A 131,588-nucleotide genomic window follows, 5' to 3' on the forward strand; every position below is an offset into this window, starting at 1 on the left:
GATCTGGTGGCTCCCATGTTTCACACAGTAAAGCACATCAATGGAAACATCTTCCAGTTTGGGGTTTATTTCGGCCATCCTTCATTTTCAAGAGAGGTTGCACAGGAAGGTGGCAGCAAAGATAGATGCAAGTTCCCCTGAATGCACACGTAGTCTGTGCAAAGTCATTGTCCTCTGCAGTCACAGGAAACTTAAAGAATTTTTTCAGCCACCAGTTTTTTCAGATGAAAAACTGCAGGTTCAGACACACTGAAATGCTTTGAAAACACATATTATCTTCTCCGAAACTTCTGCCTGGGAGGAAAGGGCAGAAGAAAAACTAGCAATAATATGGGAAGCGGAATGTGTTTCATCTTCCCATTTCTTGAACGGAACAATTTTGGGGTATAGCTTTCATTTGAAACAACTGTGAGCTTTGTGTTTCTTCAGATTTATTTTAAACAAATTGCCCTTGATTGCTGTTTATTATTTTAGCTCTTTAGGAAAACACCAGACAGAAGCAGCGCGCTCCTCAGTCTCAGCTAAATTAGATGTTCCATTTAACCCAGCTTTTCTCCAAAGCCACCAACAGACTGCAAAATCAGTTATTCACACAACTGAAGACACAGGATCCCCTGAATCTCTTTAAAATGATGCCAGGCTCTCCCAGCACCAGCCACGGAGCAGACCCAGGTGCAAACCCAGGTCCTGGGTCTGGCACTGTGCCTCTGCCCCTCAGCTCCCCCAGCTCACGAGGCTGGGAGCAGGCATCACTCCACAAGCTGACAGCAGGGAAATACATGGGGGCAGCCCACGCGCTTCTTAAAAGCAGCTTTGTTTTTTCATACAGCCCACAGAGCTCCAGGAAAATGTGGCTCAAGTTTACTGGGAATATGTACGGTCTCAGCTCAAAGCCGTGCATCACCCTCCCCTCAGCTCATTATGCTCCTTCCAATCCCTTCCAAACCAATCTTTGCCTCATGTCAACCAAAGACCTGCCAGTTGCTTCCTGTTGGTAGGCTGCAAATTCTCAATGCAGTCTTTGCAGTACGCTGATTTTTTTCCACTCGGATGGGTTAGCAATAAAGACATATATTTTTAAGAAGCGGGGTTTTCTCATTCTGGTTGATATTTTTCAGGTTTTCACTGAAACTAAAAACAATTACAGGTTTCTGCCTTTTTGACAAAGAGATAGAAAGTTTCAGGGAAAATACTTCCAGTAAGCTTTCCCCAACGAGCCTCAATCGCCAGCATGAACACAGCAGCAGGGCACCTACAGCTGAAATGCCAAGGGGAAGGCAGAGCGAGCCTCCTTTCTAGCTACCAAGTCACAACTGGGGTCAACCCTTTAAAAATGCTTGTTCTCTAAAATATCCTTGTAAGCAGTAAACTCACACGCGTGTACATACCCCTCTTTGGTCTGACCTGTGTCCTGCAGCACTCCACGTGCAGCATGGTCACCGCACTTCCAACTCCATCACCTCGTCCCTTGATGGTTCAGACATGCCAGTAAAGGTTTAATCCTCTTTGGACCAAAGCACCAAAATCCCATCCCATTCTAATTGCGTTTGGAAGTGCGTGCCCATGGAGGTGGAGGCTTCCCCAAGGCCTCACACGTCATGTTTTTGGAATACACCAGAGAATTTTCCCACTAAGGTGCCGCTGATGTGCTCAATGCCTGCTCCACCTCCATCCCTGGCAGCTCACGAGGACGCCCTGCCTGTGACGGACCAGACCCCACACTTTCAGGGTTCCCCCCTCACATTGCCTCCCTGCGTGGTGGCTGCGGTGTGCAGCAGCCTGCAGAGCATCCCAAAACTCTCACAGAAGATGTCTCTGCCTTCCCACCTGTGCTGATTTCCTCCCTCTATGGAAACATATTATCATCAAGCCATTCTTCTTTTTTTTTTTTTCAATTCAAGATTCCTCCTGTAATGGAAAATACATGATTTCCCATGAAGTCTATAAGCAACAGAGAAAAAGCAAAGCAGGGACCTGTTCCCTTTTCTTTTTTTCATCTTTCCAGTAGAAAAAGAACAAGGAAAAGACATAAAACAGGATGGAAAAGCAGAGGCATTGCTTTCCCCATTGCCCCACACTCTCTATGTTTAATAAAAGGGGATTTTTTAATCCCTTCCTTTAATTCTAAAGAAAGAAAAGAAAGAAAAAAAAACAGTATAAGGTAAGGAAGAGAGCGAAAAGCAAACTAAAGCAGGAATGTGCTGAAACAGAAACATCATCGTTCTCAAAAGCAGGAATACTGTTGTGCACGTAAATCAATGCCAGGCCACTCACATTGTATCTTTGATGTTTCTGCTCCAAACTTCAAAACTGAGATCAGAAGTCCCAGCTCTGGATGTTTTGATCAACACATCCCAAAGAAGAGGGCATTTTAATGAACTCCAAAGGATTTGGGTAGTTAAGGTTTGCTGTCATGACCATTTACAACTAAATACAAGTTTTATTCCTTCTAAAAGCCATTTCGGTCCCATGTAAAGCTAGCAAAGCACCACCCCAGCAGCTTTCACCCTGAACATCAGAGCAAGGCACCACAGCAGGGTGAAGGCAGGCTGCTGTGGTGCTGGGAAGCACAAGAAATTGGTTCCCATTACCAGCAAAACAGGGTCAACAAAGGTGAGCTGAAGGAATATTTCATTACCATTCTGTGTGAAGTGGGGCCAGGGACCAGCGACGGGTCCCCAAGGCCTGGAGTTGCTCCGTGCGTGAGCATTCAATAAACATGCAGCGTGCCCAAAAGGGAATCCTCTGTGAGCAGCTTTCTCTCCTCACACCTCAGCCCTCTCTATATACCTGCACCAACAACAACAACAAAAAAAATGCAGCACGGATTGAGAATATATATGATGCCTTGATATATAAGCTGTTTGCACAGAGCAGCTCTTTTAATTAAAAGCGGCTGCTTGCTTTAAGCACTTTATTTTAATAGATTTGCTCAAGGTGTGGGGCGCTGCTTCTCAAAGTGCTGAGAAATACTGCGTGTTCCCACTCCGCTGTCAGAAAACAAATTGATTTTATTTGTTCTTCTCTTAAACGAAACATAATTAAAGAGCGGGAATGTTCCCAGTCAAGGAAAAAGAGAAAAAAAAAAAAAAAAAAACTTTCAATTAAAAAACAATCTACTTTATTAAGTTAAAATTCAATTTCAGGTTTTCATTACATGCAGCTGCATTGAAGTACAATGCCAATAGTTTGCATCTGCTCTGAGATATCTGGATGCTGCTTTGCTTTTGTAGATGTAAATTCCTTAGGCTTCAGAGGAAAAAGGGCAGACTTTGAAATGTAATTTTATCACCTAATCCATTCTGAGCTGTAACCTCTATCAGCAATTAATGACCTGAAACATAAAAGCAAAGTGATGAGCCCATAATGAATTAAACCTTATGATGACACTTTCATTATGGAGAACACTACATGTATTTACTGCAGACCTTTTCCATTTGTTGGTAGTTGGTATTTTATCAAATTACGTTTAAACACTACACGGGGCTGTACAGTACATTAGCTTTTTTTTTCTTTTTTCTTTTTGTCTTAAATGCACTAATGCTTTCTGTGCGCATCTGTAGAGCATTTGGGAGAAGCACTGCAGAGTCCTTACCGTGGTTAGGAAGGTGGAGAGAACTCATGCTCCCCAGGTGAGGGTTTCTAGTGAGGAAGGACTGCTGTGCACCCTGCTCAAACACCATGGGGGTGACATGAACACAGCTCACTGAGCATCTCCTGAGTACCCAAGCCCAAGGAACATGTACATCCTGACTCCACTGCCTGCAGGAGCTCAGAGATGGATGGGCTTCAAGAAACCAAAAGTTGTTGTTTCAGTCTCCCAGCACAGGTACCTAGCTGTAAATTTCCTGAAATGAGTGGAGTTTGCATGAATTCCTAGATAAAATTTATCCTTTTTTATTTTCATCACAAAAAACTAAGCAGCACATCAAAGTTACCCCACAACTGCACTTGAACAAGCTACAGAGGATTAATCCCTTCCTAAGGGTCCATTCACACTGCTGTAACTGGCTGTATTTTCCCTGACTTCTGAAGCCAAAGGTAATGAATTCAGCTTGGTATGAAATGACCTGGAGGAGCTTCGGGAGGGCAGAGCAGGAGAAAAACCTTCAGGCTGTGACACAGGTACAGGTGGAAATCTCTACCAACCTTCCTGAAACATGCAGGTTGCTTCACATTCCAGCTGAAGAAGGAAAAGAGGGATTAAAGAATGAGATAAAGCTGAAACAAGATTATTTTGCACTGGTCTTGGCCAGGAAAGATGTCGGTAGGTTCTTCAGAGCAAAGCTGAACCATTTGCAGTGACTGGGTGAGGGCAGCAGAGGCTGGAGCCACCTCTGCAGCAACAAGGTCCCGCCACAGCTCTGGTCCCAGAGGAACATCCCGACACTCCAGCTCTACGCCAGGAGGCACTTTCTACCCAAGAAACAGCATATATTGGTTATATAGTGTGTATAAATAAATTTGAGTATTCTTTTCTCCAAACTTCTGCTTGAAGCTTGCAGTACCACTGGGCTCCTGCAAACTATCTGACTGCTTGACTACAGGCTTTGGGGAAGCCACCAAAAGGACATGAAATGAGAATAAAAACACAGAGACCTGCATGAAATGCAGCTTTCAATTGAAGGAATAATTCAACCATGAAAAAAACATGCAGGGTTTGGCCATGAGAGAGCTGAGAATCGCATCAGGATGGGATAACACACGATAACTCTCAACACCCCCCAGGGGAGAAGTTCTTAGTAATGATGCTAAGGGGCAAAACTACACAAAGCAGCTTGAGATGAAGCTATGAAAAGTTTAGGCTGATAGGAGAAAAACCATCTTCCTGGCAGAGATTTATTAGATTAAGGAGCTAGCTCCTAAGGGAAGTGACTGCAGCACCACTGCTTGGGGTAGTTCGAGTTCTGCTGCAGGAAAAGGAAGAAGCACTGGGAAAGGCAGAGCTAAAAATGCAGAGCTGAATAAATTAGGTACTAAGCTGCCTATTTGACTAATTCGGCCTTTTCTGGATGGGGAAAGCCCATGAGCAGCCTGCAGTTTCCTTGCATGGATTTATTATTCAAATGCATTCGACCAACAGGCCATTCAGATCCCTTGCCTTGTGGGTTGGTGCTGAGCATCCTGAGCAGAAGCCTTCCCTGTCCGGATCTCTGGTGCCATCCCCAGTAAGCAGTTAAGAAGTTTGGGGGCTGTCATCCTTGGTTTGGTTGCCTACAGCCTTGAAAGGCCATCTCAGCAGCTTTGTAGCCCCCTCCCTCCCAAATTCTTCAAGCTCTCTCACAAGGCAGCCCCAAAGCCCTTCCTTCTGCCTCCCATGGGGCACGACGAATGGATTTGTCCCCAGACTCACTGTAAAACCCCAAACCTATGCAATGGGTTGGCTGCTTCCTGCCCGTGGCGCCTTTCGGGGAAGAGCTCGTCGCATTAATGATTTAGGCAGCCTCACTAAACGCATTGCCTTCTTGACATCGGCAGCATTAGCAATTCATTGCATTTCATTTTATGCTCTGTAGGGTGAAAGAATACTGTTGTAAATTGAATTAATGCTTGGTTTTCCTTTGAAATAGTAATACCAAATAAATAATTTAGTCTATGCACAGAGAGAGAAAAAAAAGAGATAATAGGAAGAAATTGAAGTCAGCTCTAGTCTGTGTTACAAAAAGGGGTGTGCGCTTCAGCATTCCTAACTGTGAAAATGTTTTGTGGACTTAATTCCCAGGAATTAAAACTTTTGTCCAGAGTAGAAATGTTGTGTTAAAGATATAAAAAGTTGATGCTGTTAAAGCAATGTACCATTTAGCCTTCAGTTACAGCATTGGGAAGACAGGAATATTGCTGTGCAGTGGACTGAAGAGAACTTGAATTAGTTCAGTCAATTAAGTCATGATTAATTTATGTTAGATCTTGTTCTCTTGAGTCTATAAAAACAAAGACTTTAGTTAACTGGCAGCATTTAGTTTAATAAAAGTAAAGTCTTTAAAGATGACTTCAGGAGGGAAAAAAAAAACATTGCTGACAAAATCAATAGACAGCAAGATTCCTGTTTAATTTGTGTCAATGCAAGTTAAAACAACTTCAGAGACTAACACAAAAGGGATGCTCCCTTCAGCTGGAGAACGCGATGCTCCAGATCTCGATGAGCACAACTGAGCTAGCGGCTCCACGGGAACGTGTGACAAATGACAAATGCAGAGAGCTCCCATACTGCTTTTTCCTTTTGCTGATTCCCTGACTTTCCTGGTGGGTTTCCTGTGCCTGATTTAGGCAGAGAAGGACAAGTTTCAGGACTAGCCAAATGACATTAACACAACCCTAGCCCTGTACCCTGGTTAAGAGGACCCTTATGATCTCTCTGCTCTCTCTCTTTAGATACAGATAGCAATAGCAGTATAGATTTCAGCATCTCAGGTGAGGACATGGGGATGATCCTGGAGGAGGGCAGCTCAGACACCAAGCCCTTTCTCCTCACTTACCCATCCCAGAGCTGGTTTGGAGAGCCACCAGAACTGTCTCTCTCCCTCCCAGCAGCCTAAACGTAGGTGACATGAGATCTCTGTGAACAGTTTTACACAAACATAGAAGTTTTATTTCAGCTGAAATCACAGAAAATGAACTCTCATGCATGCAGACCTCTGAAATCCTCCTCTCTGTAGCCTGACCAAGGTAGCCAATGAGCAGGAGCCCTTCAGCAAGTCCTCTGCTGCAGTGCAGTTAATGCACGCCCTCCAGAAGCAGTCATTGCCACGAGATGCTCCATCACTCGGATGTGTATCATTAAAAGTATTTCTAATTAATTGCTCTCATTGCTACCTCTGGACAAGACAGCAGCACGGGATTAAATAAACTGAACAGTGATGAGTTTATGGCTGTGCTCCAGCAACCAAGGACTCAGGGCACAACTAGCAAGTTTTCATGTGCGTACTGTTCAGTTCCTGATTAGGGTTCTGCCTCCCTCCTGAGAGCAGACAAAATATCTGCTCCCAAGGAAGAAACAAGGACAGAAGCATTCTCCAAAACATCTGCACAAATGCTTGTGCCATCCCTTGTGGAGCCCAAGCCCGCAGCAGGAAGCCAGCCCTGTACCCCGCATGCTCCCAAGCACGGAGGAAGGCACTCTCCATCTCCGTGACACCTCTCCTCCCAGCTGCTGGTGTGAATTTTATTTTTTCCCAAAAGTCAGCCAGCCAAAATTATACAGTAGCTTAAAATATGTTATTCTGCAGCGATAACTGAAGCAATTTCCACTGGCCCAGAAACTCAACCACCTTTTTTTTGCACGGGACTGGCAGACTGGTCCATGAAGTTGGCTAGGTGCCTAAAGCAGCGCGAGGGCTGACGAGACGAAGCAGGTGGAAGTGGCAAATTCTCTGGCTGAAAGACCTTCAGGATCAGGAGAGCAGCACGACGAGCAACAAGCTTTGGCTGGTTCACAAGAACACAAACAAAAACACGGGCAGGAGCTAAACCGTGAGCTGCTGGAGAGAAGGAAACCTGCCAGCAACAGAGCGAGGCAGGGATGGAGTCGGCAAGAGCACGAGTGCCGAGACAGCCAGCAATGACCTCAAATTTTGGCTTTGGTGAGAACAGCCCCATTCCTGCACGAGGGCAGGAATTGCTTGCTTCATCCCATGTCTGTGTCCACCCACGGTCCTGTCCCATCACACAGCGTCAGTGAAGGCTTGTGGGGTGCGCACCAGGAGGATGGATTTGACAGTCTCTGGCAGCCAGTCTGCTCCCGTAGCTCTGCCTTCATTACCAGTGCCCTGAGGACACCTGAAGAACTTTGTGGCCCTGGCCAGCCTCACTGAGACCCCAGCCAAGCCCACAGCCCTGGTGCTCCTGGGCACCCAGGTGTGCCTGTGCCCAGCTCTGCCTCCTGCCTTCAGGACTGGGATTCCCTGGTGGTATCCCTGTGCTGTAGGCAGCTTTCTTCCAGCCCTGTCTCCTCCGTTAGCACCACATCTCTCCACAACAAACCCCGTGATTTATGCAGCGTTGCACACCCAGCTGATTCCTCACCGGTTCTTCTCCTTGCTGCAGGGGAAGCAGCAGGCGTGCCGGGATGCGCCTCCACCACCACCTCCAGTCTGCCCAGCACGGGTTGGATTCCTCGAGTAAAGACCTCAAACATCCTCCTGCTGCCCCTCCTCGTGTCAGCTCACACAGCACTTGGCTATCGGCTTCAGAGCAGCCTGGATATGGTGTTCTCCTCTGCAGTATCTCCAGTAAATCGTTAGCTGGTAAGAGGTTCATGGCAGGTGTCTTCTGGCTGAGCGAGGGAGCAGCGAGAGCTTTCCCCATGGTCAGGGAGGGCCGGGGAGCTGGGGCTGTCCCCACACACACCAAGAGCTGCTGCAGGCCTGTTTGCACGGCCCCGCAAACACAAACAGTGCCTCCAGGCAGGGGAAGTGATGACGGAGGATTTCTGAGAGTGCTGAGTTGGTTTACAAACATAAATTTGAGCAGAAATCACCAGCAATAGAATCCCATGTTGTGTCCTGCCACAAAGGGGAAAAGGCGGAGATTTTCCACCCCAGAGCCACTCCTGCCCCAGAGCTGGGCCAGCAGCAGGGATGCCTGAGGTAGTGGGAACACAACAGAGGTGAAAAACCCTGGTACGGCACAAGGTACCACTTAGACACCCAGAGGAAGAGCAGGCAACACGAGCAAGCTGGGTGACCCAAAGTTTGAGGTGAAAGAGGTCAGGCTTTTAGGAAAAAACTGGATGTTGGGAACCTCAGGAAAGCCACGAGCCCACAGCTCAGGCATGCAGGCCCCAACCAGTCGCAGTGCATTTGTTACCAGAACCTATTTACTTGCTCTGTGCTGAAATCAATACTTCCCACATATGCCCACACAGCAAAATCTGTTTTTGTGAATAACTGTAAAGAAACGCCAGCTAAAAAAAAAATAATAATATTAAAATATAGTGTTTTCTCTCCAGACATATTGCACAAATCATCCTTATGTGATTACACACCACCAAAGAGGGTTTACAAACAAACGTCAACATTTAGTGGCTACTTTCTCCTGCTGATTCTCCTGCAGCACTCATTCCTCATTAAGAAAAATTCCCCTTCCCAAGGGATGTGCCTGCAGTGTGGGCTGTGGCCGTGTCCTGGAATATTTTGAGCTCCCCTGCAGCACCCTGTGTTCACACACTCCTCAGAGCTCCAGAGAGAGCAGCGGGTGCCTCTGCTTCTGAGAAATTCAGACCTGCTCTTTCTGGGGTAGTTTAGTTAAAAATATCCCTTTGCTTCCTTAGGGCACCAGTGTTTTTCAATGTTATTGCAGAAATGCTTTGCACCCATGCAGGACCAGGGCAGGAGGAGAACATGTTCGGTGCTGCACAGAACCCACCAAGGAGTTTGTTTCTTCTCCAAACATCATTCTGCACCAAGACATAACAAGGCAGACAGGCAAGGAAGCAGGATTTCAGTCCCTTTTACACCTCTTTCTATTACAAGGCAATACCAGCCTCTCCTTTTGCACAGAGGCCAGCATTGCCCCGTCCGCACACACCTCTTCTGTACCCAAAACAGACAGATCCTGAGCAGTGGGACTCAAGAGCAACAAATGGGATTTAAAAGGCCCGGACCCATGGGAAGGAGTTGCTATTAAGCAGCAATGTGCCCAATTACATCCAAAACATAACAATGGCTCCAAGGGCTTGCAGAGAGGCTGATTCTCCACCACCAAGATGTATCATGATGGGCACCATGCCCCTATGGGGTGGCAGAGGTGGGCCCGTGGGCTCCTTTCCTCCCACTGCTGCTCCACAAGCCAACAGTATCACCTCCACCACCAAGGGAGAGCCAGTGGCAGGGTGTGCACAAAGCTTGGCTGGCAAGCAAAAAGCAAAACATCCTCAGGGACTCCCTGACGTGCTGATTTAACCCCCTCTTGGGCTCGTTAGAAGAAAGCCGTATCCACAGGAGAGAGCTGCAACCACACACAGGTGCTAAATGGCAGCAGCCCTCCCAGCTGCTCAGGGCTTGGTGCCTGAAGAGCAAACCCCAAGCACCAGCAACCTGCATGCAGCCCAGCCAGGAGCTCGAGCAGGGAAGCACTGGTGGAATTTCCAGCCAAGGCTGATGTCAATCAGCTTTATTTGTAGCGAGGGAGCTACGCTGGCGCCGAAGCCTGAAGGTTTTCTCCTCTCTTACCTCTCTTCTCTGCCTCTCAATCCCAAATTGATACAGAATAGAAAATAATGGTTCTTGAACCACAATGTTTTGTAGGAATACATGCCCACTGTAACCAGTGCAGCAATCAATAAGCACTTCCCCAAACATCTCCCTGTCCCTCTGGTCACACATCTGCTGCCACCTCCACCAGCGGGGTTACCTGGCCCTGGAGCAGTTCTGAGTCAGACCCAAGACCAAAACCATCTCAGCCAGAGTCTTGTCCTTGAAAACAGGCTCACATGAAACAGAGCTGTATGAAATGACTGGAGGAAATGTGGCAGGTATGGGGTATTCCTGCTCCTGGCCATCTACCCAAAAAGAAACTTGCAGAAGGATCTGCTCATCCCCCAACACCAGCCTGCACAAAGAGCATGGTCAATTATTCCACACCAGCCTCCTCTCCAAACCCCTGCTCTTCCTGCTCAGTTTGCTGCCACCAACCTCTTCCTCCTTCCAACCGTTTTCCTCCTTGCTTCTCACACCAGCCCTCGAATGAAGCTTTGATCGCTTGCCTGTAGGAACAGCACGTGTGAAACAGCCTGCGAAAAGGGCAGAGAGGAGGCACCAAGCAGGCCCCATGCTTACACCGACCTGCACATGCCCCAGGAAAGAACCAGGAGCTACGGCTACCAAGGATCCACCTCCACCTGACATACCTTCTAGGTCCACCTCCTCCCAGCCTGGGTAAATGGGAACCTCTGGGACCTGCTCCAGGTACCTCTGAGGAGTAAGACCCACATAAGGTGCCCAGGATGAACCCTTGCCCATTACAATACGAGAGGCTCACACATTACCCATCAACAAGCCATGGCCATACTGAGTGCGTGTGGCCAGAGGGACAGCCTCCTTCATCCCAAATTTCTGCTGCTGGGTCCCACCATGAAAGAAGCAGCACGCAGGAGGGAGGGTGTGAATTATGGGGTGAAACTTCAGCAATTACTTACCCTACTGCTTTTATTTTCCATGTAAAAGGCTGAGATCAATTAGTAAAATCCAGGGCCAGCAGCTCGGTGTCACCTTGTAAGACCCCTCAGGTCTTCTGCAAGTGTCCTGGAGCTGCTGGCCCCTGCCTTGGAGCAGGCTGTGGTGGTTGTACCCAGGTTTGCTGTTTCACAAGGGGATCAGTGCGTCCCCATCTGTCCAGTGGGAAATGCGCCTGTGTTTGCCCCTTTGCAGAAATACCCGTGCAGACCATTTATGCTTTGCTCACTACTTTGCAGCGACTGAACTCCCAAAGCCTCACAGGGTAATCTCATTGACAGCAGCAACTGACGGAGGGAATTACGCTTAATGAAACTGTATGGGCTATTAAACAAAAGGAGTCTTCCAAAATAGGATTATTTCAGTTTCAAAAGTGCTGCCTTGCTTTCTTCTTCTACCTTACTAAGGATCGAGGTCTTTATGAAACCCCGAGCTGTGCAGTACCTGGCTTCAGACGTCATTTCGAGCAGATTGCTCCTTCAGTTAAAGGTAAAAGAATTGGAAAGGGATTTTATTTATTTATACATTTTCTTTAGAATAACAGAAAATATGCTGCTCTAGACTTGACTGAAAGAATGGATTGTTAAAAGAGAGAATGTTACTGAAATTAAATAAATAAAGCAGCTTTAAGCCTGCTCCTAGGTTTTACTAACTTCAGAGGAACAATCTGACCTGCAAAAGTGAGTTAAAGCCTCTCTCTATTAATGGCCAAGCTCTTGTCTGGGGCAGTATCAAAAGCCAGATGCCTGGAAAAAATTATAAAAATGCTGCAGTTGGCAAATGAGGAAAAATCACTTTCCATATACATCCTCATCCAATATCCTAAAAGCAGAGAAATAGCCTTCACGAGCTATGCTAAATAGAGTATAGCGTTTGCCAAATATGCAAAGCAAATTGTACTCAGGACTGCAATTTAAATTTTAATGAAGGATTTTTTTGGAAAAATACATATTGCAAAGACAAAACATGAAATATTTACACAGAAGACTCAAACCTGAAACAGCAGGAGCTAATAGCCAGAAGGGGCTCTGGGCTTTAAATCTTTCCACCAGGAAAGGAAAGGAGGAAGCACAGGAAAATGTTCCTATCACTTAATCTTAGGTATTTTGTAAATTTACAGATACGTTTTATAATTATGAAACAAATCTGGGTATTTGTGGGAAACACGTATTAAATATTTTCCAAAAGAGGAGTTGGTAGAGTGATCTTTTTGCAGTTTAAGAGCATCAGGGTTGCTCTCTGTCACTCTGCAGGCGTGCTCCGCGATGATTAACGCACGGCAATGAACATGGTATCACTTTTTATATTGACACCATTACATCACATCAAGTCATTACAGCAAACCCCACTCGAAACAAGACCTGCCATTATACAGCTGTACCAGATGCTCACCAACAGAAACATTTTCTCTGAAGGGTGACGTAAATAACAAGTGGATCCAGCAGATGCAGGGACCCAAAGGGCAAAACAGGGTGGGAATGAATGAGTCTGGGTTCCCCCCGTTCTGTAACAAGGAGCCCATAACTGGCCTGATGGAGCAACACCCAGCAATCCCAAAAACTCCTCAGTATCACAATTAGGCATTGGTTGATGGGAAGGAAAAAAAAAAAAAGGAAAAAAAAAAAGGGAAAAAAAAGGAGTTCAAGGTTATATCACCTGTGATCAAGTGAGAACACTGGTGCTAAGCTCCTCATCTCTCCAAATGATTTCATCTCTGGGCATATTATAAAGTCTCCTACTCCATAAAAAAGATCTCTTTGCTCAGGCACAAATTAATGAGAATTAGACTCGGCGCCGTACATTACCGTTTCCCTTCTGAACAAAAAGGATTGTTTAAAGGGTTCCATTAGAAATGATTGGTTCCTCTGCGCAGTGGAGCTAACGTTTTTTGTGAAGCTAATAAATCAACGTAATGATAATTTGACAAAGATTCAAGATATCTGTAAGACTTCCTAGAAATTAAGATCTATTCAATTGGAGGAGAAAATTAAGTTAGTGACCTAGGTACAAAAGGAGAATATTTCAGATATCTCTTCTTTGGTTTCCCTTAGTTCATTACTTTCTTTCATTGGTTCTTAACTCTTTGTTACAAAGCAAAGCAGGGGCAGATGCACAAATATCTTGGTGGGCATATATCAGCATTTTTTTGTATGCTTGAGGATATGCTTATGGTCAACCAGAAAGAATTAAACCAATTACAGCTCATCCAAAATTGGGAGGAAGGAAGGAAAGGAGGAAGGGAGGGGAAACGCAAGCCAAAACTAACTTGCAGCCATTTCATTCTCAACAAGTCCTTTTCCATGAACGTGCCAATCTGATTTTGAGAAACCTATGCACGAAAAGATGTGTATTTTTATAATTTTTTTGCAATCTAATATTTGGACTGGTAGAGTTCATTTTCTCTAAGTCCAGCCTATAGTTAAACACAAGACCTACACAATTCAGGCAAAACTTTCTCCATAAACCCAACACCTAAACGCAGAAAAAAAAAGAAAAAAGGAAAAAAAAAAAAAAAACACTGGACAATACATTGTGATGCTTTCTTTCTTGCATTAGAAAAACTCAGAACATAAATTTTCCTCCACTTGGACACCCAATCAGGTGATTTATTTTTTTAGATTCATTGTTTGGACATGAAGTTGGAGTGCTTCTGGGTAAAAAAGCAGAATGCTAATTCCACTGAAAAGAGCCTGGGTTTAGAATAAATGAAGCAGGATGCTGGAAGAAACCTTACCCAGAAGAAAGATGGCATTGGGCAAGGGCTGGAGTGAAGGCAGGGAAGAAGAGGGATGTGTGGGATCCCTCTGTGTGGGGTGTGAGGACCGGAGAGCCAAGACAGGCTGCCAGTCTGACCATACTCAATCACCTCTCAGCCTGGATGATTTCACTGCACACCTCCACACTAGACCTTGTTACACGAAATCCCCAGCTGCAGAGACTATGGATGAACTTCCCTGAGTGCTGCATGGCTGGGAAGAGGGAAAGCATTCTTCACAATCATGTCGTTTTCTAGATCATCTCCCCCAGGGAGGATCTAGAGGAACATTTCACCCCGACAAACCTCTGCTTCAGCACTTGGTCCTGCTCACTAATTAGTGCACGTGATCAACTTCTAGCCAAAAAGAGCTGCACACACAAACACTACACAGGAAAGAAAATCAGACGTATATAAATTAGGACTAAATTCAGTGTTTTCCAGAGAAACAGCCAGAGTTTCCAGCCTCAACTCCCCCTCAAATAAGGCTCATAAGCACTACACTTTTCTTACTCCCATCCCTCACGCATCTGGGTGTTCACAAGGCTTTGATATCTGCGACAAGAAATGCTCCCAATTATCAATGAATCTTTATCCTCAAGTGTAATTAACCTCACTATCCTTTCATTTACAGCACCACCAAAATCAGAGATGGGCTGCTGGAGAGCAGGAGCAGAGGTCCATGCCTGCCTGTGATCAAAGCACCCAGGGATGTTATTGCTCTGATTATTCTAAATACCGATCTGCTCTCCTAAAAGTGATTTGAAGTGAGGGGGTGGACACCAATATGAAAAGATTGCCAAAAATTGGGCTGTAGGTCCAGTTCGCTAAGAGATGCAGAGCTACTGATATTCTATCTCCTGCTAGGAGGAAGTCTAAGATTTTAACATTACATTTCCACTTAAATTGGAATATAAAGTCAGGATCCGAGCTTTGCAATGAAATAAAACGCTCTGAAAACAGTTTGGTACCATTCTTATGCCTTCTCTCCTGATGAGGTCAGAACATTTCTTGTAGGTCAAAGCTTTAACAGCTTCATTTCAATCTCCTTTTCGCCCTGACTTTATCAGTTTGACTTTTACATCACATAACGCCCAGCCTCCCCGAAGAGTTAAAGTAAAGTTGAAGCAGAAGATCCTGGTGACACCCATGGGCCTTCTCCCAGAGTAAGAATTTTAAAAACAGCGTCAGAAAATCCTTCACGAGGAAATCACCTGCTCCTGGAGGTACCAGCCCCACACACTTGCCTCCCTGGACATCGTGCTCTTGAAAACTGACTGCCACTAATGAGTTTGTGGAAATCCCACTTTTTAATGCACTGCACCGAAACACAGTTTAGCAAAGAAAAATCACTTGTGTGAGGAGCAAATCTAAACAGAAGCAATCAACTACTTCCCTTGTACTTAATAGCAGGGATGTCATAGCAATGCTAATAAGGTTTTAGTATGGTAAAAAACCTGCCACGTTCTAGGGGCATTTACAGCAGCAAGACTGTAAACTGGCTGAAATAATTTAGGAGAGACTTGCATCATGGAGACAGGTGGATACGTGGTGCAGAACTCCATCTCCGCAGTAGGGAGGGCTCAGCTTCCAGGCTGCACTGCAGATCCTGTCCCCTGCCTGTTCAGAAGGCAACTGAGCCCCCTTCAACCTCCCCCTAAAGGTTTCCTTCCCTGCTGTGAACCTGCCAAAACACCAGCCATAGATGTTATATCTAAAAACAACATAACTGTGAGTCTTATCCCTATCAGCTACTGCTGGTTCACCTTCCCAGCTATTTCATCATTAATCCTGGTACCCTGTTGATGAAGTTGAGAACTCTTCCAGAAGATCTGAATTAAGTACACGGTCTCCTTTCGGGATGGAGCAGGAGCTGAATAAACTGGGAGAGCAGCTCTGATGCGCAGCGCAGAATCCCACATTTGGTTTTTGTTTTACAGGAGGCACAGCTGTTTAATTCTTTCCTGTGGGCAAACTCCAGAGGTAACGGACAAAATGCCAGGGTGAACACAGACAAATGGTGACATCCCCCAGTAAAATAAATACATCATTGATAAAAAATAAAGAAAGAAACAGAATTAGGGATGGCACTGCAAGCTGCAGAGTGACTCAGCCACCGGAGGGGAAGCAGGATGGGACCACTACCTCTCCAGGAGCCAAAACCAAGAGGAACAAATGGGTTTGCAGAAGGAAAATTGCTGTGGTGCAGCACAATTTTCCTGGGCTGACAAAAGCCAACAAGCCCCAGAGATGGACACTAAAGCTGCTGGGCAGGGAAGGGGTGGAAAACGGTGTCTGGTTTGTGGACAACACACCAGAGGCAGTAACTCCTCAAACAAGGAAGGTTAGAGCTCAGAAATACCAACCCTTCTAAAAATCACCCAGCAGCTCTCTGTGAAAACACAGCCTCAATGCAAAAGATGTGAGTGCAAGTTCAAGGGCTCTTTCTTACATAGGAACAAAAATCAATGGATGAAAAAAGCACTTTTTTCCTAAACATGGTGGAAATGGACAAAGCAGCTGCAAAGTAACACCCAGAAACCTCGGTGTCATTATAGGGAAGGGCTGTGCTCGTGCTGCCACATCTGCCCTCAGCAGTCCCTGTAACATTTCCCACCAGGATGCTGGGGATGCATCCCACTGGGATGCTCACGATGAAGAGCCCTGGTCTGCCCGTGCTCCTGACTCCTGGCTCTTGTCCCAGATTCCACATACCAAGAAGGGACAACCCAAAAGTGGCACTGCGTGATCAGCAGTGCAGAACAGCAAGCGTTGGACTGAAAAACAAACAAAAATTACCAAAGGCGTAAGTGATAGCCAAACATTTCTGCACATGGAGTGGGAAGGTTGCTCATATGAGCCCGACAGAACTCAGCCTGAGATGCTGGTGAGACTTCAGCTCAGGAGGCTGCTGCCTGTAACACTGTGCTTTTATTCTTCACAACACCAGGAACCAGCCCATGACTGATCAGGAGGAGCAATCTGAAACCAGAACTGAGCATTGCTCAAAATAAATCGGGGAGGTGGCTACGATCCCAAGGCTTTCCTCGGGCAATGTTAACGAGGATGCAGCTACAGAAGGCGAGCGCAGGAACTTCGCTTCCCAAGAGCCACGCAAGGGTGGCAGAGCACAGAGCTGCCTTGCAGGTAATGCAAGCATCCAAGGGACAGGTTTCTAAGGGACCGGGGATCTGACTAAGAAAAAACACAAGGGAAAAAGTAAAAGAAGCCCTGAGCTACAAGGCCGGCTGATGAATCATTCAAAAACAAACTAGCTGTTAAAAGCCCAGAGGATTTGTTCACCTGCTGCTCCTGAGAGTTGTGTTCTGATGTCGCCTTGAACCCAGACAAAGCAAGCTGCATTACGTAAAGAAAAAAAAAAAAAAAGAAAAAAAGAAACCACCCTGAGCCTCATAGCTTAGTTCATACCTTCACTTTTACACTGTCAGATCTAACACCACAAACTGCCAGAGCCAGGTCCTGCCTCCCCTGCAGCACCCCAGGCGATGCTCCCCATCCACTGGCAGCAGCCAGCCCGTGGTGGAAGTCAGTGCTGAGCACTGAGCACCTGCATTTAAATGCACAAACTGAGAAGTGGCTGTCAGGCTAGGAGAAAGCAATTTAAGATATATGGTAGCAAAGAAGCCTCACTGTACTGTCTTGTCACGCTGCTTATTAAAGTTATTTTTATTTCATAGACCACGCGTTATTTATTGAAGCTGTGTGTAAATGAGACGACCGATCCACAGGGGAACGGTCTTTTCTTCATTCCTTAAGTTAGAAAAAAATAATAATTTAATCTTCTGACAAACAATGGGCAGCTAACAAAGGAGTTCACTTGTGGAGGGAAAAAGAGGAGTGCAAAGCTCCCCCTTCCCGTTTGTGCTGTTAGTCGGTATCTTGACTCCGCGAGCACAGCCACAGATGAAGGGTGGGTGTGGGATCAGGGCACAGAAGGTTAATTAAAACGCTCTGAGAAGAACAAGGAAGATAATTGTAAAGCAATCCCAAAGAGCAGAACCACCTTTAGCTTTGCAGGGTTTTCTACAGCTGCCGTTTGCTAAACGAAACGCTGGTTTCTGCATCGCCATAAACGCCATTTCGTTGTTCTGCTCACTGCAGGATTTGCTGCACTGCTACCTTTTATCCATTCCAAATTTTGCTGGGCTTCCTCTGAATTCCTTGCAATGCCTTTTGTTTTTTTTTTCCCCTCTCGTTTGGCTGAGTTTTGCGGATCTGAATCCCTGCAGGGACTACGCCAGCCGCTCACTTTGTGTTTATGGCCACGTGCCTCCTACGAAGGACACCGGGCAGACTCTGAGATCCTCTTTCAAAAGCCCTAACCAGCTGTCATCTCCACGTTTCTCTTCTCCAACTGATTCCCTTCCCTACCTCCAGACACACAAACTCTCAGGCAATCTGTTAGAAAATTGTCGCTTGCTCCTCTGCTGCGCAGTGCCCACACCAGGAAGATGCCACAGAGCTAAAAGTTTGTTTTTTCTCCACTTTTTCTTTGTTGTCGTTGCTTTGGTTTTGTTTTAAGTCTGTGCAGAAGCCCAGTGGCACCCTGGGTTCCCTGCTAACACAAGGTGACATGGGGCTCCCACCACACCAGCACAGTGCAGGGCTGGATCGCTCCATCCCCGCAGAAATCACGTTTGGAAGTTCATTTTGGACGGTCCTGAGCCTTCATTTTGGCAACAGAGAGCACATGCCCTGTCCAAATGAGCAGTCCCAAAAGAGACACCTGATACGTTTCAGGCGCACAAAAATAAACTGCTCAACAAGCCACCACTGAGTATCTTGACTTAATAATTCCCATTTCTTTCCTCATCACGCCAAGGGGACAGGCTGTCACTGCTCCTTCACACCTGCTCTTATTAGCAGGACGGAGGCTTACAAACTCCTCCAGGATGGTACCATCTCTTATTCCCACTCAGTGAAATTAGTACAGAAATACAGATCCTAAATCTAAGCTACAACCTGTGAGTTCCTGTTGGCATTTCCATGATTTTATCCCTTCTTTTCTCCTTTTCTCAGCACAGTTCAGAGTTGGGGAAAATAACCCTTGCATACAGTGCTATTTGAGCTCAGACTTGGGGCAACAACTGCAGAAGGTCATTTCCTACAGGTCTAGACTGAGCTAGCTTCATTTTATTGCCTTTAAGTTAGGAACAGGCTTTATTTACAAAACCACATGTTGCACGTGTCATGCATGCAATCTGTCATTAAGCAGGACCTCCCCACTGGGCCATGCACAATCAATGCTAAAAAAAAAAAAAAAAAACAATATCTAAAATCTCAATGCAAGCCATATTCCGTGGGCTGGGACAAACTCCTGCTACTAAATGAAAGCACCAAAGGTTCCCTCCTGGTCCACATGAAGCGACAGGGATGCACTGAACCTGGCTGCAGCAGAATGCTCACGTGCCTTTGCTGCATCAGCCCAAGATATGATTCCTTTTGCTGTGCCAATAAATTGGTCTGGGAACTGTAACAAAACCAGAAATTAATAATGATAATTAAAAAAAAAAACAAAGGAAAAAAAAAAAAGACACTCTCAGCCTGGCTACACTGAAATAATTTCACCCAGCTGTATTCATTTTGGGTAGGAAAAAAATGCATGCTGTGACACATCCTTTCTTTTCTGATCTTCCCTGGTTGATTGAAAACCTCTCAATCCTTACATCTTCATTGCGTTCATCACCTGTAGCATCAACCTGGGTATCAGAGGAGATCTGAAACATCCTCCCACACCTCCTCATTGACAGCCTGCTGATGACTTCTGCACGAGAGCCCTGCAATTCTTGCTGTTTGCTTGCCATTGTGCCTTTAGCACAGAGTAATCTAGAGACAGGATAAACCAACCCAGACAGATCAAGGAATCCACATGAGATCATGCAGCAAATTGGTACAAGCACTGGGATGAGGGATTTTGCTCTCCCATGCACGCTTCCAAGAACACCTAGACACAGAGGATCCAGAGCACGCAGTGCTTTTCAGGGGGAGTGGAACAGTGATGGGTGTATAAATCCTTAAGCTTTCCTATCTATTTCACATGAGCTTTCCTCTCCTGGAAAAAAAAAAAAAAAAGGTTCTGACTTTTTTTAATTTTTAAACTAACTGAACTTGTGCTCCATAATAACAGTCACATCCATGGAGTATCAGAATACACTACTTGCTCCATTATTGTCAGTTTTGTTTCATTTATATGAAAATGTCCATAATTGATGTATTTCCATAAATTAGTTGATATTGTGCTAACAAAACATTACAGATTGGCACAAATTAAAAGATTTACACCTACAAAGTCTCAATTCATCTTGAAGTTTAATTATAAAAATTTATTGTTAACTTTCTGGTCTTTCCTTAGTAAATGCCCCAAGACAAGAAATAATTATCCTAAAATGCAAACATTGCTCCCAGAGGTAACCAGCACAAGGGTTATTTATTGGCTAATAGGTATCCCAGCATTTGGCATCATGCAAATCCTTCATCATTATCGAGTTTTAATTTACACCTTTCATTTCCTTTTGCTCTACTAAATCCATTTCTGACGTTGAGTGTTATCTGTAATCACAATAATTGTACCTTTTTTTTTTTCCCTTTTTGGATACGTAAAGTTGGCAAGAAAATAGCTTATCACTTAAAGACATGAAGGATTCAGGGCTTTGCAATGCTTTTTGCAACTCAAAGCCATGTTTCCAGAAGCTAAATCTCTCTGTGGGCATCTTGATCTTCTTTGTGTCAGGGTCTCTGCAGCTTACCAGTTCTCACCCCTCCTTCCAGCAGCCCCTAAATCAGACCGTCAGTTCTCCTTCCCCTGGGGAAGGTACAAAATGCAAAGTACAAAATTCTCCCCTTGCCACCAGAATTAACCCCTTCAAGGTGTGTGCCCCTTGGTATTAGCTATGGGACTCCCAAAACCCCAACCTTGCAACTGCCCGACCCAGCTGCATCCACACCTAAGGGCTGAAATGGGGGAATATGTGCACGAGCCATCACCTCAGCACGGAGCACCAAAGCCAAACAGATTATCAGGGCTTTGCACCAGCTGATGGCACAGGCAGTTCTTCCTTCCCTTATTTCTTCCCAGGGAATATTTGGAAGACAGGAAGCAGGATGATACTTCAGCTTTAAATAGAAAAGTCAGCTTCTTCTTCCAGCACGTAGGGAACCTTGCAAAACTCTCAGGGATTTGCACCAAGACAGGGATCCCATATGAGCAAATGCTGCTTAGCACAATCACGGTTATATCCCTGCCGCTGCCAATATATCACTTGTGAGGGACTGAGCTAGCTTCACACTTGGCACAAAATCCCTAAGAGAAACTGAGCTCCACCCAAGGAAACCCAGCTTGGAGATGAGACTGCCACCAGTTCACCCCAGCTCAGACATCCAGCATCTCCTGCTGCTCCCTGCAGGTTCAGGTGGCATTGGCCCTTAAAGAAATCAAATGCCCAGGGGCAATACATGCCACAAAGAGCTATTTCTTTCCCAATATAAAACTATTTCAGCTATATAATTATTTCCAGTATTTGACCAGAATTAACTGCAGACATAGTGGCACACACTCACCATCAGCCATTTTCTAGCTTCAGTGCAGGCACTCAGACCACATTGTTGTCGGTGCAGTTCCCTGCCTTGACCTTGTATCCCTAAATTGGCATGTAATGTGCCAATTTACATGTGGATGGGCTGGTAGCTTCATAAGGAGCCGTGCCACACACTGTGGTGTCTGGAACACCAGTGTGTGCAGTGACACACTGCTCAAGGTGAGGTTTCCTTTCCATTTTGCCACCAAAGGAGAAGGAGCAGCCCCCAGGAAGCCCTCTAGACTGTGCTCACCATGACCCCAGGGTGTTGGCCACACGTCTTCCAGCCCACAGCAGATCAGGGCTGCAGCACTTGCTACTCAAAACTCTTGTAACATCCATCTTCAGCAAAGCACCCACCACAAACCAGCTTTGTCGATCCTGCGGTCTCCCTGAGCTAAAGGTCACTTTACTACATGCAGCAAGAAGAAATTTGGCTGTGATTTAATGTCAAGAATAGGGGTCAGGGCTCCTGGATTTCTGTTTCCAGCTCTCACAGAAATTCGGGATGTGCCATAAACAAGACATTTGTGCCTAGTTGTCTGAGCGCCCACACAGAGACCGAGAGACTTGCAGAGGCTCAGCGCTTCTGCAAACCATACCCTTGCTTTGTACCTCCAATAATCCAGCCGAGCGCAGCATTGTGCTGCCTCAGCAGGAACACAGAGCCTTTTCAAGGCTTGTAAAGCTCCAAGATCATCTTTAAGAAAAAGTGGCACAGAGCAGTCATGCTTACACACCACGCAACATCCTCAGGAGCCTCCTCACAGACCTTCACCCCCAGCTTTGCCCTCCAGCACCAGCCACGAAGCCTTGCCACAGCGCAGGAGCTGCAGTTGTTGATGGTAACCCCAAATTTTTCTTTTTTCTGCTTACAAAGCTGGGCAAATGCTGTTAATTATGAATTAATATTCACATTGAGTGCCTGGAATTCCTGGGTATGTCTTTTCTGGGCTGGCAGCGACAGCTCCGTGACGGTGATTCACTCAGACACGGCTGAGCGTGCTGCCAGCAGTGCCCAAGTTCAGCTGCTGCTGATGCAGAAGTGATTCACATCTCTGATGTTGCTGTCAGACAGAGGGATACAAACTTGTGCAGCAAGAGAACAAATACCATGAGTCACCCTTTCTTCTTTCTCTTGGAGACATTTGTTCAGTGCTCTTAGCCTAATTGCGCTTGGACTTCTACACGTAGCATTTGGAAATACAGATGGATGAGTTTTGTTCTCTGACGACTTCAGCCCTGCCCACTGCTCCTCCCGTGGTGGGCTGGAAATGGCACGAGCACGAAACCTGTGGGCATGGCAGCATCTTCACCTCAAACTGTGTGCTCTCATCAGCTCTATGTGCATTTAATGACCTTATATTGCTTAACACTCACATTCAAAATATATGTCAGGTTCTCAACATCTGTGGCATCTGTTCTAGACACCATCACACAGATAACTATATGGGGAAAAAACAACACAGTTCTCTTGTGACTGCCATAAAGTCTCCTAAAAACTCAGATATTTCCATGGGGGCAAGTCAGGTAATTACACAGCTAGGAGGAGGTGGATGGGGAGGTGTAGATGTACAGCACATCTGTACTGCACAAACCCATCCTGCCCCAATTTATAGCCGTGCAGTCATGCTGCTCACATCACAACCAGTGCTCAGCTCAGTGGAGGCTGAAACCTACAGGCACCCTTGAAAACCCCCGTCTGTGTATGGCCTGATGCTCAGAACTGATAGTTTCTGCTTTCAAAAATATTTAAACCACGGGACTGATCCCTTGCACAGATGCACAAAGATGCTGGAAGGATAAAACACAGCTAATAAATCAAGGCAAATGCAAACGAGCTAAATGGCTCCTTCAGAAACTTTCTCCAGTCCTAAATTTCCATAACCTAGTGAAGAGGAGTTCATGCCAGCACTTCCATTAAAAGGGATATCATAAACAAATTCTTGTTTGAGGCAGGTTTTCTCCTTTTACTGTTTCACCATGATCACTATTCGTAGCCCACTTCTCACCTTCCAGGCACATTCATTCTCAGCTCTTCTTGTGATGTAAGCGATTATTAGTCTCATTTTATGGATGAGGAAAATGAGGTAGAGAGGTTAATTGATTCAACCATAGGCCCAGCACTATAGAAACTTAAAAAGATACAGAGAGATGTTTTACATTTATTAGTTTTAATACCCTCTCAGTCCTGAAGAGTTGGACTTGGGATAATTAAGGCAACTGGCTTTAACAGGCAGCGATGTGCGAGGTAGAGAACCGAGGCAGCTCTTCAAAACCACTATAAAAACACTTCAAAAACAACTTTTCTCTGCTGTACATGCACATACAGGACGGGGAGCTCTTTATCCCTGCTCATTTGGGATCACAGATCCAACCTGCAGCTCCTGACAGGCTTTCCCTGGAGGACATGGGAAAGCCCTGCCTGGGCACGGAGCCCTGCAGGGAGGCATCTCCTGCACTTCTCAATGGCCAGAGTGCTCCCCAAAGCACACTTGTGTGGTACTTGGAGATATCTCATCTAATAATCCCATTAATTCACGTTGTTCTTTTGTGAACTGTGTTGTGTCAGCTAAGCCTTGCCATCTGAAAATCATAATTTCCTGCATAATCCAGTGTGTGTGCACCATTACTGAAAAGCACCTGGAGAACTTCTTAACTTCAGATTCTTAAAAACAATTTGTGTTTTAATGCAGAGATTCCCAGAAGAGCAATTGAACAGAGATAACTTTAAAAAAAAATAAATCAAACTAATCATAAGCTAAAAGCAAGCTGGCTTAACGGCTGATTTTCTCCAGCTGCACCCACTGCATGAGAAAAAACTCATAGAAACCTAGGGACAAGACAATAGGGCTGCCTGGCTAACATCATGCTGTGAAACTGGTTGGGCTTAGGCATCCTTTGGGTCCCAAATAACTACACAAGTTGGCAGCAATGACCCAAAGCAAGAGAAACCTGTTTGTCTTATTCCCTTGTTCCCTGGACTCTGCTTTTGATCACTGCCAAAAACAGGACTCTGTTAAAGACGCCACCCACCACCACTAACCCCAATCAAATGTGGTCAATCTCCTGCTTTTGTGTTATATTATGAAATCGGTCTGCTGGTAAAACACAGAAACGGGCAGCCAACACATTTGCCACCCACACTGCGTGGTTCAAGCAAGCTACCACTACCAAAATCCCTAGTTAGAAGGGAACCATAGATGGCCAGCGGCGGTCAGACCAAAACAATAAGTTTTCTGAACAAAGATACCAAAAGCCCTAGGACTTACTGTTCTGGATAAACACACAACCCATTTCACCTCCTCTCTTGAACTGCCTGCATGAGTAACTTCAACTTCTTACATGTAAGAATAACTTAGAAGAGTAACAAACATTCCTGCTCAAATAACACACAGCGTGCCTAGAGAAGCTTGCAGGCTGCCTCCTATCCTTAAATTCGGAAGAAGAAGCCAAGTACATGCGTTTTTGCCTCTTCTTAAGCACAGAAATGAAATACAGCCCCCGTGTACAGATAATAATAAGCTACTTGAACTCAGCAACAGCCTCCTGCTGTTCTCCAGACCTCTGAAGGGACCGGCACAGCACACGGCTGAATGGCCACTGGTGCTATTAAATTATTTCTGTTAAATACCTCTATTCGAGGCCATCAAAGGCAAAGTGCCTCTAATTGGACTGCACTGGGGTGCTTTAAACACATGGTCCTGGTGAGATCTGAAGCAATCCAAGCAGAAGGAGAACATCCTCCCCAGGGAGCTCACGTAGGGAACCATCTTGCACCAGGCAGAGACTCAACATGGCAAGAGACAGAGCATCCCTTAAAAGTGTACGGGATGATTTGCAGAGAATGGCCACTATACTTTCATAATTATGGGGTTTCTGAGACATTACCACCTACCTTCTCATCACAAGCTCTGCAATAAATAAATTTCATGGTGCCTGCCCCACTGCCCCAAGTCAGTGCTCCCCTGTATTTTGAAGACACGGTTGCCACCTGATAAGGATTCTGGTTCCCACTAATTATCCCTTGTAATGAGCCTTCATGAAATTTAATTTCTTTAATGCTTTTCTCTAATCTGACAGATTTGGACAGTCCAACATTTGGCTCTGTGTCAGCATTTATTAGAATGCCTACTCTTATTTTAAAAGAGAAACGCCCAAGAAAAACAACAGTGATGTTCCAAAACAAATACAACCTTGACAGAAATGGCTTGGAGCAAGGCTGTTAGGATGCCAAATCGGAGCAGGTCCAGTTTTGAACGAGAGCACCACTTCTCCACCACAGCAGATCCGCCTTTTCCTAAGCCATTCCGACAGCTCACCCCATCTATCCTAACAGATTCAGTCTGCAGTAGGTACAACGATGGCATTGATGACCACACGTTGCATTAATTGAGCACGTTTCTCTCTCTGCCTGGCTGTGATGAGCACCTCTGCATCTCCATCAATGCCTCGACCAACCCCTGCATCAGTGAGCCCCTTTGCACCCCTCATCACATCAGAACAAGTATTTCATTCATCAGGCAAATGAAGGAGCTTAATCCAGCATCTGAGCACTGGATTATTTTTTCTTTTAATATGTATTTTAACTGGAGTGCCAGGCACAGGGCTGATGAGGTCTGCCAGGTTTCATTTGGGGCAGGGGGGCAGCACAGCCACCAACAGGGAGTGTTACCCTGCCTGCTGCAATACACGACTGTCAAAGACCATACTTGCTTGATGCTTAAATTATTAATCCATTCTCTCCAGGTTTGTTATCAAATCATCTCAATTGTTTTGCAGTTTATTAAAAATGTCCTGCACATCTGGTCTAATCAGCCAGAGGAGAATTGCCCAATTTGCCTGTCAATAGCAATCCCAGGCTATCAGCTTGGTAATCGCAGCACTTTCCACCTCAGCAGCTCCCATGAAGGGTGCTTTAATCACTGCTGATGCAGAAGGGACTCCCCCAAGCACTATAAGCCATCACGCCACTCTCCATAGGGCCTTTTGGGGTGGAAAAACGCAGCCCAGCAGATGGAAATCCATCAGCATCAGCAGTGCTTTGGTTAAACGTCCACCTGCGTCTGCCTTCACACACTGACCCCAGCTCCATTCCTGGGACATGGGGTATTGGACAAAGACTCACGGCACCACCTTTCTTACACACCACAAAACCCCTGAAGTCTGGAATTTCAGGTGCTTACATGTAAATCCATGAAAGCCTCGCAAAGACAATGACCCAAGGAGGTCCATGCTAAGGATAAGCCACCCAAAGGAGAAGACAACTTCTTCCTGGTACCTGGCTGGCCCACAGCAAGGGGCCATAGCCTGTACGAGTCTTTTCTTCTCACCAGGGAGAACCTCATCTTTTCTTACATATTCTCAACCAGTTCCCAGACTTAAAATTTCCTCAATGCTTTGAAGAGTTGACTTGTGTTAAATACAAGCATAAGGAGTTGGTCCTGGGAAAAGGACAGGGGAAACGTGGTGCTCCTGCTTGCTGCACTGGTGTAGAACCAAAACCAAGCTACTGGACATGAGGATCCACCTCCCTGCTTGAACCACGAGTGTGCTGCCCGAGTCTTATCCATTAATCCAAGACCTTCTTTAAGTTTGAGACAAGGAGTTATCTGAGAGAACTGATGCAGAAATATTTAAAGATATCTGTTTTCCGCATATGTTGTTGGCATATGCACAGCAGTTATTTTACAACAGAATTACCTGAGACAACTCCGTAGCATGCACAGAATTAGGCATAGCAGGCACAAAAGGAGCCAGCTCCGGAGAAAGCAGGTGCAGAAGCAGCTCGCTCCCTGCGCTGATGAAGGGCTACAACATCACAACAAGTCACTAAGTACCTGCAAGTCAGAAATGGTCCATTATTTTCAATGAACAATTTAATTCATTAAACACAGCGTTTCTCTTTCTGCTGCTGAATGCTCTGCCATCAGATGATGATGCTTTTAAGCATGATTGCTGTTTACAATTGTCCAGAAAGCCTGTTGCTCCCACACTCCACGTTTCTCATTATTCTCCCTCCTGTAAGAGTGTCACTCGGTGGGCAGGTTATTCTTCCCCAGCTGCATATTTTGAGGAAGAGGATTTATGAAGTGCCAAAGACCGGCAATTATGAGCAATTGTAAGGATCTGTTCTAGATCTAAGGTATAATAAGAGCTGTAAAAATAGCCATAAAAACACACTCTGTGTGACACCTCCTGTGTTACTGAAAGGGCTTTTGCCTTCTGCGGCAGAAAACCTCACCTCCCCAGAGTGTATTTGCTCAGGCCACTGTAGCACAGCTCAGGGACTAAGGAGGTGACAGATGTGGCTCGGAGGGGTGGATGAAGAGCTCGTGTCACACTTGGTGAGCTTGAGCCAAGAGCTGGATGCCTATGAGGAGATACTAGAGAGACAGGCAAGGACTTGATAGAAACAGAGGGAGCAGCCTGGACTGCAGCAGGTTGGTGAAATATCAGCGTCAAGAGATACAATTTGTACTGGAGGAGTGGATAATTCATGGACTTGTGACTGGAGATTGGCAACACAACACTGAAAACATGGAAGAAATCTTGCAGATTTTGAGGTAGGAAGCAGACCGGGAGCAGAAAGCATCCTGAAAGTGAGGAGAACTTTCTAAAAAGCACAACAATCCCCAGGCCTTGCGGCCACCCAGGATCTCTCAGTGCTGGCTACTGTGGGAGCACAAGGCAAAAAATCTTGTGCTTTTAGGGTTTCCTCAAAGTTCCCTGCTGAGCTAGGCTAATGGACACACAGATTGACTGACCATTGCCAAAAGAGCCCTGTAAGAGCTATGTAAGTGTACTCCAAAGAAAATAGGAACACTCTGACATCTATTATTTAGTGACTTGATATATATATATATATATGCACACACACACACATATATATATATCATGGTTTTCAAAGCAAAACAGTGACTCAGTCGGCCAGAGTAGGTCCCAAATAAAAAAAAAAAAAAAAAACTGACAAAGAATTAAATTCAAAAGCCAATTATCTATGGGGCTATTCTGGATTTCTTCAGTTTCTTTGGCCTTCAGAGAATGTATGATTGTACAGCAAAGGACTCATAAATCAAAGTGAAGGTCGCAAGTACAAATACCTCTGTCCTCAGCACGTCACCTGAGTCATGGACAGCCAGGCTGGTGACAGAGACCAGACCCTATCAACTCGAGTCCTTTTAGGCATTATTCTTTGCAAATTATATCAGATATCCATGGGGATTGTATGATGAGTAGCCTACCTCGGCAGGGTGCAGGGCTCTGACACAGGAGGTTATTTCCATGAATTTATCTTTTACGTGAAGCCAATTAATCATCCATTAAGAACTGCAGATGCATGCAAGTTGAAAGCACACAGAAAATACAATGGGCAATGCAGCCTTTAAAAGACCAGAGGGAGAGCTGAGCTTTTCAGGGTTCTGAGAAATGCCTTTTTTGATGAGGGGTATTCAACACCGCACTTCTAATTTGGGGGATTTGGGGTGGGGCAGCAACAGGACAGGATAATTCTGCCCTGTGCCCATCATGTGGTAGAAGCTAGTTCAACTCCCCTATATCCGGAGCAGAAAATAAGTGCAGGCACTTAAACAAGAAAGAGTTATCAGTGTAGATGCTCTGCAGGATCCAGCCCTTGGATATGACAAAAAGAAGTTTCCTAGTTTGTTTTCAGTTAAGGATGGGTAAACAGTCATCATAGAATGGTTTGGGTTGGAAAGAACATTAAAGATCATCTAATTCCAGCCCCTTGCCATGGGCCCACTAGGTCAGGTTGCTCAAAGCCATATCCAGCCTGGCCTTGAACACCCTCAGGGATGGGGCATCCACAGCTTCTTCGGGCAGCTTCAAAACCCTCAAAGTAAAGAAATTCCTCCTTATATCTAATCTGAACCTACCCTTTTTCAACTAAAGCCATCACCCCTTGCCCTATCACTCCACCCCGTCACACAGAGTCCCTCCCCATCTGTCCTGCAGCCCCTTTAGGCCCTACCAGGCCACTGTGAGGTCTCCCGCAGCCTTCTCTTCTCCAGGCTGAACACCCCCAGCTCCCTCAGCCTGAGAAGTTACACGCCAGGCTCGGACAAGGTGTGAACTTGGTTTCTCTATAACCCTTACGGTTTCATAACAGCCACATTGCAGAAACAGACTCATCATCCCACCCAAGCACATAAAGGTTCCAATAATGACAAGAAAACTAAAACCCTTAATCTCTTCCTCCTCCTTCTCTTTGCTGCCCATCCTATCCCTACCAGAGCTGGAAGTCTGCAGGAGCAGAGATGGCAGCGTTTTGTGGCAGTCTGTCACTTTCTGCTAATCTGCCAGTGCTGAAAATCATTTTAAATCCATTCCTGTCTTTTTGCATTTGCATAACTGTCTAGAAAGAAAACTCTAAAAAGGCAGAGCCTGATTTAGTGTGAATGAACATGTCATAAAACATTTCCAACTCTGCAGCACTTATGTAAATCTTTCATGATTTAAAAGTTGCCAAGTTACCAATACTGTGAGTCTTATAAAGTACTGGCCTTCACGCTCAGGGTATACAGAGAGATGATTTCAAGTCAGGCTTCCCTTCCCAGTAGCTATGTTTGTTTCTCCCAGAAAATAAAAATGTTATACATGGAAATTATTTGCATTCATCTTCAGTGCCGAAATAGATTTTGGGAAGGTTGAAAAATGCATTGACAGTTTTGGTGAAGAACAAGGATGTTTATCAAGGTGTTTTTCTGTTTGGAAGGGAGTTATGGTAAAAAATGTTTTTGTTTGGTGCATTTAGAACAAACAACCTCAAAGCACATCTACATCTTCCTCTCCTGAGCACCTGTGTGGGGCCGCAGGGATGCTCTAACCCCTGTGGGCTGCCCAGTCCCAGCCTGGGGTCAACTTCTGCCACCAGCCATTGCAAGAAGGACCTGAAGCTCTTCTGAACAGAAGATGTCAAAGGAAATCTGTCCATAAACCGCAGTGCAACATCTGTGAACCCCAGCTTGACCTCTCCTGTTTGCCAGGCTCTCAACCCTACTGTTGTGGAGGAGCACCACGCTGCAAAGAAACCTGGCAGCAGCCTTCACCCTGCAGCAGTCCCCAACGCTGCCCACTCAATATCAAAGTGCTGTGACCACAGCAAAACACAACTATGCCTCAAACAGAGGCACCCATCCATGTTGGACATCACACTTTGGGATCACACAGGCGCTACATGGGGTGAACAAGGGGATGTGCCTTACCTCACACCCTGAAACAGCCATCTCTGCCCCCAGAAGCAAATAAAAGGGTTTTGGCAAAGGAGCTCCCTTCCCACCCTTAGGCCAGGAGCAGCCCTTACCCTAAAACAAGAGCCTTAGCCTTCTCCTCACAAAGAGGGTGGCTCAATATGCTTTCTCCCACCCCATCACTCTGCACTTTTTTCACTTTTCCAAGAACACACCTTTTTCACAGGCATCCCTCACCTCAGATGCTTGCTGCAGGATTTATTTATAAGAACGATTCTTTTCCCTCAAATTGGCAGAACACCTCTGGCAGAGGAGCTGGGAGATCTCAGAGACGGATTTCCCAGGGAGATTTCCCACAGCAAGAACTACCTCTGCTCCTGAATAGAAGATGATCGCGGGCTCTAAAGTTTCTCTCAGCACTTGAAGCGTGAGTGATAACAGACAGCTTTGCTTCACATGCCAGTGCAGCAGTATCAGGGAAATCGCCGTAGTCCCCTCTAAGAGAAAAATGCAAGCTGCCAGCACAGTTTGTTTCCTTTAGCTCCCAAACATTGTCAGCGTAGGTCCATCAAACCCTATTACCAGCTCCTAACCCAACCAACGTTACAGCCTCAAAAATCCCCGCTCCTTGCACGACGTGCATTAGGATGTGGAGAATCTCTGCTTTATGCCTCCGAAGATTTATTAGAGAGACAAGGTTTTCAGAAGGAAGCAGCACCTCGTATTTAATCAACTGGATGCAGCTGAAAGTGTAATGAGTACACTCACAGGCCCAGAAGCTTCTTTTCAAGTGTGACACAGGCTGAAAACCTCAAGCTAAGCACAGATTAGGAACAATTGCTCCAGGTTTAAGTTAATTGTATAAACCAATTAGGCAATCTAAGGGGAAAATGCACCTGTAACAGAGCACAGAAATGGTGAGCACCCTTCCTGCAGTACAGGGAAAGGCAGGAAGTTAGCATATGTGATACTGAAAAAGCTCAGGGTGGAGGAAAAAAAAAAAAAAAAAAAAAAAACACTGTCTTGAAGTCAGTATCTCACTTGAATTTAGAACGTTTTATATTCAGAGCTATAAATTTTTACCTCTCCGGATGCCTTCAGAAGGTTTTATAGCTCTATTTTGAAGAATAAGCTGCAAGTTCAAGTGTTTGTCTTTCTCATGTAGGTATTCCCACTGGACTGGGGTCATCAGGAGGTTTACTTCAGCTCCTATCACACCATACTCCAGCACTGCACTGAACAAAGTCTCTCAACAGCCCCTGGGAAGAACAGGAACCCAGCTGGCCACACCACAGTGCAGGAGCACAGAGCAGGGGGCTCCTTGCCCCTTCCAGTGCCCCCCATTTTTGGGTAAGTGCTCAGCTGGGAATAGCCATGAGTTTGTTTCCTACGTGAACACTTGCCTCGAATCAGTGCGGTTTAAATATAACCTACAATGCATTTGTTCCACCTGTTGTCAATCTCAGAAAGTTCTGTGAAATCCTCCAGAGATTCCTCTTTAATAAGTTTATTGACTTTATGCCAGAAGCACCACCGAAAACAGAGAACGGGGTCTATTTAAGTGAGACAGATTTCACAGCAGAGCAGCTAAAAATAAAGCCCAGAATAGGAAACAAAAATGTTTTCAGCATAAAGGAGCAGGCTCACCATAAACATTTTTGAAGCAGGATCCTCTTCACAGCCAGCAGCCCTCCTGCCACCCAGGCAGCACGGAGCGGGCTGCGGTTCGGTTCAGCCCTGTAAAGGATGCTCTGCTCCTTACAAGCACTGCAGAGTTCTCCATGAATGCAGTCAGCAGCAGCAGCTGCTCCTTTTACTCCAACAGCATCTGCTCCCTGGATAGACCATGGATACCCTACCCCCAGAGAGCAGGGCTGTCTTGTAGAGAAGCCATCCTTATGCTTTTTGACAGCATTGCATTACTTTAAAGACAAGGAGGTTGATGCAACGTGTAGGCAACCACTTCTGCACACACAGCCAGGACTTGATTTCCCCCACCATGCCCACAGGAGATGCATTACTTAGGCACATTTCCTACAGCATCACAGCAAACGGTGTCCTGCTGCCCAATAAAATGGGAGCCTCACAAACGAGCAATCTGCTAGGATCCTGTTCTCCCATTCAGGTGCTGTTTCTCAGAATTAACGACATCGTATCTCAGGGCCAAACAGCACAGCAGCTACCAGCAGGGACAGAGAGACAGGCAGGAGCACAGCAAGAGCAAACAGTCACTTAATCTTTGTTTCGTTGGTAACCCCGGGTTAAAAAGACAACAAATATCAGGTTCACGCAGGCAAAAGCAGCCTCGGGCATGTGCCACCTGCGTCCCCAGCACACCTGTGCTGCTAAGCACATGGCAGTGCTGTTAGTGCTCTGTGTGCTCACCCCATCCCCTCACACCAACAGGATCCAGGCTGAGCCCATCCAGCTGGGGCCAGGCAGGACACACAGACCCTGAGGAGGTGCCAGCAATCCTTCTCCACAGGCTCTGCCTTATCACTGACTGGAAAACACCAAGGTTTTGACATCAGCTTCAACAGCACAGGTTCAGCGTTTCCCTCTCCTTTCCAACAAGGAATCGGTGCAGCCCTTCTGATACAATGGAGAAAAAAAAATGAAAAAGAGTTCAGAAGAACTGTGAAAGGACAGATGCTAAAACTCATTTTATTTTGCAGCTTGCAAAACCAGTGCAAGATCAGCAATTGTAGGTGCTGGCTTCAAGACAGCTGAGCACTGCACCGAGCTATACCCACAGCAATCTTCCCCCCTCCCAGAGGCAGCAGGTGGCAAAGCTGAGTGCCCCAAGTACCTGCTCCCATCCTGCTGGGCCTTCAGAGCTCCACAGATGCTTTTCCAGGTCTCTCCCTGCCCTCATCTTGTCCAGACTGGCTGCTGTCAGCTCTCTTCCTCCAGCATTCCCTTGCTGCTGCCCCCACCATCACATTTGCTCCCCCCCAGACACCTTGCAGTCACCCCAATAACCACCGGCACCTCCCAGCCCCCAAACATCCCCATTTCCACCTCAAAAATCTCTTTTGCCACCATCATAAGTTTAACTTTGCTGCCCAAAAATTCTTACATGGATAAAACCAAATTTCCTGAGGCATGGAGGAAAGCTTGAGCTGCCTTTAAACATCCTATCAGATATCGTATCATACACCATCAGATTGCCAAAACAGGAACAAGACGGGTTTGGGATACCCACAGAATGCATTAGTATGGTACTGGTGTGTATTACAACGACGCAGTTACAAATACAGAATTTGCCAAAGGTTTGAGTTACCTTCCTTGATTGAGAACTGCAAAGAAGAAAAAAAAATGAAGCCTGTTTCCAGCCAAAGGGCAATAACCCACGGCTGCACTTTCCGAGCAGGCCGATTCCCTGTTATATTACATTCCTGTGGCTGCATGCTGAGACACGTCGCATTATATTAAAAACAACAAAACCTGCAATCTGTTTCCAGACCAGACATCAATAAAAACCACCGTAACAATCAGCACTCCGGGTACCTGTGAGAAAATTGATAATTTAGTACCTCCAAAGAGCTCTTTCCATTAGAAAGACACCGGTAAAAACAAAACCAAACAGCATCTCCAAATGCGCTCACTTCAGAGCTTTTTGCAGGACGCGGGGATGAGAACAACCAAATGGATCTGGAAACGGGGCTGCCCCCTTGTGCCCTGTAATGGGGAGGACAGGCCAAGTGACAAAGACATTTGGAAAACTAGCCCAGGTTCAGACACAGCGTTACCCATGCCTAAACACAAGGGAAGATGACACTTGTCCTTCAGCTTGGATTAGTCCCCAAATCCGAAATTAAGTTCCCCACGCAGAAACTCACTGTTTTGTGGCCCTTTTGCTGCTTGGCTCACTGCAGACACCTCCAATGGAGCTACCTGGATGCCAGCTGCCTTCCAGCAAAGAGCTGTAATGGACCAACGGGGCCATGTGCAGAGGTGCAATATGGCACTAGTGCCTGGAGGGAAGAAAAAAAAAAAAAAAAAACACAACTTTAATCCCAAAGCGACGCTGGTGAATGATGCTGTGAACAGTCCCCTGCCTACTGGCACCTACCTCAAGAGAACAAGCTCACAAAGACAGAGGATGCCCGTTCAATTTGCTGCTGTGTGAGGTATGATCTACAGCCTACTTCAATTAGCACAGTCCTTTGGAGGAAATTTGACTGCAAAGCAATGACAGTGATGCTGGTTGCCACCTACCGCCAACTGCCCTTCCCATCCTAAAACTTAGCCTTACCTCTTTCAAAGAAGTGCAACTGAAATCACTGGGAATTTCCACACCCAAAGCATGCTCCAGGAGGTGCCTCGTAAGTCTTTGATATGCAGCACTGGTAAAGTTCAGTATCTAGCAGTAAAAGTATTTCTGCAAGGCAAGCTAACCGGTCCTCCACACCCTGCTCTCTTTGCATTACAGCATTATGGGAGAGCTGAAAACTGGACCACAGACAAGTTATGCCCAGTAAGATGAGGGAAGGTTTCCCTCCAGCCCCCTTAGCTCCAGTACCTTGAGGGAACCAGCCTCCTGCTGCCAGCACAAGCTCTCCTCCAAACTCTTGGGCTTGAGGCTCACCAACTCACACCCTTTTCAATGACCAGCACATGAGCTACCCCGAGATAACACCAGGGTAACCAAACACCAGCTCACCTCCCTCTGGAGCAGGTACCTGTGGTCAGGAAGGGTTGCTCCTTTGGCTAATGGCTCACCACATCCTGCTGGAGCAACTAATCCAAGGCCACATTTGTGCTAATAGCCCTAACCCTGGACACAGGTTTAATTTGTTTAACATTAAATTTAAGGCTTCGGGGGCCTCCATAATGAATTTCATTAAACAGAAAAATTCTATAATGTAGTATTTTATGATTAATTAACTGTGCATAAAAATGGTAATTATAATTATGCTCATAATTCCACACTCTCGTGTCATTATCGTAATAATTGATCAAAATGTTTTACCCCACAAGCATTTTTAAAACTGCAGTGCAAGAGCAAAACCTCTCAAGCCCACACTAAACACAGCTCTCACAGGCAATCCCCAGATGCTGTCTCTTCATCCCAGGACTTCTGATACAGAAGCCTTTTGAACAGCCATGACAGCTTCACCAAAAAAAAAAGCTGTTTGTTATGACGGGTAAGGAGAAAGGGAGATGAAAGTCCATTTGTAGATGGAAAAAGCCTGCTTCTGATCAGGACGCAGTCGAGGAACAGACTGCAGTTTCACTTTGAAAATGGCCAGGTGCCCTACTTTTCTGCTTTCTGTGCATGGCTTCTGATCACAGGCTGCATCAAAAGCACCTATTGCCTGTTTTTGAAGATAATGGAGATTAGACAAGGGAGATCAAACAGATTGGATAGGCAGCTGAATAATTATCCCCCTACCTTTAGACTTGCATCACATCACAGCCAGGGATTAGAAAAATGCTTCGAAAAAGAGGTGGAAAAGTATTACTGACCTAAACTGCCATAGGTGTAGCCTAGGAATAGAGGGATTAGACAACTGCCTGTAGCAGCCAGAACTGAATTCTCCTCATTTCAGCTATCTGCTCCAAGCCCCATAAGAGAAAATGTTCTTGAATGGTTCAGCTGTCTCTGCTTTGGGCCTGACTCTCCTCAACAACAGTTCTTTTGGAGTTCTGATCATGCCAGCCTTCGCCTGTGTCATTCCTTATATCTGCTAGCATCTCTTCTGCTGTTCTGGATGATTTTGCTTAGAAAATGATAATATTTTCCAACATCTTCCCTATGGCTACAGTGGCATGGGTCAACCATTCCCTAATTTCTACCAGAACTCTGGTCACAGAAATGGGGGAACGTTATATTCACTGGCTTTAATAATTCACAATAGGTGTCAGCCTTCTGGAATATCCCAAACATGGCCAGAAAATAGGACGTTTTCACGACCCGGCAGCCACAGCTTGTTAGGGCCACACAGAGCTTTAACTGCATGTTTTGCAGCCAGTGTGATTGTCACTTCAGCAAATCCCTTGCCGCAGAGAGACAGCAAAGCAAGTTTTGAAAGCCCGCAAGTACAAACAAAACCTAGAGTCTTCCAAAACTGACATCACAGAGCACATTTCTTTTTTTCCTCCTCACCATGTCTAGTTTACTTTTCTACATTCCTCTCCCTTCAAGAATCTGCTTTTCCTCTGTGAGAGCTTTTTACCTCTGATCATTTCCAGAGCCGGCTGTGCCAGCCTCCTGCTTTCTTCTTCTCCCTGTGTCTTTCTGCTTCTCCAAGCAGTCTTTTAGGATTACCCAAACATATCCTGAGAGCTCAGCATGACAGGGCTGCTCTCCAGCACTCCTTCACATCACACCCACTGCTCCCTCTCCTGCTGGCTTCCAGGAGGCTCTCTGGTCACTACGATGCTGTGGCTGTCCCACAAAGAGCAACAACGTTGGTGTGACAATCCTTCTTGCTGCCTTCAACACGTGGATGAGGTATTTGTGGATGAGGTTTTGGGGTAGGTACAGCCCTGGGATTCCTGTGGAGAGATTGTTAATGAAGTCAGCAGAGAAAAGGCTTCTTTGTGTTCCCTACCAGCCACATTCGCCACCCTCCCTCATCCCCAGCACACTGAGGCCAAGGCACGGGGTCTGTTTGTGTCACCTCTTGGCACTGGAAAGCAGCAAGTCCCAATGCTAAGGTGATTGAGGGACCTCCCGGCAGGCTTTGGCTGTCTGTGGATAGGACCAATTTATTGAGCGAGCTCACAGTCCTGGATACTGGACTCCAAGAGGAGCCTGTCCTTCAGTGAGTAGATGGGTTTTTGCAAGCCCTCACCACCAGCAGATTTATCAGTTCTTCTTGTATCTACTTTTTCCTGTACTTCTGACCTTAATTTCCCCCAGTGTAGCATTCATCTTTACAAAAATAGCTCCTAGACACTTATGTGAGCATCCCAGTTAATTCCAGTTAATTAGTTCCTTCCATTTGCACTGAGCACTCCCCAAAATCAGCTTTCCCCATTGAGGATACCCTTGGTAAACAGATGGAAACAACTCCCACCAGCAACATTTTCAGTCAGCCTTAAAAGATGGAGCAGCAAAATGCACCTGGGGGATTGTGTCTGCACTGCTGAGATGTCGGGAGGCTTCCTGCAGTTCCAGGTGGTGTCAGCTCAGTATAAGAGGGACACTTCAAGTGCCACCAAGCCTGGCACAGCCCTTATCCCTCTGACCCTTCCACCTCCACCCCAGCTGCCTCTCAGGGACCTGCACGAGGCAGTGGATCAGCAAGCAAATCTTGCTGCCTGAAGTATATCCAGATACTTTCCAGAACTAAAATATTTTCAAATGGACGGGGACTGCAGCAGAAGGCCAATGCACCTGCCTGGCCCAGACTTCCTTATCCCTGCAGAGCAATAACCTGGCTTGCACTAAGTTTTTTCCTTTCTCCTCTTTTTCTGACAACAGCCTGCTGCCCAACACAGGTTGGTAGCTATGGCCATGAAGCCCTCAGATATTCGGATGGATAAGGAAGCAGCTGGGCAGTAAGATCTGCCCCTGAGCTGCCAGCCAGGACAGGACACCATCTCCTTTCCTTCTGCACAGGGCAGACCCAAGGACTTACCCAGAGCTCCACTGCTCCATCCCAGAACAATCCTCTCCAGGTGTCTCAGGCCTTGTTATCCCTATGAAGCTTCGTGAAGCAGACACCTGTGGTGGGCTGCATGAGATGAGACATTAATCACTCACTAGGAGGAACAGGAATACCTGTCAAGTGCATTGCAAGGGACCAGGGCATGCTGAGATGATCAGTCAGCAGCAGTAGCACACGCTGGAGCTGTGCTCTACACGCACATCTGGCTATTGCAAGCCTCCAAGAGCTGTCAGACTTCAAGAACCGTGGTGCAAATTGATCCCAGCCTGCATTCAAGAGCATTCAGCAATTCGCTAATATTTTATGTGGCAAAGCTCCCTGCTCTGCATGCTCGCTACAAGTTCTGGAGGATGAAATGTAGAAATATAGTTTAAAAAAATACAGTTAATAGAGAAATACGGGGCAGTTGAGTAGGACTGAAGAACAACCAGTACCAAGCTAAGAGAGCAGTCGCACTCCAGTAAATTTGGGCTAGGCTAGATTTCTGCTTGCATAACAGGAGAGAAATCCAACATGCAGCTCTTCGTAACATTCGTACATCTACCACGCAGGCAAAAAGGAGCAAAGGCCTTCTACTGGCTGTGTTTTCACCAATAAAGTCGTCTTGGTTCCCAAGGACTTGCTCAGGGTACACTTAGGGTTACCACAACTTGGGCAGGACCGAATAGTTCCACACATCCCCGAGCAATGCAGAACTGGAGAAAGCTGCAGCATCTTTTCCCTCTTCTTGAGCTGCCCTTGCTTAGCCCAAAGCTCAGAGTCTATCCAGCAAAATGGGTTTGTTTCATGGAAAAAATGGAATTTGCCTCTTCCACGTCACCACTTGATCATCACGTGCACAAGGTCTTCCTGGGGCTGGACATTCCCCCAGTCTTTCAGAGCTGCTGAACCCTTTCTGCATCACCTAGTTAGTCTGGAAGCATTACACCAAACGTTGTGTGGACATTTGGGCAGAAGGAGACCCTCACTCTAGTTTCTATGCCAATAAACATTGAAGAAATTAACACTGATTAAGCCTAAAAAATTTCTTCTGCCAGTGCCTCATTCAAGGCACTGAATTCCTCAGGATAACAGGACTGGGACAGGAGGGATGGGCCCATCTGCACCTCAGGTCACTGCCCAGGAAGGACACAGCTGCATCCTACACCTTCAGCACACCAAAATGAGCATGAGGGAGGGAAGGCACTCAGACAACCCAGAGCATCTCGGGCAGATAAATGTTAATCCAAGTTATTGGACTCCTGGTAACGCTCAGCCTGTCTGCAGTTGACAGGTCTAATTTCTGTTAACGTCTCACAGCCATAGCTCTGGAGGGTATTTAAGGAATGAGGAGCTGAAAACCAACCCTCCTCCAACACGGAGCTTCTCTCACCCCTGACACCAATCCGACACGAGGACTGTGCTCAGAACTGGCAATTCCTCATGCCTGCACGGTCCTGGGCACAGCCACCACTGGCCTGGAAGGGCACCAGCAGGCAGGTGACTTCTGCATGTGTTTGGGACATCACAAGCTGTAGCCTTACTCAGCCTCAAACAAAAACACATTTGTCCTTCAAAATCAGAAGGCCGCACACTCTTGCACAGTCTATTCCAACTAAACAACATGCTCAGATGCCGTGGAGAAAGTCATGTTGTAAGTCTGGATTTTGCATTGTAAGGGATCTCAGCCTCCTCATTCTGATAAAAACCGTCCGCGACCTTTCCTTTTTAAAGGCACCCTCAAAATGTAAATTAAAAAATATCAATCTACAACACAAAACACTAAGAAGAGGAAGGAATTCCCTAATTTCAGGGAAGCTTCTGAAATACCTTCTCTACCCTCTGAAGGCACAAGGAAAGCAGAAGAAACAACACATGTTGTTTGTCAAAGTCTGTTTTGCTGGCTGCCCCATTCAGCTACAAGAGGGGTGCAATAAGGCTGCACAACTGACCATGCAGCGTGGCTCCTGCCTGTAGGCATCCTGCAGCAAGGGGAGGTGCAACGGTTTCTTATCAAGGTACAGAAGACTTCCTATTTCAGACTCACTCCATCCTCATTCTTTTTGGACATGCGGTATACAGTTATATGACCTGGAGAGAAAAAAAAAAAAAAAAAAAAAAAAAAAGGATCCCTCCTTGTTGCCCGGACTACTATGAATAGTGCTTATAACCTCCCTGAGATGAACAGAGCCCCTGCTTCAGGGGGATTAGGTCTGAAAGCCATCCTGGACCACAGCCACAAACTTTCCAGGACTTCACATCCCCTGACAAGCTGAAAAGAAATGAAGAAACCTCAAGCATGTTGTGTTTTTTTTTTTTTTTTTTGCTTTGAGTTACTCAAGCAGGCCTGTGCTTTAAGTCAAGTCCCATCTAACACGTGCACACTCATCGCTGCTGCTGCATTCATCCAGCTGCCAGCATTTCAAGCCACGGAAAAGACGATAAATCTCAGTCAAGCCTTGATCACATTACAGTTTAATTGGCTTGATTTGGTTTACTTTTGGAAATTTTTAATTACTTTCGCTAAGAGAACATTAAGCAGGGGCCAGATCAATCCTTAGCCCTGGTATTACTCAGAGAGGTAGCACAGGATGATGGTTTGTAGGCTGTGAGAGCATCTCTGCTCAGAGCAGGCGCCGACGCCAGATGCTGGTGCTCCCAGGGGATGCGAGGGAGCGGATGACTGGGTTTGTGTAATCACCGTGGGTTTGATTCTGTTCAAGAGGGATTTATGTATATCCTTCAGTTAATGCACTCCTTAAATAGGCAGAGGCTTGATAGCTGGGCAACAGCATCATCTCTGCCGGTAACCAAAATCAAACACTAGATGTTTGTTTGAGAAGTGCTTGAACTTTAAGAGACCTCAGAGATTTTGGCTGCATCGTTAAGCAACAGGACATTGCCTCTGCTTCTGCCTTGCATACAGGAGAGCTGGCCAGGAGAGACCATCAGAGAGGACCTTAGTAACTCAAGTCACAGAATCACACAGAATCACAGAAAGTCCATGTGTCCCAGATCAAAGGCAGTGCTATGTTTCAGTTGAATGCCTGTTTCGGTTCCCGACAAGATTCTGAGATGCCCTGAAGTCTCACCTCCACCTCATTTTAGCTATAAACCACCACAAGTGTTTCTTTTGCTTTTCAATATAAAACAAAGCCTCAACAACCTCAGAACATCACTACCAGAAAAAGAAATATGCATTTAAAACAGAGTGATTTTGGCATAACAACAAATGATCTGAAAGTGCCTGTAAATATAGTTAATCTGGAAATTAAAGTTTTTAGCCACCAAAGCAGAGATGCTGCAACAGCCTCTCTGAAGAGCAGTAGAGTCTTAAACTACAGTCTGATTTTTTCTGAAAGGGATTATGTGCCACAGTCTCCTTGGCAGAGATACTCGAGTCAGTGATCCAGAAGAGATGGATCACATCCAATGTTACCATCCACTTTCCCAGTGCCTAAAAGGGGATATATCCCAGCAGTACCTACTTTTTCACCCCACTACGTACTGGGGGAGCACTGGGAACCCAGCCCACGTGTGAACTCCAAACTGCACCCTGCTCTACAACCAAGAGTCCACTGCTGGTATCCAAAGGCTTTGGGGCATTTCTGTGCTCCCCAAGGGGTTTGCAGGTCACAGGCCTGCAAATCCTAAATCCTACTAGTTGCTTTTATGGGAAGTGCAAAAATCCCATCACAGGTGGTAAAACTTTGGATCCATGGTTAATTTTATTGAGCAGAGCTATGCAATGTATATTTGTAGGTAGTCTAGAAAACAGGAGCCTTCCTCCAAAATCTATTTGCATAGTGTCTTCTGTACTTCATTTCCAAATGTCTTTAATATAAGCTAAAAGAAGTTGTTTGAACACTCCCTAAAAGCACAAAGGCTGTGCAGAAGGGCACAGTGGGCACCTACTTGGAGATAATTATGCCTCTACACTATTTTTCTCTCACCAAGCTGTCAAAGGAGTAAAAACATGCACTTACAGAACTCAAAGCATGGGAAAACATTGCCCACCACCTCACCGTGGTGTTCAGCTTGGCCAGGTCATGCACAGCAAACCACTCCATGCTTCTGAAGTGTCCTTGAAGGAAAGGGCACACAAAACAAGATGAGGCTTGTGAAGATCTCCTGTCTGACCTGGAATCTGGTAAGGAAACAGAATAAGCTTTTCCTGAGGGCAACTAATCCCATAGCATAATCACCAGCTATTTCCCCCCAGAAGGAAAGCTGTTCTAAGTAATTCATTATTTGAAGTAGACAGCTAAAAGCTTCCCTGCTCTTTTCCTTCTTGCAGTGCTCCCGAGGAAAGCAGCGTGCATTTAAGGGAGAGACGGGTCTGAAAGCCCCCCAACCACAGACCACAAGAGCAGCAGACCATGGACCTTCCCCTCCTGCACAGCACTAACAGGAGCTGGACTTTTTCCGATCCTCCCTATGAAAAGAAGAGGCAGAATCACTTCCCCCTTCGGAGCACGCCTTAGCTGGCAATATTATGGCTTTGACATATTATTACCCACTGTAGAGGCACAGTGTGGTGAATATGCCTGAAAACCGAGCTGTCTAGACAGCCTAGTCAGAGCGACAACGGTTCCAAAGGGAAGGGCTATAAACCCTCTTATCCTAGAAGAAGCCATTACTACAGAAATAAACCTATTCCATATAAATTGGGCCCAATTCTAAACCATCTTACGCTCCAAACGGCAAAGCTCTTCAGCCTGCGAGTAATATCGTCCCTATTCAGGAAGCACTGAAACAAAGCACTCGGAACAAAGCCACTTTGGCGGCTCCACCGCAGAAAAGCTGTTCCCTGCTATTCCCTGGTGGCTCTCCCCTCTCCACCGAGAGGCTCTGCACATTCAGCTGAGCTGCAGGAAGCACTCCCAGGACACAAACACACAAGCAAGATGATGCACGTGGGTTGTTCCAGCTGCTTTTAAGGGAGTTGGCATAGAAGAGTGGTGCCTCAAACCCCAGGGCTGCTGCAGGTCAGTGCTGCACATCTAACACCACTTGCACCAAATGCTGCCCACAAGAGTGTCCTCAGCACTAGCGAGAGCTGTCCTTGTGTGCAACAGAAGGTTTTTCCTCTATAACCTGCACAAAGTAGGAAAGCATGTATCCTGAGCTACTGAGTATTTATTGCTCATAAACGACTGGGAGATCTGACTGAATCCCACTTTCCAGTGCACAAATCTGGTACATCGGTAGACTTCATTTTACTAGCGCGCCATTTGGATTTTAATGAGCCAAATCTCAGGCGTTAGCTTCTGGAAATGTGTATGAAGTCATTACGTGCATGGATTTTACATGGAGGCACTGAAGTTCACCAGCCACAGTTAAGCAAATTGCTCTTTGCACTGCTTAGCCTCCAGCAGAGGTAAGACTGGCGTGTGGTGAATGGGAGGAGCACCCTGTCCTCAGCCACCACTTGGGACTTCCCGGAGATGGCCCAGAGCTGAGGCCATGCCATTTCAGGACACTTTCTCATACCCTTCAGGCATGAAGCAGTAATCACATTCTGAAGAAGCCTTCTCCTGTACCGGGATTATGTTACGTGTTCTTAGCTCCAGAAAAGTCAAAAGTATTAGCTTCAAGTGTGGTAGGTGGATAGAAAGTTGAGAAATCACAAAATGTTGTTCTCATGAGATCCTATTTCACCACAGGCAAAGGTTGGTTGTTCACTGAGATGACTACTCTGACTTCTCTGCTGTTCAGCTGTTCTTCTGCTGCTGTTCTCCTTGCTGTTCAGCTGCTTCACAGAGCCATCAGTCCTTTGAGCCTACCACAAAACATCAGAGAATGTTTAAGATTTATTTTTATTTGAATTCACAATTTTTTAAAGACTTTGAGCACCTGCTTCCTGAAGCAGCACAAAGCCATTCACCTTGAAACAGCACCTAAACCTACTGCAAGAAGCTGTATTTCACAAAAGACTTACTGGACATTTCCTTTTCATCAGCAAGATTCAGTTATCTGACGCCTTCTTATGAGTACCAAAGGCAGAAGACGGCTGAAAGAGGAGTTGAGAGACAAGCAACTACTACATTAACTGGAAAACGAGGACATCACATAAGAAACTAAGAGACCCATGAGAGAAAGACAGGAATTTGGGAAACCAAACTAAACAAGTGTTTGGCACAAGAACTTAGTTATGGGTGGGATCCGAGGTCCCTCAAGGACAGGGTTAGAGAGAAAACAATGGGCAGATGGTGATGTGTGTTATTGTGTGTGTATAGATGAATTGACAGATGTGTGCTTGTATATGCATGTGTGTATGCCTATATATGAGAAACTTTATAGATGGAAAACCTTGAATCCAGTGAAGCTGGGAGGAATTCTGCAATCAAGTCAGCAAGGTCAGGATTTTCCTCACCTGGGTAACACACAAGATTGTTTCCTTCTCCAAGACACCTCCAAAAGAGAATTGATCTACCTAAAGATGACCCTGTGGGACAACATTTCTTTGAAGGCCAGCACCAGGTAAGAACTTCCAGCCTCACGTTCCCAAGAACAGCCCTTCACCTTGCACACCTTCACCCTGTCCAATGTGCTGTGTTGCTGGAGGCGTTAGCTCCACACGCTCTGCCTGCACACACCTCCAGGCCAGCAGGATCACAACTGGCCACGGTCACATCCTCTGTTCCTCTCTCAGCTCTTTTGCCGCCTCCTCTTATTCACTTACTTTCATATTCGTTGACAGATCTGCTCTTACTGCATCCCAACAGCCCCATTTAGAGAGCTGCTACCAGCTACAATTTGAAGCTCTCTCTTTAACGTTGCACAGTAATAAAGATCGAGTATGAAGGCAAGGACAAGCAGTTCAAGGCAACATGGCATTTCCTAACAGCCCAGCCACTCAGCAGAGGAAGGCAGGAGCAGCCATCTCCACTGGCATAACAGCCTTCAAGGGGGCTTCCTTCTTGTCAGGATCTTTCTGTGAAGATACCTATGAAAGCAAACTTTTTTTTAAGCCCCTCCAGAGGGATGAAACCTATTAGGCTGATAACTTCTACTGAGAATTGGTAATGAGTGTCCATCAGCATTTAGTAGGGGAAAGAAAGAAAACATTCCTGGGTCAGATTTGCAACTTTCACCAATCTTCTGCTGTTAGCGTGAAAAGCTCCTGCTTTTCTGCTGCACAGGGGTAAGGCAGCCAGGTGGGCTGCTCCAGGGCTCCCAGGATGACACAGAAATACCATGCAGGCCTATTTGGTGAACAGGTATTCTTAAAAAGAAATTTCATTTGTCACCATTGAATAAAAATGTAATCTCCAGAGGCCATGGAACATAATAGGCAATATTTAGAAATTGAGGCTGAAAATTAAGGCTGTCTTGCGGAAATTATTTCTGCATGGCTTTAACGTATATCTTCATGAAACTTAATGTCACCTATAAGGGCATTCAGCAACTCGATTTTGTTATTATTTACAGCCCATTATCTAAAGTACAACACATAATAGCTCCATGCAGACTATGAGTATTTAGCAGTAGTCAATGAATAAAACTGTCAGCTTGCTGTACCTTACCGGCATCGGTGTCTTCATAGAGTAATGGGACATTGCGAGGTACGAAAACATCGAGCTTCATTATCCAAAAGGAGAATGCTTTGAAGTCAGCAAGTGATAAAATGAGAAGTATGATAGTATAAATAACCCTGCTTAATAGTACCATCATAAAACACACCAGCCTAATTAGCACCACCTGCCAGTCCTGCCTGAGCAGCAGCAGTGCCGCACACTGGGGCTGAGCTCCTGGGATCGAGCGAGGCCAGAAGTGAGTGAGCTTTGTTTCACACACAGCACATCTGCTCTATTATCATCACACTTCTGGCCAACATGATGTTTTGAACCTTTATTCCCTGCCCTTGGTTGATACCATCTCTAGTTTGTCCTTTTCTCTGCTGCACCCTGCAGCCTGATCCTTTTCCAGCCCTTTATCTCTGGTGGAGAGTCCCCCCATCTCCCCATCCCTGTGTAGATATATGTGTACACACAAACTTCTCCGTTCAACCCTTTTTATATCTTGCCCTATATGCAATTATGTCTTCACTCACCTGCCCTGTAAAGCTCCATTCTTAAAAAAACACATGTGACAATCCATGGCAAGCCTGATCCAGAGCCCAGGCAGATCAGGAGCGAGCTTTCCAGCAGTAGCACACAGAAAGCACAGCTTTCACCCTTCTCAGACATTACCCGCAAACTCTTAGGATTGCCCCGTGCTTGAGGATGATGGAAACTCCTTGTTTCCATCATCCTTGTTGGAGATAAAGCAGCACAGTGCCACGTCTCCATGCTGCTGAAGTTGTGCAGGAGGCACAGCCCTGTCTGCAAGTGGGAACTCACTTCCATTCCTTCAACATTTTTCCCTCTTAACTCATTAAAATTCCTACCTATGGGCAGAAAGACATCTCGAAAGAGTGACAACAGATAGACGGTCACAACACTCCAGTTCCACAGATGAATTTGGATGCTTCAAGAATAAATAAAATAAAATAAAAATAACTTGCTTGTACCTAAACTTTAGGTGGAAACGGCACCTTCCCTTCAACACCTACCTGTACTTGCCATCATGGCTTTTTTTTTTTTTTGGCCTTTTTTGAAGTGGCATGCACCAAGGGTCCCCCTGAACAGTTCACGCACACTGCTGGGGTTCCATTTAACAATGTATGGGAGAAACCTAGTTTGCAGATGACACCAAGCTAGGTGCGTGTGTCGATCTGCTCGAGGGTAGGAAGGCTCTGCAGGAGGATCTGGATAGGCTGCACCGATGGGCTGAGGTCAACTGTATGAAGTTCAACAAGGCCAAGTGCCGGGTCCTGCACCTGGGGCGCAATAACCTCAAGCAGAGTTACAGGCTGGGAGATGAGCGATTGGAGAGCTGCCAGGCAGAGAAGGACCTGGGAGTGATGGTGGACAGTCGGCTGAATATGAGCCAGCAGTGTGCTCAGGTGGCCAAGAAGGCCAACGGCATCCTGGCTTGTATCAGAAACAGCGTGACCAGCAGGGCTAGGGAGGTGATCGTCCCCCTGTACTCGGCTCTGGTGAGGCCGCACCTCGAGTACTGTGTTCAGTTTTGGGCCCCTCTCTACAAGAAGGACATCGAGGTGCTTGAGCGGGTCCAAAGAAGGGCGACGAAGCTGGTGAGGGGCCTGGAGAGCAAGTCCTATGAGGAGCGGCTGAAGGAGCTGGGCTTGTTCAGCCTGGAGAAGAGGAGGCTCAGGGGTGACCTTATTGCTCTGTATAAGTACATTAAAGGAGGCTGTAGAGAGGAGGGGGTTGGCCTGTTCTCCCATGTGCCTGGTGACAGGACGAGGGGGAATGGGCTAAAGTTACGCCAGGGGAGTTTTAGGTTGGATATTAGGAAGAATTTCTTTACTGAAAGGGTTGTTAGGCACTGGAACGGGCTGCCCAGGGAGGTGGTGGAGTCACCATCCCTGGAAGTCTTCAAAAGACGTTTAGATGTAGAGCTTAGGGATATGGTTTAGTGGGGACTGTTAGTGTTAGCTTAGAGGTTGGACTCGATGATCTTGAGGTCTCTTCCAACCTAGAAATTCTGTGATTCTGTGATTCTGTGATTTGTCTTTTGGGGTCGCGGATCTATTCAAATTGGTTGCTGCATTGCCTTTAAGTCTAAACTAAGAGGTTTCTCAGGTAATTTGTTTCACAGATGGGAAAGGAAAGAGCAAACAGCTCTTTCTGAATCTCAGATCTTCCATAGAAATAAAATCTTACTCCATTTCATTGGAAAATGCTGCATGTCTCACTTTGACCCTGCTTCCAATCACAGAATCACAGAATTTCTAGGTTGGAAGAGACCTCAAGATCACCCAGTCCAACCTCTAACCTAACACTAACAGTCCCCACTAAACCATATCCCTAAGCTCTACATCTAAACGTCTTTTGAAGACTTCCAGGGATGGTGACTCCACCACCTCCCTGGGCAGCCTGTTCCAATGTCTAACAACCCTTTCAGTAAAGAAATTCTTCCTAACATCTAACCTAAAACTCCCCTGGCGCAACTTTAGCCCATTCCCCCTCGTCCTGTCACCAGGCACATGGGAGAACAGGCCAACCCCCACCTCTCTACAGCCTCCTTTAAGGTATCTGTAGAGAGCAATAAGGTCGCCCCTGAGCCTCCTCTTCTCCAGGCTGAACAAGCCCAGCTCCCTCAGCCGCTCCTCGTAGGACTTGCTCTCCAGGCCCCTCACCAGCTTCGTCGCCCTTCTCTGGACCCGCTCAAGCACCTCCATGTCCTTCTTGTAGCGAGGGGCCCAAAACTGAACACAGTACTCGAGGTGCGGCCTCACCAGAGCCGAGTACAGGGGGACGATCACCTCCCTAGCCCTGCTGGTCACGCTGTTTCTGATACAAGCCAGGATGCCGTTGGCCTTCTTGGCCACCTGAGCACACTGCTGGCTCATATTCAGCCGACTGTCCACCATCACTCCCAGGTCCTTCTCTGCCTGGCAGCTCTCCAATCACTCATCTCCCAGCCTGTAACTCTGCTTGAGGTTATTGCACCCCAGGTGCAGGACCCGGCACTTGGCCTTGTTAAACTTCATGCAGTTGACCTCAGCCCATCGGTGTAGCCTATCCAGATCCTCCTGCAGAGCCTTCCTACCCTCGAGCAAATCGACACACGCACCTAACTTGGTGTCATCTGCAAACTTACTGAGGGTGCACTCAATGCCCTCGTCCAGATCATTGATGAAGATGTTGAAGAGGACCGGCCCCAGCACCGAGCCCTGGGGGACGCCACTAGTGACTGGCCTCCAACTGGACTTGACTCCATTTACCACGACTCTTTGGGCCCGACTATCCAGCCAGTTTTTAACCCAACGAAGCGTGCGCCAGTCCAAGCCAAGAGCAGCCAGTTTCTTGAGGAGAATCATTGTTCTACAGGATCCCACTAGTCCTGGCCAGCAGAGAAGCTGAAAGAGAATTTAACCTGTCGTCATTTAATATAAGAATAAATCTACCTAAGATTATATACACACAGTCAACCTTTAAAAGAGCCAAATTGGCACCTTCTCTGAGCAGCTGAGGTGTCAAGCTGCAGACCCCAAACACAAAACTCTGACGTGAATCCCTAGTGCTTCCAAATGAAAAACAGAGACAAACTGTGGTGTTTATGGGAAAGCTTATAAAAATTTCATACACCTTCCCTCCTTCCCCCATGCCCTCAGGTGGCACAGATCAACATCTTTCTTGATAAAAGAGACCTAGCTAGAGCAGCTGAAAAGCTAGCCTGGTAGTGCCTTCCCTCTTCTGTTTCAGATTGTGTGGTTTACTCATCAGGGAGGGAAGGGGTTTCAGTCCATAGGCGTGTAATTGTTTTGCTTGCACATGCTCTTATTTTGTAATTTCTGGATCCATTCAAGCATCCCAATTCTGTGTTACCAAGGATTTGCATTCAGTGTGGGGAAAAAAAGTTGTCACAGCGCTGATTAGTTTAGATTAATCAGATCATGATTTTGCTATGCCTAGTGGCTCCTCAAAATTAAATCACTATTATATGCTCACTTACTAACTAAAAGACGGAAATTTGAGAAAATTCACCAAAAGGATGTATTTTGAAACTACTGGAGAATTGAACTTGAATTTACTAAAACCTCAGTAAAAATTTGCTAAACTCTCTCAGGTCAAAAAAGAGAAATGGGAGAGGAAGAAGAGCGGGTGCTTGGCTCCTTCCAACACGAAGGTTGTGACCACAGTCACAACAGCCCCCAGTCTTAGATCCAGTGAGTCAGCCATTGAACTGTTTCCTCCAAATTAAGAAAACAAAACATAATTCTAGGCTCTGTTCATGGCAATTTCTGTGGCCTACTTCTTCTCCTACCCAAAACACTTTCCTCCTTCCCGGGCTACCAGGAGCTCTGGGTGCCAGCAGGGGTGCTGCTGGTTTCCATCCTACCTGCAGGAAGCAGCCTCTGCTCGAGGTGTTGCTTTTTTCATCAGAGATTTCAATCCCTACAGAAAACCCGAAACAATGTGCACAGCCGTATGCTCAGCTGAAATGTGATTCTTCACTTATTAACTCCGGGTCAGCAGAAGAGACCAAGCACGCACAAGCTCACCAGGTATTTTTGCAGCAGTGATGGTTATCCCCATCCTGGGACGCAGGGGCTCAGCTCTGTGCAGGCAGAGGGACTTGGACGAGCGTCTGCAATATCTGGGTGAGCAACTTTTGCTGCTAGAACACTGCAGGAAGGGATTTCTCCTTCGGCCACTTGCTAACTTCAGTGTTCTTGATCCTTTATTAATAGCTTTTAATCTTCACAAAACAAAGCTTATACATATATATGCATAAATCTTCTGCTTGGAAGGATTATGTGAAATAAATCCTCTTTTTTTCCCCCCCCTCAAGTTATTTAAAGGAGAAGAGAGGATCTAAATTAGTTTGTTCCTAAAGCTGATCGTGATAGATTCCATCTGTTTTGATATTAAACAAAACTGTACAGGAGCAACAAGCTCTCATTTCTGCTTACTGCACGCGTTACAATCGAGGGTGCTGCACATGTACACAAGACCCTGCTCATAATCCTGGGCCTATTTCCACAAAGCAGACCTATTAAAAAAAAAAAGCATTAAGTGAACCACAGACTCCACTGAAATTTTGTGCTTCAGGACTTGATCTTACAAAAAAAAAAAAAACAGAGCTGAGCAAGATGGAGCAGAGCAGGTGAAAAATAAAGCTGCAAGTACCTGGTCCATGGAGACACCTGCTGAAGTGAGGAAGATGCTACAGAGAAGTTAAAGTTCAACAACTCTAAGCTCAGGACAGAGACTTCTGCCACATTAATTTGACAGACTCAGAGCCCTGCAAAACTCCAGGCTTCACTCTGTATCAGCACTTTCTAGCTCGATAGCTGGTTTATAACCAAAAGCAATGCATGATTGGTGTGTGTAATTAGTCATGGTCACAGCAAGATAGTCCCATAGATACATCAGGATTGCAAACATATGTTGGAACAACTGATTAAAAGCAGCCACTGTAATGCCTCCACCTGAGGCTGCATGTAACCAATTATCTCTTTAGTAAATAGCACTTGTTTTAAGCTGTATTTTTTCCGTAGCATTTTCATTTCGCTGCATATTTGCCAAGCCATAAGTGATAAAAATGTAATGGTAGCTGCTCATTAATCCTAAAGAATGGGACACGTATCGTACGGCCTGGCATCACTTGAAGCACTAATTAAGGGAAGGACTGTTTTGGATGCACCGCCTGCTTTTCTCTCTGGCATCTTCCTGAAAACCATTCGGCTATTTTCACCCAGTGCTCACGTTGAGCATTTCATAGCCACTGGGCCAGGAGCTGTCGATGGAAATTGGTGCAGCACCCACAAAGCTCTGCCAGCACATGCCAGGGGAGGATGCAGCCCTGTGCTTTCCCTCTGACTAGCATCCAGGAGAACTTGTCACTCATTCACCATGGCCAGGAGAGATGAAATGTTTAACTCCAGAGAAAGAAGATTTAATGATTTGTCAGCAGAGCCATTCCAGCTGGTAAAAGTTCCTATCACATATTTATGCCTAGAAGGGTGACGGCAGAGAAACCTTAATGCATGCATTTCTTGTCCTCCTTACACCAGCCAGAAGTAAATGACAGCATTTAAAACTTCAGACTGTTAGAAGAAAATACGGTGTCCATTAATGAGATTTAACTTTTATATCAGCGCAGCTGTCACCCAGATTTTATCTATATACATGGAGAGAGTGTATATAGTGCTACCGGTCATGTGCACAGAGTTGACCACCTCCAAAGCTACCAGTGAGGCTGGATTTTCTGCCAGCGTTTCTATAAATTCCTCAATTCCAGCCAGTTTATATCAGACAGCTTCCTGACCTGTGTGTGTCCCAGTAAAACTGTCGCCTGCACTCTAGGATTTAAAACCTCTTCCGTTTCCTCTATGGCATTTGATATACACTCGTTGTTTACTGTTCACATTAAATCTCTTCCAGCGAGAGAGAAAATAATTCCCTTCCAGGTACAGCCGTGTTCACACCACCTCTGTTCACGTTTGAAAGCGCTGATCCCGAATGTGTGAATTCAGTTTACCTCTGTATCAGATTCCATAAATATTTTGTAGCTGAACTCCGAATGCAGCAGGCGTTCCTGAGAGCTGAGGAGGCTGATGAACGGCGCACACCAACCCTAAAGGACGGCGACGCAGAGACCCTGAGGCTGTCCCATTAGTAACTCACATATTATTAGATTGCCGAATTGTGGTGGCATCAAGTCCGCAGTAAAAGCCGAGTCCTACAAAGACAATGATTGTGTCATAAAAGTGATCAATGAAAATTAGTATTAGACCATGAAAATTGCATCTCGCAATGGCTCAAGTGTTTTAAATCCCGTTTGGTTAACAGGCAATATCGCGTTGCTATAAATGCGTAACAGAAATGCATTTCCAGCTGGACCCTTAGCACCAAGGCTTTAAATCTTCGTAAGGTTTATTTGACGCTGAGCCTGATAAGCAGCAGCACGATCACCGAGGTGGGGTCAGCGCTCTCCTCTGCTCCATTTGAGGTCATTAACAACACAGACAGACTTCCAGACCTACACTTTGCTGCTGCTGCTGCCTTCCTGCACATCGATGTTGCACTGAAACCAGCTGAGGTTTCTGCAAGAACAGAACTCAGACACAGAATTTTCTTATCCATCAAGTCCATACTGATTACAGCATATTGTATGTGACTCCACTTTTCTAACCAATTCTTTATTTCAAGAACGCCACAAGCAAGCACTCACTTGAACAAAACACAGATGATTTTTAATATGTATTACTAAAACCATTTTGTGAATTGCCTTTCAAATATCTTAACTTTTGTTTTTTTAGTTAGAAAAGTATTTTTTCTACCTGGATCATACAATTATAGAAGCTGTAAAATAACATATGCTTCTACAAGCAATATATAAATTCTCACGTTGTCTTTACCAGGAAACCTGGTAATTAACATTTTTTTTAAAACTCCAGAATCACAGCTAGGTACAGTCAGTATAATGTTAATAAATACATTTCTTACTTAAGTCCCATCTTGGGGTCTTTAATTTAATTAAAGCACTCTAAGTTTTATCATATAACAGAGACATAAGCATAAAATTGTTGATGAAGCATAAAAGCAAAGCGTTCGTGAGCCCTATATTCCCTCACGTTATGGATCTCTCCTACCAGCCCCTACCTTTCATCTGCTACGGTTTCCCAACGAGCTTGCTAAAAAAAGAAGTATCCGATGCATGTATCATTCCCCACATAATAGATCCCAATTTTGACAGGACTCATGCAATCTAAGTAATGGATGCGTTTCATAATTGTCCTCGTCACAATTAGATAAAACTATACTCCAGAAGGCTCTCACCAAGCAGGTGCATTAGGCTCTGGGAAAGCATTTCAGAAGCAATCACAACAGCTCTCGTGGTACAGATCCATTTGTCAACTTGAATTCGGGAAATTAAAAGACATCACTTGCAGGACAAGATGCTGAGTCTTCACTGTTGTGTTATCTATTCCTATCAACAGGATTCTTTCCATCAAATCATTCAAGCAAGTTGATATCTCAACTGCTTTTAGTGACATTTCACAGCCTTTGGGTCAAGCGTGTTCCTGGGACCCTTCCTGGCATGAGTCTTCAAGGAGTGTACTGGTGAAAAACTGGAACAGATGCTGGGCATCAGTTTTGCATGGGTACTTAATTATTACTAAGTTTAAAATAAAAAAAAAAAAAAAAGCTCTTATCCCTACAATTTATGTTTGTTTTTTGCCAAAAGTCCAATTTTCAGGATGGTATCCCTACAAAAAAAACAAGGGGTTGGGTTTTTTGGTTTTTGTTTGGGGATATTATTTATTTTGTTGTTTTTCTTCACAGACAGGAGGTAAAATCCTGCAATTACACTCACAGAGCATCCTCTAAAAGTCTACCCCAAGGTAAAACACACGGAGTAGTAATAATAAATATAGCCTCCACATGTTCAGAAAGGATGTTGCCTAGTTTGCTAGCACAGGAATATCCAGATTGACCTACCGTATATTCCAATTTTACTCAATATTAATGTAATTTGTGTGATAAGACCATTAGCAGTTCTTTGCTCTTCAGATCTGTTATGAGATCATTCTATCGACCCGTAGGTTACTGACACTTTGTGCCTACCATTGAGATTCCCTAAAGACAAGTCCCCCAAAAAATGTGTACAGAAAACCTGCTTTGGGAAACAGATCCAAGGTCTGCCTTAATTTATAATGGTACTACCAAGTATCAAGGTACCAGAGGGAGTGCAGAGAAAGGAATAATTGAGCCCTTGTGTCTTTTTACCTTCAAATGCTCCAAGGTCATCTGCTCCATCCTTTTTCTCTGCCCCATCCATCATTGCTAGCTCATAGTGTTTATCAGCAATTAGCCTGTCATGACATTACACTGCAATATATGCTACTGTGAAGAGGATATTTTGAGCCAAGCTTTGATTTCCTACTTAAAAGCTGAAGAATAACCTCAAACCAAAGTTACAAGACTCGCCTCATATTTTTCCCACCATCTGTTCATAGAATCATAGAATCATAGAATATCCTGAGTTGGAAGGGACCCTTAAGGATCATCAAGTCCAACTCTTGACACCGCACAGGTCTACCCAAGTTCAGACCATGTGACTAAGTGCACAGTCCAATCTCTTCTTAAATTCAGTCAGGCTCGGTGCAGTGACCACTTCCCTGGGGAGCCTGTTCCAGTGTGCAACCACTCTCTCTGTGAAGAACCCCTTCCTGATGTCCAGCCTAAACTTCCCCTGCCTCAGCTTAACCCCATTCCCGCGGGTCCTGTCGCTGGTGTTAATGGAGAAAAGGTCTCCTGCCTCTCGACACCCCCTTACGAGGAAGTTGTAGACTGCGATGAGGTCTCCCCTCAGCCTCCTCTTCTCCAGGCTGAACAGGCCCAGTGCCCTCAGCCGTTCCTCGTACGTCTTCCCCTCCAGGCCTTTCACCATCTTCGTAGCCCTCCTCTGGACACTCTCCAACAGTTTCATGTCCTTTTTATACTGTGGTGCCCAGAACTGCACACAGTACTCGAGGTGAGGCCGCACCAGCGCAGAGTAGAGCGGGACAATCACCTCCCTCGACCTACTAGCGATGCCGTGCTTGATGCACCCCAGGACACGGTTGGCCCTCCTGGCTGCCAGGGCACACTGCTGGCTCATATTCAACTTGCTGTCTACCACGACCCCCAGATCCCTCTCTTCTAGGCTGCTCTCCAGCGTCTCATCGCCCAGTCTGTACGTGCAGCCAGGGTTTCCCCGTCCCAGGTGCAGGACCCGGCACTTGCTCTTATTGAACTTCATGCGGTTGGCGATCGCCCAGCTCTCCAACCTATCCAGATCCCTCTGCAAGGCCTTTCCACCCTCATTTGAGTCCACAACTCCTCCAAGTTTGGTGTCATCAGCAAACTTGCTCAAAATGCCTTCTATTCCTACATCCAGATCGTTTATAAAAATATTGAAAAGTACCGGCCCTAAAATGGAGCCTTGAGGGACCCCACTGGTGACCGCCCGCCAGCCTGACGCAGCCCCATTCACCATAACCCTTTGGGCCCTGCCCGTTAGCCAATTGCTCACCCATCGTATGATGTTTTTATTTAGCTGTATGCTGGACATTTTGTCCAGTAGGATCCTATGGGAAACCGTGTCAAAAGCCTTGCTGAAGTCCAAAAAAATCACATCAGCTGGTTTCCCTTGGTCCACCATACGGGTGATCTTATCATAAAAGGAAATCAGGTTAGTTAGGCAGGACCTACCCTTCACAAACCCATGCTGGCTGGGACCAATGACTGCTTTGTCCCCCAGGTGCGCCTCAATACGTTCGAGAACCATCTTCTCCATGATTTTACCAGGCACTGACGTGAGACTGACAGGCCTGTAATTGCTAGGGTCTTCTTTCTGACCCTTCTTGAAAATCGGCACAACATTTGCCAGCTTCCAGTCTACCGGGACCTCTCCAGACTCCCAGGATCGTTGAAAAATAATTGAGAGAGGTTCCGCGATGACGTCCGCCAGCTCCTTCAGCACCCGGGGATGAATCCCATCCGGACCCATGGACTTGTAGGGATCCAGGTGGAGTAGCAGATCCCGCACACGTTCAGGGTCGGTCGGGAGTTTGTCATCCCCACCGTCCCGGTCCTCCAGCTCGGGGCACCCTGGGTCCCGAAGCCCATCATCGGCATTGAAGACAGAGGCAAAGAAGGCGTTAAGCGTCTCTGCTTTGCCTATGTCATCGTCTGTGAGAAGACCTTCCCTGTCAAGGAGCGGCCCTATGTATTCTTTAGTTCTCCTTTTTCCATTCACATATCTAAAAAAACCCTTTTTATTTTCTCTCACAGACACAGCCAGCTTCAACTCTAGGTGTGCTTTAGCCACACGAATTTTCTTCCTACAGACACGAGCAGCATCCCTGTATTCTTTCCATGTCACCCGGCCCTCCTTCCAGTAGCGAAACACTCTCTGTTTCCGCCTAATCTCCATTAGAATGTTCCTGGTCAGCCACGCCGGCCTCCTGCCCCGCCTGCCTGACTTGCGATATTTAGGAATCGCCTGATCTTGTGCTTCTAGGAGGCATCGCTTAAAGAGTGACCAGCACTGGTGGACATCAAGGCCTTCAAGAGCAGCTTCCCAGGGGACCTTGCTGACTAGTTCCCCGAGCAGCCTGAAGTCCGCCTTCCCCATATCTAGGGATGAGGTTTTGGTGGCACTTTTCCTTCTGTCACCGTAAATTTTGAACTCAACCACTTCATGGTCGCTATGACCGAGGCGGCCACCAATCACCACATCTCCCACCAGACCCTCTCTGTTTTCTAGCAACAGGTCTAGGAGGGCACCTTTCCTAGTTGGCTCCGTTAGCACCTGCACCAAAAAGTTATCATCTAGGTGCTTCATGAACCTCCTGGACTTGCTCGTGTCAGCCGTGTGGCACTCCCAGTTAACGTCTGGCAAGTTGAAGTCCCCCATAAGGACAAGGGGAGTTAATCTCGAGGCCTCTCTTAGTTCTGTAAAGAATAAGTTATCGGCGCTATCGTCCTGGCCAGGCGGTCTGTAATAGACTCCCACAACGACATCCCCTTTATTCGTTCGTCCCTTGATCCTTACCCAGAGGCTCTCAACTTTGCCATCGCCGACCTGAAGTTCCACACAGTCCAGCCCCTGCTTCACATACATCGCCACCCCACCACCTCGCCTACCCTGCCTGTCCCTCCTGAAGAGCCTGTAACCGTCTATCGCAACACCCCAGTCACAGGACTCATCCCACCAGGTTTCGCTTATGCCGATGATGTCGTAGTTGCGGGACTGGGCCAGGACTTCTAGCTCATCCATTTTATTCCTCATACTGCGTGCGTTTGTGTAGAAGCATTTCAGGTGCGTCTCCTTACACTCAGCACCTCGTGGATCGAACCGAAGGACCTCACTGGCACACAGCCCCTCTGATTCTAGCGTACCATCCCTTAGGTCTTCACCGGCGTGCCTGGTTTTAGCCCCTTCCCCCTTCGACTCTAGTTTAAAGCCCTATCTATCAGCCCTGCCAACTCCTGACCCAAGATCCTTACCCCTCTCCGAGAGAGGCCCATCCCATCCGGTGCCATCAGGCCCGGTGTAGCATAGACCTTCCCGTGATCAAAGAACCCAAAGTTGTGCCGGTCACACCAGTCACGAAGCCACGAGTTTATGCGAACAGCGCACCTTTCAGCTTCCATCCCCCCTATCGGAAGGACAGAGGCAAACACAACCTGCGCGCCTGAACCTCTAAGTTGTCGCCCCAAATCCCTAAAGTCTCTTTTGATCGCCTTTGGACTCCTCTTTGCTACTTCATCGCTACCAGCCTGAAAGACCAATAGCGGGTAGTAGTCAGTGGGCCGTACCAGGTGCTTGACCTTCTTGGCAATGTCCCTGACCCTGGCCCCAGGGAGGCAGCAGACCTCCCTACGGGTAGGGTCAGGCCGACAAATAGGGCCCTCTGTTCCCCTAAGGACAGAGTCACCCACAACAATCACCCTTCTTTCGTTCTTGGTGGAGGCAGTCCTGATGTGTGGAGTTGACCTCCTCACCCTAGGAGTCCTCCTGGGGACACTTTCTACCTCTTCCTCAGTCTCTGTTGATCTCTCATTCTCCAGGGCCTCAAACCTGTTTTGTAAGGGCACCTGGGAAGGTGGGGTCGGAAGAGGAGGGCATCGCCTGCGATGTCGAGCAGGGACCTGTTTCCATTTCTCCTCAGCTCCCAGATCCCCTCCCTCTGCCCGACGGCGACTGGGCAGGGTGTCCACCCCCATTTGGGGTGTCTCACCCCGGTACCTCTCCTTGAGGCCCTGCAGGGAGTTGCTCCAGAAGTCTATCTCCCGCTCACACTCCCTGATGGCCCTCAGCCTCTCCACCTCCTCCTTGAGCTCCGCCACCATGCGGATCAGGTCATCTACTTGCTCACACCTAACACACGCAGCGTCTCTGCCTCCTGCCGATGGCAGGAACAGGCTCTGACACTCCCTGCACCCTGTGACCTGAACCGCTGCATTCTTTAGCGGGTACTCGGTCTGGGTGTGTACAGACCTCCTGCAGAGCGCTCCGTGCCTGGTGGAGACCATTATTACCTTGCTAACGACTGTCGTTAACAGGTGCTCGTGTGGGAGGGTGTTGCTCTCCGCCCTTCCTGCTCGCCCTGCCTGCGCGAACTGCCGCGCTAACTGCCGCGCCACTCCCTTCTGACGCGCCACGCCCTGTTTGCCCGTCCTGTTCGCCGCGCTCCTGGTCGCTCGCGCTCCCTAGGGGCTGCTTTTGAACGGCCGGGCAAGGGGCGCTGCTGGCTCCGCCTTCGCCTCGTCAGCCTCCCTCACGAGGGCTGCCGGCTCCTGGCGGCTCCCTGAAGTCGGCTCGATGCCGGAAAAAGAGCCCTGCCTGGCCCGATCCCCCGCTCCGCTGCAGAACGCGTCTGCCCCGGAGCCGATCGCCTCGGCAAATGGCCGAGGCGAACTTGTTGGTCATCAATAAAAAGAAGATAAAGAAAAATTTCATTTAACTTTATATCCCATCTGGTTTTTCTTCAATATTGTGTGTGAGCTTTGAAGAATTCATTGCACAAGTGAAACACATCACAGAGCGTGTAGTGGAAATAACAAGAAAGAGAGTGTCCAGCAACTGTCTTTGACAAAAGTGCTGACCATGCCCACTCCCCCAGGTCCCTAGTTGGTGTTCTTCTTTCTGGACAAGAACCGTTCTTCCACTGCCTGAAGTGTCTTTGATATCATGTAGTAGCTGAGCTTGTTTTGTAGAAACTCACTCAGCCCCTCTGGCACCTCTTTGCATGCAAGTGCATGACAGAGGCAACCCTCCAACCACATCTGGATGTAAGGCACAAGGAAGCTGTCTCCAGTTGTGCCTGGGAGGTTTATATTGAATATTAAGAATTTCTTCATGGAAAGGGCCGTCAAGCATTGGAATGAGACACGAAGGAACTGATGGAGTCCCCTCCCTAGAGATATTTAAGGGATGTGTGGATGTGGCTCTAAGGGACAAGTCCCCACTCGGGCTCAGGAGGTGAGGTCAACGGTTGAACTTGATCTTGAAGGTCTTTTCCAACCTAAATCATCTCCTGATTGTTCAAATGATTCTCAGCCCTGCAGTGGGAGGTACTCCCAGAGTGCCAGATGTCACTGCAATGGAAATCAGCCCATCCTTGATGGCCATGATGTCCAGGCAGTGGCGTACATCCTGTGTAATCCTTCCCAGCATTCAGAAAACAAAACCAACGAGCAATATCGCTGTCCCAAGGCTTCCTGACAGTACTTTAGAGGAAAGCGTGATTGCACTGACTGTGCTTCACTCACAGCTTGTTTCACACAGATCAAGCCAGGTCCCTTTGTTAGGTGTGTGCAAAGACTAACCTCTTGTTAGTCTTTGAACCTCTTAAGGCTCTTTGACCACCTATGAAAACAAGCAGTTGTATTATGACATCTGACTTAGCATTAAAACAACTTCAAACAGCTGGCTTGATGTTGAACTGACTTTCTACTGCTCCTTAGATCTACTAATGGAATATATACAGATAAACAAGACATTCTGTTAGTGTATGCAATGGCTGGGCAATGTAATAAGCACGTTCAATGCCTCTCGTCCCAGCTGAACAGGGAACTTCAGAGCCCAACCGAACATCAGATGCACTTTTTTTTCAGCTGTATTGTCACAGTGCTGAGTGAGCATCAGGCAACCACCACAGAAAAGATGCCATCCTCTAAGAGGTGACCCTGGGATACACACAGAGCTGGACAGAGTAAGTAGTCACAGTCAGTCCCTGGAAGCACAGCCTCAACAACCTGCCATACAGGGAATCTGAACCCTCCACTGAAGGGGTATGTTCAGCTCTCCTTTGCTCTGAGCAAAGGACCCCCTATAATTATCTTCCCAGTTCTTTGAGGCTGGTAATGCCTCTGCTTACTCATCACCCAGCTGTTACCTTTTCTTTATCTCCTGTTTTGTTGAGGAACAGGAATTACTCAGTGGCAGCTATATCTTCTCCCTTCTTCTTTTGCTCCAGGCTCAGTCATAGGTTACTCACGCTAACTGTTGCTTGGCTCAATTATATCCTAGTCAGCCCATGGAGCCAGTTTAGTGAGAAAAATGAGCCTCTAATAAGAGAGAAAAACTTTGCTGATAACGTCTAGGGAGAACACATAAGGAGGTGGGGGGGAGAAGCTTTAGAGAAAAAAAAAAAAGATGTGGTAGGCTTTGATGCATTTTTTTAAAGAGATGTTGTAAACCTCTGTTGGTACAAAAATGCCATGGTATCTGTGATATTTATGGAACTTAAAAATCAGGTAAGATGTATCTCAATTTCACATGACCAACAGTTACACTTCTAACTTTGCTGCTCTTCCTCACTCTTGGAGTTCAAAGCCAGTCAGTAGCAAGGGGTGATTTATCTGATTTACCTTAGACGTCAGCTAGAAGAGGAGATGAATCACTCTTTGAAGGCAACTGTTCTACTCCATTGACTGTAAGTGAACCCAAGGTGACTAGTCTACGTAGAGACACTTAAAACTTATCTAAGGAAGGGTGAGTGAATCCCACTCCACACAAGGATTTGGCTCAATTCAGAGAAATTGCGTCAGGAGGTTCAGGAGTAAGGACGTTTTCTTGTCCACACTCAGACAAATAATCATGAACTTTTAAAGTGAATCTATCCAGCTGAGATATGGAGATGCACTTCATTTGCACATCCACGTAACTGCATTTCACATTGTCTCCTTCCCCTGTTGGCAAAAGGGCACAGAAGTCACCACATCTGTTCCTTGTGGCAGGATCTGGGTCTGGTTTTCATGATTTCAAACAACTGCCAGCAAGGAAGAGAGACCTAAACACATTTTAGAAAGTCTTTTAAAGAAATCTTTTCAGCTTGGACTACTCCCAGAATATTTACGGTCATTCTTGTCCTCAAGAGTGCTTTTAGTAGAAAAGGAATGCAATTCTTTCTATAGGAATACGATGCAACATGGTTGCAGCAACCATTAGACCACCACCTCCAGATGGACCATTGTCATGTTTTCAGAGGGTACTGCCACCCAGCAGTGGGAAGCCAGGCTTGCTCATACAAAGTACTCCAGTGTCTGTGCTCACTATTGACATAGCTGACTTGACAGCACTCAGCCTTTCTTTACCTTGGGTGTTCAGCCTCTGCTTTTTACCTAAGCAAGCCCAGATGCAAGGTGGACGTCACTGCCTTTGCTAGAGTACATCTGAAGCCTCTGTAGAAAGCACCACCAGACCACACAGCATGTCTGCTGCTAACTGCAGCCTCAACACAGCCCTGGCCATGACTAACCAGCCCAGGCCAACCCAGCAAGTAAGCATGGGTTGACACTGATATATCTGGGGGCACTCCATCCCACCCACAAGCTCCAGAGCTGGAGAAAAGTCCACCTCCCACTGCAGGCTTGGGGAGCACACACCCCTGGGTACACACTCAAAGCGCTGTTCAGTGGACACTGTATGTACCTCTCAAGAAAAATATGTCTGATACTAAATGATACTAATAAGTCTGAGTTCACCTGTGCTTTGCCAAAAAAAACAATTCCATTTCACAAGGCTGAGACACAACTGACCTGAGCTTGTTAAGCTGAGTTCAAGAAGCATTTGGGCAGCGCCCTCAGAAATGTGGTTTGATTTTTAGGTGGTCCAGGTGGTCCTCTGTGGAACCAGGAGCTGTGCTCAGTGATTCTTGTGGATCCCTTCCAACTCCAGCCATTCTACAACTCTAAATTACCATATAGCTACTGAGTTAGTGTGATTTTTCCTTTATAAGCAACCTTGACCAACACCACATGAAAACCAATGCTGTTGAGCTTATCCTGCAATGACAAAGAACTAAGTGGTATTATTTTGATTTCGCTGCACAGTAAGAGCACGTATATAGCTTGCTGTCACACCTCAGCTGATATTTGGTGACAGGTTACAGTATACTAAGAACATTTACATTAATACACTGAGAACATGACACGCATACCAGCATCCTGAGGGAACTGGCTGATGTAGTTGCCAAGACACTCTCCATCATATTTGAAAAGGCCTGTCAGTCAGGTAGAGTCCCTGATGACTAGAAAAAAAGAAACATCACTCCCATCCTTTCAAAGGAAGACCCAGTGAACTACAAACCAGTGAGCTTCACCTCTGTGCCTGGAAAGATCATGGAACAGATCCTCCTGGAAGCAACGTCAAGGCACATGCAGTACAAGGTGATCCAAAACAGCCACTGTGGCTTCAGCAGGGGCAATCATGCCTGACCAAATCTGGTGGCCTTCTATGATGGAGTGACTGCATCAGTTGACAAGGGGAAAAAAAAAATCAATGTCACCTGCCAAAACTTCAACCAGGGTCCATCATCCCCTCTTCTCTACTTAGATCCAGACAAAAGACACCACTCAGGTGTCTACAACACAGCCTTTCTGTACAATTCCTCCCAGGATCAGCTCAGAACAGAGCACACAGCTCCATGTCACACGCAGATTCCCATCTGGGGAGACGCAAAGAATGAGAAGTGTGGCTCCAAACAAGGATCTTTACATCACACAACAGGAGGCGGGGGCACGAACTCTCCAGAAATGTTGAAATATAGATCTGATTCTGGGCATTGTAGTGCCTCACAACAGTGAGCTCAATCAAAATCAACTAAGATAGATTTCACACAGCTGCTGGTGTTACTTCTATTTTACAGTGTCATTACTACCTGGCCTGGAGCCTACAAGAATAATCCCTCTGTTGTGAGCTCCCATGGAGCAAAGAGTTCAGAAGATTATCTCCAAGAAACTAAAAAGCTTTCCTGGAAAACCAGTAGGGTTTGCATGGTCACTAGCCATACTTTAAAGTGGCAAGTCTGGTAGAAAAGTAGCCAAATCCAATACAAATTCTCCCCATATTTCCCATCACTTGGTGCTCTGAGCTGACAAGAGATGGCCCCAAGGTCCCTTACAGCCCACGTGAGGCATGCTTTGCCTACCACACACTATGGGATGCCCTTCTGCTGTGAGGCAGCTGCTGAACGCAGCTGTTGGATCATGACTTATCCCAGGAGCAACCCCAAGCAGAGACAAGGAGAGACAGAGCTGAACCCCGAGGCAGGAAAAAGTTTGTTGGCTGGACAGATGGTTTCAGCTTCACTCCTCCATACTGCTCCTACTCCCCCTCCACAAAGGAACTGTAGGAAACAATATTCTGGAAAAGGGCTCAAGAGTCAAGATAAGGACATGGAGATCACTCACCAGTTACAGTCATGAGCAAAACTGGCTCAGTGTCGGGAGATCTGGGGCTGCAGCCAGTCCAGAACATTTTATCTCCTTCACGGTCCCTCTCTGCCCCTGCTCCCTGTGGGGTCCATCCCACGGGATGCCATCCTTCCCAAACTGACCCCATATGGGCTAGCAGCTCTTCAAGCATGCTCCCACATGGCTCCATCCCACAGGGTCCATCTCCCAGGAGCAAACTGCTCCTGCGTGGGCTCCTCTCCACGGGCTGCAGCTCCGGCCCGTGGCCAGCTCCTGCAGGGGCTCTCCATGGGCCACAGCCTCCTCCAGGACCCATCCCCCTGCTCCACCGGGGGCTCCTCCACCCATGGGGGGGCTGCAGCGTGGAGATCTGCTCCGTGTGGGACCCATGGGTGCAGGGGGACAGCCTGCTCCACCAGGGACCTCTCCACAGGCCACATGGGAACATGTGCTGCATGCCTGGAGCACCTCCTGCTGCGCTCACCTGGGGGCTGCAGGGCTGAGCCTCTCACATTTCTCACTCCTATCTTCCCAGCTTCTGTAGCACATTTATTTTTCCCCTTTCTGACACCTGCCCTCCCAGAGATACAAGCAGCATTGCTCATAGCTTGGCTCTGGCCAGCAGCAGTTCCCTTTTGGAGCTGGCTCTGATCTGACACGGGGCAGCTGCTGGGCTCTGCTCCCAGAGGCCATCCCTACGGCCCCCCCGCAACCCCTTGCCATGTAAGCCCATTACAGCAGAATTATCTGCCAAAAACAGTCCCACTGAAGAATCAGTGTTAGAGGTTTTGTCAGCCTCCTCCCCACCCCATGAGTCACTCCTGTGCTAGACAGAAGTTTCCAATTGCTCTTGGGATTAACATTACTCTTTATAATTCAGCAGACACAGCAGGAAGACATACAAACCCTCCTCTGAACTCTGAGAGTTGGAGAAGAATTGCTAAAAATTTATAAATAATAGAGCAGTCCTAGAAGAGGAGTACTACCAAGAGAAATTTGTCTTTTGGCAAAGTGCACTAGTCATCCAGGGGCAGTACCCTTCTGGAGAAGCACACAACAGCATGACGATGAAAGTGTTTTAAAGACTAGTCCCAGCTTATATGTGATAGTTAACACGGTCTGTAAAACACAGAAGACATGCAGAAGATGCAATTCAACTGCCCTAAAAGAAACATCACAGGAATAATATAGAGAAAAACATTTTATCAGGCTGAATTAAATACTTTGCAGTACTGAACACCTTCCACACCATCTGGCTGAAAGACCAGTGAGCACATAAATGCAAGATTAACAGAGTTTCCTCTGTTGTTTTCCAGGCCGCAAGAAAAAACAGCCTTTAAGCTAGTTATTATCCCGTGCCTTTTACCCAGCTCAAGCAAACACAAGTAGCATTTAATGCCTGCATTTCAGTTCAGCTGGTACAAGTCCCTAAATCAGCTTGCAGACAACAGAGACTCCAGAGGAGCTTTACTCTATCATTTGTCCTGACTTCACTACGCACACATAGGAGATGCAACTTTGGCTCCTATCTCCAGCTCACATTAGGAAATCCAGGTTCTTTGCTTTCGACAGCACACATCTGCCAAGCAGGTCTGGTTATGCCATTAAGTAATATATCAGCAGAAGGATGGCCTTTTGCTCAGAGTTCACACAAATACATCATTAAAGCTCCACTGATCAGAAAGCTGCTTTTCTGATGATGTATTAATATAATACATCATCAGGATGTGATTTGGGCCTGATGAATTATTGGAATATGTCATCATTTTAGGGATGCATCACTTTTCAGCAGGCCCTGGCAAGTCCAAAAGGAGCACAAATAACATTTTAAAAGATTTCCTTTAAAATTTATATATAAATGAGATGTGTGTTAATGAGACCAAACTTAGAGTCAATAACATGCCTGAGGAGCCACATGCCTTTTGTTCCATATTAAGCACCAGCATTTCTCAGCTCTTTTCTGATACGAGATTGATGGGAGACTAGTGTGATTTGATCTGCTTTTGCTAATGCTCAACCTGGCCTTGCCACCGCAGCTACAGAGCTTACACTTGGTCACAACAGAATCACAGAATTTCTAGGTTGGAAGAGACCTCAAGATCATCGAGTCCAACCTCTGACCTAACACTAACAGTCCCCACTAAACCATATCCCTAAGCTCTACCTGTAAAGGGCATCTTTACTCTCTAACCATCAAGTCTTCATAGAGCTCAGCTATGAAATAACATCGGTGGTGGTTCAGCATTTGTGTTATTACTCATTTTTATTTCTGCAATTAAGCCCTCTCCCTGGGCCATCACCTGGTAACACAGCAGCACTGGGAAGGGGGGGCAGCACCCAGCTGCTCACTGCTGTACTGCCAGGTGCTGGCTGGTCTGGAACAAGAGACACCTGTGGAACAAGTGGACACCTGATGTTATATTATATTCTTGGCCCAGGTCTAAGTGGCAGATATCAGAAAATCTGTTCTGGATAGGGCAATGGCAAGTCTTCCAGATGCTGAAGCCCCCACTAATCACCCAAACTGCAGTTATCTGATGGGACCCAGCTGTATGGCATTGCTGTTCAGATGAGACTGGGAGGTTGGGCTGCTGGAGTGTCAAAAGCAGTCAACCAGAGGAGAAGCTAGGGGCAGGAGAGAGGGATTTTTATTATTGCAGTTCTTGCTCAAGTCACAACCCCCCCAGCTCTCTCTGGGGCCAAGGTGGAGGTTCTCCATCTGATTCTGGTTGGGATTGATGTGCCCCCAAGAGGCTGAGGAAGCTCCCACAATCCCAGGACTCACAAAGAATGGGTAAATCCCGTGGCCTGCCTGGTCCTGGACACCACCACAGGGTTGGGAGCATATCTGGGGGGAAACAAGATGCAGCTGAAAGGCATAATCAGCTGTAACCACATTGTGCCAGTACTCCAAACACTGCCAAGATACACATAAGAATCAAGGAAGAGGTAAGAAAGCAGGAAGTGATCTGATAAACCATTTTATGAAATAAATCATCCTAAAATAAACTTTAAAAGCCACAAAGGAAAGATACCAAAGCTTCATGACAGAAAGCAGAGTTTGCTACCCTTCCAAAATCTAGTTCCAGTTCCCCCAGCACAGACCCTATTGCCATCTGCATCCCCAAGTACCACAAACAGAAATTTGTGTCCAAACTTGATGACCAGTTCTCCATTTGAAGCTGCCTCCAAAAACCAAAGGAGCTACAGATATCTGCTCCACTCTTCATTTCAGTTTGATACCAGTCTTTAATTGCATTTATGGATGTGACATGAGGCATAGAGGCATTCATGGCATTCCAGCTCAACACACAATCTCTCAAGCACTTCATTATTACTACTATTGAAATTAGAGTGAAACAATTTTAATTTTCGAGACTTGGAATACTCACATTGTATTTCTGTCTTAAGCCCATTCCAACTCATCATCATTAATTGCTTATTTAGTCATTATTATTGGAGCTGATAACCATAAACACATATTAAATGGGTTGACAACGAGCGTGTATCATATTATAAGCCTGCCAAGGCTGAGCTTGTTTTCTGAATTCTGAGCCATGACTGCAAGTGTGTGAAACTGGAGCTGATTTCTAAGTTTTTATTTTCATAATAGGTTAAAATTTATGTTGCTCAATGACTTAATACATGGGCAGAGGAGAGGGAATATTGCCTGTATTACAAAGCAGCTTTCCTAACAAATCTCCTATTGTCATGTAGGACATGCTGGCACTTGTGAGCACAACATCCACAGCTCTGTAATTAAGTTCCTTCTCCAATGGAGAAAAGCAAAACACCCATTCGTACAGCTGAGCATAGCAATAATTAGCCATCATCACTATAAGACTGTGTGCAAAATGCAGTCTGATGCTCTAGCCACATCTTTGGCAAAAAGAGAAGATATTCCACCATCCATTGTGATTAGGGTGACCATTAAGAAGTAGAAAGCCATCAAGAACCAAGAAGAGACAACGATCTCCCCATAGCAGATCAGTTCACCAAAGGGTGAATGCGAGGAGCCAATTAAATGCACAGGAGCCAATTATTCTTCCAGTTCAAGTCAATATATCCTCATCTTTGTTAATGGAAAGTACTTTAGCCTGAAACCCAGGAATGCAGCAGTCAGCAGCACTGCTCTCCTACCAAGTCAGACAAAAATTAGCGGCTTAATAGTGCACAGCCGCTGGTGGCAGCGGACGGCTGTAATTTATTGCCCTCTCTGCTCTCCCTGTGCTTCTCCAATGACAGCAGTGCAGCTGAGCCCTCTCCTTCCTATCCTGTACAGGATCATTTCAATACCAGAAGAGTTAAAGCTGCTGATGGCACCACATAGTCAATGACATCGACAGGTTACTGATATACTCAGGGAGCACAGCATCTAATTAAGTTGCCAAATGATCTAATTTTTCTTTTTGTTTCTTTTCTCTGCAACCTAGACTCTGCTTCTCGTTAAAGGACAGTTACCTCTGCTTCTATTTGGGTCTTACCTCGCACCTTCCAAGGCAATTCCTAAGCAAAACAGCAGATGCAAAACAGAGATGCGTGAGAAATCTCCCCAAAGCTTCTGGGGGGAACCGATCCCTGCAGGCAGAAGCAGAAAGCCCCAAGCAGAGTGAGGGCCACTGTCACACACCCAGGATGAAGGCAGAACGGTTCAGCTCAGGAACAGCATCCACCAAATGCACCTTTTCCAATTTGCATGGCCAACAACATCTCTGAAGAGCGCTGCAAGATGCAACACGCCTTTCCACATCAGCCCCATCTCTGCTGCTGGGCAGGGACACAGACACCTCCAGTGACACCTCCAGCCTGCCCTGCCATCAGCGTCATCCCTAGAGGAGGGATCTGACCTCCCAGTGTGCTGCTGGTCACAAAGTCCTACAGAAACTTTCTCCCAGCAGAAAAGTTTTTTTTTTTTTTTTAAATAAGATTTGTACAAAGAAAACACAAAACAGTACTGTCAGAAAAAGCAGTATCCTGTCTTCCAGGGATTCTCATTTTTAAGCAGCATAAATATTTCAAAATAAGTACTGAAAAATAGATCAATGATAACAGATACACCTTAATACAAGCATTTTTTTCCACTGACAACATATTATCACTGAAATAACATAATATTCTTTTCCTATAGAGTATTTTAGTTTTCCATTGACATAGACAAGCTTCAAAGTTCTCTTTCTCCCAAAAGATACCTTTTCATAAAGCTGCTCCTCCACCCACTGCACAGCTGCAGTGTAGGTCCCCAAACTTCCCTTACAATGAAGCGCTGCTTGCCTTCAGGAACTGATGTTCTGCTATGTAAAACCAGTGGAAATCAGGATAGCCACAGCTATGCCTTGTGTTTAGGAATTAAAGTCAAACCTCAGGTGATTCTAGCTCACTCCAGAGATCTTAGTGATTACTCTCAGTGGGTTAGAGCAGAATTGGCAAAGCTGAGACAGAGTAGGAGTAAAACTGGAAGAGCACAGGGTACTCAACAGACCCAAAGCTGTCATAAAGCCACGCCAATCATCTCATCCTCTTTCAAAAGAATATCCAAAGCAATGCAGCTGAGACACAAGGAGGCTGCAACACAGAGGAAGGCACTTCACTGAGCCCAAGAGCTATTCAGCTTGCTAAAAACACAGACTAATAAAGAAATACAGCCCCAATACATCAAATCATACCTAGATACAGCATGCAACAGTTTCAAACAAGTATCTGGTACAGTTATAAGGTTCTGCTTTATGAAGTGCTGAGTGCCCTTGTTTCATAGGATTGAGGAGTGCTTTTTGCAGGAAGCATGCTGTGAGAGCAGGAGGCTGCCACGTGTAACGGAGCAGCCTGCTGCTGGCGGTGAACTGCTGTGTTACTGGACCTTGGATGGGGGAAGAAAACAAAAAAAGCACTTCATGTCTCACTCAAAACACCAAAGCCTTCATAAGAAAAATGTCAGTTTGAGAAACACAGATGATAAAACACCAGGGGGGTTGTGCCGCGAGGTTGTTATCGCGCACAAAACGAAGATGTGCACAAATACCCATAGTGGAGTGGGTGGGGTGGAGGGAAAGGAGTTACAGCTGAGCTCAAAAGAGGATTTGAGTAAGCTGATGACTCTGGCTAAGAAATATCTCCAAGGCCAAGCAATTTTATAATCTCACATTATAGCCTCAAATCTTATCCAAGCAAACAAGAAGTTCATCTCGAGAACAGGGGAAGCCACGCGATAAGGGTATTTCTGGAGCCATACCTGCCAGAAGCAGGAGCTAGGACAAGAGGTGACTACTTCTCATCTCAGCCCAAGACTTCTCTCCTAGTACACTGACCCAGACACCTATTTGCAATCAAGCAGTGCAAAAACATCACTGAGAAGGGGATGAAATTCAGTGCCATCCCTTACACTGATTTAAGGTTGCCTTGCCTAAGCTGCGCTTTCTGATTTTTGCTCCATCATAGGATGGAGAGCTTGGCGCATTGTTCTTTAAACAAATCTCTTCCTTTCAGCAAACACTTACCTTGTGTGAGTTCCTATAAACTCTTCCCCTGCCTTCTGCTATCATCAGCTCTCCGGTACACCTCTCCTTCATTCGTTACCTGGTAATATATCCAATACTATCCTAACAATAAGGTCTATCTGCAACAAATGCTTATCTGTGAGTCACCAATCCATCATTATCACCCAGAACAGGCAAGCATCCTTCTAAATAATTGAGGCCCACCTGGGGGGCATGGACTTGCCCTTAACCACAGCAGCTGGAGTCAGTCTGCCACATATTTATTAAAAAAAAAAAAAAAAAACTCTCCAAAAGAAATGTCAAAACATCTTGGTGGGAGATCTTACTGATGGCCACAGTTTATCCACAAACAAGAACACCAGGATGCATTTTCCCCTGAAACAGGAGGGCTGCTCTCAGGAATGTTTGGCATGGGATTGATTAGAGCAGAAGCCAAACCCTGGTGTCTTTATTCTGGCAGCAGGAAAAGTTTCACGGCTGCTCGTGATGTTCCAGCCCTCTGCCTAGGTCTTCCCAGCTGTAAATAAGGATAATAAAGCTGGCATCCTTTGTCAAGTGCTCAGGCAATGACAGATGAAAAGGGACTAGGCAGGAACCATCACTGACAAAACCAGAACATGTTCATAGCCAGTCAAGATCTAAGCTGTGGCAGTTAAAACGATGCTGAAAGGGAGGGACTGCAGCTCTCAGCACCAAGCAGCACTTCCCAACAGATGGGGAGCTCCTACTATGCCAGGGGATTTGGGGTTTAGATGATTCCCACAGTCATACAAGAGATAGATAAAAAGACACAGCAAGTTCACATGGGGATCGAACATCTAATTTTATCTTGTCCTCAGATAAAAAGCAACATTGAGAAAATTGCTGAGATTTGTTTGGCAAGGAAATCTATGTTCTCATTCAAGCCTACAATTGCAGCCCTGTTACAAGGCAAAATAGAACAGATATGGTAGGAAAAAAATAGATCCCCTTGAATGTGCTTATCAAATCCTCTTTCACAAGATATCTTCATATTCCTCACAGTATTACACTTGTCTACGTTTAACCCATATATTGGCATCTTGTGCTTCTGTACCAAGTCACTTGAAACAACACTCAAAGAGGAGCCTTCAGACAACTTGCAAAAGCTTGACTTCAAGCAGCAACCAATAAAGACATTACCGTGTGGAGCTACAAGACAACATTATCCCCCAGCTAACAGGCTCAAAGAGATGCAATGAAGCTATTATCGCAGTCAGACCCTCGTCTGCATTTAAAAAACTCTGAAATTACACCACAGCTCAAGGAAAGCACAGCACAGCACCCACAACAAAACTGTCTGTGGTCACAGAGGGGGACTTTTGCTCTTCCTGCAAGGATAGAAAACACCCAGAGCAGAGGCATCGCCAAATAATACAGGGATAACCCCTGCATCCTACCCATATCAGTGCAGCATCCAACATCTCCACACAGAGCCCACAGCAGTGTTCCAGGACAAGAACAGCATCAAAGCTTCAAGCGCCCCTTAATAGACAATCCCAAAATGGATTTATCAGTATTTATTAGAACTGATTTATCAAATTTATTAGTACTGATAAATATCACTTAAAACAAAGAAGCACTAAGCCACTGAGTCAACTACAACACACACACACACACACACAAAGGGTTTATAACACTATTTTCCTACCACATGTCCCTGCATGGGAGATTCTTGCTTGTAGGTTGGGTCCCACCATCTCTGCAGGTCCCCAAGATGTAACAAAGCCTGCTCAGACTCAACTTTCCCCAAACACTGGGTACATTCCCACTCCCAGCAATCAGCAGGAGCTGATATCTCACCCACCTGCCCTGAGACAACACAAAAAAAAGCCCAGGGAGGAAAGCCCCCACCTGCAGCCTGGCAGGACACATCCCAGCTGCAACAAACTCCCATCAAAGAGGAAAGCCCTGAAACCAATTTATAGGTTCCCAGGGGGCTGCCATGAGCCATTATGAGCTCATTATGAGCTGCAAATGCCCTGTAGGACATTTTGCCCTGGTATCACCAAATAGGTGTTGTTATGGGCTTGTCAGGGGTGTGTTGTATCATAATCCGTGTTCACAATCACCTATAGATATCAAGAAACTGGAGTAATACAGCACTTGTGTTTCTTTTTTGGTCTTTTATCACAAGAATACACATTTCCCCCGTGTGTACATTTCTGTGTGGTGTGCATGTTCCAGGTAAAAGAATGTGAATTAATAATAAATAAAAAAATAAAAAAAAAAATAAATAAAAAAGCACAACATCTTCTAAAGCTAGCAGCCTGAGCTAACAGCCTGCACTTTGGCTCTGCCCAGGCCATGACACAACACATAACTGGTTTATTCCACAGGCTTATTTCTGTCATTTTCTCTCTTTACAGGCTGCTCTTTTCTTACCGAAGTGCTAAACATGATTTTTGTGCTCTGATGATGCTCTTTTCCCTGCTTTCCCATGCTTAATTCCCTGTTATATCTAAAGAGAGTCTCAGAGAACAGAAAATAGCAAAGTATAAGTACTCCAGCCTAAAAAGCACTACTACAGGATTTAGTGCTGCTCAAGCGAGAAAGCTAGTAATGATACTGAAAGCTCTCTGCACCTTGTGGCCCCTTCACTCCTACTAGCCCTGTCCTCATATATTATTTTGCTGGTTTTAAATAGCACATTTTAGCATCCAAGCAGCTCTGTTGTTTTAAATGCATCGTGTATCAAAATACAGAAATCATAATTGGTGGCGAATTACATCGCTCTCTCCTCCTTCTTGACTTTCTTCTCCGGCATTTAATAATAACTAATGAAATATAGATATTTGCCCTGTGGCAATTGGCGCTTTCTGACACGTTGTCTCCTCTCAATTTGTTAAACCACGGAGGTCCTGCAGATCATTGAACCATTTTTATTATTTTGTCTTGTGTGAGATTTTCCCCCTGTACTTTCAGCGGTGTGCTCAAGAATAAGCTTTGATATTTTAGAACAAACACAAAGTGTCAATAATGAACTCTTGGCACTTACCAGCTGCGTGGTGCAGATATGTCAGTACCTATCTGCATTGAGAAAAGGGGATCATTCCCGTACCTTATATTTAAATAATTAGCATGTCCAACTTCATAAAAGAGAGGCAGAGCTCTCCCTGTGTTCCTGACAACTGCAGGAAGACACGCAGATAGCTTAGGTTTAAAAGCCTGGAGGTGGGGCTAATTAAAGCAAAGAGGAAACTATGTGTTTAATTCTTTTTTTATTATATCCTAGCCTTTCCTAAGAAAAGAACGCCAACTGCATCAATCCAGCATACTCCTCCTTAAAACCAGACTGACACAAATGGTGATAGAAAAAGGAGTGCAAATATCTAGGAAGACCGGATTAGGGAGAAACTCAAGTAGGCTGGCTACAATTTAAAGTAATTCTCTGTGCTTTGGATGCTTTCAAAAACTCACAAGCCCACACCATGTTCAGAAATATCAGTTTCAGCCCTCAGAGGCTGACTGATGGATATGTGATGGAGGAGTCCCTGGGAGTGCTGCTTTCTCCGTCACTACATGGTCACACCTGTAACAGCAAAGAGTCAAAAAAGCTCAAATTCATTCAATTTCACAAACGTTGCAAACCAATTGATTTATTTAGGGGAAAAAAATAAGAATAAAACATACAAACAAATTGCTAGGAAAATAAAAAAGAACGTTTCTAACAGACGTTTTGATAAAACCTTGTGAGCAATTAAAAAATTCTTTAAGCGTTCCTTAAAAAGCAACTTGTGTGTAATTAGAAAAGTCTGACATTTTTCCAAATTTCCTCCTCGAGCGACTGAGGCCAAAGTATTCTGATCATTAGCTGGGGGAATATGCAACTTAGAAGGAGACTTTGACTGTCGATCTCATGCCTGTGCTTCCCCGCTGCTGCTTCACCAATAAAGTCTGAGGAAGGACGAACCAAGGACGCCGTGACCTGGTCCCACCATTCCCAGGACACTCCCAATGGCTCCAAAGGGGACCATGGCACTGGGTTCACAGGCCAAGGAAAATCTGACACCAGAAGAGGGCTCTCAACGAGCCATGGAGCCACAGGAAAGGGATGAGAGGCTCCTTGGGTGCCGCATGCAGATGCTAGCAGATGGGGGCAAAAAAACATCCTCACCTGGGAGCCCCCTCCAGCAGCACCCGGCTGTTATTGCTGGAGTAAAGAGATTTCTTCCCAAGAGAGGAAAATGACTTGTCAGCTCGGGCCTGACAATATCTGTTTAGTTCCAGAGTGAATATAAGTCACTTCAGGGATATCAGCAAGAATGTCATTTTCTGACAATGCACACTAAGAACAATCATTTCAATTACTGACGGAAAGGCTGCTGCCATCTAGCACCAGATGTCAATCTGCCAGGGTACAAATTGGCTTTCTTTGACACGATAATTACAACTGGTTCAATAACGCATCAACACAGGCTAGCAAATGGTGTGTTGAGCACAGGTCAACACTGCCCTGCTCAGGATCGTCCTGTTTAGAAAAACTCCGGTGATTTCTGTTGTCATTGCTCGTACTGCTTTGCTAAGGAGCGGATTTACCTAGTGGCTTTGAAGGTTTAAACTGCCCATGCTGGCAGAACAGTGCCACGGCAGGATGGTTTGGGTTGTGCTTGCTCTGGGACTGGTCCCTTGGATCAGGGGCTGCATTTGGGATGTGGGGACAGCAATGTGTCCATTTCCTCTGTGGTCAAACTTTTGAGATACCTCCAAAAAATTACAATTTTTCCAAGATGCCTCTTAGCACAGGAAAATATTAATATCGTTGGGCTTGAGTGCAACTAAAATAACACCATTTTGTGCTTAACAACTCCATTTTGCATGAGAAGGTCATGCGCTGTGGTCTCTCTCTCTTACTCTCCCATTTAATCAGCAACACAAAGAAAGGTAGATTAAATCAGACCTTTGATTACTGTGGATGGGATACTGTAAACAAACAAGTGCAAAGCAGGGCCAAATACTGCTGTGATGCATACACTGCCAAGCAGGAGACACAGGAGATCCAGATGCAGAATTTCGTCAAAGGAGAAGTTAAACACAAGAGGAAACATAAACTAGCTTTAATTGGAACCCTACACAATAAAGGTATTTACATGTGGTCAGTAAGATGTTAATGATATTGTACTTTGGAAGGAAAAAGAAAAGAAAAACAGAATAAGAAGCTGAGCACGAGCAAGCCAAACCATCCCAGCCACAGCAAGAATGCCCCTTGTCTGGAAATTGGGAGCCTACCCCAGGACATCAGGGACAAGGAGCTGTCTATGCTGTGTGAATTTGACTTAATCCAGCTGTAAAGCAGGGTGTCCCATACAACCAACATGATCAAGGCTCCAAGGAGTGTTTTCTGTGCATGCATCTACAGTTGCTGCTACAGCAGTGAGGTGGAAGGAACCACCTTTGCAGGAGTCATTGCACCTTCTCCTACTGGAGATCCCAAATGAGCAATGCAGACATGATATCAAAACAGTGTTCCCCTAAAATAAGGTGAAATATAAGCTGCCCCCATGTCAGTTTTTGTTAGATATGAATTGCACCATTGCTCTATCTTTATCAGACCAGTGCTGGTTAAGAGTCCCAGGGATCTCATCCACCTTTGCCTTAATGTCCAACAGAGCTACAAGAAGCCTCTTGCAAAATTTTGAGAAAATTTTCTCCACCCACTCTTCCTGAGCCCAGGCACTGCATACCCATGCAAGACTGACTCTGCACACACACTGATTTTTTGGTAGGCATCTTCACTTCAGACTCGAACAGATACTTAGTCCCCAAAAAAGACACAAACAGAATGAACAAACTACAGATCATCCCATGCTCAGTGTATGGGATGCCTTCACTTCCATTACGTCTACCTGCACGCTCATAAATCAGATCCTAGGAAAACTCTATCGGAGTGGATAAAGTACTTGTAGTACTTGTAGTACTTCAATCTACATTAAATGAATTATATTGAAATATATTATATATTTATGTAACATACACGTGTAGTATATAGTATATATATATATTTATGTAATAAAATAATATAATTTATATTATACTATATTATGTTTTATGTTATGTTATACATTAGTAATATGATTTATATAATATATATGATTTGTATAATATACATAATGATATATATAATATAATATATATAATGATATATATTATATTGAAATATATTTATATATCATATAAATGAATTACGAAATTCATTTATACGAATTCATTTAAGAAATTAAGAAACCCCCATCCCAGCTGTACCCAGATGCAGTTCTTGTTTTCCCCGTTCTCCCTCAGGACACAGCAGGCAGGTGCAGCAGCACAAGGCTCCCTATGCTGAGTGCTGTGGGGCTGAGCATCCCACATGGCCCCCCGGGGCTCCCCGGCACAGCTCCATGCACCACCACCTTCACGCCTGCACCCGGCGTGTCCTCGGGAGGAGAAGGACGTGTTTCATTTGTCTGCATGGGGTGCCTTGTTTTGAATCACAATCCACCCCGAGACAAGTTTTATATTCAAAGATTTGCTCACAACTGGATTTTTTTTTTAAGATCTATTATTTGGATCAAGCCAGTCGGTGCTTCTTTAATGTTTCTCCACCACGCTCGGCTGCTGTATCCATTAGTTACACCAAGACAAAAGTATAAATGGATGCGGTAGCAGAAATCATTTTACACAGTCAAATCTTTTTACATAAACACGTTCCCCACACCCAGGTGGATTTGCTCTGAAGATATTAGCCAGCTCCTTTCACAGATGTTTCTGGAAGCCGGGAATTGCGGGTCTCTATAACATCTTTTGAGGAGCAGGTTCATTATTTTTAAAAAAAAAAGCCTTATGTTTGTGTCTATATGTGTGTGTCTATGTGAAGGAACAATTTATCTGGATGACTAAAATTCCAATATGAGTTGACAAAGGATTGACTGCTTGTATATTTAAAACCATGACAACCCTGACATTTTATACGCTTTTTTGCTCCAGGCATAAGATAATTTACATTACAATTTTAATATTTTGAGAAATGAAGGCCCGAGAGGTTTTCTTGCTCAATTATTTTGTTCAAAGTATCTTGGAAAAAAAAAAAACTTGATAGGCTCTGATCATATTTCTTCATGAAGATCAAGCTCCTGTTTTGTCAAGACAATGCAACAAACTTTGTTCTTGACTCCTGGTGCAATTCCCCACCTTCTTAATGACTGGTGGGGCTGGAATGAATATTCCTACCTCGTCTGGCCCAACAGACATGATCTTGATTGGAAGTTCAGCATTTCTGAACAACAGCATGCAGGAGATATGTTTTCTGCAGGGCTTGCAGGAGCAGTAACCTGTCTCAGGGTTGGCTTTATTGCAGGTCCCTACAGCAGCAGATGCGATGAGCTTCATCCCAAGGGGTGTCTCTGGCACGACCTCACTCAATGCACCAGTAAATATACGGCTCAGAAAGAGCTGTTCCAAATAAGTCTTGTGTCACTTTTTCTCCTTTCTTCTGTAAAAATACAAAGATGCTGCAAGGGTGCAACTGGGGGGAACAAGGAGTGCACAGAAAAGAGTTTGCAAGACCTGTTGGATCTGGTTTTGTTGGGATATGGTTTAGTGGGGACTGTTAGCGTTAGGTCAGAGGTTGGACTCGATGATCTTGAGGTCTCTTCCAACCTAGAAATTCTGTGATTCTGTGATTCTGTGATCTTCTTCCAATAAAGGGTTCTGCCTTTCCCTCACAACACAACCACCCCACGTCCTGTAGCACGGGACCACCAGTGGCTGTGCCCACCCTTTCTCCTGGCAGGAGTGGGGTGCTGGGTTTTTATCTGACCCTTTATAGACATTTCTATATATAAAACATATTTCTGGATGCTGAATTGGAGTGCTTAACTTGGGATACCTCCATCATGCTCTATAAGCATGGGGTGCAGCCATATGCCCATGGGGTTCAGTGGGGCTGGGACCTCGATCAGCACAGATCACAGTGTGGAGCAGGATGTGGAAACACTTTTCACACCCTGCAGCTTCAGTGCACGTTCAGTGTTGCATTTTAAATTCTTCGTTTGGCTTGTTTTCAATAATCACTGCAGATTTCGGGAGGACGCACCTACAGGTTTGCTGCATCTGCTAGAAAGCCTGCAGCGGGCTGTTCTCACTCTGGGCTTGTGTTCTATGTTTCTATAGATAAGGGCGGATGTGAAAACAATGTGAGATGCAGTACCAGAAATAAACACGTATTTAGAAAACACTGCTGGCATTGTGAATGGATACAGGGGAAAAAAACAGACCCAGCCTAACCTCTTGGAGTGCATTAGTTTTATCTGCTGTGATGCCAGACTCAGAAACCCGCTGAGTGCTAAGGCTTCTGGTTACTTATTAAATTATAAAAGGTCTGAAAAAGGAGTTGAACCGAACATCAGAAAATAGTGCTGAAATAATGGATCAAGGACTTGCTGCACAGGTTCATTTATGATGAAAGCCAAAAGGCAGTGGGCAATTCCGTCGTATGCATGGATCTCAAGAACACCCAAAAAAGGACATTTTTCACCTGGCACTGATGAAAAGGAATGGGAGCAAAGACTGGAATAAAATAATTCTCTAAATAGAAGGCTACAGATGTATTGTGGCTGACAGCAAGAAAGAATTTTCATAGTCTACATCATAAGTAGAACAAATGGGGATGCTCCTGCTCGTGACACCCTCCTGTCCCATCCTCCTCTCCCAGGCCACCTCCCAGGTGGGTGCTGCCTTCTGCATCAGCATCACCAGGACCCGGTGTGGAGGGATCAGGTAGGAGGCTGCATTAGGTACCATTCAACACAACCAAGTAAAAAAAGCATCCCTGAAATGAGCCAGTGACTCAAAAAGCAGTTTGAAACCCCAGTGATACCTACCTCAAGCAACAAAAAAATAAAATAAAATAAAATAAAATAAAATAAAATAAAATAAAATAAAATAAAATAAAATAAAATAAAATAAATAAAATAAAATAAAATAAAATAAAATAAAATAAAATAAAATAAAATAAAATAAAATAAAATAAAATAAAATAAAATAAAATAAAAAAATATTCAAGAAGCACCATGAGTGTACAACCTAGTCAATACGCTCTGAAGACAGCAGCTCAGTGAGAAAGTCCATCACCATCACTTGGGTCTCTGCTGGAGCAAGAGCAGACAAGCAAGTTGAATGGCAGCAGCCAGAAATCACTCGCTGGGAGCCACACACCCTCTGTCCATAGCAGCCTGGTCCCAAATCCAGGGAACCACACTGCAGCTTTGGGGCTGAGCCATGGAAATGGCAACCACACGTCAGGTGGTGAGATAGGAGCACGGTCCCCAAAAACCCAGGCACACGCTGGCTGTGAAGACACAGCAAAACTCCTCTGTGGGCACTGTGATTCCTGAAGTGCTTCCAAAATTATGATCCGAACCTGGAACACAGCCCAGGCAATTACCAGGGCAGACACCTCGGCGTGGAGGCTCCTGCCTGACAGAGCCCAAGTGCAAAATAAGCAAGAATAAAAAGAAGTGTGTGTGTGTGTTAAACAATTACGACCGGAGAGAAAAGTCTGGCATAGGATGTTGAATATTAGCAGAAAGGACACAAAAAAAAAAAAAAAAAAAAAAAAAAAAAAAAAAAAAAGCATTAAAAAAGCTATAAATAAGGAAAAATAGCAGGAAGGCTGGACCTGTCCTTAACACAGTCATCTCAGCTGAATGCTGGAAGTGGCATCTGCAGGCCTGAGGTTGCTGAATGTGTCACACTGGTAGCCCAATTTTCCTAGCACCAGAAGAGAGAGTTTACACTGAATACTGAAATAGATCAGCTACCACCAACGGCCTGCAGAGACGATCCAAAGATTTGTCCAACACAGTGACTCAGCACCACTTGCAGACACAATTTCTGGCACCAAATCTGTCCTGGGCTAAACGTGACCAAGCTCCTGTCCAGGCAGTGGGCACCGCCACACACAGCGAAATATTTCCTTTTCCTGCCTCTGTCCCACCTCCTGCTGTGTGGAACACCCTGCTGTGGTCAGGGAGCAACGTGTGCGCATGGAAATATGCAAGAAATTCAACAAATTAATTAAGGAACCAGCTTATCTACAGGAAAGCTTCCAAAATGTAGGTGTTCGGCATTCCCTCGGGTGCTGTGGTGAGCAGGATATTTCCCTCCGCCTTTGGAGTGGATGGGGATGGTGGCACGGTCACCCCTGCTCAGGGAGAGACCCGAGGGAAACTGGTGGCACTGGAATATGGCCAGGCACTGGTAATATGGAGTAAGAACCCCACAGGAAAAAAAAAAAAAAAAAAAAAAAAAAAAAAGACAGAGAAAGAAAGGATGAAAAAAAATCAGAAGTGAATAAAATCAATGCAATTTCAGTGGATTTTCATGCAGTCATTATTCCTGTGGCAAGCTGTGTTGGATCGCATGCCACATTTCACAGCTACAAATCGTCCCAGGAGGGACAAAGCACTCTGAGCCCCTCACACTGCCCCCGGAGCAGCCACGTCCACGGCTGGGGTACATCCCTGCAGCATGACAGCTTGGGATATCTAGCTCAGGTCCTCCTCCTTGGCAAAGCCAAGTTCCTGCAGGGAAGAAGGTCTGGAATAAGCATATCACCTCCAAAAAATGGAGAAGTCTGATTTGGGAAGAAATTGGGGAAAAAAAGAGTCTCACCACAATTCTCCATTTTGCTAGAACTGCTTCTAAGGAAAGCACTGCAATGCTGTGCAAAATAAATAAATAGATAGATAGATAGATAAATAAATAAACAAACGAGTTTGGATATTTTAATATCAGACCTCCAGATTTGTGAGCTTCCCAGGTAAGATCCTTGGAAATGGCCAGGTGCGTGCAGTGTGCTTTGAATTCTTTTTTAAACTGTACACGGGAATGGATGTGTGTTTTCCAGAAATGATAATCACATTGAAGGATGAGCAAGGACTGGATGTAAAAGCCCCGTTTTCCAAAGTATTGCCCTGGTTATGGAGGTCTCAGAAAGCAGGAGGAAGCTGGGAGCTGTTGGAAGGCAGGAATCATGCAGGTTTTGGTGGGAAGTCAGGTTGAAAAATGAAAAGGAAGCTTCAGGAAAGAGACGAGAAATTATCTTTGTGGGAACGTGTAGAGCTGCAGCTATCACTGAACGCCTTGTTGGTAACAGAGTTCATCTGGGCTCTGTTCGAAGCCCTTTTTTATTTTCTACACAAATGAGCTAGACCTACACTTCCAGAGCGTTAATTTGCATTTTTATGGGGATGAAGCCATTCTGCATGCCAGTGGGCCTTCTCCAAAGAGCGCTCCGGTTACTTTTTAAAAGGCATTTAACATAATGAAGGGTAGATTGCTGACTATTAAGCCACGGAGTTTAGCGAAGGAAATGTCAGAGAGCGTGTTTCATCTAGATGCATTAAAAACAAAAAGCAGCATCACATCCATTGCTTATCAAACACAACGCGTGCAGCTTGCCGTTCAAATGCCCAGCAGACGCAGCCAGGTTTCCAAATTTCAGCCTTGCAGCGCCTGGGTGTGCTGACATCCTCTCCAAGCAAGAGCTCGCCAGCTCCAGAGACCTCCTCAGAAACAAAAGGGGATGGTGTTTAGAGAGGGACAGGCAGAAAGGAGGAGAAGCTCCTCCCTGGCCACAGCCCTGCCTAGGGGAGCAGAAAGCGAGCCCAGGGTCTCCAGAGGGGTTTCGTTCAGGCACCCCCAGTGCACAGCCTGATGTGCATCCTTACACGTAATGTGCAGCAATATCTCAGCAAGCTAATTGTCTATAAAACCGGGGACTGGTTCACAGCTTTTATATTTAAATTGCTATTGCTCTTCTAACTTTTGATCTCTTTAAATAAAAGGTAGTTACTAAAGCCCTCGAGAAAAAAAATAAATAGCACACATAAAATGCCCTCACATCTCTATAATGTGAGAAAAAAAAAATGTCTTAAAGGATTGAAAGTCAGTATTCTGGTCAAAATGGGGCACTGAGTTAGTGGGTGACATGAGACAACAGCTTCCCAGTGTTCAAATCCAAACAGACTGATACACTGAAGGAAAGAGGAAGAAAAAAAACCTTATGTTCTTAAACAGAAAATATTTTTAAACCACAGCAACGAAACACCTCTGAATACAGGTATAGCAGATTCCCATGCGTGCACAGCCAGCAAGCCGTGGTACTGAGGATTTCTGCTGCCCAGCCTCGAGGAGCAGCTCAGTCTGGCACCGCTAACGGGATGCTGGGCGGTGGTGGTGGCCCATGAGGAAGGGGCTGATGACAACCCATCCCCTGCAGGAGGCTTAAAGGGAAGGATCTGCCCTCCAGCAGCAAGCAGCGGTGCTGCAGGGATCCCCGCTATGCTGCACACCCCAGCAGAGCCCAGTGCCTCAGCCCAGCTCAGCATCTCGCTGGCTTTTACCTCCCGATGGCTGGAGTCACAGAAATGCAGTTTCTGCACCCATCAGCTCCGGTTTCGAGTACTGTAAATCAGGTGGTCGCATCTTCCTCAGTGCTCTCAAATATATTTCCATCAATTTCAGCAGAACTGCTCCAGGTTTACTCCAGGAGACAAAGCCCAAACCAACAGGCTCCTATTTCTGTCGTGTACTCCATCAGGATTTCAAACCTGGTGAACAAAAGGAGGACGGGCTGAACGAAAGGCAGCCAGGTGCTGCCTGCCAGAGCTGCAAGTGACAGCAGGGGATGGGATTTGGTAGCCGAATATTGGCTGCAGAAGCACCTTCAGAGGGTGCAGAGCGGACTGGCACGGGCAGCAGGGTTTGATCGGTTCACCCGTGCCAGAGCACGCCAAAACGCCTCCAGCAAGCGGGCTGTAATAACCACGTACGGCTCCGTCCTTCTCAATTAGCATTGCAGATGACTCTGCACAGAGCTAAGCTGGGCAACACCTGCTGCTGGTAAGTGCTGGAGGAGCACGAGCGCCTCGCAGGGAGAAACCCAGCGCTTGTAGAGGGACGGGATGGGGGCTGCCAAACCCGCGGGTTAGCAGGTACCCAGTGCCTGCTGCTGGGGCCAGGGATCGGCATCCTCCTCTAGGCAGGCCTTATAAAGAAAGGCTGAGCTCTTATAAAGTTGCCAGGGAGTTTTTTTTGCAGAGGTTTTCTTACTGTTCTTGCTTCGGTTTGGTTATTAGTGAATTGCAGAATCCGGACTGCTGCACAAGGCAGGTTTGGGAGGGGTGAGGAGGGTGCCAGCAGGAGCCAGGCAGGGATCGAGCTTCGAGGCTGACTCAGCGCCCCAAAACACAGAGCTCATTGCACCAAGCACACATCAGCAGCAAACTGGGTGAGTTCCCTGCAGTTTGCGCTGGGTTTTCTGCAACAGGGACTCGGATCCACGACTCAGCAGAGCAGCTCTGGGCCAAGTGCTCAATGTCCAGCTGGGCAGCAGGCGCAGACGTGCAACGCCGAGGTGAAAAGTGATGCTCAGTGTATATAGTAGGGGTGAAAAGCTTACTGGATGTAATTTGATGAGCTTTGAACTTCCACTTCTGTGGAATACAGGAAATTTGTAGTGAACAGAGCAGACCAGTGGACAAAGTCCATCCCAGGCTGCTCAAAGCAGCACGTACGTGGTGGTGTCGTGGCTCTGCCTGGTGGCCCTTCCCACAGCCTGGCTCACCCTAAATTCTGCTCACGCCAAATCTCTTTAAAGAAAAGCCTGATCAGGATCGCTGGCCATGCAGCAGGCTGTGGCACAGCACAGAAACCCAGGCTGGCCAAGGGATGGAGAGGAAGGCAGCAGCCTGGTGAAGGGTGTCTGCTTAAGGTGCGCCCTCCCTACAGCCCCGATCCCAGTCAGTGCCTGGAGAGCAGGAGGAGAAGTGATGCACAGCGTTAACATCAGGCACCACCAAGTCACGAGAAGCTCCCCAGCCACCAGCAGCAGGGCTCTGAGAGCTGCAGGAGGATGGGGACCAAGGCTTTCCAGGATGATGCCACCATGAAGGAGCTGGGGTGCCAAAGCACCACAGAGCGCTGCCTCTCCCCGCATTTCGGCATGCCGCTCATCTGGTTCTTCCTCCCACCGCAGATCAATGAGCACTGTGTTTGCTGCTCTGATGTGTTAATTTCTAGAAAACAGACCCAAGCCCATTTAATTGAAACTCCAGACTTGGTGGATAACTTCTCCACGAGAACAGAGGAAGGAACGGGAACAAAACAGGAAGCTTCTGGGGGCCCAAAGGTTGTTTGTTTATCTTTGAACTTTGTGCCAAAACAACAAAACACAATTATCCTAATTTCTGCATGCAATTTCCAGCATTGTAAATCCTTTATGTAAGAATACATCAAAACCCTTCTGCCTGCCAATCCCCTCTGTTGCTAAGGAACAGGCAGGCAGAAACCCTGAGCTGGGAGACTTGAAAGTCCTCATTAAAAGGCTTTGTGCATCACTACCAGTAAAATGCTAATTCGGTAAGGCTGATTGATACCCCCGTGTTATCAAGTTCCAGCAAGGAGGGAGCCGCTCGGGCTCACCTTCAGTCGCTGTTGTTAACAGGGAAAAAAAAAAAAAAAAGAAAAAAAAAAAGGTTCTCACTTAAGCAACTGGAAGCATTTGAAACCTAAAAAGCAAGCAAAGATCTCAAGTTCTTTGTACCTCGCTTCTGCCCATCGTGCATGAGGCTTGGGCAATTATTTACATACACTTTAAATTCACTTAGCAATCCAGGCTGCATCACTTAATTAAAATGTTTCCAGTCGTATAATCATAGGACATCCTTTTAAGCATCCTAGCAGGCTGATCGGCACTGACTCGGAAGGAAAGCTGCTGATCCGGACAGAAACTTTCCGCCAAGCCCTCATCTCCTTCCTCCAGGACTCCCAGTCTCAACTGGGGTGTAAATTAATGCTCTCCAGCCATTATTCACTTTCATTTCAGTCTCCCATCTCTCTCATAGCTCCTGGAACAGGGTTCTGCAAGCACTGTCGGTATTGTCATGTTCTAGGAAGCAATATTTTAGCCTCTCTGCCAAACCTCAGTCTCCATTTTAAACCTAGACTACAGACTTGAATTGCTGTGCTTTAAAATCAAAAAAATACACATGCATCAAGGAAATACTATTTAAAATCAATCACTTTGCACTGCAGATTAGGGGAGAGCAGGACCAGCCTCTCCGTGCGTACCTAAGGAAAAGAAAATTTATCCTGAGTACTTCTGTAAGGAAGCTTTTTCCACTTGAAGAATAAGGAGCAGCTGGTTTTGCATCTGTTTGGAAACCACCGCCCAGGCTGGAGGTGAGCATGGCAAGCCCTGCCCGTGCCACCGCCCGACAATGTGCTGTTGGTGACATCTCAGTCCCAGCCTTGGAGACACTCCTGAGCTTTGCATTGCCACCAAACAGGAGCAGCATTGACTTCCCAACAGACTTTGTAAATGCTTTGACTTCCTTTTTAAAAGAGAAAACTGTTGTTGCTGGGAAAACACAGGGAATACAGAGGAACTCAATTAGGTCCATGTTTAAAACCAAGGGACACTTTTTCAAATACACCAGCGCCTCAAATGCTTCCCAGTAACAGCCCGTGGTTTGCAGAGGGAGCCTGTTAACAAATGGGGCTTTGACCACTGCTGTGTGGTGTGGAAACCTTCAGGTGTAGGGTGCCAAAAACACTTCGGGATCGCATGGCACAGGACGGTGCCCATCACCCCATCTCTTGAGACAGGGAGTCACCGTCATCCTGCAGCCCCCCAGAAGCAGCGGCAGCAAATCAATGCCAGGCTATGTGCCACTGGTCATCCACTTATTAATTCATAAAGCTTAATTAGGAGGAGAACACTGCTGTTTAAACGAAGCTACAACAACACGGTTAATGCGCGGAGAGGTTAGAAAGGATTGACCCAGAAATTAATTCCCAACAGAGCAGCCTCATTTTCACACCAACATTAAAAGGAGGGACGTGGTGGGGGAGGAAACCAGCACATCCTGGGAGCTCAGAGACATTTTTACACTGATGGCATAAAGAATTTCACCAAAACACCACCAAACAATCCATAATTCTCTGTCATGCACCTAGCATTTTCTGAATTCAGCTCGATTGAAGCCATGATTTGGGAGGGGGATTGCTGGCTGGAGCCGGAGCTGAGAAGTGAGGCAGTGCCACCGTGTCCTGGGGCACGCCAGGGACCTTCCTGATGCAGGGAGGCAGACCTGTGGCAAAGCTGCTGGAAAACACTTCTCACAGCTTCACCTGGGGAGTCTTCTGGTGAGCTTTTCACCGCTTGGCCTACAGCAGATGAAGCCAATTCACGGTTCCCAGTCTGGGTAATGAGAGGACACGTGTCCGACTTCTCTCCCTTCCCAGCCTCACACAGAGGAGCACTATTTGAGTTATGAGCACAGCCCTGCCACGAGGCACTGTGTGCTTTGTTTTCATCTAAACAGCTGTGCCAGCAGCTGGGATGGGAGAACTTTCCTGGAGGACACACAGGGTGACCCTAAACCCTCCTCCCTGTGTGCCTGCACACAGCCCAGCACGGGCTGCCCCTGCACCCATTGCTATCCTACTTCTTCCAGCCCCAAATCACGTTAAAAGAAGACGGGCAGAAATCAGAAAAGGAGAAAACGTTTGCAGAAATCCCAAGCCCAGCAGCATCTTCCTTCCCAGGAGTGGCACCACGCTGCAGATGTGCCCAGCTGATGTCCCAGCCTCCTCGACCCAAAACCCCACAGCAAAGGGGAAGGAACCTTGTTCCCGTGCTGCCTGCCATCACACGGCTCCAAACTGTTAAGGTTTATTAATATTGCTATTTACTCTGGATTTTTCCATCATCGGTTCATGCAAAAAGATTAATATTTACCTTGGTGTAAAACCCAGAAAGCTGTTGACACAGCTCTTAATGCACAGCAATAGTTCAGCTGGGAGCTCTGGTCTCGGGTGCTGTGCATATATGTCTGGGCTGTTCTCCATACAAGCAGTGACAGTCATTTGAGAGGAACAATAAAAAAAAAAGGAGAGGCAAATATTACCAGCCAATGCAGTCATCTGCCAGAGCTGCAAGTGCCACAGAGCAAATTGCTTGTTAGCAGCACACACAAAAGGGGGGGTTATCTGAGGCAATTAAACGACAGAAGCCGTGCAGCTTGGGGCCTCAAAATATATTTAATTAACTGTTTTTATAAGGATAAGGAAAAATCAGGTCAAGCAAACATAGGCATAATTCAGAACCATTGCCAGATTTCTGGAGTTTTCCTGCTTTCTGGCGGCTTAGACTTTCTGAACAGTTCTTGGGGTTTGGGGTCATGGGGAGAGAATGAGGGAGCTCAACTCCTTTTGTTGTCCTTAAACTAACATGTGGTTTTGAAAACACTGTTTGAAGCGGAAAAGTTGGAAAGCAGCAGGAATTTGTCCACTTGGTAAGTTTTCATGGACTCTCAGGACCTGGCAAGAGCTCCCCCAGGACCCTGCATGGGGCAGACATCTCGCAGACAGCTCCCTGGGGTCTTTCACTGGGGTATTTCATAAATATATGAAAATTATATGAATATAAACCAAGTTTAGTGTGCTTATCCAAACAAGGACAATTCAGTCTAACAAAAATACAGTGATTGGTCCAAACTTCCACCAAAAAAAAAGTCTTTTTTGCTGAACTATGGCCATCAAGGGGCTGCCTTATAAACGCTGAAGCCCAGTTATCTGTAGGTCCCCACAGCTATCTACCCTCACTGCCTCAGCCGAAAACAAAATCATATAGCAGAGTATAAAATGTGAATGTTATAAGGAGATTAAACATACCTATTAACCAGCCAAAAACCCCAGGAAATAAACGTCTGCCTGTCCCCTAGTCACAGTGAGCCTGACTGAATCGTATCCAAAGACTAAAACTGGCTGATGCACAAGGTCTCGAGGGACTGTGCCCCCTCCCACACCCCAAACTGAGTGAGTTCAGCTCTCGCCATTATCAGCACCTTTCTTTCTTATATACCCTAGAGAAAAAAAATCCTGTCGTCCCAACCAGACCCAAGCATCAGATCTGAATTCCCTTTGCATTTCCCTCCCTAAGTCAGCTCTGTGAACCTAGGAATTAAGAAACAGACTTTGGGAAAGAAATACAAAAGTTTCAAAAAAGCCATATAATTTCACTAAAAGGGGGTGGGAGGGATTCAATATTCTGACCCTAATCCTTGCCTCATACCTCTTCTCCTCAGGAGCAGAGTCACGGGGCTGATCCTAGCCTGCACAACCAAGCTGGACCCCTCAAGGTTCCCCCAGCCTCACTGGAGCCCTTCCAGCATTTACTGGTGTTTCAGAGCAGCTAGGGAAGTTTGCAAAAATTAATGTCACAGGAAGATAATACTTCACCTCATGTGAGTATCTTGGCTTCAAAGCCAAACCATATATAACACAGTCCCCATAAATGGATCCTCTGGTTTTAAATCCAGGTACTGTAAAACCAAGAGCTGCATGGGGATGAAGTTACTTTACAGCACTGGCTGAATAAAAGTTTCAGAAGGGGCTTGGCTATATCTAAAGTCTGCCTGACACTCTTTGTGGAAGAGAAATTATGGCAGCAGCCACAGAAGCTGCTCATGCTGCATTTCCATACTGAGTTAAATAGCAAATTAACATTTCCCCACTTTTCAGAAATTTAGCCTGCTGCTGTAGTCAGTCTTGCTTCAACTGTAAAGCAGACTCAGGCATTTACTTTCTTCCAGTGCAATATATATTTCAGTTTTCCTACTTGAATAGTTACGTATCTCAATAGTAAAACTCAGGGAATTTATGGTTTATTTTAAAAGCCCATGTAGAATAAGGCAACAGTCCAGGGCCACAAAGCTTTATTTAGCTAGCTATAGCTTTATTTCCTAGCTATTAAGAAGTCATTCATTACACTCAGCATTATTCTAACATATAGATTTTTCACTAACCTCTTCGCAAAGTCACTCTGGAGCCTGAATTTCAAGATGAATTCAAGCAATGAGAAAAAGATGCTTCTCCAGCAGTCACACAACATATCTCAGAAATGCCCTAGGATTGTATTGCATTTCTCAAGAACCCTGTTCCTCACCCAGCTATGAATGGTCATGACTTAGGAAGCCTAAAACCCCATTTTCCAGCTGGAGCAGCTTATAGGAGGAAAACAGTCTGGGGAGCACTGAGGATCTGAGGATGGTGGCTGTGTGCAGCAAGACCTGGATGCTCATGGGTTGGGTTTGCTCTTGGAAAAGCAATATAAAATAAAATGACCTGCACTCAGAGGTGGGCAGCCTTCAAAGATACCTGAGCAACTTCCTAAAGAGTGTAACTCCTCTTTGCTACAAGTTCAGCAGAGGTTACTGCCGACATGCAGAGAAGTGTGATTATTTCGCAATTGCAAGCATTTTTCACCCTCAGCACTATTTATCAGTGTCATCTTCTTAATCCTCGTGGCATAAATATTCCCAGTTTCTTCATGGGAAGCTGACACAGTGCAGTTGTGAACAGGCTCTGTGTGAAGCAGAGTCTGGAGGAGCACCAGCACCAACCCCTGGCTGCACGGATTCCCCGGGGGCTGACTTTTGCTTTGCTTGTGACTTAGGAAACAGTCACTTGAGAGCACAGAAAGGGAAGAAACTGGGAGTGGGGGGATCAACATTCTGTCTCAGGTTTTCATTTTCAGCCTGAATATTTTTATCAGCTTCACTAAAACCCTTTTGTCCAACTTTAACAGTATCAAAATGTGACATCTATCAGCTATCAAGCCTCATAAACCACTGTTAGAGCATACCCTATGGAAAATCCCAGCCTTTGCTAACTTACAAGCCCTCCCAACCTTTCATAAACCTTTTCTCAGGTACACAGGTAAGGCCACGTAGCCAAAAGAGACATCATCCTGCAAAGGACAGCATCTCCCCTCTTGCAGGACATTCAGCAGGGCTCCCGAATAAAAAGAGGAAAATCACATCAGAATAAGGCTACAGTGATTTTAACAGGGCTATAAAGGGACACTGTTCGGAGCCTTAATCACCGCACCATGAGTCAGAGCACTGTCTTTAATCTGAGTTTAAGTGTCTATAGCTTGATATATCTCTTAGCGAGCATGCCAAGTGAGTGACCACACAAAAGCAGCCCTGAGCTTATGGTTGTCTTACGGTGAGGTTCAGCAGGAGCAGAGAAGAAATTTAAATCTTATTATGCAAGATGAGTATTCATCATATTAAATTTAGTAGTAAAGAAAGAACTCAGTAATATTCTCACAAGCTGGCTTTCAGGTTGGCTAGTTAATGGATTATTAGATGTTTTTTTAAAGCTAGTGAAAGATCTGCCAAAAGCATGTGGATTGTTACATCTGCACAAGATGAATGTTTAGTGTCAGTTAAGCTTTCATATAGATTATGTAAGATGTAAACCCTTGGGTAACACACAATTAGACATGTTAGCACAAAAAAAAAAAAAAAAAAAAAAAAAAAAAAAAAATCTATTTCTCCCGATAATAGCTATAAATTCCCAATATTTAAAAGCACCATCACATGTGGGGCAATAACTGTCCTGTTTACACATTCCCAAATGAACATTTCCACGTTAAAGCTCCTGTGCTGGGCCCCAAAGGCTGCAGATGCATACCAACAGCACAGCACTACCAGCCCAGCTGAACTAATGCATTTGTCTCCCGAAATTTGGCATGAAAATGGATCATTGATGTAAGAGGGAGAGACAGGAAAATTACAGGTTTTCAATGACACTTTTCACAATGGCTTTCTAATCCACCATGCAGTCTTTTCAGCCCGAAAGCCGTAAAGTCCATTTAGCTGGAATGGGAGCATTAAATCCTTAATTTTACAGGGAAGCTGTGATCGGATCAAAATATCATGTTTGAACAGAACTTTTAAATTATGTACTTGAACTGGTCGATTTGTTTAATAAAGGTTGCTCAGCACCGAGAACACAGGTTTGGAGACGTGATGAAGGTGAATTTCTGCCAGCGGTGCAGAGGGGGCTGCTGCCGAGCATCCCACGAGCCACCGGCTGCAGGAAACTCACGCTTATTAAAATGGCTCAAGTGACACACTAATTACTTAGGCAAATTTGAAGAGCAAGCCAGCATGCTGAGGCTGGCGATAGTCCCCACACCTTGCCCACGTGGCAAGCACATGTCCCACAGCTGTGCGCCCCACAGTCACACACCGTGCAAGCCCACGTTCCCCAGATCCAGCAGGTTCCACAGCAAACATTCAACTATTGTGATCCCATTTCACCCCGGTTTTATTCCATATTTCTGCATCCCAAAATTGGGATGTCCAGACCCACACAGTTCAGGAGTTAGTTTTCATATTTTCCAAAGGGAAGTCGACTGTACGGTCTCGGTAGTGCAGAAGTTCAGGGAAAACGTGGGTTTGTTTTTCACCCTTTGTTCTTCTCCTCTTTAATCCATTTTGCACCTCCTTTCAGGACCACACGACCCACATGTTCAGTAACGTACCCAGAAGACCAAATTACCAGCTATGCACAAAAAAGCAGCAGGCTACCAAGCAGTAGGTGGAAAATTATTCATCAAAAGTAGCTGGCAGTTGCTTTCAAATAACAAATGAGCACGCGCAAGTTATCAAACCTGGGAGGCAGCTGTTTCCAAAAAACAAAAGAGCATGCAGAAGTTCACTGATCAGAAAGGACCCTGGGAAACCACTGCAATAAGTCATTCAAATGCATACAAGGGTTGCTCGGTGTTATTCAGGGCGTGCAGTATGCAGCATATCCAGCCAGCACAAGCTCCAACATCACTACCACGCTATGGGTAATTTAAAGACTTTTCTCGCTTTCAGTCTTATGCAGTGGTTCAGAGCCCCCGCATTTGTGCTTTTGAGCCAGATTCATTCAGTGCTCTGTGATTTACTGGGCTTAGCCACTGAGACACTAACTCAGGATCTCAGAGCAGCAGTGCATGTCATGCCGTGTGATGTGTCCAGGAATGTGAGTGTGAAGCAAAAGAGGGCTACAAAGCCCAGGTGTCTACATCTGCTTTGGGACAGAATTCCTGTTCAGCCAACTCTGTGCAAAGCACTAGGTCCTCAGGCACCAAAGAGATGGCTTAGTACAAGCACTACATGGCAGAAGGAAAGAAAACCCTTCTTGGGGGACTTCTTTAAAGACCATATTGAAGATTAATCCATCCTTTTTCAAGGGAGAAGAGAAATGGATTCCCTGGACCTGAAGATTTAGCTTTCCTTCCACACAGCCAGGCAAAAGCTTTATTTAAGCAATAAAACATGGCAAGTGTTTGTGCCTTTAGCACTTAATCCATCACTTAGGGGAACCTCTTCCCTGTAAAGACCAGCTCTGAACCTCCCCAGAAAGCAGCGCCGGATAAGCAACATTCATACTCCAAAGGTTTCATCTGCATGCAATGGGACCCTTTTCCTGGGGAGAGCTAAATAAAGCTTTGAATCAAATGCAATCCTTACGCCCAAAAATGGCTAAGAGCATTTAAAGACAAAAATAACACTTATAAAGTTAAAATAAATAAATAAATAAACCTATACAAATGACTCCTGCTTGTCTGGACTTTAACAGAGAGCTGCTGTCATGGTGTCCATTTGTTTCCTTGCTTCCAGAGGAGAACAAGGTAGATTAGAGACACAAAGTGGAGGTGACTGTTGAGACTGAACAGCAGGAAAACAATTTCCTATCCTTCCAAACCTTCCTAAACATAACCCTTGAGATCTCCCTTCAGCTGCCGTTCATGTCGATGTGATGCAGGAAGGTTGGAGAGCAGCAACCCGACAGAGAGAAACGTGCAGCAGGGACCTGCTCTTCTCTTCCAGGTCGATGACTTCTCTTCTAGGAGCACATCTCCCCATGTGCAGCTTGGACATGGGAGGCAGCTGAGTGCACATTTCTCCAGTTCTCTGCTATTGTTTATAGCTGGGGCCACCACGAGCCAGCTGTGAGCCCCCAGAGCTGAGGTTTAGGGGAAATGAAGGATCCCCGTGACACTCCTGGTGAGGACTGATGTCCAGGACTGTGGTTCAGGGACCTCTCCTGGTCGAGGGCAATGATGGAGTCCCAAATCTCCTTCCCTGCTTTCTAACTTTCCCGTGTTCAAGGTAAGCTGCACCAACATGAAGCTTCCCAGTGACTCCCCCCAGTGCCCAGAGCAACTGTACCTCTAGTAAAAGGAAAAAGCAGCTGCCTTCCCTTCTCCCAAGTGGAGAAAAATCACCCTATTTCTGCTGCGGTAGAGACCAGGACCTCTGAATTATCCTACAGCAGCAGAACAATTAGCTAAACCAACACAGGCAGCAGGAGGTTTGTCATATTACAAACATCGCTCCAACAGCTAATGAAATGACTGTAAATGCAAAATTTTTCCATGATCTGAAAACTACAGCTGCGTGAACCCATACAGAGAGAACCTATATATAAATGGCCTGAAGCAGATCAATAATGCAAGCATTTGCCTACTAACAGAGCATAAACATGAATATATATGTATATACACGTAAAATATTGAAATGTGCAAACTGGGACAATCTGAGAAAGCTATTAAGTGGCAAAGGGTTCATCCAGCCCTATTTCTGACCTGCCTTCTCTGCCTATCAGCCAGAGAAACCTGCACAGTCATGCAGGAACGGGCTGTATCCAGGTTAAAAACAAGGGCTTGTCTACACAAAGGAGCCATCCCAAAGCAGCGAGGATATAAAACCAAAGCAGAAAATTATTGCGGCTCATTTTGCCAAGCAACAGGCTGATGCCTCCTCCCCGCCCGCGCGGCCGTGTTATGCGTTACCTGGGATTAGTCACTGCGAGCAGAGCGGGAGCGCTGTGCTCGGATATAGTACATTACCCAAGACTGATGGAAGACAATTCCCTGTCCTGAACGTGTTGATGGCCTAATATGTCACACGAGCTCTCCTCTCGAGCAGCCTCGTGGAGTTTCCCTTAGCCGAGCTGACACATCCATAATGGCCCTGTTCTGCTAGAAAAGCCATCAGTGGAAGGAGATCGAGCCCGGGGTGTTTTACAGCCAGCAGAAGGCGAAGCCACAGCTCAGTTACACCAGGTGTGACGAGCTATTGCCTCTCCCTGGATCCTCCAGCCCTGCTCATGCTAGCAGGATCCACAAAATTAGAGGGGTTCTGCACTATAAATTGTATTTCGCATACTTCTACAATGCTGTCCCACCAATCCAGCTCAGGATGTCCCCTCCTCTACACTTATGACAGTTCAGGTGCTGCGGCTGTGCTGTGGGAGCCAGCCTATGGGACTGCCCTATATTCGGGGTCTTTTCTTCAAGGCTGTGACCTTGCTGGCCAGCCCAGCCCTTCTGCAGGACCTTGCATTTCTCCTTAAAAAGGATTGAACTGTTTTTCAGACCATTTAGTCTATCCCCATACAGGCTATCCCTATATATATCCCTATAACCTACGCTTCCAGCATAGGTTTGTAACGCATGGAGTTAAGCCTTTCTGTTTCTTCATCTTGCTTCAAAATCTCTCAGAGCTACCAGACCCAGGAGAGACCTCTTGGGACCTCAAGTTACTACACTTACCCCATTTGATAGTGAAACATCACTAAGGAAACTGAGGACACACTTTGAGGCAATTTCACCCACCTCAAAACTAGCTTTGCCCCATTGTCTGTTGCAAGACTTCTTCAATCTTTCTAAATATCAAAGTTTTTAATACCTTCAGAATACAACACAGAGGGAAAAGGCTGTGCCCCCCACCTCCTCACCCCATCAACCTAGTTTTCTTTCATCAAAAATATGATCTGTTCTTATTTAAAATGACTTTGACATGAAATGTTTATTTTCTCTCAATGTGCTGCCTTCAAAAGCTTTAAAAACACATTTTCCACTTTTATTACATTTCCTCCCTTCATAATTCCCACAGAGATGGAAAATACCCAGGATTAGCACTTTCCTGGCTGTTTGTGTGGGAGGAGAGGGTCTGCATAAAGCCATGAAACCTCCTCGGCAGCAGGATGGGGAGATCACACTCGAGTACATTTGGCCCTGGGGCCACAGCAGGAGGAAAGCTGAGGAGCTGAAGGATTGTTCCTCCTCCCAGCCCCCAGGTACTTCAGTCCTGTGCAGGTATCCATGCTGATCCAAGCTGCAGAGCTCAGAAACCAAAGAAAAAAAGTGCTCAGGTTATGAAACCACAGAGCTCCTAAAGATAAAACAACCAGCTCTAAGTCTGCCCAGGGGGCAAACAAAATTCCTGCATTCAGCTGAGAGCAGCGGCCACTTCTCTCCTAGGAGGATGTGTTTGCTGTGCTTCCCTGAGCTTCCCCAGCACAAAAAGCCCCCACCATGAACCAGCAGGGCCAAAAAGAGAAGAGGAGGACCAAAGCCAGCTGAGGTCAGTCCTTGCTGCACTCTCCTCCACCCTTCCCCACTTGCTCTCTTTTGTCTATGACGTGGTCTTGCAGCACAGAAAGTGATTTTAGTGCCATGACAGAAAATGCTATTTATTAATTTCTACATCTGTGCTCCTATCATATTGAGTTACTTTATTTTAGGACACTTCTGATTCTCCTACAGGGCAGGTAGATTATTATTATCTCCATACGTAATTGCAGCAAATGCTCATTCATCAACACGATGCTGGACAGAAATTTCCTGATGAAGCCCTGTTTTGGATGGCACCTGGGATTCTGAACGACTATGGGACAAACCTAATTAACCCCTTAGCTAGCAGAACCTACATGCTTTAAAACTGAAAATCACTTTTTCAGATAAGACCATTTTAATGATGGAAGCTTGCAAGTTGTGATGAAAGACCCAAACATAGCCCTCAAGTCCACATCTTGATGCCTTTGTGGGAAGCAAAGCTTGGCATACACATTTACTATTTTTAAGTCAGAGAGTTTCCCCATGCTGCTAGAAAATACCAAATGGGGTAGATTTGAACTTGAGAGCTATCTGATGATGCTAAAAACACACACAGGAGTCTTATGTTGCTTTTATAAAAGTATGGGATGTCTGGAAGTGCTGTGTGTGTCACATGCAACCAGAGATTTTGGGGCCACAGCAGGAACAGAGCAGAGGCTGAAGTTCCTACAGCAGGCACACATTTGAGGTTTATCCCCTCTTTCCCTCTTTATTTCCACATTAGTGCACACTGGCTCTTGCTGCTTGTCCTCCCCACACACAGTGGCCCCCAATTCACACCCAAATCCCCACCGATGCTCCTGGACAGGTCTTAGCCTTGCGTACCACTGCCCAGGCTCCTTCCAGACATCCCAGGGATGCTCCAGGCCACAATACCTTCAATATACCAAATCCATTTGGGTTTGTGGCCAAGACAAGGAGCATTTTCATCCCAGTCTGCATTGTACAAAGAAGAAAGTTCTTCTGCACCCATTTTCATGCTGAAGGCAGACACCCCAGCCAACCTGTGCAAGCTTGCACATGAAGTCTGCGACAACCAGGCTCTGTGCTTAGCCCTGACAGCTGCCTCCTGCTTTTACCACAGGATGGCCCACCTTCTCCAGGGGAAAGCACACAATAAACACAGGTTTCTTTCAAAACCGAAGACCTTTTGCCTCAGTCATTTAACAAACTGGCAGCTAACTGCAGTCACACACATCAGGGCGTAAGTGGTTTACTGTTGTTACAGCTGGCTTTCAGCAAACAAAGTACACTTTATTATAGCCAAAAAGGAAAATGAAGCTGTGTTAGAAAAGCAACCAAATGTTTGCTTGATTTTCTTTAAAGAACAGTCATTGTGGCCAAGCAGTAATTTCTTATCCAGCTAATGATCCCTATTTTTGGCCACAGGCTTGCCTGTCTCCTTTCAGATGCAGACAGGATTTAACTTGCAGCAGAGCAAAAGTCCAATTGCCACTTTAGAGCTGCTATTAAAAAGGGATATGTATTCCAGCACAGTGTCAGCCACTTAGTAAAGTTGTGCTGCATTTTGTATGAGCAAAGAGAGTTTCACAGTGGTTCATGTTCAGCTGTGCTATAGGCAGCGTTGAGATGCTTGGGCCATACACAGAGACTCTCCAGTCACATCTATAGCAGTGCTAAATCAACCACAAAGAAGGCAAAAAAAAAAAAACTGTAAGTGTTAGGAATAAGAGTTCAGAATCAGTAACAAAAGCAAACAGGCTCAAGGATTTGAGGCATATTTCTGAGGATTTGATAAATTGACTATAATGAGGGGGAGACTGGGACACAGGGAGGAAAGGGAAGAAACCACATCTGTGGAAGAATTAAATTGCCAGTGCAGGACCCAGAGAGTTCTAGCCTTAGAACTGCTCAGACTTGTCCCCATCTGGACACTGACAGAGCTGCTGGTTGGGGTGGTGAAGGCAAACACAACTTTGGAGCACAGAGAGCAATGGCACTGCAAGGAGATGAGTCTGAATTCACCCACACAGCACAAACAAGCCCAAGTTCAGAGCATATGCATCAGTTCCCAACTAGAGCAGTAGGAACTGGAGTTTTATGCAGTTTACTCTTTTGACACAATCACGCAATGATTCATTTAGTGTGCGTTACCTAATACAAATTACTGCAAAGCTCTGATTCATTGATCTAGACAAAGAAATGAAAGAGCTGAGCCGTAGGAAGAGATGTACAGTCATTTGTCCTCTGCAGAGCAGTGACATTAGTGTACCCATTAGGTATAGATGTAGAAAATAAAAGTGATGGACAGACGAGGGTGAAGAAAGAGCTCCAAGCAACACATTAATTGCAAGCCCTAGCAAAATACAGGTCATTGTTAGTGCACAAAAGCTATCAATCTAGAGAAGCTGGTATAAATCAATGCTGTGTCATTGATTTCAATGGAGATGTGGCATCTCTGGCCAGCTGGCTGAGAGTATGGAGAGTCTGCACCTTTCAGAGGTCTTCTTCAGCTGACAAAACAGGGTAAGCAGAGAAGAAGTGAACGTACTTTGCCCAGATCCCAAACTCAGCTGCAAGCCTGAGCCTGGCAGCAGCAGCACATCTTAACCGAGGTAAGTCTTCAGGACCAGAGCAAGGAAACAGGGAGATCCAGGGGAGCAGGGGAGAGCAGCCAGTACCTAGTGCTGGACCTCTGAAATGCCAGTGTCCATACCTCTCGAATGAAATGGAGTTGGAATAAGAAAGGTATTAGAAAGCCTGTGATGTTTGTCATTTTGCAGAACAGGAACCCTCCCTACCTTGCCTCTGCAGAACGTGTGATTCATCACCAACGTGTTTTTTTCTACCTTCATACCCTCTTGTATTTCCAAAAAATAATGTTTTCATGCAACCTTTACAATTTTAGTCAGAGTGGAAACTTCACAAAGGCCACCCCAAGGGCTGTTAACAAAGGTTTGAGAAAGAAAAGAAGGATAGACTCCCTTGTCAGAGGGCCTGGCTGTTTGCTCCTGTTTTCTCCTAAGACGCATAGAGCTGTCAGGACTGTGACCTTCTCAACAGGCTGGTGATTCCTAACGACTGCAGTGTGAGCAGCAAAGCTGAAGGAGTGATGGATAAGCCGTGTCACAGATTTTAAAGTGTTCTTCATTTTTATTGGAGGACGGGGGTCAGATCAATACACCTCTGTAGTCCATTCTCCTCGTGATTTCAAAGGGTTTCAATTGAAACTCACAACAGACAGCTGTAAAAGCACAAGCTAAATACACTTGGAGAAACAGGTTACTTACCCACACACTCATGGAAGCCAAGTACCAAAATAAGGTGTCACAGTGATGGAGTGTGTGCAAGACAGTTTTTATTCGCCTTGAAGAACGCCCTTCAGAAAAGCACTAATACTCCCATGATCACTGAAGTTGAGCACTTCTGTTTCTCTTGGCCTTCTCTCCGTGTTAGGAAATAACTATGAAAAACAATCCAAGCAAGGGAGCTAATAATTATACCATTGCAGGGTATTGATTGTTTGTACCTGTGGAAGGAACTACAATAAGCTGCAGTAGCTCTCTGAATGAGGTACTGCTTAGGTCTTAGGAGAGGAGCCGGCTGGGGTTTCCATGTCCTTCTCCACATTCTCAGGAAATGATGCATCAGAAGTTAGTGAAACACTGCTGTAAGTTAATAACAGGGTCTTCTCCACACCCCACAACTGTCTCGTTCCACTCAATAAAGAAAAAGAGCAGAAAATATAAGGACAAAAGCAGCAGCTGTCAGATGTTCCTGAGACACCATAATTATGAAAATATTATTTCTTGTTTTGCAATAGTATTTTCCACAAGAGAGACACTTGCTCAGAGCTTTAAAGTCTCATCATATTACAAGAATTTGTGATCATGATGCACTCCAGTAGATAGATGAATAAATACAACCCTCCATAACTCTACATCTTAAATATCTTTCTTGGCTCCTCTCTGATGTAGCTATGGAACATTAGAAGGGGAGCATCATTACACACGGAAAAGCACCTACACAACACAGCCATTTGTGCTGTGCCTCTTCCTTATCATTTCTCTTTTGTGACACCCAGAGACGTCTGTTAGGCACAGAAAACACTATCCTCCATTACCCAACAAATGAAAATACCAATGACTTTTAAATTACAACCAGATCACAGGGAAGAGTCAGAAGAAGCTTGTTTAGGCTAGCTGACAGCCCATTTGTCCTTTTCCAAACATGCCATGCTGCCCACATGGAGCACAGAAAGGCAGATAACAGACTAATGGCACCTAAAAAGCAAGCAGGACTGGCACACACCGTGGGTGCAGTGCTCTGAAGGAGAGACCTGAAATCCTCCTGAAATGGGGTCTACACCCAACCTGAGGGCCAGGCAATGTGGTCCATGTGCCAACATCAAACCACTGCTTCCAAGTATCCTGGATCTGCAATGGGGCCCAAATAAACAACGCTCCATTTTCTAGGCCAGAAAAGGGCTGATGGCAGAAGGAATGGAGATATTTGGACAAGGACACATCTACATGGCCAGGGACTGACAGTCCACAAGCCAGTGGGATGCAAACAAAATCATTCCCAAAGATCTCCCCCAAAACTCCAAAAGCAGATCCAAAACTGATATTCCCCAAGAAACTGTCCAAAAAGAGCAGGGGGGCACCCCAGGGCCAGCTGCTCCTCTTGGTTGTGGGCGCACCCACAGATGGAGCCCAGGTGTAACCTCTTCTCATCAGCTGTGTCAGGCCTATTTGTGGCAAGAGGCAAAAATGGCAAGATAACAAGAGGAGCACAATTAGAAATAATTAGCTGAGTGGGAAATCCGTTACCAGCCAATTAATGGTAAGAGGCAAGGACTGCATGATAAAAAGTCAAGGCCATATTTAACTGTTCTCAGCTCATCCTGCTTCCAGTAGCAAGAAAGCGAAGGAACAAATTCTTTTTTCATTAAAAATAATTGGATAATAAGTATCATAGCAGCCGTGGGAACCCGAGAGAGGAATTGGACTCACATTCCTCTGGACAGCACAAAAAATTGTCCTGAAGTGGCTCTTTCCACAGCACAGGGAAGGGGTGCTTGGAGCAGGGGGCTTCCCACACCTGTCCCGCAGCGATGGGATGCTGGCCCTACTGGCTTGTGTAATAAAACAATAAAAAGATGGTGGCAAAATCACAGAATCACAGAATTTCTAGGTTGGAAGAGACCTCAAGATCATTGAGTCCAACCTCTGACCTAACACTAACACTCCTCCACTAAACCATATCCCTAAGCTCTACATCTAAACGTCTTTTAAAGACCTCCAGGGATGGTGACTCCACCACTTCCCTGGGCAGCCCGTTCCAATATCTAACAACATTGGTTCTTTGGTTCACATAAGATAAAGAAAGATGCAAGTCTACAGCTCTGGCTGAGACATCCTCAGCACTGTCAGGCACTTGCAGACACAGGGTTGGACACTGGACATCTTTCATACCCAAAGTGTGAAGTATCACCTCCAGACAGCAAACATTTTTCTGCTGCAATTGAGCCTTCAAGCCCCCAAATCTCAGCAGCAAGTACCACACAAATCTTTAAAATGTGGCAGTGGGTAGGCAGCGCCTGCAGGATTTGATGCTCTTGTAACCTTTGCTGAGCTGCTGATCTTCAAACCGATCTTACAGCTGCTGAATTTCCCTCCCCAGAATTACAAGCGGCTGTTGGTTGTTGTTATACTTTTATTTTACTTTATTTTACTTTATTTTATTGAACCACTTCTTCTGCTCAGTGGGCAGGTCCTGGTGATGCCATGGCCATGTCACAGGGGACAGAATGTTGGCGGTGGCCGTGCCACAGAGGGAGCAGCTATAAAAGGGCCGCAGCAGGCCAGGCCGGCCAGTCTGGCCGAGGAGCAGCCAGATGAGTGTGGGCTGAGAAGGGAGAGGAGAGGCCCTCCAGGGCAATGAAGGGCGGCCGCTCCCCTCCACCTGTTTTTTTATTATTACAGATAGAATCCTGGAAAACGACAGAGCAAGACCATGGCTACAGCCTTCTTCCAGCACTCCACTGGAGACGTGTCAACGTTCGACAGGAGAGATCCCTGGACTCCACGGCCACTTGCTAAGGAAGGTCAACTCCCAGTCCCTTCCCATACTGTGCCGCTGGCACCAGCCCCACTGATGCCGTGGCCACATCACAGTGGGGCTGGGGACACAGTGGGCCCAGGAGACGCCAGATAGTACACATGGGTGGTTCTCTTCTTGCCTAGCCTCAGCGCTGGACACGGATGCGAGCCCCTGACACGTCAGCATTCGACAGGAGAGATCCCTGGACTCCATGGCCACTTGCTAAGGAAGGTCAACACCCCGTCCCTTCCCATATTGTGCCGCTGGCACCAACCCCACTGATGCCTTATTGTCCATACTTGCTTCTCTCCTAGCCTCAGCGCTGGACATGGACACGAGCCCATGACACGGAAACATTCGACAGGAGAGATCCCTGGACTCCATGGCCACATGATAAGGAAGGTCAACACCCAGCCTCTTCCCATATTGTGCCGCTGGCACCAGCCCCACTGGTGTCACGGCCACATCACAGTGGGGCTGGTGACACGGTGGGCCCAGGAGACGCCTGGTATTACACATGGCGGTTCTCTTGTTGCCTAGCCTCAGCGCTGGACACAGACGTGAGCCCATGACACGTCAACATTCGACAGGAGAGATCCCTGGACTCCATGGCCACATGCTGAGGAAGGTCAACACCCAGCCCCTTCCCATATTGTGCCACTGGCACCAACCCCACTGATGTCTTGTTGCCCGTACTTGCTTCTCTCCTAGCCTCACCGCTGGACACAGACATGAGCCCATGACACGGAAACATTCGACGGGAGAGATCCCTGGACTCCATGGCCACATGATACGGAAGGTCAACACCCAGTCCCTTCCCACATTGTGCCGCTGGCACCAGCCCCAGATGTCACGGCCACATCAGAGTGGGGCTGGTGCCATGGTGGGCCCAGGAGGGGGGTGGCACAACACACAGGGGTTCTCCTGTTAGTGCTTTTGCTTCTCTGCTAGCCTCAGCGCTGGACACAGACACGAGCCCGTGACACATCAACATTCTACAGGAGAGATCCTTGGACTCCATGGCCACATGATAAGGAAGGTCAACACCCAGCCCCTTCCCATATTGTGCTGCTGGCACCAGCCCCAGATGTCACGGCCATATCACAGTGGGCCCAGGAGACGCCTGGTATTAGACATGGCAGTTCTCTTGTTGCCCATACTTGCTTCTCTGCTAGCCTCAGCGCTGGACATGGACACACGCCCCTGACACATCAACATTTGACAGGAGAGATCCCTGGACTCCATGGCCACATGCTGAGGAAGGTCAACTCCCAATCTTCCCACATTGTGCCACTGGCACCAGCCCCACTGATGTCGTGGCCACATCAGAGTGGGGCTGGTGAAACGGTGGGCCCAGGAGGGGGGTGGCACAACACACAGGGGTTCTCCTGTTACTGCTTTTGCTTCTCTGCTAGCCTCAGCACTGGACAGGGACACGAGCCCATGATACCACGCTCCTGGCTGCCTCTCCTTGACGCACCGCTGGAGACGCAGCAACATCCTATGGGACAGTCCTACAGAGGAGCAGATGGGGCCATCAGCTGCGGACAAGAATTCTGCAACACCCCACACTTGCTACATGAACTTGTCTATGTTTAACCTTTTCTTAATAAAAGAACTTTTCTTAATAAAATGTAATTTTGAGAACCACTATGAATTGTGATGAAGTATCTTTTAGCTGTTTCCTGCTGATTTCCTGTATGCTGTTCTCCCACAAAGACCAATGGAAACTTAACACCCATTGTTCAGCCATGGGGCCATATTTACACTTCAATCCCTTGTATGCATAAAATATTAAACTGCTCCTACACATGTCTAGAATTAATTTCTTTGGGAAGAACTCAAAAAGCTAAAACATTCTATCTTGAAAATAAAATGAAACTGGAAAACTAACCCACAAAAGGTATTGTTATCCCTTCACACTTTCACAGAATCACAGAATTTTGTTGTCCCTTGTTATCCCTTCACAGTCACTGCGGCACTCCAGTCATGGGAGTGGTCCCACCACGTCTCCATGATGGCAACCAAGTCGTAGCCTGCCTGCCGCACGATGGCTTCCAGCTCCTCCTGTTTGCTACCCATGCTGCGTGCATTAGTGTAGATGCACTTCAGCTGGGCCATTGCCTTATCCCCCAGCCTTGCCATCGTTCCCTCTGGCACAGCTCCAACAAGCCTTGTTTCAGCCCCATCCCCCATCTCACCTAGTTTAAAGCCCTCTCAATGAGCCCCACCAGCTCCTGGCCCAGGATCTGTTTTCCCCTTTGAGATAGGGACCCGTCTGCGGCCATCAGGCTGGGGGCCGAGTAAAGCGCCCCATGGTCAAAAAAAACAATATTTCTGTGCTGGCACCAGCCTCCGAGCCACATGTTTATCAGGTGGGCTTTTCATGTCCTGTCAGTACCCCTCCCTGCCACCGTAGGGATAGACAAAAACACCACCTGTACTCCCGCTCCCTCCACTAATCGCCCCAGCCCCCTAAAGTCCCGTTTGATAGCCTTGAGGCTTCTCTCTTCACTGTCATCATGGCCAAATACTGCCAAATACTGCCAAATACTCACATTGATCACATCCTTGGGAACTGTGCAAACATATGTTTGGTGAAAGACTCCTGCAGCGTGGAAATTTCTTCAGGCTTTTTTATGGGAGTTGCATCCATGCATTCAGTGCCAGCACAGCCTCATGGATTGTCAGGTGTCCGATCACACAAACAAACCTCTGGGATCATCGGGTAAAGCTGTCTCAGAATGGCTTGACGTGGGTGTCTGCATGGCATTCATCATCACAACAGAAGAACCAATGTTTTTGTCAAAATACCCAAGTATCTCACTGGATAATTCACAGGTGGAAACAGAGACCAAATTCATCAAATAAATTGTCTGTGAGGGACAGTTTCCCCAGAGCATGGGTAGGAAAAGTTGCTGGAAACAGAATAAACTGTCAGCATCTCACTTCAAGATGTGAAACGTGAGCTGACAACGCTGTGATTTATGGAGAAACAAGGCTTATTTGGGGACAGATCAGTACACAGGAGCTGTGCCAGCAGAGGTGAAAGCAAGGGACTCGGCTCTGCTCGTCATCAAATTGCAAGGGCTAATATTTTATAAGTCCAAGAGATAGGCAGTGACCTTCCCCTTCAGAGTCTAAAATTGTTTCTGGGTTGAGCCTTTTAAAAACAAAAGGTATATTTTCATCCGAGTACAAAATGTCCAAGATCTTATCTACAACCTAGTAATTCACTGTGAGAAAACTTGGGTGAAAAGATTTAAGAGCACTGCTTGCCATGTACGAGCCTGCGCTTACAAATACTCATTTAGGAGCTGAGAGTTCACCTTGACCTAGAATATATAACAACGATAACAAGACATTAAATACAAGGCTGCTCCAGCACACAATGCAGCATGTTTCTCCCTTGGATGAGTGTGTTGAATAAAGATACGTCAAACCATCCCACTTACATGACATATTCCTGAAAATTATGGCTGTTTCCTGAATTCACAAACTTCTCCTCCAAGCTAAGGCTGTGCCATGAATATGGATCTGGTGAGCTGTGACCAGAGGGACCAGACTTTTCTGGGATAACAGAGGGGACAAGACACCCACGAGAATGTTAGCAATGCAATTGCCTCATATATTTTGTGCCAGCCTGTTGTATTAACCAGCAGTTTCTTTGCCCATGTGGGTTATTCTTGGCTGGGGACATGGTGCCTCGACATCACTGAGGCAAATCAAACCACATCAAGCAGCTGGGTTCCTCACGGGCTCTGTGTCCCTCTGGCCGGGAAATACTCCAGCCCAGGTGTGTGGTGGTGAGCTGTGATTTTAGCGTCAGTCCCAGAGGAGACCCTCAGGGTAGGAAATTTTCCCCAGGTCACAAATCCCAGCTGAGGCTTCTTCCAAGATAAGGAGCTTCAGACTTGGCTTGGCTAAGGTGGTCTGGAAGAGGAGGAACACTTAGATGCCATAGGATTTCCCTAGAGGAAATATGATCCTGAGCACCTACACAGCTGGACATCACCTTCACACCAGACAGCACTGGATTAGCACTGGCACAGGCCTCCTAGCGAGGTGGTTGATGTCCCAGGCCTGTCAGTGTTCAGGAGATGCTCGGACAATGTCCTCATTGCTATGCACTAACTTTTGATTAGTGCTGAAGAGGTCAGGCAGTTGGACTAGGTGATCTTTGAGGGTCCCTTCACACTGAAATGTTCTGTTCTGTTCTGTTCTGTTCCATTCTATTTTACCCTAAAAACACTGTCCTGCCTGGCTGAAGCACAGTTCTGCAGCAGATACAGGTGTCTCTGGTGGCCTTTAAGGAGGGTAGGAGAAGAGCATTCAAGCAGCCTCTGGTCTTCAAGGGTGGAAGTCAAAAATCCTATTGCTGGCACTTTACGTGTTCTGCTCTTGCAAAATTCACAGAATGAATTTAAAACTTCATGTTAGCCCCAAATCTGCTTGCTGTGGTGGTGGTGGTCCCAGCCTCCATCCTGTCCTGTTCTCTGCAGCTTCAGTTCTGGGGTGAAGAAAGCTGCCTGAGAAACATCGTGGTAGGACAGTAGTAAATCTTGTTCTGGCTCCAGAGAGGGGATTTCTCTTTGAGCTGGAACCTGAGAAGCACTATATCAGGGTGGATAGCAAGATATCAACACCAGGGGACTTTGTAGTGGAAGAGCAATGGAGGAGTTGATGCACTGTCACATACTTTGATGGGTCAGGGTGGGGTGGTTCAAAATTTGTGGGGGAAAAAAAAAAAAAGATATTCACAGACATGAGCAGTGTATATAAACTAAAGTGTCATGGTGCTCCTGGTAAGATGGTGAGGCTGGGCAGCATCTCAAAATGCCAGGGGCAGAAAGTGGATTTGGCCATAGCACATAGTGCCACCAGGCAGTTAATGTGTTTTGTGGCCCCAGAGTTTGGTGGCAGGCTCCCACAGTGCCCTGTCCTTGGACATTTATGGGATACACTCCAGCCAAGTGCTTTTTCTTTGCCCTGTCCACACCCCAGTACTCTTTTTCCGCCTCTCAAGTGAGAGGAGGATGGAAGATCTCACACTTAGATATTTACAAACTGTCTGGGAAACAGTCTCACTGTTTCTGGTTCCTTAATCACTTAAGTAGTGACAAGAGTTAATGGTCCCTGATGCTTTTCTAGCAAATGTTCCTTGACATGCCATTTTCTGCACATCTCAATGATAGATGGGGAGCAAGAAGTCACTTTATGACAGCCCTTCTCAATTATTTAATAAGTCAGATTCTAATAACCTGGGGGAGTCCAGTAGAGAAATGATAGAATAAATGCAGTTTTCCATTTATTCTGCGAATAGCTAGAGAGGAGAGTGGTTTGTCCTCTCTCACATTGCCTGCCAGGTTGGGTTCTGGGACAGAGACTTTCTGTATTCCTGTCTCCATAGTTCTGGTAGTTTTCTGAGCCACAAATGAAAGCAGTAAATGAAAATGAGGGTCCTCATGTACAGCAGTGTCACCATTTCTTGTGTTGCAAACATGCATGCTCGTGCATGTTAGAGAAAGTAGGCTGTGATTTATGCTGCCCTCGGTCCCATACATCTGTGGCATCCCTCTCTATCTCTTGAAAGAAACACCAAGCTGAGCATGCCAAATGCAGAGAGCATCAATCTGAGCGCAGCAGAAAGCCACTTGCACAAAGCCAAGGACACCTTCAGCTGGCTCCTGGTGCCAACCCCAAAGCCAGTTGCTGCCCAGCCTTCCCCTGCCTATTTAGCAAATAGGAGCAGGAGCTGGGAGTGCTAAATGGTTAATCCAGACTGTTTGTTGAAGATATGTCTCCACAAATGTTATACCATCTGGTGCTCTGTGCAAGCTGGAGGAGTGGGTGCTGTATTTTCATAACAATACGCCCTTCTACTCTCGCTGATTAATAACATGAAGCTATTTTGTCTTTGTTCTTTTGTATTTTAAAATATTTGTATGAAGTCTTCTCAATGTGAAATCCAGTAATTATCTTAAGAGCTGAGTCAATAGGTTCTTTGGGCAGAGAAATTACACATGAAACTGAACAGTAAAAAGCTCAATGGGTAGCATCTCCACACCAGCCCCAAGATCACTGAAGTCCTTTTTTGCCCTGGTTCTATTATTCCCATGAGCCTTTTACCAGATGTTGTTTGGGAACAAGAGGGGCTGAATGCAAGCATTGAGGAGCTCACCTCCACCTGAATCATGGGGTGCTGGGTTACAACATCCACCTTCAGGCCAGGGTCACATCAGAGCAAGGTGGGTCCACTGCCTGTGGCCCCCACCTTGAATTTGCTCCAAGAGGGACAGCAGAGACCCACAGCCCTGCAAATCCTGCCCTGACATCCCCTTTTTCGCTGGGGTGAGCTGCTGCAAAGCCTGGGGCAGGAAGGGAGGTTAAAATGTCTGCCTTTGGCCTCCTGCATGGGGTGGTGGACATGGACTTGCTCTCCTATGAAAGGGGCTTTTAGGGAACACCACAGAGGGATAAACTTCAAAGCAAACAATGTACTTGCCCTCCAGTCAGGAGAAGTCCATGGTCCACCAGTGATCTCCAAGCCTGCACAGGAACAAAAGCTCCTGAATTATCTATCTATTTATTTATTTATTAAAAAATAAAGAATTAAAAAGGAGGGAAATAAAGGTTAAAAAAAGGTCATTCCTAATACGAACTGAACTGAGAGCCAATCTATGTAATGCTGCATATTTGCAGGTGTGTTAATGCCAGCCCCTCTTTAGCTATCAATAAATCCAAAACAGAGATTTAAACCTAACCGCAGATATTCTGCTGTCAAAGGCACAATTCTTCTTTTATTTAACATCCAGAAGATCCAAACTCATCCAGGCAGAACCCTTCTGGTTCCAGCAATGAGCAGCTTGTGAACAGGGAGCATGGTTAAAAATGTGCAACTGGAAGGGGGATGATTTAAATAGTGCAGTTTGTAATGGTTACAATTAATAGGCAATTTCTCATCAAGATAAAGGTCCCTAGAAAACTTTTTTTCCCCCCTGCAGGAAGCTTTATGACACCAAGCAGCTCCAGTTTTATGCTGGAAGACCCAATGAAATGCTTCCACCCTTCCACCTGGTGCCCATCGTATTTAAAGCAGTGGGAGGAAATCACGAAAGCACAGCACATCCAGCGTTGGGTTTGGTTGATTTCTGCCCCCAAAAACACCCCCACCTGCCTCCCAGCAGCCACCTGCAGAATTTTCCCCTCATTTCAGAGTTTGGCTTCCCTTCTCCCTCTTTTACCTGTTGTGCCCATGACAAAGTTCCCAAGTACAAACGAAGTGACCCCAGTCAAGCAATAAAGAAACAAATCCTGCACCAGCTATCTCCTATCTGACAGTTGGTATGCGGATGCTTCACTGGCTTTACTGTTTAGCCATGAAACCTTCATCATAAGTGTCATTTGGCTTTAACTTTGCAATAAGGTAATTATAGCACCATGCTTATTAAAAACAGACTCCATCACAGCCGACGTTGACTGATGTTGGTTGGAGTTCGAACTTGACAGCCAAGTAGGATGAGCAAGTGCATCGGGGTGCTAACGACGTTATATTGCAAATGCTGTTTATTTTCTGTCAGCTCTAAACTATGCAGTAAATAACACATTATAAAAAAAGGAGATCCAGAAATAACATTAGGTTAAAATGGAACCATCAATTATCCCCCTTCTTCAGCGTTTGGAAGATTTCTTTCCCTTTTTTTTTTTCTTTCTTAATTTTTCTTTTTTTATCTTGAAGCATTTGTGCAGGGCTTTTTTCTTTATTCATTAATTGCTTTCTTCTGACTCCTCTGTTCTGCTTCAGTGCCCATAAATCAATGTAAAAAAGATAAAATGCTACTATTATGAAATGAGTGTAAAACAGTATTTAAATAAATTTCCTTCTGCACACAGAGCCAAATATTTCCCTCCACCTTGGCTCCCAAAACATCCACTCCTGCTGAGAATGAGCCCAGTTTTCCTACCCCAAAGCAGACCTCAGCTCTTCCCTGTTTTAAAACCCTCCCCGAGCAAGGTGCTGGAGGGCAAACCCACAGTTCTGTGAGCCATTTTCTCCCAAAAGGAGACTCAGCACCCACTTATACCAACACCAAATACTCCACATACAGCGATGGTCACAGCGCCTTCCCCCACCCCTGCAGGTGGACACAGCAGTGCTGGCAGGGTCTGCCTGGAAGCCCAAAATATTCCTTATTGGAAAAGTGGGCATTTCCAAAAATCAGCTCTTTCCCAAGAGGGTGTTTGGAGCTGGAATTTTTTCTGTGATTTTAAATTACATGTTTTTCACTTTTTAATATTTTTTACCTGGGAGAAGCTGGAGCAAGAGCAGGGGAACTAAGGAGTAGTGAAACACCTTCCCTTCTTCTCCAGGCATTCAGAAAGAGAAAAATGAAAATAATTATAAAAAAAAAAAAAATCAATCTTGGTATTTGTTCTCAGAATTTCATAAGTGTTTAAAGACTTTGCAGATTAAATCAGGCCGAGTGGGGGGCTCGATTTGGGCAATGGGACAGAAGTTGCTTTTAATGAGGCTGAGCCAGAAAGTTTGCATTTTACAGGGCCAGTGCTGGAAACATGGGACAGCTTTGAGAAGATGTTAGAACAAGTATGAAATTTCCCAGCTGTCCCTCTCTGAGAGACAGAGGCTGGTTTTGCTTGGAGACCTGTGGTTTGGGGGGGCTTCTGAAGATCAACATCCACCTCAGAGCCAGAGGAACCGAGTTCTGTTTGTGTTGAAGACAGTCCACACACAGGAGCACTTTGTACACTCCTCTCAACTGGGTTAAAGGGTTGAGACACTGGCCAAAAAAAAAAAAAAAAAAAAAAAAAAGGAAAAGTGCACTTATCTCTGCATGGAAATTCTTGCAAGTGCTGGGATGAGCAGTGGGCATTTTCACCCATGTCTGAATACCTTTGAAACCTCACTGATGTGAGTAATATTTTATTTAAGCAAAAGCATTTCACTAACATTGGCCTGCCCAATTCCAGCACTGGCAACATGATTTGATTTCTCCTCAGTATTAATTTTTTTAAAATATTAAATTTTAATTTTTGAAAAATTAAATACATTTCCTTAGGAAAAAAAAATAATCCAATTTGAAATAAATAATTCTGTCCCCTAAAGCATCCCTAAAACAGATGGGTTCCTGGAACTTGTGCCAAAAAGCTTAATTTTTACTCCATTTCATTTCAGAATAAAATTATTTAAAGCAGCAGAATTTCTTGGAAAACAATTTTCTGATTGCCAGCCTAGTGTAAACTAAGTGCCAGCTGATCAGTGTCATTTATAGACCTGATCCCTGCCCCTTGAAGATCTCTCCCACTTGTAGGTCAAGATCAAAGGGCCGAGGATGCTAAATATTCATCACAAAGAGTTTATTTGCATAGGAAGTACAGCCCAGGAAGATTTCAGCATTACCCAGCAGCTTTCTTCAGGATAAAACGATTGTGGGGTGGGGAGGGGAATTCTTTGCTGTTAACAATACAGTGCAAAAAGGTCAAAAAGAAATCCAGCTGCAAATTACCCAAGAGACCATGAGATGTGCCCTCTTCGAGTCCCCATTCCTGCGAGTGGCTCGCCATCCTCCCCCTGCTCTCGCTCTGTTATTCAGGATGAATCCAGGCAAAGCTGATGTCGAGCTCTCTGACCTTTTGGGGCAGGAGATGGGGAATAGTTAGGCTGGTGTCTGGCACGCAGTCAGCTCTAATCAGAATAAATTACTGCTTCTCATCTGGAGCATTCTTCTGGCAGCTTCTAAGGGCCGGGTACTATTTTAATTCAGCTTAATCGGCCCCAGACAGAACGTGGGATGAGAGAGGTGTCAGCTCATCTCAAAGCTCACTGCACTCACGGGTTTCATGGGCACAGCACCAGGCACAAGGCTTGGTCCCAATAAGTGCAGAAGAGTTTTTGCTGAAAATCTGTTTGGGGGAAACTTTTGTTGTTTCTTGTGAAATTATTGGCTTTAAAACCTACTTCGTACAAACGTGCTTTTGAAGCTACATTTTTCTTAATATTAGAAACATTTGAAAGTACTCATTGATGAAGGAAATTATTTTGAAATTTTTATCCCATAAAGTAGGTCAAGTTAAGACTTGGAAACAAAATACAAGAGCTCTTCAGCTATCTCTGTATTGATTACTTCATGAAATACTTCCACATAAAACATAGAGGATATTCTAGAATTTGTTGTTTCAATGCATCTCAGCAGCCAGTGAAGCAGAGCACTCAGCTAATCGTGTGATTTCCCATGACAGACCATGTCCCATCTGGGCAATCCTGACTCATCATCAAGAGAAGTAGTACAAACAGGAAAAAAATGGTTTGTTTGTTTTTTTCTTCCAAAATAATTTTCAAAATGATGTATTTTTATTTTATGGGGAGATTAAGCCTGATTTCATTTCAGCTCAGAACTGGAACAGCTGTTGGGTTGTCAGCATCTCTTGTGATATAGAAATACAACCACATGAGTTCTGACCCAAATCCCAAAATCCAAGCTACCTGTTAGCAAAAACATCCCTAAAACCTCCTACTCTGAAAGGTGACTCCAGAAAATGGTTTATTTCTTCTTCAGCCTGCAACAAACGTTCTCATCCAGCTCACACAGGAACAGAACATCCTCCTTGCAACCCCAGGGAGTTGTTTGTTGGTCCATCAGAGCCACTGGCCTAAAGGATGCCTGGGCTGAGTTTTGTTCCTTCTTGACAATTCCTCTCCCCACATGCCTTTTTTTTATTTTTTTAATTTCTGACAGCCCAAAGATTGAATCCATCACATTATCTCTCCATCCTCTTTATGTAAAGTTGCTTAAAAACTTTGCTCATTTTTCCTCATAGAGAAATGATAAAATACCAATCACTGAAAGCAGCATGCACAATTGTGCAATCTACTCCTCCTTGTCTTCAGAGACACTTAACATCTATGAATTCTTAACCAGGAGCTAACTCTTCATTCATCAAATTCATCAATCATCTCAGTTGATACAAAATATTTTACACGAGTGTATTTCCATATTCTCTCTGACTGAATTATTTTAGGAAATGATTTGAGCTGCCTACTGATGCCTTTCTTTTAAGCAAGAAAATCCCACCACTTGTAAGAAAAGTCCTCATCCTTCCTGAATCGGACTAGTGTGGATTATTTCTGGAGCTGCACCACTAAAGGAGACACACAGTCCAGGCAGAGCATCACAAAGATAATTGCAGAAGAGCCATACTCAAACGCATGTAGGAGACTACATCCCACCCATTTGGACATCACTTGTCAAAAATCTCCATTCACATTTCCTTTCCACTATCCTGTTACACACCCTTTCAAAGCTGTTATGATAATCTCCAGCCTGGGACAAAAATCTGTGAATGTTCCTACGCAAGCAGTTTACATCTCCTACAGGCCATTAGTTTCTGTATATTTAACTTGAAAACCACTCCGTCATTTGGATACAATTCAGTTCATTAAAAGCTCATTTCACCTTCAAATCTGCCAAAACTTCTTGCAGTGGAGACCTGGGATTCTCCTCCTATATCCTTCCCATCACTGATCAGAATTTACACAAGTACCACAAAGCTTTCTTCCATCAGGGTTGTAAAGCAGTAATTCAGTATTTCTGCCCAACCTGTATTTAAAAGTGTGAGAACATTTTCAAACTCCTACTCCAAATATTTGAAAGTAATATTCGTAGATCATCTCCCTTTTCTCTCATGCGACCATGTTAACACTGCCTAGGGAATATTCTTGATCTATCATATTTTAGATCATGAGCATTTCTATATAGCTGCTGTTGTTTGCATTTATCCATCAAAAGTGTAGAGAAAATGTTTGTTTTCTCCTTGTTAGCCCTGGCCTTAAAGAATACATCCGAAATTCCTTTTTCTGCAGGCAATAATGCCACATATCTTCCACTGTCCCCATCACCTGTCCACTCTGCGAGGTGATTAACTCTATGATCACTATAAAAATGTTTTATTTAGTGGATAATTGTAAGTACTGGTATCTACCATTTCCAAATCTCTTGCTTTATTATCCTTGTTCAAGAAGGTCTTAATATTTAAGTGATTTACTGATCACTTAAAATGCCAGCCTACCCATTAGAAGGTACATTTCACTATGCATTGCCTAATTTTATAGTACATTATTTCTTTATAAACAGACACATTACTCTGAAGCATTAATTAAACCTCTTTGCCCATTATGAACTCCATTTGGAAGACAACAACGTAACCAACGGCTCGTCCTGATGGATGGGTCTGAGGCTCCACATTTGGCTCACACCAAAGAGCTTCCCGAAGAGTGGTGCTACCGGGGAACATTACGCCATGGAAAGCAATGATTTGTGGAAAGAAAGAGTTTAATGAATAATACATGGCATTTGCACTTCAGCAACCCAGTTTGCTAAACTATTTTGCATCAATAACCTGGTACTAAAAGGCTCTGTTTATTATTGCAAGCCTCTAAGGCTTTTTGAAATAGAATTACATCAGCCACATTTATAATACTTAAAGTTTGAAGCAAACTGCAGCTTGTTACATCACTGGAGAGAGCCCTCTCCCAACAGCATCTTCTGAACACATCTCTAGTGAAACTTTGAGGATTTTCATGTTTTCCAGCACAAAGACAGGACGTTTACTGCCAAGTTGGACAGGAGTGGTCCAACAACCATCTCCTTACCTTTTTCTCCTGGATTAGAAGTCCTCAGGGCACAACCACTCAAGATGAAGGAAGACTACCCCTGAAAGCCGTCAATAAGTACAAACTGTCTCCTCATTAGGCCTTCTACATGAGATTAATTCATCCTTCCCTTCCCAGCACCATCACCCCTGTTACCACCAACACTCATGGAGTTTCTTGCAACACAGGTACCCATCCCACAGGCTCAGCCCATTTCCAAAATCCGCGGGCTCCCAAGGCAGGAGGCAACTCCAGACTTTATGCCTTACTGCTCCCAACACCACAATGCCATCTTGCCCTGGAGCGTCCCCCTCTTCTGAGCTTTCTCCAAGACAGATAGCCTGAATTAGGAGATGGCCTGCAAAGAAATAAAAATCCAGTTCTCATTACTGGCTCTTGGGTGTTTCGGTCTTTACATATTTTCTTCTCAGGTGTGCATATCCTGAGTTATTGTCTTGTATGGCCTCCCCCTGCATCACTTCAGAGGCCACAACAGACACTCCACAATTCAAGGATTCAGGCATTCAGGACAGCATTGTGCCCTGCTGCATCTTAACATCCCCGTTAGAAAGTCAACATTTACCTACAGTAACACTGCAGGTGTATGCACAGATGTTCCCTGTATTTAGGATGGGAAATAAGCATGGTTTTTCAGGTACCACTGTGTGGAGCTGACTGGGAAATGATTTAATGGTGCCCATTTTAAATGAAAAAAAAAAAAAAAAAGCTATTAAAGGTTGTAGAAGTGCTGTCACAGTTGGAGGACTCTTGGCTGAGTTGAAACAAAGGCCACCCCATAAGGACTCAATTTATGACAAGCACAGATAACGCCAGGAGCAAGCAGCAGCACGTGCACCAGAGGCAGAGCAAAGCTTGACTTTGACTCACTGGAAACTCAACCACCGCACTGGGCACCTCACCCTGCGCCCACAGAAAGCAGCCCAGAGGGCTCCCTGTTAGCAAAGCCACGTCTCAGCTACACCCAGAGCTCCACACAGGCCTGGAAGAGACACAAAATGCATTAAAAGACAAAGGCAATGCAAGCGGGCTGGCAGCTCACGTTGCTTGCCAGCTATCGGCGTGCTCCAGAAGAAATGAGCTGACAGAGAAGGATGGGCTGGCAGGGCTTGATGCAGACCTCAAAGGAGGTGGCTGAACTTCTCACAGATTTGTCTCACACACCAACAGTGGACAGAAGCACATGCATGGAGCACACAGAAGCCATCCCACCGCCTTCCCCACCATCCTCACTGCCCTGGGTCTGGGTGCGAGGCCACCAGCTGAAGCGTATTCATTCACACGTGAACCCTCTTAACACAGAAATCTCCCCAGAGGCAAAGGGAACTCATTTGGATTCAAGAGGAGAGCTATGAGAACAGCTGCAGAAAGTGATGGCTCGGGAGGGAGCTGGAGGCTTGGAACAGAGATAACGCCGGGGGACATTCATCTTCTGGCAATGAGAGGAAGGCACGAGGGAGGAGAGCCAGGCTGCCGTGGAGGTGGACAGAGCTGCTCCAGTGCTCCCCAGCCCTCCCACAGGCACCCCAACTGGTCAGACCCTCACCAACCAGTCCTACCAGCACCCCAGGGCTTCCGCCAGCCTCCCAGCGTGTACAGCTTGCCACATCAAAGCAACCCAAGTGGAATAAAATTCCCTTTTTTTTTTTCAGGCTTTATGTTTACAATGAAAAAAAAAATCCAAATCACAAATTGCAGCCCTCTCTCATCAGTTACATAATTACTCTGCTGTTGCTAATTAGCTACTGACTGTAAGAATAACTTTTATCCCAGAAGCCAACCCTGGTCGGAGCAGGGCTGAAGGCTCAACCCAGCACCACGCTGGTGCTGAGCAGCCCTGCGGACACATCAGCTGGCCGCTGCTCTCCCCGCATTCAGAAGCTGTTGTAGGGACGAGCCAAAAGAAACACAGAGCGATGGTCGATTGAAAATGAGGAGGAAAAGCAAACGCTTAGGAAAAACCTGCTCAGCTGCACAAAAAAGCTTACCTGGGCCAAACAGTGACAAATTGCTCGCCCCACTGTCAGACCTGGAGACCTTTTCAGCAGAGATAGAGGAACACGCTGAGAAATGCCAAGTTACGCTCAGCAGAAAGATCTGGGACTGATGCAATTAAATCCCTAAAGGTCTAAGGGTAAATACAGCCGCGGTAATGAAGAGGGACATCGGACTCCAGATAATTAAATGTTCATTTTGATGCCAAGGGGATCAGAGTCCAGAAGCAGAAAGCAGGAGCCTGCCTGCAGCCAGCAAAGGGAAGGGCGGTGGGAAATGGAGTAAGGTGATGGTGAGGACGGGGCCAGCCTCAACCCCAAAGCACCTGGCTCCAAGAGGCACCACAGGGAATGTAGGGCGGGTGGAAGTCTGCAGGGACCTCACACCATGGGGTAGGAGCAATATTTGAGGGGAAACGACAAAAATCCCACAAAATCCATGCAGCATCATACCTACAGTCAACGCAGGGAGAAGAGCACAATTCCCCACAGCACACTGTAAACTGGGGGATGTGGAGGAGTTTTCTCATTCCCAGTGACAGACATCAGAGTGCTCTCGTTAAGTCAAAGTAACAACCCCACAAGCGGGGTTTACAGTAATGCACGGAGACGGACAGCTTAAGAAGGCATTTAGCAGGGGTGAGGGACAGGAGCATCACTGTACCTGGATATTTCAGTCACAGGTGCATAACCCCAGAATTTCCTGAAATATTGAGCAAAGCTCAACATAATTACAAAGGGTAGGCATTGTTTGCTACAAAAAATAAAGATAATATAAATAAAACACAGATCCCTGGTGGTTGGATGGTGGCATTGCCTGAGCATCCTGAATTTCCCTTTTCCTTAGGCCCAATGCAACCACAGCACCTTGGGCTTCAAAGTGAACTCCAAAAGAGAGATTTAACTTCATCACCATCAGAAGCTGAGGTTTTTTCATTGTTCACGAATATAAGACAACTGTAATTTCATTTCAAGGGGAATCAAAAAAAAGGCACATGGCACTGCTGGTTTTGGCACAAGTTTCTAGGAGATTCTTCTTCCATCACTGCAGGAAGGGGCTCTGCCAGACATTGCCTGCAGTGCCTGAACCTACAGCACATTGATAGCATCTCCTTCCCAGATAAATAAAAATTAAAAATGCGTAAAAATTAAGAAGATACTATTAAGAGAGGAGAGCTTCCACTGCAAATGGGCATTTTTCACTGAAATGATGAAAAACAGAACGGAAAAAAAAAAAAAAAGAACTGTTCAGTGTCACTGAAGATTAGTCATTAGTGACCACTTTAAGGAAAACAAGTCATCAAATCACCCCTTTCTTCCCCAAACAAGGCAGTCTTGGACAAATGAGGATTTTCCTCCTAGAGTGCTCGCTAGCATCACCAAGCAGGGGCATGGAGCAGGCAGCAACCTCCACCAGCTGATTGCTCTTTGTCCCAAAGGTCCTGGCTTTCAGGAGCATCCACTGCCTTCAGAGGGGCCTCAAGAACCAAACATGGCTCAGAAAGTGGCCGTGGGGCAAAGCCAGAGCTCAGTCGGAGCCTGCAGCCCACACAGCCAGCCCTTACCAAGCGTGCCAGCCACGATTTACAAAGTCACGTCACTCCCTGCTGTGACCTCCTCTCAGAAGGTGCACGGCCACAAGACGGACCTTCCCGAGCCAGCAGTGAGGTCAAAATGAAACACCCTGAAGCACCAGCAGAGAGGCGATGGTTTTTTCTCCTCTTTAAGAATTCAGCATCTAGAAACGTGCGTGGAAAGGGAGCGCTCGCAGCAAGGCTCCCGGTCTATACTTAGACTAATTACTTGCATCTTAACTACTTTGCAAACCCACAGAGAGAACCAAGTTAACTATTTCCCCATCTGAGGCTTTATTTTATTAATGAAAGCACTGCCAGAAGAATGACATGTTTGTTTTAATGATCCCGTTCCCCTAATTTACACAGCGCAGTCACTCAGGCCCTGCGTAGATTTGCAGATCAGCAAATGAACCTTGTTAGTGAGTGTGTGCAGCTCACGCGGGCAAAAACACTAACTAGCTTGATTTGCTGATCAGCAGATTTGTGCGATATTTAAATGCCTGTACAGCTCTAATTCATTAAAGCAAATCTAATGATTTTCCCATCAGCATTTTCACACCACCCCTTGCTCCCCTACAGAAGCGGCGGCTCGGTAACGTGACAACTCTGCCAGCACAGAGCCGTGGGACAAAGACTTCAGCCTGCAGCACAGCAGCAATCCTGCAGCACCTGCACCCTGTGGGAAGCACCACGAGGCAAACACGGGCCCCACACATGGCTCAGCCCCACCAGCATCCACCAACTACTGCAGGGAGGCTGAGCATCGGCTCCTGAGGATGCATCTCCCAGCTTGTACGCTCCTTCACACTCTCCTCTGTTCCTTACATGCTCTGCTCAACGCTCTTTGCAAGCTAATTCTCCTCCACCAAACCCCTAAACTTATATTTTTGACTGTGGTAATCTCAGCCTTCCACTTTTATCCCAGGTATATAAATATCTATCACTTATATTGTGTGAGCAGAGGGGACAGGACCCAGAGCCTTGCAGAGCTCCGGCAACCTCACTTCAAGAGGCAAAACCTGGGGAAAGGGTCAGAACTTCATTATTGAAAGCTGCAGCTTCCCAAACAGGCAGGCAGCAAACCTGCACAGAGAGAAGCGGTGCCAGTCGGAGCAGCTGTTAGGAAGGCTTTTTTCTTCTTCAGAAAACAAACAAACAAAAAATTAAAAAGACAGACACTGAAGATATGGGTAATCAATATGAAAAGATTTTCCTGAAATTACGGTTACGTTTTCTTTCGCTGTGACGCTTCCCTCTCTTTTCATGATTTATTTCCTCAAACAGTGAAAGCTTTTGACCATGGGGAAAGCATTCTCCGCATCCAGAGCTCTCCTCCAAAACATCACTTTTCAGACAACATGAACAAAAAATAGCGATGCAGTCTCACCTTGTGGAGCTCCACACAAACACTGCCTGAGGCTGCCCAGCTCAGCAGCTCCATCCCATCCCTCCTGCCTTCCCCCCACTCGCTCTCAAGCTCTCCTGCCCTTCCCAGGCTGCCTGTGCCAGGCTCAGCCTCCCCAGGTCCTCACCTCCACCCCAAAGGACTCGTGTCCAAGGCCAGCACTCACACTGGGCATTTCCTCAGTCTGGAGAAACCAAAGCCAAATCCCCTCCCCGGTCGTTGGCGGGTGCTCCATTTGGCAGATATCTGGGCAAACCAGATGGATAAATACCCAAAATGGACACTTTGCTCAGCCCTGGCATTAGCAGCTATACCTTGCACACAGATGGCATCTAAGCTGGCTTATTTGCAGAAGCACACGGGAATCGGCCCTGCAAGGAGCAGGCTGGGTTTTGGGGACACAGAAATCATGAGTGAAACCTGAGCCCCAGGTTCACATACACCTTGGAGTAAATATACAACAGCGGGATCTGTGCTGGTGCCTTCAGGTGGGCTGAATGCCCGTCCTTGTCCTGACTCAGCCACCTTTCCCTTCCCACCTTTCCTTTCCTCACCCTTCCCTTCACCCTAATTCCATTCTACTGGATCCTCGCAGACATCCCTTCTGCAAACCGTACCCAAACGCATGCACAGTCAGGATGGGAAACAGTTGTGCAGCTCCCAAGGAAAAGAAAATTTTTCCAAGTCCCCAGAGAGGAAGAAAATTCATGCACAAAGTGTGCAAAGTGTTCTGCTTGCCACGGGGTTCATCAGCCCCTGATGTATGGGCAGGGACAGTGGTGTGGGCACTGCTCGGGGTCATTTCACAGATCCCACAGCCCCCATTGGTCTGCAAGGAGTGGTCACCGTGCAGAAGTTAATTAATATAGAGCACAAGGAAAGGAAAAACACCCACCAGCAGGCACCAGAAGCAAGCAGTGCCTGCACAGGACACCACCAGGCTTCAGGTCCAACCCAAACGACCAGCACTTCTCGCACTTGTTTCAAAGCAAGCCTTCAAGTGAGCAGCAGCAATACAGCTGGTCACGCGTCACCGCTGTGAAATGCATTAAGCCATTTGATTTAATAAATGATGCAATTACAATTATACATATTAAACACGACTGGCCGGTGTACAGCCAGCTCCCGAGCAGCGTGTTTCAGAAAAGCTGCTCTGTCAGCGTACACCGGGCGAGATGAATTAAACAGACACACCGAGGGCTTCTACGGGGAAAGGCAGACGAGGCACGTCCGCGTGTCCATCTCTATTAACTCAGCCCCTGCTTGGATTTCTGCCTTTGTGCCAGGAAATGGGATTCCTGCAAGGGAAGGCACAGAGCACATCACCGGCAGACACGGGTCATCCAGTGCATGTACCTCGCTCATACAATGCACCCTGCTAACAAAGTCTCGTGGCATCCCTCCACCAGCACTGCGCTTGGTCCTTTTAGGTACTGAGGGTCAAGAGGTGCCACATGGATAAGCATAAATGAAAAGAAGGACTGAAAATACACTATCCTTTTCCTGCCCCAAATATCATATCATAACGAACAATTTATTTTTTTTTAATGTCCTGAACTTTGCAGAGATGCAGATATGTAGGTATAGAGCACAAACCCCCATGAACAAATGCACCAGCCTCCTGCAAAGCAAACTAGAAATAAACAAAAACCTTGTGCTGTAGATTTACACCAGCCCCTTGCCACGTGCTTGCTGTTGCTGGGTGTGTGACCAGTCCTAGCAGTCAGAAGTGATCAGGGTGATTGTGGTGGTCTAAACCCTGAGTGGGCCAGCTCAGCTTTAGTGCCTTTAATGAACGTTTGGCTCTTCCACAGCCCACCTCTTCCTCCTCTGGGGCAGTTCCTCTCACTTGATCCAACGATTTCAACTTCTGAGCCACAAGTCCAACAGAAGAGGAGACCCAGAGCTTTTCCCTTCCTATAGCCCAGGAGAACCCACCCCGTCGATGCACGGAAACTTCTCCCAAAGCGGAGGCCAAACAAGCAGATGCTCCCCTGCCTTCGAAATAAACAGCACTAAAATGCCAGCAGCTTGGGTTGCCCTGTGTGCTCAGGGTTTGGTTTTGTCTCGTGCTCCATCTGGGTCCCTCGTGCTGCTCTCCCAAGAGGTACTGTGTCAACGTGTTATATTTGGGCATGAGGAAAAAAAAAAAAATAAAAGTGAGCAGCCTCTCTGGAATTCCTTCATTTGCCATTTTTATCATCTTTAAGAGCACCTACTTCCAGATGGAAATGCAGACTGGCATGAACTGCGAGCCTTCCCTGCTGCCTTCTGTTCACTCCTGCTTTGCCAGGAGAGATTATGTCCCCGGACAAGCTGGAGCTTCACGCCCGCAGCAGACAGCCCCATTGAGTCAGTCCTTCCCGGGCTCATTTTAGCCATTTGCATTAACTTTTGGCATTTGTTTACAAGCCCGTGGTCTGGGTCTGACAGATCTATATTTACCAGACTACATTAGGATGCTGTCGGATTATTTCTTTTTAAATGGAGAAATAGGGTATTAAGAATCATTTTAAACGAGAGCCTTGACAAAAATATCATTGCACTTCTCTGCGAGGGGCTCGGTGCCATCCCCTCGTGGCCGCGCTGCCACAAGGGCACCTTGCAGAGCTCCGAAACCAACTGCGCCCACTCCAACTTCACCCTGGTGCCCCCAACCCCAGTAATTACTGCTGCAGATCTCCCTGTCCCCCAGCACGCTGTGCAAATTGACAAATACATTCCTGTCTCCCAGCCCAAAGCCTCCTCGCTAGCAGCCAGCAGAGAAAATCCTCATCGTGGAGCAGCGCAGAGCCAACGCGCACCGAGCTCCGCAGCGTCGCGTGCAAACGAGGGACGGAGCTAACTCGATTTTAACGGCACTGGACTGAGAAGCCCAAATCTAAAAAAAGGTAAAATAGACAGAGAAGGATAGCCAGTTGTCATGGCAACAGCGAGATATGAAAGCAAGAGCTGATGGAACCTTTACAGTTATTTAAATGCTTATTATAACATTATGCAAAACGGCTGAGTAAAGAAAGCGGAGAGGTTAACGTACTTATAAGAAAAACAGTCATCGTGGGATGAGCAAGGTAACAATTTATAAGTCAAAAATAAGGCCTTGTTTAAATAGAGCCATTTGAAATAATGATATAATTATGCCCTCTTAAATTAAGAAGGGAAATTTGTTTTGAAGAGCGGAGGAAGGAGGGGATTCGTGTTGGGCCACAGCGCTGGGTGCTAACTCACTGCTCCCCGACAGCACAAGTCCTCCTCCAGCATCTGCCCTTTGCAGCCCTCAGCCCCAGAGGGATGGCTTGGGGCAAAAAAGAGGCATTTCTCATGTGAACCAGCACTATTCCTCTTCTTCCTCACCAGTCTCACCATGGTGTTTTTATTGTTTTGCAGCAGCTCCGTTTGGGTTCCCACTTTTTCCCCTAGGGCACGCTGCGCTCTGAGCAGTGACACAGCACGAGCACAGGTCACATCACGGCAATGCAGAGAAGATTTGGGGCCAGGACTTCCTCTGAAACTCATTTTGTGCAAAACCAAGATATTGCCACACACAGGCAAAGGCGAATCAAGGTGTGTCAGAACAAGCTCAGCACCCACAGAGACCTGCTATGTCCCCCTGCTTTCCTGGTCACCCACCCCCTGTATGAGCTCCATACATCCAGAAGGATTTATTACCCTTCTTCCTAAGAAGAAAGGAAAGAGATTCTTGTGACTTACCTCTGCAGTCCCCATAATTCACCCAGAGCCTGGATCGGGCCAGCCTGGTGGGGACTTTCTTCTGGAGAGGCAGGCAGGAGCTGAGCAGTGTAAATCCCAACACATCTGTGCCCCAGTCTTCAGGCTCGGCTCCTTCCTACAGTCATTTGTCAAGCGCTTTTCATCTGAAACATGATTCTGGGATTCAATTACTTTATAAAGTCAATATTTTAGGTCACAGCTTATGCATCAACAAAGACATCTCCTGGGATTCGAGCTTAGCGCGATGCAGCTCAAAGTAATGTTCCCCGCGCTGCTCCAGCTAAAAAAGTCAATAAGGTGCGTTTGTTCCCCCCACATTTCACTCTCAGAGGCTGCAAAATTATTGTTCACTTTCATAAATTTAAAGCTTCAAGAAGGAGCAAGCATTCCTGGCCGCATTATTTCCAAGGAGATAAGAGAGGATTGCTCCCCTGCTTCCTCTCCACGTTCTTGGCAGGTTTTCACTCCCGCTGAGCTAATAAACAGGCACCGGTCAAAAAATTTGCTCAGGATGGGTTTGCCCACGGGAAGGGTCAAAGCAAGGTCTGGAGCATCACCGAGCCCCTGTGATGAGATGAATTTCAAGTATCAGAGGCAGATTTTCAGCACTGGAGGATCACCAAGCACCCAGCCCATGGCCTCAATCCAAAAACCCCAAAAAAGGCAGAGCCCCAGCTGCACCCTCTGTTAGCTCAGGTGTCCCAGGAACATGCAGAGGGGCTAAAGATAACCCAGAGTTGGAGACAATGAAAATCTGAAGTATTTGGGCACGGGGGAGAGGAAGGAGACCTGCTGAAGACCAAACCTTGCACGAGGAACCAGAACATGGGACAAAGCAGAGGTGTCAATGAGGGGAAGATATCAGGATAAGCTGGTTAAAAACACCCTCAGGCTGGAAACTGAGAGAAAGCCTCTAATAATCTAAAGGGAAAAGGCTAGGAGAGCTTTTTTTTGTAAGGAATAGGAGAGAGGGAGGACATCTGCCTGGTTTTTGGGTGGCTCTGGATGGATTAAGGAAGGTGGCAGGCACAGCCCTGCAGCAACAGCAGAGAATGGAAGCTGGAGCCTCCCACTATCGCAGCTTTGTCACCACGCAGTACAAATATAACTCCTCAGGATGTTAATTAAATGCTTCAGGCAGTCTAGGAATAAAAGTTCCACATTTCATTCAGGATGGGGGCTCTGTCCCTCCTTGTTACGAAACTGAGCTCGATATTAAATTAAATACTTCAAATTATTTTTTTCCCTCCTGAAATCATCCAAACAGTAAATTCTGAGTCTTTGTTTAACAGGCTATCTATTGATCTTTGCCAAGGCCACAGCACTTCATAAATCTCCACTGAAGCCAGAAAAGCATTAAAAAAAAAAAAAAAAAAGACGGGATTAGAAGTTAATGCAATTCAGATCACTTTCTGAGAAATACTTTCAAGTCCAGCAGCATATTTTCAGCAAACAGACCCCAAGGAAGCCCTCCTGCTCAGGGCACACCACAGCCACAGTGCTCAAAGACCCAGGAGCACGAGCGCACCCATTGCAAGGTTGGGGCTGGATTTCAGATTTCATCTGGCCCCCACCACCCCCAGCTCTCCCGTCTCAAGGCTCAGCAGGGAGCAAAAATGTGGTAAAGGTGCCTTTATGCCCTCAGAAAGAGGAAGAGCTTTCACCACCAATATTCAACAGGAATATTCAATCTGAGCTGCTTAGAAAGGGAGAATTGCTAATTAGCTTAGCAGCTAATGAGGATTACCCAGCCTGGGCACCTTACTGGGATTGCTCCAGCTGGGGCTGGGGCTGAGCCCTCCTGGTGCTGAGCAGAGCCCTGAGGGTGGCCGAGGGAGGTGGTCGGCCACCCAGGGCATCCCCCCAAAACTACCCCAGCCCCAAATCAGCCCTGGCAGGAAGAGATGAAAATCCTCAGGCCCTGCAATGTCTCTTTGTGCCAGTTTTAAGGTGTGCTTTAGGAGCTTTTACCACCAAACAACCACGGAAGGTTATTCAATTAACAGAAGTTAGTTAAATGAGAAGACCAAACAGCAGCAGCACCACGTTTAACACCAGATAGAACAAACACTCTCCTTTGACACTCTTTACCCATTGATAAGGTTTGATAAAGCTGTTAGCTTCACGGGCATTTTCTGGCAAATGAGCCATAAAATAGGAGAGTTTAAGTATTATCCCTAAATGGCAAACCTTCCAATTATGCTGGAAGAAAAATTACTACATCCTGCTAATTATAGCATCCATGGCTTGGGTTTGTTTGAAGAGAAGCTCACTTCATTTAAAATAAATACCAATTTTGAAAGCAAGATGGGGGTGCGGGGAGAGAAGAAGGGAAATGGGCGATGAGAGACCTGGAATATGTGAAGCAACCGCGTGCAATGGGAACACACTGCAGCCAGTGCGGGGCACCACATCCATCCTGCTGGGACAGCCCCATCTCCAGCACCCCCTTTAAACTGGTCCAGAGCTGGCTGCCAGCCTCCTAAATTACCTCGGGGATGCAGCACATCCTCACAGCTCCACCCGCATCCCAAAATCAGGGGTTCTCCACCCAGCTCTGAGCTGGGACCCGCAGCCAGCAGGGCAGTGGCAGCAGCGGGATGTCCCACGTGTGCCAGGATCTGTCATGGTTTGGGGGATGCTCTTCTCCTGCTGCCATGGGTAAGACGAGATGTGCAGGTGGATGCAGGTGGAGTTGTGTGTCTGCAGGTGGAGAATGCCCCTCAGCTGCATTCCCCACAAGGGGGGCTTCCCCTGACGTGACATGATAAAGGCAGCAAGAAGTCCTTGGGCTTAATTCTCAATAGAAGGATTAATTTAATAATAAAACAGGGTTTTTTGAAAACACTCAAGTTTTCAGTGAGAAGAAGTAGCAAAGGGGAAAAGAGCAGCAAGAGCAGGTGTGAGACCACTGCTGCCGATAGCAGCACCACAGCGTGACCATGCCAGGCTGAACCAAGACAGGGTTTTGGTTTCTCTCGGTGGTTTCTCTTTCTCCTGTGTCCTGCCCCACGTTAGCCCGGGCTGCAGGGAAGCAGAGAACATCGTGCCATTCACCAAATGGGCTCACTCACTGGAATTTAGGGCCTTCTTTTGAACAGCATTGAGGCCTTTGGCCCTTCGCTGCCACGTTCGTGCAAAGCTTGTGGCCCACCAAGGTGTCAGGAGCTGCTGCAAGCTTGGCAGGAGAGGTGAACAACATGTGGTAGAAAAGGGCCAGTTTCATGAAAGATAAAAGCGTGGTTTTGAGGCAACATGCTGGCTCTTTTTGGTTACAAACTGTTGCGTTTTGTGAAGAGGTCAGAGGAAGGCCGGTGCTGGGCTTTGCTCCATCCTTCCTTTTACTCTTATGCAGGGGCATGGGGATGAGGCGCACGGGAGGAGAAAGGGGTTGGGTGCAAATCGCCAACAGACTGAGAAAAATACAAGTAAAACTCAAGAAATAAACCTTCTCTGAGATTATTTTTAAATAAAAAGCTTAGAAGGAAACTTCTAACCCTCCATGAGGGGTTTGTGGGATGGAGGCAGGTGCCATAGGGAGCACCCAGCCCTGGCGGCTCATGGAGCAGATCTCTGAGCACCGTCAGCTTGGCTGCCAACCCCAAAGCACTGCTTTTTGCAAGGATCCCACAAAAGGCTCTGTTTTGACTGGCAGTCCTGCCTGCGAACTCCCTTGCCCAACACCGAAACCAAAACACTGCAAGGCGTGCAAACAGGCGAAGAGAAACAGTTCTGAGATGGGCAGGGATGAATATTCATGGCAGTATTTTGGTTGCACCCAGACTATCTTTATAGCACTCCAAGGCTGGAGCTCGAAACAGTGACAGCAAGAAGAAGCCTAATTAGCATGAGAGATAGTAATTAAGGATGCAAGTGGAGTAGACGCTGTAACGAGGGCAGGAGGGCACTAGTGACACCCTGCCCATCCCAGTGCCTATCCCAGCCCCCTAAGCTCAGTATTTCCCTCTGCTTGCACAATAAAAACGGAGCCCAGCACACGTAACACACAGACAGGTGCCTGAATCCTGACACGGGGATGTTTTGTAAGGAAAAAAAAAAAAATTGAGGGCTTTGCTGGCAGGCAGCCCCTTCTGCTCGGTGAGCAGCAAACACTGCACGGTGAGCAGACCGCACAAATGCAGGCTTAAGGTGGGCTGTTAAGAGAGACAGATTAAAAACTGGGGCTGTAGGATTCATTAACAGAAATGGGGAGGCAGTGGGGTGGTGGAGAGACTTCTGAGAGCCCCGTGCCAGGGTCAGCCTTCCCAGATCAGGGCATTCCCATGGCATGTTGCCACTGCTGTAGACACCTCGCTGCATGGTTGTGTGCAGCCTGTTGGACCAGCCCGCAGGTCCCACCACAAAAAATCCCTCAAGCCTCACTGTAACAGCTTCTAAAACAAAAGGAAAAAAAAAAAAAAAAAGCCTGCCCTAAAAGTCAGAGACGAGAGGAGCTGTCTCAGCAGACTCAGTGCAGTGCAGAGCAGCTACATCTGGAGGCAGCCACACATCCCCAGAGCAAACTGTGCCATCCCCAAACTCTCTGGGATTTTCCATGTGGGCAAAACGTGGGCTGAACAGGATCAGGAGCTAAATCCCACTAAAAAAGGCACTAAATATGTTAATATCTATCCAACCCGCTGAGCCAAGTGACAGGTCTCCGGTATAAATGCATTGCCCTTGTGATAAAAGTGGTCATACTTTCTTCTAGGATTTTCTGAACCCTTTCACACCAGATATGTCACAGAAGGACTGGCTATTTTGAAAGCACTGGAAGTGCAGGCTGGTGATTTTTAATATGCATTGCATTTTATGGCTCAGCTACCAGGTTAATATGCAGTGTCAAGGATTTCAATGGGACTATATTTATAAGCATCATTAATTCATGTGAGTTCATAATAATCCCATAATATGGAATTAGCAGTATTCTGCTTTATCCAAGGTGCTATTAAGATATACATCATGCAAAGACCAAGGCTGTTCCGCGAAGCAAAAATACAAAGGCAAAACAACTCCAGCAGCATGTTATTAGTAGATGAAGTGTTAAGGAAGGGAAGCTCGCTGAGCAGAGGTGGAAGCTGAATTTCCTCCACTTTCCTGCATCACCACTGCTGCACAAAGAGGAACACGACCCAGATCTCCACCCTCGACACCGATCCTGGGCAGGGCTCAGCCCACGTTGTCCCCGTGCCACTCAGCTGGGTCCCCAAGGGCACCTGGCAAGGACAGGGGACCTGGGCAGCTTCCCAGAGCCTGCAGAACAGGCACCAGCCCTGCTCAGGATCGCATTAGGTATACAACATCATTCAGCTGGGAGCAAAAGCCCTCCAGAACGTGTTATTTCTTAACCACCGTTATATACTCTGAGAGAGAAGCATTCAGGAGGAATTAGGAAAAAAGCAGATAAATGAGCAGGGAATTCAGGACTGGGCTCCTGGGACTGGAATGGAAAAACCCACAGCGCTCGCTGTAAAACCTGCTGAAGATGACTGCAGTCAGCTTTGCTCCTCTAGCCCCAGGAAAGGGATTTCCTGGGACTGCTTCACAGTTGCTCAGTTTGGGAACAGCTCGAAAGAGGACACCCAGCATCGCCTGTGGTCCCAACAGCAGCCTGCAAGCTTTGCTGAGCATCATCGAGCAAAGCCCCCGCGAACACCACCGCTCACAAACCACGCCTGTGCTTTTTTTTTTCCCCATAAAATTGTTGAATAAAAAGCAGAAGAGGAAGCAAAACACTTCACCTACAAAGTGCAGAAAGAAGCCCTGTGTGGATGAACCTGCACCCAAAATGTCAGTGATTTCCCACGTGGGGTGGCCATGGGACCTCTGCAGCACTGCGCCCACCAGCCACCAGCGTGGCAGCCCCTGGGGGTGCCCCTGCATCCAGCCAATTCACCAAGTCTGGGAGAAAACCCACCTCCAGCCCTGCAACAAACCAGCACATAGATCAAAACCTTGCTCTTCAGCTTTTGAGAATCTAATGGGAAAAAAAAATAATTTCCTTTGGTGGATGCAGGGAGTGGTGAGCTCAGCCCCGTGCCACACCGAGGTCCCGGGCAACTTGTTGCCACCCCCAGGGTGGGCATGGTGGGCTTGCCATGAAGCTCTCCCCTCCTAAAAACTCCCTCCCCACCTTGGTTTGGGGTTTTTGTTTTGTTTTGTTTTTTTATACCTCCAAACATGTTGCTACAGCAACCCCAGCACTTTATCAGCACTCAGGGGAAAATCCAGCTCGGATTCGGCTGCTCCATGGAAACGCGTCTCAGCATCTTGGGCTCCACACCAGTGGGGACGAGACCGGGGTGAGAGGTGCTGCAGGGGTACCATCGGCATGGGAGAGCACCCCAAAAGCCCCTTGCGATGATCACAGCCTCTGCAACACAGCTGCGAGGGGAGAAGTGTGGGTGTGCAGGAGCAGGAGCACCACGCTGGCCACGGTGCACACTCTAGGAGGCTCCTGTTGGAAATAATTCCCTGGTTTCTTGAAATTTTAATGCTTGGTGGAGTAACTGCTGACCCCGACAGGACACACAGGGCTGGGTTTGGCAATCCCATATAAATCCCACTTATCATGCCCCAAGACTTTGTCCTGTAGCGCGTGCCACACACCTGCCACATCTTTGGAGCATGTGACAGTGGTTTATGAGCTCTTTGGGGACCAGCTGGCACATAGGGCCATTAGAAGGCCACCTGAACTGCTGTTACACAGCAAAATCATCAATTTTGTGATGTCTTTGGGTATTCAAGTGATGGAAAGGAGAGGCGGGCTCTGCATCCCGCTGTGCCTGGCAGGGCACAAGAAGATGCCCACGTTGTGCACACCCGCACTGCCGCAGCCATCTGAGGGGCAGCCAGCAGTAAACTGGAAAAATGGCCAAAACGGCCATTTCCAAGAAAATTAATGTGCTGATTAACATGTGTGCTGAAGTAGCCACCTCTCAGCCCTGCACCACGGTCATGGTGCTTTCCTGCAAGAGCAAACCCTGTGGCTCCAAAGGGCTCTCTGATGCTGTGGATGGAAAAGAATAACCCAAAATAATCTGAGAAAGCCTCGTGAAGGTCTCTCCCATTTTGGTGCTGCTCCTGATGGCCAAGACAGTCACGGTGGTGGGGTGACCTCAGGCTCCTCCATGGCACCTTTTATATACCTCAATTCAACACCCCCTAAAGGTTTCCTTGGCCAAAGATGGCGAAAACTCCAAGCAGAATACTGAAGTGCTTAAAAAATTGATTTCCTCCTCTCAATTTTGCATAATTTTCTTTATTCTGTCCTCCAAGGTTTTCCTCTCCCAGTTTCCCAGCTTTCTGCTTTTTCCCAGGAGGGCAGAGCTCCCCCTTGGCCCCACCGTGCTGGGTTCTCCTTTCTTCTTCCCCAGCTGCCCCGCTCGCATCTCGACGTATTTCTCCTCCATCTCGCTAACGAGCAGATTTTCAGCCTGGTGGAATTTAAGATAAAATTAATATATTGGCAGATATCCACAGCAGCCTCTCAGGTGTTCATATTGAAAATTATTATTTTCAACAGTTCATGGCTCATTTCTTTAAAATTAAAATTAGTGTTGTGGCAGCCGGGGATAATTTCCCACATGCCTGCACGGAGGAGAGCACAGACCTGGATGACGTGAGGAACCAGGCTCTGCTGCTCTCGGACGTGTCCAGCCCTGGGGTGTCCCATGTCCATGCTACCGAGGGGTGACCCTGAAAAGGATTTGCCCTAAAAGCTGCACTATAGCAATGCAGCTCTTACCAAAAGTGTAATCTGGGAGAAAATGTTGCACAGGACAGAACTGGGGCCAGCGGGTGCGTGCACGATATCCCAGTCTGAGGGCATTTAGGGAAAACGGGGCAGACCCCATGCTACAGGCAGTGTTTGGGTTTGCATGGGGTAGGGTGGCATCCGCTGGGTGACCCAGCCATGGTGACAGGGACACCACCCATCTCTGCTGCTCTTTGGGGACAAAACTTGTGTTTGGGTGGCCACAGGGCTCTAATTTAACTTGGCTTTAATTTGTGCCTGTGCAAGAGCAGTTGCCCATCTCCATCCTACTGTGATGCATGCCCACCGTGTCCTGCCACCTCCTGTCACCTCCTGCCACCTCCTGTCACCTCCTGGCACACCAAGGGTCCCCACACAGCACCGGGCACTGCACAACCTGGGGTCCCAGACGAGAGCTGAGGACTTGTCTGTCCCCTCCTGCTCTCAGCCACCCAGCCCAGGGG

At 46.2% G+C, this 131,588-nt stretch overlaps 2 long non-coding RNA genes across 7 annotated transcripts; both read right to left on the reverse strand.

The window, feature by feature from the left end:
* Window positions 1–6,005: 6,005 nt before the first annotated feature.
* LOC110352246 (uncharacterized) lies at window positions 6,006–72,582 on the reverse strand. 5 transcript variants are annotated; one of them, XR_011809386.1, is made up of 5 exons: window positions 72,267–72,416; window positions 43,825–44,113; window positions 36,913–37,234; window positions 34,573–34,707; window positions 6,006–6,258 (listed from the first exon to the last, which is right to left on the reverse strand). It is a non-coding gene; the product is annotated as an uncharacterized lncRNA (long non-coding RNA). The 5 variants fall into 5 exon arrangements; XR_003497695.3 differs by lacking the exon at window positions 6,006–6,258 and adding an exon at window positions 27,205–27,361; XR_005266415.2 differs by lacking the exons at window positions 6,006–6,258; window positions 72,267–72,416 and adding exons at window positions 32,464–33,322; window positions 72,470–72,582.
* A 38,799-nt stretch (window positions 72,583–111,381) lies between these two features.
* Window positions 111,382–124,960, reverse strand: LOC119717260 (uncharacterized). 2 transcript variants are annotated; one of them, XR_011809979.1, is made up of 3 exons: window positions 124,827–124,955; window positions 123,348–123,932; window positions 111,382–111,623 (listed from the first exon to the last, which is right to left on the reverse strand). It is a non-coding gene; the product is annotated as an uncharacterized lncRNA (long non-coding RNA). The 2 variants fall into 2 exon arrangements; XR_005266513.2 differs by lacking the exon at window positions 111,382–111,623 and adding an exon at window positions 120,681–120,934 and having other exon boundaries at window positions 123,348–124,960.
* Window positions 124,961–131,588: the final 6,628 nt, after the last annotated feature.

The sequence above is a fragment of the Anas platyrhynchos genome, chromosome 5, assembly GCF_047663525.1.
Source record: "Anas platyrhynchos isolate ZD024472 breed Pekin duck chromosome 5, IASCAAS_PekinDuck_T2T, whole genome shotgun sequence".
NCBI classification, from domain to species: Eukaryota; Metazoa; Chordata; class Aves; order Anseriformes; family Anatidae; genus Anas; species Anas platyrhynchos.